This window comes from Cervus canadensis, chromosome 33 (assembly GCF_019320065.1).
Source record: "Cervus canadensis isolate Bull #8, Minnesota chromosome 33, ASM1932006v1, whole genome shotgun sequence".
Lineage (NCBI taxonomy): Eukaryota > Metazoa > Chordata > Mammalia > Artiodactyla > Cervidae > Cervus > Cervus canadensis.
Window position 1 is genome coordinate 14,832,965 of NC_057418.1, and position 144,179 is coordinate 14,977,143.

Consider the following 144,179-nt stretch of genomic DNA (forward strand, 5'->3'; position numbering starts at 1 on the left):
ACGGAATTTAGGAAAGAAAAGGAGTGACAAAGAAGGAAGTAAATGAATGGTATTCCCTCACTACTTTTCTGCCTTGATCCACTTTTCTCACTCCAAAGATAGAAACTCTTTCCTATAGTCAGTATATTGTTTTTTAACTGACATTTCATTGAAATAAAGCATGTATAAGGTACCCAATTCTTAAATGTACAGATCGGATATACACCATTCAGAACCTACAATCTAACTATTATCCCCCAATGTAACCACTGTTTGTTCTGCCTTTTATCATCTGAAACAAGTTTACCTACATTTGAGCATCATATAAGTGGAATTATATAGTGTCTAACCATGTGTTAAACACTTCTTTGGGCTTCCCTGGTAGCTCAGCTGGTAAAGAACATGCCTGCAATGCAGGAGATCCCAGTTTGATTCCTAGGTTGGGAAGATCCCCTGGAGAAGTGATAGGCTACCCCCTCCAGTCTTCTTGGGCTTCCCTAGTGGCTCAGATAGTAAAGAATCTGCTTGTAATGCTGGAGGCCTGGGTTCGATCCCTGGGGAGGGAAGATCCCCTAGAGGAGGGCATGGCAACCCACTCCAGTATTCTTGCCTGGAGAATTCCATGGACAGAGGACACTGGCAGCCTCCTCTGGGGTCACAGGAGTCCACGGGGTCCCAGGGTCAGACACAACTGAGTGACCTTCACTTACTTATTCTGGGCCAGCTTATTTTACTCAACATTATATCTGTGAGGTCCACCCATGCTTTTGTGTACTAATATTCTAGTATAAATATACCATTGTTTGGATATCCCTTCTAATGTTGTTTGACGTTTGGATTCTTTCTAGCTTTAGCTAACTTGAATAATGTTTCTGAAAATATTCTTGTGCCTGTTTTCTGGTGCACATTTGAGCTCCAGATGTGGACTTGCTAGGTCACAGTGATTAAGAATGTTCAACTTGAGCAGAAATTGAAAATTTTTCAAAGTGAATTCCAAGGTTTTCTTCTTTTGCATGTCTATGACTGAGCAATTTCACCCCTATGTATATACTCAATATATATCTGATACTGATACAGTGTTTTAAATAGGATGTCACTAAGAGCAAAATAACTTTCCAAATTCACACCATTTGAGTTTAATGTAAACCTCTCAGAAGTGGCACAGTTCTGAAGTTAACTAAATAACACTTTTCACATTAGGAAATAAACATTTGGCTAGTTCTTGATTAAAGGATAAAATTGTATGATAACAAGAAAATTGGTCAAGGACTGCCTATAATGATCTAATCATAAACTGATGAAATGTGCCAAGCCATTTGTAAAATTTAAGTAATTTTTTCAGATGTTACTGACCAAGAATAGCATTTTATTATCATAGTTCAATTAGACAAGGTAAACATTTGCATAATAATCAATTTTATGTTTTTATAACTCAGTTACAAGTCCTAATTATACTCTTCTTGGATTTCATTACTTAAAACAGTCTGTTATTGAAGTTAGCTAAATAGAATGTTTATATAATATATTTGAATATGTGTTAATGAACTTTATATATCATAGATAGCAAAGCAATTGATATTACATGTAAGTTGAAAATGTCTCTAGGAATTTTATCTTGTTATTTAAGTTGTTACTTAGCATCCAATCTCATTATGCAAAATAAGTTAACTAAAACCAGTTGTCTAAACTCTGAAATCTCTCAGCCTTTCAAATTGCAACTATCCATCTTAGCCTACTTTATATGAAAATATATTGTAGTTTAAATTGTTCTATGCATAGTTTTATTCTCTTCTGGTTGTATTTGGACAATATTAATGATTTAGATTAAAATGTCTAGTCTAAAACTGGATTAAAAAATTGCCAATTGCCTAGAATTGCAGAAATAAGGCATCTGAATTATTGATCTTTTCCATTCAAGTGAATCCTTATGCATTTACTCAAAGGCTTGGGTTGTGGAAGTAAAAAGCATAATAAATGTGTAAATAATGATGACCTTCCTGATATTTTATTAAAATATGTTACAAATTTATTACATTAGGTATGAATTATTTTAATACATCACCAGTTACATATAGGTGCATGAGTGTTGTCTCGTTTGTATAGAATCAATATCATTAGAGATAAATACTACTGAAAAGACAAACATTTTCATTGAAATCATTAGGTTCTTCAGCATCATATCTAATTTAATGTGTATAAATTTTGAATCTTAATTTTACATATGAAACAATCAAAATTCACACAGACAAAATAACTTGCTTAATTTCGTAAGTACACTAGTAAAACCATACTGAAGTTTTTTTCAAAACTATTTTGAAGTTTATTATATTTGACTTCAAAGTCTATTTTATTGCATTGTTCCCAGAGAATAAAATTGCCTGGAAAAATATGATTTCTATATAATTGAAGGGTGTATTTTTAATACTTACATTTTCAATGTTTGTAAAATGTATATATTATACATTTCATTGCCTTAAATTGAACAAATACTGTTCAGAACTATATATAAACATTCCTTGCTGTTTCAAACTCATGCAAATAAGTTGGAAATCACAACCAAAAATAAGGACAAAATCAGTCAACGGAACCTACGCCAGTGATGACACAGACAACATCATAAGTAGATAAGAATATTTAAAATGTTAGTGAAACCTTATTTTGTGAGTGTGAAGAGGAAGAAGCAAACATTAAAATGTAAGGAGAGACATGGAGAGTATAAAAATACATATATGGAATTTATGTAAAAGAAAAAGCAATATTTGTGATGGAAAGCTTTATAGGACTAACAGCAGATCAAATAATATAGTACAGAGAGGAAGAGACTGAAAATAATGAATATAGTATCAGAGCACTCTGGGAAAATTTCAGTGACCTAATATATCTGTAATTAGGTTATCGAAGGACAGGAAACAAAGGAAAAGGTTTCTAAATAGTTGAAGAAATAACAGCCCCAAATTTTTCAAATTTGGAGAAAGTAGATCCCAGGTAGAAGAAACGTGAAGAAAATTCTACCAAGATTGATGACTAGAAGTTTTCCCACTAAGGTCAGGAATAAGGAAAGGATGCCCTCCTTCATCACTTTTATTCAACATTGTCCTACAAGTTCTAGGACTGCAATAGAAAAAAAGACAAGAAAATGAAAGGCATGCTGATTAGGAAGGAAGAAATAAAACAGTCCATGTTGGAGATATCATGATTTTCTATGTAGAAAATCCAAAAATTCAACAACAAAAAACAGCTCCTGGAACTATTAATAATAAGCGATTTTACAGTAAGGTTGCAGAATACAAGGTTAATATATGTCAATTTATTTTTTTATATACCTGCAATAAACAAGTGAAATTTTAAATAAAAATTATAATTCCATTTACACTAGCACCCCCCAAAATAAAATACTTAGGTATAAATCTGACAAAATCTGTACCAGATCTAAGATTATTAAAGAAGATGAATCCATGAGGAATGCAAAAGGGCTCAATTATTGGAGACCACATCACCTGTAACCATGGTGGCCTATGGGAGACCCACAGGCACACACAAATAAAGTTATATTTGGGGGTAATCACTGCCACATGAGTTTGTCTTGTCTATATTTCTGTGTAAATGTGTTTCCTAATTTCACTCAGGCAGTTAGCATACAATGGATACAACATATATGGGAGATAAAACAAAACTGGACTACCCTGTCAAAGACACTATTACAGGAAATGAGACTAGGCATAGAGGAATCAGCACAGACAGAATTCACCTTTAATGCAGAAATGTTCAAAGAATAAAAGCTTCTTGCAAAAATATGCAGCCCCATGATACCTTATTTTAGGGAGAAGGCAAATGATAGCAAGCTTCTCAGGCTGATAAAGAAGCTTTAACTAAATCTCTTCCAAAGGGAAGAACTGTTAAGAAAATGTGAGTGAACAAAATAGTGGGAAGGAGCTTGTCCTCCAAATCAAACAGGGATTTTAGATGTATTGTTACAAATAGAAGCTGAAGTAGCCCGGGATAGGAGGACTATGTTTGGAATGACACCACAGGCATTCGCCCTGTGAAACCCCTGTAATTGGTGAAAATTATAAATAAACATAAATAATCACTTAATATCTCCAGAAATTTTTCAAGACACATATAGCAACTAAAGAAATATCATTCAACATTATCTACTAAATTTCAGTGAAAACATCCATACTCTGACATTTGAGACTCAATCCTCTTTTTCTACCCCCACACTAAGCTCAGAATGACATTGCTCCTCTCCTGGTGGGTGCAGCCTAGAACACAGGGCTCCCTCTCTCCCCAGAAGAGGAACAGATCATTAAGTGCCAAGAAGAACCATGGTAACATGACAATCACACAAAAAAAGACAACTCTTCAGAAACCAAATTTAAAGTCATAGACTATTATGATCTAACTGATAAAGAACTCAAGACAGCCACCATGAACAAACTCAATAAGCTACAAGAGAACTCAGACATTCAGTAAGCTCAGGAATAAAGTTAATGGACACAAGGAATATTTTATTTAAGAGATTAAAATTCTAAAAGCAAACCAAACAGAAATTCCAGAGTTGAAGAACTCAATAAATGAGATGAAACATTAGAATGCACTGGAAAGAGAGGCCATATGGTAGAGAATATTCGCGAGTTTGAAGAAAGAAATCTAGAGATGATACAAGTAGAAGAGATAGAATTAAGATGTTAAAAAAATGAAGAAAGTCTGTGACAACTATCTGACTTCATTATGAAGGGCAACGTTAAAATAATGGGTATCCTAGAAGGAGAAAAGAGACAGGAGAGAGCAGAGAGCTTGTGTAAAGAAATAAGAACAGAGACCTTCCTAAACCTGGGGAAGAAACTGGATGTACAAGTCCATGAAACTAAGAGACCATCTAATTGCCTAAAAGCAGAAAGGTCTTCAAGACACGTTATCTTAAAGCTCTCAAAAATTAATGACAAAGAAATAATTTTAAAAGCGGCCAGGGAAAAAAGAATGGTCATCTACTGAGGAAACTTCATTAGGCTATAAGCAGAATTTTTTCAGCAGAATCTCTACAAGTCAGGAGAGACTTTGGAATGATACACTCAAAGTATTGAAAGTATTGGAAGAGAAAAAAAAACAAACTCTCAGCCAAGAGTACACAGCAAAGTTATACTTCAGATATGAAGGAGAAATAAAGGTGTTCCTAGACGAACAAAAGCTGAGAGAGTTCATCAATGCTATTAATAGGCCTTGCTTACAGGAAACAATGAAGGAAGCTCTTCTATCTGAAATGGAAAGGGAAAAGTACCACAACTTTGAGTAAGATGAGAGAGACATACAGTAATACTCTATATCAGAGTAGGTTGTTTAAAGCTTAATTGTAGTACAAAGGTTAAAGGGAAAAAAAGCAGTAAAAGTAACTATAATTACTTCAGTTTGGTAACAAACTCACAACATAAAAAGGGATAATTTAAGACCATAAAAATGGGGAAGAGGAAAAAGATGGAACCCACATAGGAAGATGAAGATAAGGTACTATTGGCAGAAAAAGGACTATTTTATCTACAAGACACTTTACACAAAATTCATGGTAACCACAAAACACAAATCTAGAGCAGAGACACAAAACATAAAAACAGGAAACAGAAAACCACCAAATTAAAATGGCAGGCCAAAAAAGGAAGGAAAAAAAGACAAAAGAAATACATTACAATCATATGAAAAGATAAAATGGCAGTGCTAAACCAGATTTATCACCCTTATATAATGTTATAAACCAATGTTACCTCAATTTTTTTACAAGTTGTTCTTCGAAGAGATAAAACTGAAAAACCTTTAGTTAGATTGACCAAGAAAAAAGAGAAAAATTACCAAAGTCAGGTATGAAAAAGGGTCATCACTTTGGTACTTTGCAGAACACAATCAAGAATGGGAAAACTGGTCAACCACTTGTAAAAGAATGAAACTAGAACACTTTCTAACACCATACACAAAAATAAACTCAAAATGGATTAAAGATCTAAATGTAAGACCAGAAACTATAAAACTCCTAGAGGAGAACATAGGCAAAACACTCTCCGACATAAATCACAGCAAGATCCTCTATGACCCACCTCCCAGAATATTGGAAATAAAAGCAAAACTAAACAAATGGGACCTAATGAAACTTAAAAGCTTTTGCACTACAAAGGAAACTATAAGTAAGGTGAAAAGACAGCCCTCAGATTGGGAGAAATAATAGCAAATGAAGAAACAGACAAAGGATTAATCTCAAAAATATACAAGCAACTCCTGCAGCTCAATTCCAGAAAAATAAATGACCCAATCAAAAAATGGGCCAGAGAACTAAACAGACATTTCTCCAAAGAAGACATACAGATGGCTAACAAACACATGAAAAGGTGCTCAACATCACTCATTATTAGAGAAGTGCAAATCAAAACCACAATGAGGTACCATTACACACCAGTCAGGATGGCTGCTATCCAAAAGTCTACAAGCAATAAATGCTGGAGAGGGTGTGGAGAAAAGGGAACCCTCTTACACTGTTGGTGGGAATGCAAACTAGTACAGCCACTATGGAAAACAGTGTGGAGATTTCTTAAAAAACTGGAAATAGAACTGCCATATGACCCAGCAATCCCACTTCTGGGCATACACACTGAGGAAACCAGATCTGAAAGAGACACGTGCACCCCAATGTTCATCGCAGCACTGTTTATAATAGCCAGGACATGGAAGCAACCTAGATGCCCATCAGCAGATGAATGGATACGGAAGCTGTGGTACATATACACCATGGAATATTACTCAGCCGTTAAAAAGAATTCATTTGAACCAGTCCTAATGAGATGGATGAAACTGGAGCCCCTTATACAGAGTGAAGTAAGCCAGAAAGATAAAGAACATTACAGCATACTAACACATATATATGGAATTTAGAAAGATGGTAACGATAGCCCTATATGCAAAACAGAAAAAGAGACACAGAAGTACAGAACAGACTTTTGAACTCTGTGGGAGAAGGTGAGGGTGGGATATTTCAAAAGAACAGCATGTATACTATCTATGGTGAAACAGATCACCAGCCCAGGTGGGATGCATGAGACAAGTGCTCCGGCCTGGTGCACTGGGAAGACCCAGAGGGATGGGGTGGAGAGGGAGGTGGGAGCGGGGATCAGGATGGGGAATACGTGTAAATCCATGGCTGATTCATATCAATGTATGACAAAACCTACTGAAATGTTGTGAAGTGATTGGCCTCCAACTAATTAAAAAAAAAGAAAAGAAAGGTAAAAAAAATAAAAAAAAAAAAAGAAAGTGGTGAGATGATACACACAATGGAATTTACAAACCATATATTTAAAAAGAGACTTGTACCTTGAAAATATAAAGAGCCCTTATAACCCAATCATCAAAGGATAAATAGCTCAACTTAGAAATGCACAAAGGATCTGAAGAGACATTTCTCTAAAGAGGATATATAATTGACCGATCAGCACATGAAAGGATGCTCAACATCATTAATCATCAGTGAAATGCACATCAAAACCACGATGAAAAACTCCCTAGGATCACTATGATTAAAAAGTAAGACATCAGGAAGCCCTGGTGGTCCAAAGGCTAGGGCTCTGTGCTCCCACTGCTGAGGGTCCAGGTTCAACCACTGGTCCGGGGATTGATATCCCACAAGCTGAGTGGTGCAGCCAAGAATAAAGTAAAATTTAAAAACTAAAGACAAAATCAAGTGTTGACAGGGATGTGGAGAAATTCAAATCCTTAGAGAAATTAAAAATGGTGCATTCACTGTAGGAAACAGTCTGACTGTTTCTCAAAAGATTACACAAATTACCATATTACCCAGCAATTCTACTCCTAAGTATACATACACAAAAGAATTAAAAACACATACCTATTACACATACACAAATTAGGGGCTTCCTTGGTGGCTCAGATGGTAAAGAATCGGCCTGCAATGCAGGAGACCCAGGTTCAGTCCCTTGAATGGGAAGATCCCCTGGAGAAGGGAATGGCAACCCACTCCAGTATTCTTGTCTGGAGAATTCTATGGACAGAGGATCCTGGCAAGCTTAGTCCACGGGAATGTAAAGAGTTCGACACAACTGAGCAACTAACACACTATACATACACAAATTATCATAGCTTTATTCATAATAACCAAAATGTAGCAACAACTCAAATGTCTATCAAGCAATGAATAAATAAAATACGATCTATCCATAAAATAATATTCCTACATTGCGTTAAGGAATCAAGTACTGACATCTGCCACAAGGCCGATAAAGACTGAAAACACTATGCTAGGTAAAGAAGCTAATCATTAAAGACCAGATGATGTACGATTCCATTTATATAAAATGGAATGTATGAAATTTATATGGAATGTTCAGAAAGGGCAAATATAGAGGTGGAAAGTTGCCTAGGACTGGAGAGCTGGGGGGAAATGGGAATAGGAAAAATGCTAATGGGTATTGGTTTGTTTTATGTTTGTGTGCACGCAGTCATTCAGTTGTGTCCAACTCTGCGACCCCATAGACTTGAACCCTGAAATTACTGTGTATATTCTTCAATTTACATCAATATACACAAAAAAAGCTAGTGCCTGGGAAGAGGTTATTTCTGTTGGAAAGGAGAAATAAATACAACTGTTACAATTTCTGATTTGTTGATTAAAAGCAAAAAAAAAAAATAAGTCATTTTCTTAATGAGAAAAAGTTGGTTTGGTTGTAAAATAATGTGATTTCTATGAGTTTTCCAGTTAATAATGTTACTTGTAAAAAAAATTAACTAGACTGCCACTTAGTCAAAGTGGTCCATATAGTCAAAGCTATGGTTTTTCCGATAGTCACGTATGGATGTGAGAGTTGGACTACAAAGATAGCTGAGCCCCAAAGAATTGATGCTTTTGAACTGTGATGTTGGATAAGACTCTTGAGAGTCCCTTGGACTGCAAGATCAAACCAGTCAATCCTAAAGGAGATCAGTCCTGGGTGTTCATTGGAAGGACTGATGCTGAAGCTGAAACTCCAGTACTTTGGCCACCTCATGCGAAGAGTTGACTCATTGGAAAAGACCCTGATTCTGGGAAAGATTGAAGGCAGGAGGAGAAGGGGATGATAGAGGATGAGATGGTTGTATGGCATCACCAATTCGATGGACATGAGTTTGAGCAAGCTCTGGGAATTGGTGGACAGAGAAGCCTGGCATGCTACAGTCCATGGGTTCTCAAAGAGTCGGACATGACTGAGAGACTGAACTTAACTGAGACTGCCATTTAGGTAGCAGTGTCTTCACCTTACTCAGAAGAAACTTCAGTGAAATAGTTTTATCCACCTGTGGGTTTCAAATGGGATTCACAAAAATTTCATTTTATGCAAATTAGGGCATAGAGTTGGAATGAGATTGGATATGAAGGGAAAAAATGAAGACTGAAAAACTTGGGGTACCAGAAATGTCAAGAAACTTTAAATCTGTGTAGAAATATGACTTCAAAGAGTATGCATTAGTATGTTCTTAGTAAACTCTACTGAAAGATAAACCTCTTTGTCTCTTGGTGGGATATCTCTGAAATAATTTGCTCAGAAATCACCAAGGCACTACCTAACACACAAGGAATTTGTGCAAAATTATTATTTTGACAGAGCAAGTAAATATTTCAATTCCTGGTAATTAAATAGTATTTCTTATTCTACAAAGATCACTTAATTACTATGGTACATTAGGTTTTCATTCTAAATGTTTGGTAGAACCACAAAAGAAAACAAAATAATCCCAAATTAGAACGCTTGACCTGAATGTGAAACTGATGAATAATCTGCCAGATTTCTCTCAAAAGTAAGCAGGATTATAATTTCTTAGGAGTTAGTAGGTCCCAAGCATTTCACTTGAATTCATATTTTGTGCTTAAAGGAATAACCACAGTGTGATTTGATATTTTCCCCTCTTAATGGCATATAAATGGGAAGTAGTTTATAGAGGCAAACTACTTGGCTTAGTTTTCAGTAGAAGAAGGTGTTTTCTTTTTTTCAAATGTTATGAAGTAAACAAAAAAAAATATTCAAATTCAACATCAAGTAGGGGTTGAATAAATCTCTAAAATCATTTGATGTGGCATTAGCACTCCTCAAATAAGACTCAGGACTACTAGCATGTCTTTACCCACTAAACCTACAATATCCCTTGTGGCTCAGCTGGTAAAGAATCTGCCCGCAATGCGGGAGACCTGGGTTGGATCCCTGGGTTGGGAAGATCCCGTGAAGAAGGGAAAGGCTACCCACTCCAGTATTCTGTCCTTGAGAATTCCATGGACTGTATAGCCCATGGGGTCGCAAAGAGTTGGACATGACTTTTTGGATCTTTTTTTGAGCGACTTTTGGTTCTTCCCTGTAGCTCAGACGGTAAAGAATCTGCCTGCAATGCAGGAGACCTGGGTTCAATCCCTGGGTGGGGAAGATCCCCTGCAGGAGGGAACGGCAACCCACTCCAGTATTCTTGCCTGGAGAATCCCATGGACAGAGGACCCTGGCGGGCCACAGTCCATGGGATCGCAAAGAGTCGGACACGACTGAGCAACTAACACTACAGAAAAAAACACTATAACCTGCAATGTATCTTAACTGGCAATTCAGTCAGTTCAGTTCAGACCAGTCACTCAATTATGCCTGACTCTTTGCGACCCCATGGACTGCAGCACACCAGGCTTCCCTTTCCATCACCAACTCCTGAAGCTTGCTCAAACTCATGTCCATCCAGCTGGTGATGCCATCCAACCATCTCAAGTCATCCCCTTCTCCTACTGCCTCAGTCTTTCCCAGCATCAGGGTCTTTTCCAATGAGTCAGTTCTTCGCATCAGGTGGCCAGAGTATTGGAGTTTCAGCTTCAGCATCAGTCCTTCCAATGAATATTCAGGACTGATTTCCTTTAGGATGGACTGGTTCCAGTCGACAAGTCAATATTTTATGTCTCATTAGCGCCACCTACTGAGTTCCGGTCACATTTCAGAAATCTCTGTTAAAAGCAAATGTAAAGTAAACCAAACAAAAGGAGAACAATAGAAGAATCATATCTCCAGCATTTTCTTTTTATTAACGCTATTAGAATAGAGGTGAGGTAACCAGAGCAGTGGATGTCGACTTAAAAAAGAGTTAGCTTTAAATTTCATTTATATAACTGTGATACTTGATAAAGATATTTGACAAAAGCAAATATATGTAAGCCATGTCTGTCATTAGACTTATAATAAAAATTATATTTTAAAATGTATGTGAAAAATCCTCACAAACCACAAAAGAGTAAAAAAAAATTTTTTTTTAATTCTATACAATTTAACACATAATGGAATGCCATTTTCAGTTTAACTTTTTTCAAAAAATTTCAGAATGCCACAATTAAGCATATGATCTAAGCTAGTCTACTACTTTAAATTGATTAATCAAAGCATTTGGGAAAGCTGAAATATTTCATTTTACTGGAAAGATATTTCTATACTTGACATTTAAACCCCTTTCTTGGTATTTTCTCATTCCTAAAAATAAAGGGCATAAAGTTGTATTTTATTTTTCAGTTCTGAAAATGCATTGAATCATATACACTGAACATGGCATATAAAGACTCAACTGACAAAAATGAGGGGTAAAAACTTTAACTCTTTCACCACCTTCCTGTAAAAGCTTGTCTGAAGTAATAAAATAACAATAAATAATAAAATTAAAATTAAATAACTCCATAGATCTGATTAAGTACATTTATTACGCTTATTTTTTTCTACCATATACAGAATACAGGTACAACACCAGGATTGAGGAATCAAACAATGCTCCTATTACATGTTTTCCCATCCACAGTCACCAATCATATAATAAGCAGCCAACTAAATTTGGAAGCATCTAAATATCTGTAAACATTTCAATATTTGCCACTTTTTCCTGCACTTTCAGTTTTGTCTGAATGCTTCGTTTTCACATAAAGTCTTTGATGTTTTGAAAATATAAACATGGCCAAAATATTGAAGTCACTCATACTCTCCAAATGCAAACATATGAATGTTTAGCAGAAATCTTCCTTTGGACCAATTCCTTCCTACATTCACATTTTCCTGGCCGTAAATCTCTGGTGATGCCCCTGAGGTTTCTCAGCATGAAGAGCCCAATTATAAAATAGGAAAAGTTCCACTCAAAACCAAGGCATGCAGTTACAAAGTGCTCTGGAGGGGTTAAAAGAGTGATATGAATTCGGTCCACTGAATATAACCTGCAGCGATATTGCCAGAGAAGACAAGAATTTGAATGAGAGTAGGTTGGAAAAATAAATTACCTTGTCGCCTTGAAGGCCATCTTCTTGGGTCAAGGCTAAGGGTCTTTTCTTTGGTGTTATGTGGAGATATCATCTCCATCATTTTTTTTTCCCACACAACTAGTCTGTAGTCAGTAATCTGCTATTTTTTTTGCACAAATTGTCTTTCAGAGAAGGGTAAGTATTCTCATTCGTTGAATGGGAATGATTAATCATGCTAACAAATGTGTTTCTCAAAATCCATCATAACTTTAAATCAAGGTGAGGGTATTAATAAGACTTTGTATTTATTTTCTCTTTCTAGGTTTGTACATCAATGTGTGTCTAGCTAATGTCAACAGCAGAAGAAAATAACATCATGCTTCAAGAAATGCAGTCTTGTTAATATTTAGTTAAGAGGTACTGGCCTGATAGGGATCATCAGTAAACATTTCAGTCAAAAAAAAAATGCACTTGCATCTACAAATACCTTTAATTTCCATAGCAGAAACTTTAATTCAAGGCAAAAATAGACTAGTCCTGAGACTAAGGACAGTGGCATAAAATATAATTATCACAAAGGTCAATACTTACTGATTAGGGTTTCTATGCCAGATATCCAGCTAGACAATTTACAGTCATTATCTCATGTCATATTCTTACCAATGCTATGGACATATTATTATGCCTGTTTTACAAGGAAGAAAACTAAATCTAGAGCTGGAAACATATATATATATATCCCAGGTCATTCAGATAGACAGTGACAGAAAAGAGAAATGAAATCTAGCAATTCTCCATTCACTAGGAAAAATATGTCCTGGCAAGGAGCTACATAGGCTAGGATTAAGAAGCACTCTTTTCTAACTCACTTAGAATCAGAGTTGGCTCACCAGGCTGTGTGCCTGTGGGGCTGTCTACCCAAATTCTTCTTCCCATTCATACAAAGATGTCAAGTGATCTAGTTGACATCCTGTGTGTTGCCAAATGTTCTAAAAATTCAGGGAGAGAAGTCTGCTGTCAGCTCAGTTGACCAGAAATGGGATCATAACACATATATTTAAATTTAGCCAGAAGAAACTACAGAATTTGAACTAGGAATATGAAAAGGAGAAGGGCAAACTAAGACATTTTTGGAAAATGCAAAGGATCCAGGTGTAGAAAAAAAATAAGGCATGTGCGAGGTACAGGAGACAGTCAGAGTGACAGAAGCACAGATTTTTTTCAGAAAGATGGGAGATTAGACTGGAAAAAAAAACCGACTTGTGGAATTCTCAAAATGCTAAAATATGATGTGGGATCTGTGGTCATTAAGATCTGGGGAACAGTAGAGGATTTAGGAGACACACAGCAAAGACGTACAAGGGTGATTGCTCTAGCATAGGGTATGGAAGTATGGGGGTATGGAGCGGTGGCTGTGTGACGTTGGAGCAACTGTGAGGAGATACCCCACATCCGAAGGCAAAGAAGAAGCTCCAACAAGACAATAGGAAAGGAGAAATCACATTTAGAATCAAAACCCATAGCCACCAGAGATGCTCAGAGGGCTCAAACAAATCTTGTGTGCACCAGGACCCAGAGACCCCACAGAGACTGAGCCAGACCTGTGTTTGGGTGTCTCCTGAGGAGGTTTGGGTCGGCAGTGGACTGCTGTGAGGGCAGGGGCCCTGAGTGCACTAGGCCTGGGTATGACACAAGCCTTCTTGGAGGAGGTCGCCATTAACCCACTACAGAGCCGCCAGAGCTTACACAAGACTGGGGAAACAGACTCTGGGAGGGCACAAACAGAGCCGTGTGCAACCAGGACCCAGGAGAAAGGAGCAGGGACCCCACAAGAGCCTGACCCAGACTTGCCCGTGAGTGTCCAGGAGTCTCTGGCGGAGGTGTGAGTTCACGGTGGCCTGCTGCAGGGTTGGGGACACTGAGCGTAGCAGTGCGTGCATGGGGCCTTCTTAAGGAGGTCAACATTATCTTCATTACCTCCACCATAGTTTGGCTTTAGGTCAAATAACAGGGAGGGAACACAGCCCTGCCCTTCAACAGAAAATTGGATTAAAGATTTACTGAGCATGGCCCCACCCATCAGAACAAGACCCACTTTCCCCCTCAGTCAGTCTCTCCCAACAGGAAGCTTCCATAAGCCGCTTATCCTTCTCCATCAGATGGCAGACAGAATGAAAACCACAATCACAGAAAACTAACCAATCTGATCACATGGACCACAGTTTTGTCTAATTCAATGAAACTGTGAGCCATGCCATGTAGGGACACCCAAGAGAGACATGTCATGGTGAAGAGTTCTGACAAAATGTGGTCCACTGGAGAAGGGAATGGCAAACCTCTTCAGTATTCTTCCCTTGAGAACCTATGAACAGTATGAAAAGGCAAAAAGATAGGACACTGAAAGATGAACTCCCCAGGTCGGTAGGTGCCCAATATGCTACCAGAGATCAGTGGAAAACTAACTCCAGAAAAAATGAAGAGATATAGCCAAAGCAAAAACAACACCCAGTTGTGGATGTGACTGGTGATGGACATAAAGTCTGATGCTGTAGAGAGCAATATTGCATAGGAACCTGAATGGTCAAACAGGAGATAGCAAGAGTGAACAATGACATTTCAGGAATCAGCAAACTAAAATGGACTGGAATGGGTGAATTTAACTAAGATGATCATTATCTACTACTGTGGGCAGGAATCCCTTAGAAGAAATGGAGTAGCCATCATAATCAACAAAAGAGTCTGAAATGCAGTACTTGGATGCAATCTCAAAAATGACAGAATGATCTCTGTTCGTTACCAAGCCAAACCATTCAATATCACAGTAATCCAAGTCTATGCCCTGACCAATAATGCTGAAGAAACTGAAGTTGAATGGTTCCATGAAGGCCTACAAAACCTTCTAGAACTAACACCCAAAAAAGACTTTCTTTTCATTATAGGGGATAGGAATGCAAAAGTAGGAAGTCAAGAAATACCTGGAGTAACAGGCCAATTTGGCCTTGGAGTACAGAATGAAGCAGGGCAAAGGCTAACAGAGTTTTGCCAAGAGAATGCACTGGTCATAGCAAACACCCTCTTCCAACAACACAAGCAAAGACTCCACACAGGGATGTAAACAGATGGTCAACACCAAAATCAGATTGATTATATTCTTTGCAGCCAAAGATGGAGAGGCTCTATATAGTCAGCAAAAACAAGACCAGGAGCTGACTGTGGCTCAGATCATGAACTCCTTATTGCCAAATTCAGACTTAGATTGAAGAAAGTAGGGAAAACCACTAGATCATTCAGCTATGACCTAAATCAAACCCCTTATGACTATACAGTGGAAGTAATAAATAGATTCAAGGGACTAGATCTGATAGGCAGAGTGCCTGAAGAACTATGGATGGAGGTTCATGACATTCTATAGATGAAAGGTTGTTGCTGAATGATAAGACGCCGGGATTCTTGGCCTCCGGAGGAGATGAATTCAATCCGGGGACAGAGACGAGGCTGGATCGCTCAGAGCTTTTGTGTAATAAAGTTTTATTAATGTATAAAGGAGATAAAGAAAGCTTCTGACATAGGCGTCAGAAGGGGGCAAAAGAGTACCCCCCTCCTAATCTTTAGCTGTATGTTATATAGTCACTCACAGTCTGTTAATGAAAAGAAAGGAATGTCATAAAATTTAGAATGGAGCCAGATAATTCATCCCTGGCCATAAAACGATTGACTTGAATCTTGTAGAAGGGCAGAATACCAACAGTTTTGTTTACATAGATTAGGGGAACAATACCTGAGTAAGTAGGTTGGGCCATTTGGAACCAACTTGAAGATAGAGTCTGGGGTACATTAACATCGCTTAAGACAACATTTCCATAAGAAAAAGAAATGTATTGGTTAACTCAAGGTTTGAGAGTAGTTAGCTTCAGGTGAAACCAGGTGTCATGGCAACACAGTATTTTAAGAGAAACCCCCTTTTAAATTTGTATAAAGAAGAAAAATATATTGCTGGTTTGTTTCCTCCTGCCGCTTAAGAGAGATAAAAATGTCTGGCACTTGCAGCCTATTTCCTCCGTTTGGAGACCCCTGGCCTTCCTGCCTGTTACCCTCTCATAGGAGGCAGTGATCAAGATCATCCGCAAGAAAAAGAAAGGCAAAATGGTTGTGTGAGGAGCCCTTAGAAACAGCTATGAAATGAAGAGAAGCAAAACGCAAGGGAGAAAAGGAAATATATACCCATTTGAATGCAGAGTTCCAAAGAATAAGAAGAGGAGATAAGGAAGGCTTCCTCGGTGATCAATGCAAAGAAATAGAGGAAAACAATAGAATGGGAAAGACTAGCGATCTCTTCAAGGAAACTAGAGATATCAAGGGAACATTTCATGCAAAGATGGGCACAATAAAGGACAGAAATGGTATGGACCTAACAGAAGCAGAAGATATTAAGAAGAGGTGGCAAGAATACGCAGAAGAACTATATAAAAAAGATCTTCATGACCCAGATAACCACGATGTTATGACCACTCACCTAGAGCTAGACATCCTGGAATGTGAAGTCAAGTGGGCCTTGGGAAGCATCACTATGAACAAAACTAATAGAGGTGATGGAACTCCAGTTGAACTATTTCAAATCCTAAAAGATGATGCCTTGAAAGTGCTGAACTCAATATGCCAGCAAATTTGGAAAACTCAGCAGTGGCCACAGGACTGGAAAAGGTCAGTTTTCATTCCAATCCCAAAGAAAGGCAATCCCAAAGAATGCTCAAACTACCATACAATTGCACTCATCTCATACGCTAGCAAATTAATGCTCAAAGTTCTCCAAGCCAGGCTTCAACAGTATATGAACTGTGAACTTCCAGATGTTCAAGTTGGATTTAGAAAAGACAGGAGAATCAGAGAACAAGTTGCCAACATCTGTTGGATCATCGAAAAAGCAAGAGAGTTCCAGAAAAACATCTATTTCTGCTTTATTGACTACGCCAAAGCCTTGACAGTGTGGATCACAACAAACTGTGGAAAATTCTTCAAGAGACGGGAATACTGGACCGCCTGACCTGCCTCCTGAGAAATCTGCATGCAGGTCAGGAAGCAACAGTTAGAACTGGACATGGAACAACAGACTGGGTCCAAATTGGGAACAGAGTACCTTAAGGCTGTATATTGTCACCCTGCTTATTTAACTTATATGCATGAGAAACACTGGGCTGGAGGAAGCACAAGCTGGAATCAAGATTGCCAAGAGAAATATCAATAACCCCAGATATGCAGACGACACCACCCTTATAGCAGAAAGTGAAGAAGAACTAAAAAGCCTCTTGATGAAAGTGAAAGAGGAGAGTGAAAAAGTTGGCTTAAAGCTTAACATTCAGAAAACTAAGATCATGGCATCCGGTCCCATCACTTCATGGCAAATAGATGGGGAAACAGGGGAAACAGTGGCTGACTTTATTTTTCTGGGCTCCAAAAATCACTGCAGATGGTGATTGCAGTCATGAAATTAAAAGACGTTTACTCCTTGGAAGGAAAATTATGACTGATCTAGACAGCATATTAAAAAGCAGAGACATTACTTTGTCAACAAAGGTCCATCTAGTCAAGGCTATGGTTTTTCCAGTGGTCATGTATGGATGTGAGAGTTGGACTATAAAGAAAGCTGAGTGTGGAAGAATTGATGCTTTTGAACTGTGGTATTGGAGAGGACTCTTGAGAGTCCCTTGGACTGCAAGGAGATCCAACCAGTCCATCCTAAAGGAGATCAGCCCTGGGTGTTCATTGGAAGGACTGATGTTGAAGCTGAAACTCCAATACTTTGGCCATGTGATGGGAAGAGCTGACTTACTGGAAAACACCCTGATGCTGGGAAAGATTGAGGGCAGGAGGAGAAGGGGATGACAGAGGGTAAGATGGTTGGATGGCATCACCGACTCAAAGGACATGAGTTTGGGTGTACTCTGGGAGTTGGTGATGGACAGGGAGGCCTGGTGTGCTGCAGTTCATGGGGTCACAAAGCATTGGACACGACTGAGTGACTGAACTGAGACAGCATATTAAAAAGCAGAGATATTACTTTGCCAACAAAGGTCCATCTAGTCAAAGCTATGGTTTTTCCAGTAGTCACGTATGGATGTGAGAGTTGGACTATAATGAAAGCTGAGCGCCAAATATTGATGCTTTTGAACTGTGGTGTTGGAGAAGACTCTTGAGAGTCCCTTGGACTGCAAGGAGATCCAACCAGTCCATCCTAAAGGAAATCAGTCCTGAATATTCATTGGAAGGACTGATATTGAAGCTGAAACTCCAATCCTTTGGCCACCTGATGTGAAGAACTGACTCATATGAAAAGACCCTGATGCTGGGAAAGATTGAAGGCGGGAGGAGAAAGGGACGACAGAGAATAAGATGGCCTGATGGCATCACTGACTCAATGGACATGAGTTTGAGTAAACTCCAGGAGTTGGTGATGGACAGGGAGGCCTGGCATGGCGCAGTCGATGGGGTCACAAAGAGTCAGACATGACTGAGCGACTGAACTGAATATGGCAACAATAAGACAATTAAGAAACTATTAATATCAGAAATGATCTACAACAGAAGCAGAGAGGAGGGATAATCCATCACTAGAAATGGCAACACTGATCTTTCCTCACTATGAATGGTAGTTTTAAAAAGTTCCTAGATGTAATATTTGTCCATGTGGGCAAGTTAAAACACCAAGATCTTTTGGAACTGGACATAGGGATAAGGGTCAAGAAAGAGTGTACAATTATCAAGATCTCAAATAGTGATTTAATAGAAATACTAATTCAAAGAACTCCAACACCCACTGCTCTGAGTATTCTCTTTAACTAACAAAAACTTACACCAACCCAAACACATACTCCCACACCTACACGAAAACATATCTTCAGCCTATAATTACTACAGGAAGTTGTGCATAGAGTAGTTGGCTCAAAGGGAGTGTGTAGCATTATTAAAGTTCTGCTTGAACACAGATAAAGGTCTCCAAGGGGATTTATTTTTAGAACCTTTTATGAAGGACTTGTGCTCACACTGTACTTCCACTGTCTTGAAATCTGAGTAGCTTGCTCTTGTTTTGAGTTGTGACATACCCAGAATCGGGGGACAGTCTCTATATCATATCTGTGATATCACTTGGCTCCAATTGCTCCACCAACTCTGAGGTCTTGCTTTTTCACATATCTCCTTGCATCATTTGACAATAGACAAGCAATTTACAGCCAGGTAGTACTTAGGCATTCTTCTATTTTCTTATCCATCAAACATCTATTCATAACCGTTACATATTTTTAACAGATCTATTGACATAAAGTCATCTTTCAGATTATCATTATTGTAAATTTTATCCAGTTAGCCAAAGAACCCCACAATTATCTTTGTTATTAACATGATTGCTTCTAACAAATTCACTTCTGATATCATCATTAGAAACCTGCCGTCTCACTCAAAGTAAGTCCTATATACATTTTATAGATAAAAAGCATTATTAGCAACTTGGAGCACACAAACTCACCTTAAATTGTTTTATCTCAATAACATAAATGCTGGGACTGGTTTCCATTTGCTGCCATGTATAAGCATGCTTGTGATGATAAAGACAGTAAAGGTCACTACACATTCAAAAACCTTTCACTACATCTTGAAAAGTATGTATCCTGAACATACAAAGGTGGAAGAATCATTCCTTCTAAAACTATCTCTGTGATGGTTTTAGTTCATCTGACTCATAAAACTTGAGTAATTATAGTCAGTAGCACATTTATATAATCATCACATATGGTTTCATATTTTACCAGCTCCAGTACATTTGCATCCTGAAATATAAATTAACATTTTAAAGATAAATTAGCATATCCTAACACTTAATAAGTAGGAATTCATAGAAAAATGGACATTAAAATTTGCTTCTAAAGGGGAGCAAAATTGGGTTATATATCAGGTGTTCATAACAGGGAAAGGCATTAATCAGTTTCAAAAGCTAAATTTGTCTCAAGCTCATTATTATTCAAAGCAATGAATTTTCCCTGGTAACATGTCACAAAGGGAATAAAGAACGGAAGTTCTAATGATAGCCCAGCAATTTAGCACAGGGTTTTAATTTAGTAATCTGGAGTTTATGCACATAAGACTGATCACATGCATAAAAGTTTGATTCTACAAGCACTTCATAAATTAAAGGAAAGCCATGTATTTCAATAATACAAAATATGTTTCAATATATACTGGAATTAAGAAGCATTTGGAATATACTGCTTCACCAAATATAAAACAATTGCTAATTTTCTTCACACTAAAGCATGCAACTAAAGCATTTACAATTTCTCATTATGTCCAACATTGGAAAATTACAAAGAATTGATCACTTGTAGAACCTATATTGATGAACATTGGGGTGCAATAAGGATAAGCATTAACAAAAGAATATTAAGATTGGGCTCCTGAGTTTGACTTTGTAGCAAATGATTTCACAAAAATCATTGTCAGATGCTTGCATGCATGCTCAGTCACTTCAGTCATCTCCAACTCTTTGCTATAGTATGGATTGTAGCCCACCAGGCTCCTCTGTTCATGGGATTCTCCAGGCAAGAACACTGGAATGGGTTGCATGCCCTCCTCCAGGGGAATCTTCCCGACCCAGGGATCGAACTCGCCTCTGCCTTCGTCTCCGGCATTGCAGGTGGACTCTTTACCCACTGAGCCACCTGGGAAGCCTGCCAGATGCTTAATTCCCTGCAGATACTTGGTACTCAGTTGACTTCTTGATTTTAAATATAAAGTTAGAACCACTGTGCTACAAAGATTGCAAAATTGACATTATACTTATTCAAAGGTCATATGATCTTAACTCTTTGGAACATTGTCAACCAAGAAACAGTGTGAAGGGGTTTTATGCTCAGATAGAAATGGAGTAAAGAGGATTAGGTGTTCTTTTCTGCTTTCTGCCTGACAACAACTAGAATATTGGATCAAAAAGGTAGCCATCATGGTAAAACAGGAGACAGCCAGTGGAAATCAAGCAGCACCAGACTGCAGTCACAGAGAGAGAAGTGCACCACGGGAGACTTGATTGTTGGAACTCATTACCTGCAGGCAGTTTTCAGGCCACTGGTCAGGAAGTGAAAGCCCTAACAGAGCCTAGTGGCCTCAATGAATTGAGGAACCAGAGTCAGTGTTTGAGGAGGCAAAGATGACTAGAATCTGGAGGGCAGAGTACTATCAAGGCAGGAGCTAAATAGAGAGAACTTCAGAGATCTGCAGGGGCTCCCCTTAAGGCTTTGACCAAGTTGTTGTTCAGTCGCTCAGTCGTGTCTGACTTTTTGTGACCCCATGGACTGCAGCACACCAGGCTTCCCTGTCCTTTATCATCTCCTGGAGTTTGTGCAAACTCATGTCCATTGAGTCGATGATGCCATCCAACCATCTCATCCTCTGTCATCCCCTTCTCCTCCTGTCTTCAGTCTTCCCTGACAACAGGTTCTTTTCCAATGAGTTGGATCTTCCCATCAGGTGGCCAAAGTATCGGAGCTTCAGGTTTAGCATCTGCCCTTCCAATGAATATTCAGGGTTGATTTCATTTAGGATTAACTGGTTTGATGTCTTTGCTGTCCAAGGGACTCTCAAGAGTCTTCTCCAGCACCACAGTTTTAAGGCATCAATTCTTTGGCTCTCAGCCTCTTTTATTGTCCAGCTCTCACATCCATACATGACAACTGGAAAAACCATAGCTTTGACCATATAGACCTTTACCTGCTTATATATAAGAATAAACTTCCCATGGCCAGAGAAAAGAATCACACATTAAGACTTAAAGTACAAACCAGGCTGAAAATACCTGTGTCTCCATAGCCAGACCCAAATTAAACTTCCTGAGCAGGGTTGGCTCCACAAAGATTGGCAATATTTTTCTTAAAGGCCTGGATAGTAAATATTTTAGGCTTATGGACCATATAATGTTTGTTGCAAACATTCAGTTCTCACAAAACTAACCACAGACAATACATAAGTGAATGAGCATGACTATGCTGCAATAAAACCTTATTTCGCAAAAGGAGTGGCTGATCCATGGGCAATAAATAGTTCACTGACCACTGTCCTAGAGATAAAAAATATCGGAAATGAAAAATGCTCTGAACAGGCTTAACTTCAGATGAGATTCTGTACAAGATCAGTGTTAACATAGTGACTATTCATGATGAAACACAGTGAGAAGGCTTTATAGAGAGAATCGAGTTATGTTTGACAATATATCAAGCATAAAGCATAATAATGTCAAACATATCACACATAAATTAATATGTATTTTTTCTTAGTCCCAGAACAAGAGGTGAAGGAGAAGACAAAAATACTTGAAGAAATAATGGCTTAATTTTTTCCAAATGTGTTGAAAACAAATCCATAGACCCAAAGCATTCAACAAATTTCAAGCAAACGAGGAAACTGAGGTTTAGAATTGTTAGGTGAAACTCAGAGTTAACACAGAATGTTTAAACAACCAATAATGGAAGAAAAAGACAGGAACTCAGATCTTCTGGATTTATAGGCTGTGTTCTCCTACAGAGGTTGGTTATATGGATGCAGTAGCTGAAGAGGAAATAAGGGATATGTATTATATAACTAGGAACCATACAGTTTAGGAATATTTAAAATATAAACTTGTTGATAAACAAGGAGAGCATTACCTTCGATTTAACCATTAGGTCAAGCAATTACTGGCATCACACAAATTATTGACAGTAAATCTCAGAGCTAGTAAAATAACTCCAAGCACAGTTATAAAACTTAGAATAAAAAAAACCATACATAGAAATTATTTCCAAATCATAGAATTCACTCTTTTCATTTTGTCAAAATGGAAACACACCCCAGAAAGTTAAATAACTTGCCTAAAATCACACCACTGGTTATAGACCCTTTCTTTTAAGCTATCTCCAACATCATTCCAGAAAATATAAATTATTCATACAGAAAGACAAGCCCAATTTTGGCAGGTCAGAGATTTCAGTGAGCTGTGAATTGGTTAAGGATTGTGATTTATGAATTGAGGCATCTATCCCGATTGCCTTATCTCAGCTGTCCTTCTCTGACGCACACTGTTGCGAGCACCTAAATTGACCTCTATTTCATCCCATTCAACAGTCATTCCATAGCTTGTGTGGAGGAGGGTAAATTACTGTAACAGTTCAAAACTTATATAGAGATCATTTCTCTTTGTTTGCCAGATAGAAAATAAGCCAAGATAGATTGTGACTCTACTCTGAAGGATTTAACAACATAAGTCATGCCTCATTTTAAGCAAGTTCTCTGCAGTATGCAGTATACAGCTTCCTAGGTGGCGCTAGTGGTAAAGAATCCGCCTGCCAAAGCAGCTTAGATGTAAGAAACGTGGGTTCAGTCCCAGCGTCGGGAAGATCCCCTGGAGGAGGGCATGGCAATCCACTCCAGTACTTTTTCCAGGCGGGCTGCAGCACACAGGGCCGCACACAGTCGGACACGATGCACACCTGCTGCAGTATACATGTCTACATACATGTGTACAAATGTCCATATATACATACAACACAAGCACACACGCTCTTATGTAAGCCCCATGAAGGCACGGGTCACATCGTTCTCACACATTCCCAATACCTTACCTTACACAGCAGTTGATACTGTAGGTACTCAATATTTACTGAATGAATGGGGAAAAAAAAGGGTGAATAAGCACAAACACATAGGAAAGCATACCTCTAGAGCAATACATGTCATTTGATTTTTAAGCACTAATTTAGAGCAGATTATTAAATAATCATAATAAATAACATCTACGGATTAATTTCCATGTGTAAGTTACCATGAATAGTGCTTTTCAGCACTTTTATTTTAGCCAATCTTGTCTTGAGTTCTGCACAAAATTAGAGGTTTGTCTCCTTTCTGGGTTAGACCACAAAGGTCTTAAATGTTTTTAGCCTCAGAAATTTTTAGGACACTGAGGATATCTGTCAAAAGATTGTACCTGACTTCTAGGGCTTAGATTAGTACTGGAACATAGCAGTGATCAATTAATGCCAGCAATTTCTGTGTGTGTGTAATAGCAACAGTAGTCGCGGTAGCAGCAGTGCTAAATCTGGGCTTGCCTTCTGTCTGAAGTTGAAAACTTCAAGCAAGTTTGAGCAAGCAAGTTGATATGGTTGCCTCAAATTTTAGGCCATTTACTCAGGAAATCCATTGAGGTGTCCTAACCATTGTTAAAGTCTTTGAGGCTGGTGTTATGCCCGATGTCCGAATCCCCGAGCGGGAAGAGAGAAGGCTTCCAAGACAATGCAACTGGCAAAAAGGGGAAGTTTATTACTGACTCGAGCCAGGGCCCTCTGCCTCATCCAACGCAGTGGTGGAGGTCAGAGAGCCCCGAGCCCAAGCTGTTACACAAATTTATAGGGTGAGCACACGCCGTTGGTAGTTGGTTTAAGCGGATTGGTTACAAGCTTGCAAAGCAATTTCATTGGTCAAAACTTTCGTGCGGGAGGGACTTTCCTGGGGGTTTCCGCCCCGTTCCTAATTTCCTAATTGGCAAACAGCGGTCAGTATTAAGTGAAAGCTAATGGGTCCTAATTGGCAAACAGCGGTCAGTGTTAAGCGAAAGCTAATTGGTTGTATCCAGGTGGCCTGATAATCTTACCAAGTAGGAAGGCCTACTCCTAATCTAAGCTGCGTTACTTCTGCTCGCCTCACAGCTGGGAGAGCAGAGGGAGCTTTTAATGATTAAATTTACTCAAAGCCCACTGCGGTACAATCCCACTAGTCCTTGGTGAGTAAAAGTCCATGTCTCGGCATCTTAGTAGTAGACTCTGATGGAAAAGACATTCCTCCCATGTACAGTGAAAGTGAGAAATAGATTTAAGGGACTAGATCTGATAGAGTGACTGATGGACTATGACAGAGGTTCGTGACATTGTATAGGAGGCAAGAATCAAGACCATCCCCAAGAAAAAGGAATGCAAAAAGGCAAAATGGCTGCCTGAGGAGGCCTTACAAATAGCTGAGAAAAGAAGGGAAGTGAAAAGCAAAGGAGAAAAGGAAAGATATTCCCATTTGAAAGCAGAGTTCCAAAGAATAGCAAGGAGAGATAAGAAAGCCTTCCTCAGCGATCAATGCAAAGAAAATAGAGGAAAACAACAGAATGGGAAAGACTAGCGATCTCTTCAAGAAAATTAGAGATACCAAGGAAACATTTCATGCAAAGATGGGCTCAATAAACGACAGAGACGATATGGACCTAACAGAAGCAGAAGATATTAAGAGGTGGCAAGAATACACAGAAGAACTATACAAAAAAGATCATCATGACCCAGACAATCACACTGGTGTGATCAGTCACATTCACCTAGAGCCCGACAACCTGGAATGTGAAGTCAAGTGGGCCTTAGGAAATATCACTATGAACAAAGCTAATAGAGGTGATGGAATTCCAGTTGAGCTATTTCAAATCCTAAAAGATGATGCTTTCACAGAAAGTGCTGAACTCACTATGTCAACAAATTTGGAAAACTCAGGAGTGGCCACAGGACAAGAAAGGGTCAGTTTTCATTCCAATCCAAAAGAAAGGCAATGCAAAGAATGCTCAAACTATCGCACAATTGCACTCATCTCACATGATAGTAAAGTAATGCTCAAAATTCTCCAGGCCAGGCTTCAGCAATATGTGAACTGTGAATTTCCAGATGTTCAAGCTGGTTTTAGAAAAGGCAGAGATCAAATTGCCAACATCAAAAAAGCAAGAGAGTGTCAGAAAAACATCTATTTCTGCTTTATTGACTAGGCCAAAGCCTTTGTGTGGATCACAATAAACTGTGGAAAATTCTGAAAGACGTGGGAATACCAGACCACCTTACATGCCTCTTGAGAAACCTGTATGCAGGTCAGGAAGCAACAGTTAGAACTGGACATGGAACAACAGACTGGTTCCAAATAGGAAAAGGAGTACGTCAAGGCGGTATATTGTCACCTTGCTTATTTAATTTATATGCAGAGTACACCATGAGAAACGCTGAGCTGGAGGAAGCACAAGCTGGAATCAAGATTGCCAGGAGAAATATCAATAACCTCAGGTATGCGAATGACACCACCCTTATGGCAGAAAGTGAAGAAGAACTAAAGAGCCTCTTAATGAAAGTGAAAGAGGAGAGTGCAAAAGTTGGCTTAAAGCTCAACATTCAGAAAACTAAGATCATAGCATCCGGTCCCATCACTTCATGGGAAATAGATGGGGAGACAATGGAAACAGTGTCAGACTTTATTTTTGGGGGCTCCAAAATCACTGCAGATGGTGATTGCAGCCATGAAATTAAAAGACACTTTCTTCTTGGAAGGAAAGTTATGACCAACCTAGACAGCATATTAAAAAGCAGAGACATTACTTTGTCAACAAAGGTCCATCTAGTCAAGTCTATGGCTTTTCCAGTAGTCATGTATGGATGTGAGAGTTGGACTATAAAGAAAACTGAGAGCCGAAAAATTGATGCTTTTGAACTGTGGTGTTGGAGAAGACTCTTGAGAGTCCCTTGGACTGCAAGGAAATCCCACCAGTCCATCCTAAAGGAGATCAGTCCTGGGTGTTCATTGGAAGGACTGATTGCTGAAGCTGAAACTCCAATACTTTGGCCACCTGATGCAAAGAGCTGATTCATTTGAAAAGACCCTGATGCTGGGAAAGATTGAAGGCAGGAGGAGAAGGGGACGACAGAGAATGAGATGGTTGGATGGCATCACTGACTCAGTAGACATGAGTTTGGGTGGACTCCAGGAGTATGTGATGGACAGGGAGGCCTAGCCTGTTGCAGTTCACGGGGTCACAAAGAGTCAGACACAACTGAGCGACTGAACTGAACTGAACTGATAGCTGATTAACAATGTTGTGGCAGATTCAGGCTAACAGTGAAGGAACTCACTGTATATGTATATACATGTATCCATTCTCCCCCAAACCCCTCTTCCATCCAGGCTGCCACATAACATTGAACAGAGTCCCATGTACTATATAGTAGGTCCTTGTTGGTTAACCATTTTGAATACAGCAGTGTGTATATGACCTTCCCTAACTCCCTAACTATCCCTCCCAGAAATCAGTTTTATTCCGTAGAAGTAAACAGGAAAACACGGAACTAAACAAGAAAGGATGAGTATATGGGAGGTTTCCCATGTACTTATCTTTTCAGACTCACCTAACAGGAAGCCCCCTACCCCCCTTAAAGAAGATCACTCAATATTTCAGAGAAAGCTGTAGACTGGAATCCACCGCTTTACACACAGGCGATCCTTAGGTAACTGAGAGGCAGTGAGTGTCGGACCCCTTACCCGGCTGGCCCCTGCTTTGCTGGCACGCTGGGTGACTGGCTGGCTGTGCTGACACTGTAGGTCAGGGGATTACTAGGTTGACTACACGCCCCAGGCTCTTTGTTTTTGTTTTGTTTTGTTTGGGGAGGGAGAGAGGAAAGTTAACTGGGGCCCCAGAGATCTATGAAAAAAAAAAAAAGACAGAAAAGGAGGAGGGGAGAGAAATGTGCAGTGATAAGTGTTTTCTGTTGTAAAAGTCATGACCGAAAATAAGAGTTTGATTCTGGCAGAAGCAAACTGGCAATGTGGGTCAAGGATTAACCCTCAGAGATGCCAGGATAACATCTCCTGAGACATGTCTCTAAATTACATCAAAAACTTCTATGAAGGATGTGTGAGTATTATACAAACAGCGACGATTGTATGAGTCCTCTCTGTGTATTTTAACCTGATTCGCATAAGCGCTGATGAATAGGGTTCTCTACGTGCATGGAGAGTCATACCATTTACTGCAAACTATTCTGAATCTAAATAACTGTAACGAGAATAATTCAGGAAGTACTTCTAGCTGTTGGTGCTTTAAAGCAGCTTGCTCGCTCAATTTGATAGTTGAAGAAGTAGGAAAGAAGGTGTAATGACAACTAAATAAACACTATTTGGTTGTTAAGAAAGTGCATATACTAATGAGTCTAACGTTGGATTTGTTATCCAATTATTTTCATAGGTACTAGATATACTAAGATTACCTTGATTGTATTGCAAAAGGGATATTGATTGACTTCAAAGCTTTCTACAAATTTTCAAAATTATTTATTTCATTAGCAACAAGGTCCCATTTGACTGTTGCACTTCATATTTTCAGAGTGAAAAGCATTAAGAAATCTCATAACACATGATTTAAACTGGACTTGATGATCTCTAAGGTTCTTTCTTCAAAATTTCATAAATCTTAAAATTTTTTACAATGTGATGATGAAAACATCCTTTAAAATGTCCTCCTTTAATTTTTGTTTTCAAAAGATTTTTTTTTCCTCCTAAAACTGTAACAGATGAAGCCTCCTACCGTGATTGGCCAATTTCACACCCTTTTCTTTGGATCGGTTCGAATGTTCTTCCTCGGGGTCTTAGGCTTTGCAGTCTACGGGAATGAGGCTCTGCACTTCAGCTGTGATCCGGACAAGAGAGAAATAAACCTCTTCTGTTATAATCAGTTCAGACCAATCACTCCACAAGTAAGTTTTTCTGTGTGTACAAATATAAACCTTATTCTACACCAGATAAAATTGTTTTCTTTATAAATGTAAAATAATATACAGACTATGCTAATGAGTATTATTTCTAGAATAATAATTTTTAAAAATTAATCGTATATTTCAAGTAAATTAATTTAAGTAGATAAAGAGTTTCTTCCAAGTCCAGCATTCTATTATCTATTGATGTTAGAATTATACTCCAGTCTTGTAATTAGAAAATGCAGATAGGGTAGCTACTAAAATAAAGTATATCATCATTGTTAGTAATTGGCAGGTGATGACAGTAAAATGTGACTACTTTTTCACAATTATTAAGACATCTAAAGTTTTAAATTTTAAACATCTTGAAAATTAAATGAGATATATCCAGCATTGCTACCTTCATTATACTATTTCTTTCCTCATAAGACTTACAAAACTTAGAATTTTTAAGTTAGCCTCTACTGAGGGTCAGTACATTTTGTTAGTGTATATTTTCATGACATGCTGATGGATTTGACTAAGATATTTCTGACATACTTTAGGTGTTCTGGGCATTACAGCTAGTGATTGTCCTGGTTCCTGGAGCTATTTTCCATCTATATGCTGCATGTAAAAGCATCAATCAAGAATGCATTCTTCAAAAGCCCATCTACACTGTGATCTACATCCTCTCTGTTTTGTTAAGAATTAGCCTAGAAGTGGTAGCATTTTGGCTTCAGATTCACCTTTTTGGTTTCCAAGTAAAACCTCTCTACCTGTGTGATGCTGTGTCTCTTGGGAAAAAATTTACTATTATAAAATGCATGGTGCCAGAACACTTTGAGAAGACCATTTTTCTCATTGCAATGTATACATTTACTGTCATTACAATAGTATTATGTGTTGCTGAGATTTTTGAGATCATATTTAGAAGATTATGCTTTCTAATCAGTCAATGACCAAAAGGATGATTAACTACTGTCATGCCACAATTATTTATCAACCATTTTTATTTAGTTTTATCTTATTCAGTGAGTACCTCAACTTCAAACATAAATATCTGTTTTTTAAACTTACCTCACTGTGTCTGAAATTTATGTCTAGTATAAAATATAAGACTAAGTTCTAAGGCAGGGATTCTTGAACAAACCTTTAATTCCATTTTAATTTTTTTCACACATTAAGAAATATACATGGGACTAATGGTAACTCATTTTTTAAACAGTACTTTTACAGAGCTCTTTCATACACAACGTCTTAATCAATCACAGTATTTTATGGCCAGAGAAACTTTTGTCAGCTCTTTTACACAGGTGGAAAATTAGGCTCAAGGAAGTTAATGTATGCATCCAAAGTCACACAACCAGACCAGGATTCAGCTTTCTTAACTAGAAAGTCATTTCCCTATCCACTTAAGTAAGCAGCATAAATTTTGAGAATGTAATTATTGTTGCATTCATGTAAAATATAACTTACTGAAGTACAACAGTTGTCAGTTAATTATTAAAAGGGAGTCATTCTATAATTTGATCACTAACTTGAAGAAACGGAGCACTTACATTTTTAATATTATACCCAACATTTTCTTGAAATTTTTAATATTAAAGTATATGGTAATATGGCCACTAAATAAATAAAAATGCTATGGAAAATAATGTGCATGGTCTCTTTGCTTCTTGTTGGAGAAAAAAAAAGTCCCTCTGTGCTCATAGATATTCTATAACTGTAGTTTCTATATATAAGATTACTGAGATAGAAAATTATATTTATATTGTTAGACTTCCTAAATTGCTATGAAATGATTTCTAAGGTATTTTCATATTAATTCAGTGCATTCTTTTTAACTGCCTGTTTTACCAATAATCATGTCCATATAATATCATTTAAAAACTTTATGTATGACTGCATTTTACTAGCACTTTATTAGGGAAATAAGTATAGTTGGTAAAAGACTCAGATTTTCAATTTTTTTCTTAGGCACTATTCAACCCACGGTTAATATCATGAATTTCTACATTTAAGGAGCTTTAAATCATTGAGGCTTTCTCCACATGACAGCACAAGAGAAATTCAACGAATAGCTCCTTAGTATCTATTATTAAACATGTACCACATTAAAAGTTCAAATACAAAGATAAACAAGACTTAGCACCTTTATAAGACTAAGAACCCACCTGCTGATGCAGGAGACGGACGTTCAATCCCTGGGTCACGAAGATCCCCTGGAGAAGGAAATGACAGTCTACTCCAGTATTCTTGCCTAGAAAACCCCAAGGATGGAGGAGCCTGGTGGGCTACAGTCCGTGGGATCACAAAGAGTCGGACACAACTGAGTGACTAACACGCACACACACACACACACACACATAAATAATTGGTGTGTTCGTCGCTCAGTCGTGTCCCATTCTTTGAAACCCCACAGACTGTAGCCCAGCAGGCTCCTCTGTCTATGGGATTCTCCAGGCAAGAATATTGGAGTGGCTTGCCATTCCCTTCTCCAGAGGATCTTCCCGACCTAGGGATCGAACCCTGGTCTCTTGCATTACAGGCAGACTCTTTACCATTTGAGCTACAGGGAAGTCCTTACATAAATAATTCTTAAATTCTATTCTGGGGCACAGTGAAATGACTTGGAAACAGTTGATCCTTGGTGCTTCCTTTTAAGACCTGTGAGATGGGAGCAGGGTAACCCTCACTGAAGGCCCAATTTTAACCCATTACTAAGGCAAAACCTTTCTGAATACCCTAGGAGATACCCCTTTAATGCTTTGAAAATATTATTTTTCCACTGTTCTCAAATTCTTGAATTCCTTTCTCAGGCTGGTTGACTCACTGTCTTAGTCCAATTGGACTACTACTACAAAAATATCTCAGCTGGATAGTTTATAAACAAAAGAAATTTATTTCTCATCGTTCTGGAAGATGGAAGTCTCAGATCAGGGTGCGGGCATGCTCAGGTTCTGATGAGAGCCCTCCTCTGCATTATAGTCTTGTCATCATAGCCTCACATGGTGGAAAGGCCAGAGGGCTCCTTAGGGTTCCTTTTACAAGCACACTAATCCCATTCATGAGGGTTCCATTCCCAAGACCTACTTACTTGCCAAAGGTCCCACCTGCTAAAATCATCACACTGGAGGTTAGGATTTCCAAAATATGAATTTTGGGGGGAACACAAATATCTGGCCCATTGCACTCATGGTTGCCACAGTAATTACTGTAGCTACATGAAGCAGGTCTTTGCTGTGCCCAAGGAAAGAAGGGGGAAGGGGTAAAAAGACATTCTTCTTGATGGCCTGTTACAAATTTTCTAAGGAAAGATCATTAAAAAAAAAAACAAACCAGAATTCCCTTTAATATCATTGCCCATTCAAAGATGAACACTTTGATTTATTCTTATTCTGATTCATCCTAGGACATTTTCAAAGTAATGCCCCTTTTAAAGAGAATTTCTACCCTAGCTGTTGGGAAAAGTAACTATTCTCACTTCTATGTGACTCTTGGGTATTGTTCCTTTTAATCCTTTCAGGTAGTTCTTTTCCTGCAAAGATGTTACATTGATCAGGACTCAGTTAAAGGCCCTTTACAGATCTCTGGGCTCTCACGCTTTGCAGCTTCTCCCCCTGAGGCAGTCTGTCCTGTCAATCTGGCCTCCTCAGCCCGGGACAAGGAGGAAAGATAGCATTTCTAAGTCACTAGAGAAACTCTGGTCACCTCTGCTTTACTTAAGTACGTAGTGCATATGTGTAAAGATACAGATTCTGTGTGAGTTTGTTTGGACGGTCTTTTTAATTCCTTAATGATCTATAATATTCTATGATTTCATTTTGTTAGTAACTATATCAGGATTGTTAGCACACACCTGTATACTCCTGGATAATAAATGCTACAAAAAATATAGCTTTTGTAACATATAAATATCAGATATTTAATTATATAAAATGTAAAAACTGATTTTTCTAACTAAACTGCAAATGTAGGAAAAATGAATAAGAATGTCAAAGCTAAACAAATAACTATCTAACCACTTGAAAATACATTTAAAGTTATTGCATAAAAAGTTCTTGGGTCAAATAAGATAATTTAAATTGAAGTTTTTCAGTCTGATTATAAATGAAAAATGGTCAGGATACTACATATAAATTCTATAAGATGTTGCCAAAATTGTAGCGCATGGCAAATTGACAGCAGAAAATACATTTTTTATTTAAAAAAGAAACAATAAATGTAATTCAAGCAGCAAATATAAGAACTTCAAAATAAAACTAAGAAAAAAACAATTTAATATGGATAAAGACAGAAAGTAACAAATTATAAAATAAACAATATACAATAGAGAGATCCAAAATTCTTCTTGAAAATAACAATTAGAAAAATGTAGCATATCAAATCATGTGTGCAAGTATATCCTTGTAAGGTTTTATAATATATATGGAGTTATACATTGTCACTTGAAATACACTGTGATAATTTAAAGATGTATACTATAAAATACAGGACAGCTAGGAAAACAAAAACAACAAAATTTTGGCTACTCAGCCAAAAAAGGAAATCAAAACATTCAACGAATCCAAAAGATGGCCAAAAAGACAAAAAGGAACAAAAACAGAGGGGACAAATTGAAAACAAGAACAAGGTAGTAGAATTAGACCTAAAAATATCAAGTTACAATAAATATAAAAGTCTAAGCATTCCAAAGCAAAACAGGGATTGCTGACTACATTAAAAAAAAACCAGATCAAATTATTAACAATAAGCTCACTTTAAATATTTAAAGATTTAATATTTTAAAAATATTTTAACAAATATTAAATAGATAATAAAAAGTAGAAAAAGATATATCATGCAAACTGTAAGGATCAGAAAGGTGAATAAATACATTCTTAAGAGGTAACAAATATGTTGCTTAAATTGGGGAGAACACAGAACTCAGTTCTTTGAAAAACAGGCAGCCCCCTAAATAAGGTGATGTACTCTGCAAATAGGGGTGGAAAAAAGATAGATGTGCACTGGAGTTAATACAAGGACATTGAGCAGGTTCTGCAGAGGTTTGGGTGAGGGTAGGGTGGAGTGTTGATTAGAAAATAGTAGGCAGAGGGAAATTTCAGAGTTTGAGATCTTGTTTCTTCAAGTGACTGCTTTCAAAGAAAACCAGTTTTAAGATGAACTCTCAAAACTGGGAAGTGAGATAAAATGGAGATGAAGGTTACTGGAGGAAGTAAATAAAGTGTAATATCCTGATAGTATGCATGGAGAAACAAGAAAAAGGATTAATGCCAATGATGGTAGAAGGAAAAGTTGATGGCTACCTGAAATGGTATAAGTCGGCAGCATTGAGCAAGAACTATGAATGCCTTATTTGTGCATTAACAAGACAGTAACTATCAAAGAACTCTGCAAATTGTTCATTACTCTCCAGAAACAAGCTATCTACAAAGTATTAATTCACTAGTGTATACACCCAGCTTAGAACAAAAGTTCAATTATCTTTAAGTTTAATGGGTTAGTATTCATGTTGAAAAAGCATCTGGTTATTTTATCCAGTGTGTCCATATAGAAGTGTAATTTAAAATTTTAAACACGTTTCTCCTCTTATGAAAGAATTCAATTCAAAGTTTCTAAAGTAAGAGAGGATTCTATGGACGCTATTAATATAATGTGAGGAACTGGAAACGATAATTCCTGAAGAATGCCAAAGGCAATTCACCTCTTTACCTTTTCTCCCAATCAATAAACATCATTTCCTTCCTGTTTTTCCCTTTCTACCAGTCCTTCAGCCACAAAGTGGGGGTCGATGACCAAACAAAGAGAAGTAAAACAAAATCTCTCGTCTCTCCTGCCAGCAGCCAGCAGAGGGCACTGGTGCCAAAGGCAGCGGGATGGCCGAGGCGCTCAGCCTCCTTTGGGCTCTAGCCGCTACGTGCCAGGCGAACTGAGATTGTCCCTGCTGCCAACCCGTAGTTGCCTCGCTGTCGCTGAGCAACGAGGAAATGGGCGGGATTTGCCGTGCGCGTTCGTGCGGGCACCCTCCCAGGCGGAAGCGGAAGTGTCGGCGGCCGGCGAGTAGGAAGTGGTGGTTCCTGAAGAGGAGATGGCTTCTCTTGCTACACTCCCCCCGCTGCCCCCACAGTTTAAGAGCATACAGCATCATCTGAGGACGGCTCAGGAGCATGACAAGCGGGACCCTGTGGTGGCATATTACTGTGAGTCCTTCCGAGTCTCCGCGGCCCTCCTTGGCCTCCGGGCCCCCCCCTCCGCCCCCTGGTTGTTAAGGCCGGCCCCGCCTCTCTCGCTTTAGACCTGAGCTTTGACCTCTGACCTGTCTTGGGAGTCCCTTGGGGCCCCGCCCTCCTCAGGGATCCCCAAGTTCTTTGCCCCCTCCAGGCCTCAGAAAGGCAAAACTTCGAAAGTACTTTAGCGTCCACCAGCTATCCAGTCTTGTGCTTAAATGTTTTTAAACGGAATACATGGGCTCATGGACTCTGAAACACAGTGTTCCAAAGTTTTCTCCCTGTGTGTACTCAGAAGCTTTCTGTCTCCACCAGGAAATCCTGAAATTAACCTGGGTAGTTAAGTAACTGAGTTGGGGCTAAAAGGAAGGTAAGTGTTCCAAAGACAGTAGTGATGGGGGCAAAAGGAAGATTGACTAATTGAAAACATTGTAATGAGTGTGGATTAATTATGACAATTTGCAGGCCCATTCATAAATAGAGAGTGGCTGCTACAGAACAAACACTTGTATTTGCCCATTTCTCCTTTTGCATTTAAACTGCTGTCTCCTAAAAATGAGAACTTTTAGCCTTGATTTTGAGTAATAAATGAGGTTGAGACATTTGGTGACATACTGTCACTTTGGTAGACTGTGATACATCTAATCTACAGTTGATGAAAAACACAGATTAAACTTGTTCACACTTTTTCCTTTGTGCTAAAGAAAATAGTTCCAGTACAGGTTATTTTATATTCCACATTCTAACTTTGCTGCAAATAAAACAGGTGACCAAGCAACTATAGTTTGCTGAAAAGGATTTTTAACTTTGAGAAGCTCAGTATAATGTGTCCTCTATTATAGACAATACAAGGTTAGCTGAAATATGGTCCGCTGTCATCCTGGCCTTAAACCAGGTATACCCCATTTTCATTCCTCACATGTGCAAGGCCCTTTCAAACCTCCACATTCTTCCCTTTTTTGGAATATCTACCTTTTTTTCCACTTGGCCAACTCCTTAATTCAGATTCTAACTCAAATGTCACCTCTTCGGTGGGCAGTAAGAGGATTATTCTCAAGGCTTTACCTCCTCCATTTGTTCAGATCATAACAACATTTTTGCGTTGTACTTGTTTTTCAGGTTCCTCAAGCAGGAACCATTAATCATTCATTCAGCTTGTATTTATTGGGATTTTACCTGTATGAGTATTACCAGGCACTGTGGCTGCAGCATTCATGAAGCTTACATACTATGGGGTGGGGGGATTAAACAATAAAATAAGTAAATTATATAGAATATTAGAAGATTGTGAAGAAAATTAAAGCTGGGAAAGAACAGGGATTACCAGGAGTATGGTGGTAGGAAGTGAGGAAGGGATTTCATTTTCAGAGTGGTCAGGGAAAGCTTCACTGAGTTCACATCTGAACAAACTTAACAGGAGTGAAAAGCAAACTTTGCATCACCTGGGCAAGAGTGCTCTCCGTAGAGGGGATAACCAGTGCAAAAGTCCTGAGGTAGGGGCTTGCTTAAAGGAGGATCCAAGTGACTATTGTAACTAGAGTGAATAGAGCAAGCAGAAAAACAATGTAATTAAAGTCAGAGAGATTATTTCTTATAACAATGAAATAGGAACCCTTGATTCTGTCTAAAAGCAGTCCCTCTTTATGGGCTCTGGATTCTACACCTTTGTTACTATCCTGGGGGACCCTTTATTTCCTATGTCATTATCCTCCCTCTTTTGCTGTTTCTTTCTAAACTTTGCCCTGGTTTCCTTTATTTAAAAAATAAAGGAACCTCTCACTGTGATATTCCCCTAGAGTTGCAGTCCTGTCTGCCCAACCTCAAAGGTAAGCTTGAAATAGTTGTCTATAGTTGTCTTTAGATCCTTACCTCATAGATCTTTTTCAGCCCATTGCAGTCTGGTTTTCAATCCCATTATTTCACTGAAACTGTTCTCAGCAGGGTCAAGAACCATGATTTTTATTGCTAAAACCAGGTGTCACTTAAAAGATATTTTTGTTATGAAGCATGTTCATGTTAAAGAACATATATAATGTGTATATGCAGTTCAAGGAATAGTAAAATGAATGCTAATATACCTACCATGCTTGCTGTTATTAGACTTTCAAATTTTTGCTGATCTGGAGACTGTGAAATGATGTCTCATTGGAGTGAAATTTGCAATTCACTGAGCCTTAATAAGGTTGAGCATCTTTTCATATGTTAATTAACCATTTCTGATTTCCTATTGAAATACATACTTACTGCTTTTGACCATTTTCTACTTCATTGTTTTAATATAGCTACTGATCTTTTGGTATTGCAAATGTCTTCTCAAAGTTTGAGAAGTTTGATTTTTGATTTTTCATTCTATTTATGAAATCCTTTGATGTACAGAAGTTCTTAATTTTAAAATATGACCAATTGAGTAATCTCTTGCTTATGATTTATGTTCCAATTTTCTAGGTCTTGATTTCTTTTTGTGTACCTTATTTGAGATTTTGGCTTCCTGAGTTTGTAGATGGGTGTCTTTCATCAAATCTAGAAAATTCTCTACTTTCAATTATTGTTCAATTATTGTTTCTCTGCTGTCTCTGTTCTTTCCTTTTTAATTAGACATGTGTTGCATTTTCCTCCTTTGGCTTGTCTCTTAGTGCTTTGATAGTTCGTGTCCATTTTCTTTCTGTGCTGCATTCTGTGTAATTTCTCTAGGTCAGTGTTCACCTCCATATATTCTACTGTACAACCCATCTGTTGCGTTTCTATTAATATTTTCATTTTTTATTTCTAGATGTTCTCTTACTTTGTTTTTAAATCAGCCTCACCATTTCTGACAATCTTTTAACTGTTCTAAAAGCACACTTATTTCTTTAAGTGCTTTAAAGATATTTGCATTTATATTTGCTGTCTGATAATTACTGTATAGGTTATATTTTAGGTCTGATTCTGCTGTGTAACAAAAAATGGCTCATGACAGTTTTTTTCTTGTAACTTAGGCACTAGAACTACTAAACCAGTACTCTTCAAACTTCATTTCAGTTCAGTTCAGTCGCTCAGTCATGTCCGACTCTTTGTGACCCCATGAATCGCAGCACGCCAGGCCTCCCTGTCCATCACAAACTCCCGGAGTTTACTCAGATTCATGCCCATCAAGTCGGTGATGCCATCCAGCCATCTCATTTTCTGTCGTCCCCTTCTCCTCCTGCCCCCAATCCCTCCAAGCATCAGGGTCTTTTCCAATGAGTCAGCTCTTCGCATGAGGTGGCCAAAGTATTGGAGTTTCAGCTTCAGCATCAGTCCTTCCAATGAACACCCAGGACTGATCTCCTTCAGGATGGACTGGTTCAAACTTCAGTATGCAAATAATTCTACAGGAATCATTTTCCCATTTCGCAACTTCTGTGTTTCTTTTCTGACAAAGTTCCTTTGGTCAAGGTGGCAAAGTAGTATGCTTCCCTTTATTTATTTATTTATTTTTACTATATCTTGTTCTCAATTGCCCTTTTCCTACTTTAAAAAAATAAAGGCAGACTCTCCTACATCATTCGTATTTTTATGGTGTATTGTTCTGGAGGAGAAGGTGGAAAATCCTCCAGGGTGTCCAGAAAAAAAGGACAGTTTTAACAAATTACTGGTGTTAGTGAAACCTTCATTTATTAAGCCATTGGATAGAGCTTCCTGTCTTTATGCATCTTATTTGGAAGAAAATCAGTCAGAGCACAGAATAAGCCTTTATTTAAAAATGCTGGGCATGGGAAAGAAGGATGTCAGAGGAACATTCTGACATACAGCTTTTTATAAAGGGAGTCACCTGGAGTCATCTCCTTTCAGGAATAATTGGTCAAGAATGAATCTCAGAAGAAGGAGGAATTTTTCTTAGCTATTAGCAGCCATTGTTCAATCATTTTGGATTTTATCCAGAGGAGTGCAGAGGGGCAATTTGCAACCAAGGTCAAGTGCAAGATGGTATGGAGCGTGTTGTCCTTGTTCTTGGGAAACATGTTCAAAACTGGCCTGTGTTGACGTTTCAAAATGGTAAGAGTCATTATATGACTTTAGCATTTTGTTCTCGTTCCTTATTAAAGTGTCTTTCCTGAGGTGAGAGCACAAGGGGAGTGCTGAAGTGGGGGTGCCTTGCTTCATTCGGGTGACAAGCTCACGTCAAGGTCTGTAGGTTACCAAAATTTTAGTCTTAGAATGCAGAAATGAGAAAGAGTGTGTGGGAACATGTGTTAACATTTATTTGAATTAGAGAAGTCATATTTTTCTGAAAAAAGTAAGCCTCCAATGGCTGATTGGTTTGACTTTAACAGTTAGTTTTGCCAATTATGTAGAATGGTGGACATTCTCCTCAAATTAGGTAAATCTTCAGCTCTGAAGTGTCTTGCTTTTTTCAGAAATACATTTAAAACAAGTGATGATTCAAATATTATAACTTTTTTTTTTCCCTGCCAGAGGATGTTGAAACGAACACTATTTCAGTTTTCCCAATCCTGTCTCACTCTTACAATAAAAAGAAGCCTTTGATTGAAAGCAAATGATGAGTCTTTATAAGATCTTTTCTGTATACTTCAGAGGAATTGAGAAAATGAATACTCTGATAATGGGGTGACACATTCTTTTCTAGTCTTAAAACAAATTTTGAGGCAAACCTAATTAAAATGTCAGCTAAGAAAGATTATTAAAAATGTTATTTGATAATAAGTGATGATGTGGTTTTTAGCCTATAACCCAGAAGGAATTTAAAGAATTTGGTGGTTTTGCTGTGACAAAGCTTCCATTCTCATCTGCTGCTTTATGTTAATGAATTTTCTCCCTTGTTAAATTCATAAAAATGAAAGCAGTAATAGAACCAATACTCTGGTTCGTTATGAGGATAAATCATGTTAATTCATAGATAGACAGTTTAACTCATGCATTTCCAAGAAAATTTTATTTTGTATACTTAGTGATTATTAAGATAAATCAAATTCATACTGTTTTAAATGTTACATTGTTATATATAACAATTGCAAAAACTCAATTCCAGAAGAAACATTTTAACATATAGCACCTTCTCTCAGGAAATTTAATAAAAATTTAAATTTCAATTTTTATATACTTTTGTTGCAGAGCAGTGTGATAGGATAATCAAGTAACACCTTTGAGCATGCAAATACATTTTTTATAATAAAATCCTGTAAAATAAGTACATAGAAATATGGGTTAAAAGAAAATAAGTGTATTCTGACTCTTTAAAAAAATAATTTTTTTTATATGAAAAGATGGTAATAAGTACCAAATTGCTTTGGTGTTTACAGTTGAAAGAGTGATAAAATTTTTAGATGTCAATACTTGACATCTGTAATACAGATATTACATTTTTTACCTGTTTAAACTTCAGATAAAAAGTAGTAAATGTCAGCCTAAAAATGTGTGAAGGGATGCATTTCTGTAAACTTAGAGCAAACAAAAATTTTCTAAATTCCTAGAGCAAGGAAGAATTTTTTGTGAGAAGAAAAACTAAAGGTTATTTTGCTAAAGTGCTCACTGATTTATAAAAGTTCCATATTCTCTTATATTTCCTCTCTGTATGTTGCTCTCTGCCTGGAATCCCCTATGACTTCCTCTTAATCAAACTTAACTCTTATTGACTCAGTACTTTTTACTTTTTTTCCTTTTTAATTGTGTGTAGCTGGAATTAGCTGTGCATTGGAGGCATTATTCAGACACATTGATAGAAACCTAAATGAATAATCGGGGTTTTCCATCCTCTGGATCACTTTTCAGTGTACATTGTGTTTTGATTTTCAGATATTTGGTTGGTATTTTCGTTTCTAATATTTTGTTAATCTCTAAGTTTGTGGGGTGGTTTTTTTTTTATTTTTTGGCCATGCCTCAGGGCCTGTGGGATCTTAGTTCTCCAACCAGGAATTTAACCCAGGCCCTTGGCACTGAGAGCTTGGAGTCTTAACTACTGGACTACCACGGAATTCCCGACTCGGTATTGTTTTTACAGATTGGTTTTCCTGATCTGGCATGATGTCTAGAAAGGTATCACTTTACCTTTCAGTCTCCTGGATTCTCTTGGAAGGCAGGGACTGATACCTTGTTTTTTCTCACCACCTGACACATAATTGGCATTCATAAATATTTAATGAATGCCATTGTTCTAAGTGTTAACGAATATTCCAGGCTTACTAGAATATTCACTCTGTGAAAGCAAGAAATATGTCTTAAAGTGATGATCATTGAATCTCTTAACTCCTAATACAGTACCTAAGCCATGGTAGATAATTGGAAATTATGTAGTTTACATGTAATATGTGTTGATTGAATAAATATAGGGCAATTCATAGTTTTTTCACATGCTCTTACTGCAGTACGGAAACATAATGAAAAGAATCTCAAAGCACAGTATTTCATAGCTTGTGGCTATCAGATTGTCACAGGTATTTCATAGGTATGTGCCCTTTGTGGTTCCTCGTTTCCAGTATTTTGTGATTTCCAAAAATGATTTAGATCTGGCCTTAATGGGAATACTCTAGTGTTTTATCATTTTTTGTTACCTTAGTATTCCTATATTTCTAAGTTGTTTGATCTTTTATTTTCTTTTTAAGTCAGGAATAAGTGTTGAACTATCATATATCAAATTACTTTTTGACTAATATGCTTAGAGTTTACTTCTTTGACCTTTTTCATTAGTAATAACAAATTATTGAATTTACTCTTACTTGGAACATCTCACTCCTTTTTTTTTTTTTTTAAATCATTTTGAAATAATTATAGATCCACAAACAGTTACAAGAACTAATACAAAGAGATCCTGTGTGCCTTTCACTCGTTGTGCCCAGTGGTAATAGCTTGCAAAGTTACAGAACGGTATCACAGCCAGAGTATTGATCCTGACACAGTCCTCCCATCTCATTTAGACTTACCTAGTTTTCCATGAATTCATTTGTGTATATGTCTGTGTTTAGCTCTAAATAGTTCTCTCAAGTGGAGGTTCATGTATCCAACACCATAGTGAAGACAGAAGTTGCCTAAGAAGAATCCTTCATATTAATCCTATTAACAGCCAGAAGTTTATGCTTTGGGGACATTCTTTTATATACTTGTCAATTTCTCACATTTAAAAATTTTAACTTGAGCTAATGTTGATGCATTAAAGTTTTCTAGAATATCTTTCATATCTCTCAGATTTTCAGATTTATTAGTTAAGAAATTACAAACTTAATCTTCACTTCTTTTCTTCATACCTGTCACAGTCAGCCCAGTCATCAAATGTTTAAATTTTTACTTACCTTCTTAGTTTCTTTGACATCGTACCCTCACCTTACATCTAAGCTATTGAGATAGCTTCCTACCTTCTACTTCAAGCTAAGTGAAAGTTGCTCAGTCATGTTCAACTCTTTGTGATCCCACGGACTATAGCCTGCCAGATTCCTCTGTCCATGGGGATTCTCCAGGCGAGAATACTGGAATGGGTAGCTGTTCTCTTCTCGCCGGGATCTTCCCAACCTAGGGATCAAATCCAGGTCTCATGCATTGCAGGCAGATTCTTTATCGTCTAAGCCACCAGGGAAGCCCCTACTTCAAACAGATAGTACCTGTTGCTACTTGAAAGTTCTGCTTTAAATGCTTAGTGAAAAAACACAGAATAAAAGAAGGATAAAGTTAACTAAACATTTAGAAATCCTGTGCTACACAAGCAGTACAATTAATTTATAAAAGCTTTGCATTAGGAAAAAAATATTTCCGATAGATGAGAGACAGAGGGCCAGTGTCCTTGGTAGGGAAAACACTCATACAAATCCATTTTAAAAAATGAAAACTATGATCCCTATAAATGGACAGAAATGTGTTTGTACTACTAAAAGAGAGCATACTATCTTTTAACGTTCAGCTGAATTAGTAGCACATGTAAATTAAGATGGCATACCATTTTTTGACTAAAGTTATAACTCATACAAAATGAGTATGTGATGAAATTCTCCTTGACATGGCTGTATGATTTGGTTCCAAGTTTTAGAAAGCATTTTATCGAAGTATATAGAATTGTAAAAGTATCGGATGTGCAGTAATTCCAGTTTTGAAAAGCTTCTGGCTAGGAAATAATCACTAATATATGAAGAACTTTATGTAGGATTATCTGAACAATTATATACGTGTGTGGCAAGCTCAAAAACAGCCTAAACATATATCATGGTGGAAATGGTTAAGTTATGGTATATCCATTGCATAGAAAGTGATGTAATCATTTAGAAATTAGCACCTTTTGTAACATGGGGAAAGAATGATATAAAAATGCAGGATATAATATACTATGATTTGAACTTTTCACTGCAGATGATGACTGCAGCCATGATATTAAAAGATGCTTGCTCCTTGGAAGAAAAGCTATGAAAACCTAGACAGCATATTAAAAAGCAGAGACCTTACTTTGTAGACAAAGGTCCACCTAGTCAAAGCTATGGTTTTTTCAGTAGTCATGTATGGATGTGAGAGTTGGACCGTAAAGAAAGCTGAGTGCCAAAGAATTGATGCTTTTGAACTGTGGTGTTGGAGAAGACTATTGGGAGTCCCTTGGACAGCAAGGAGATCTAACCAGTTGATCCTAAAGGGAATTAGTCCTAAATATTCATTGGAAAGACTGATGCTGAAGCTGAAGCTCCAGTACTTTGGCTGCCTGATGCTAAGAACGAACTCATTGAAAAAGACTCTGATGGCTGGGAAAGATTGAAGGCAGGTGGAGAAAGGGACAACAGAGGATGAGGTGGTTGGATGGCATCACCAACTCAATGGACATGCGTTTGAGCAAGGGCCGGGAATTGGTGATGGGCAGGGAAGCCTGGTGTGCTGCAGTCCATAGGGTTGGAAAGAGTCGGACATGACTGAGCAACTGAAGTGAACTTTTTAAAATGCATACATACACACATAATAAACTTGGAGGAAAAAAATGCGGCTTTAGGTTTATGGATGGTTTTCTTTTGATTGTCTTTTTTAAATTTTTCCTATAAGTGGGCGTGTTTCATACCATCATTACCAAAAAACAAAAGCTTTACTAAAAGCAAAAAAAAATTTTTTAAACTCCAATAGTAGCTCCATCTGACTATCAGAAAAAACATAAGTGCCTTTAGTGATCACTCATGATTTGAACATGGCATCATCTTCTGTAATTTTAATCAAGCTGAATTTCACTCCATTTCTAGAACCTGACTGACTTTCTTTTGTCTCCAGACCTTCCAACATTGTTCTCTAACCCCTGACACCTCTTCCCCTCCTTACCAAACCCACTCCATTTTTATCAAGATTCTAGCTTTAATGTCACTTTCTCTGGGAGGCCTTGTTTTAAACTCCCTGGTTTTAAGATGCATCATCTCTCGGACCTCATTGTGCCTTGTATGGCTTTATCTTAAATTGCTTTTCATATGCCTATTGTCCCTTCTAGAGTGTAAACTTAAGAAGGCTGTACCCTGCTAGGGCCTCTTGATTCATTCACTGTACCAGATAGTGAGTGGTTGGCCACTAAAGATTCTTAAACAGTAAGGAATAGGTACTCCAAAAATGGTAAATTGTCCTGACTTTTGAGGCAGCCATGGTCCCTATAGTTGTCGTGGAATAAAGAGGCCAGATGACTAACATTCATGTAGCTTTTGGTATTCATAACAGTCCTTTTCTTCAGGGTATCTGATTTGAACCTTATAGTCATCCTGGTCCTTCTGTTAGTAAGTGATGGAACCGGGACCTGAATGACAGATGCTGGATGAGAAATGGGTATATGAAAAATTGTTGAAAGTGGTAATTAGAATAGCAGTTACAGAGTGAAGGTAAAGGAGCTTGTTAAATCCGTGGGAAAACAAAGGGAACTGGTGCAGCAGTAATCTGGAAGATTCCTGATAAGTGGAGAGTAAAAATGGAGGGCAGGCTCGATGTTACTGACATAACTTTCTGAGCTCTGTAGCTCTCTCTCTTTGTTCTTTTTTTTCTCCCCTTAGTGAAGCCAGAAAATATTTGAGTTCCTACTAAACATAGGCACCATATGATAAATACTGTGATTCTGTGACATTTGATGTTGTGGATAAAGTGAAAACTAGAAAGATTCCTTCCCTTTAAATTATGTGTTGATATTTAGTATTGATATCAAATATCAACACATAAAGTTGATATTAAATATCAACATATAAAGTTTCAGATTTGGTTTTTTAAAGTTTCCTCTAGGGGGTGGTATTGTACAATTAATAGACATTCAGTGAGCATGTATAAATGTTCTTTGAGAGTCATTTCTTTATATGACCATAGGAAAATTAGATGTAGTTGTTCAGGAAGTTGAAAATACATATGGTATTTTTCATATACAAGATGTCATAGGACACAAGTGTAAATATTTAAAGGCTAAATAATAATGGATTTTTATTGGTGGTGGTAAGCTACTTGGATATTAGGATTAATAATCAGTTGCCTGTTATTTGCTGTTAATAACACAGAAATTGATTTTAATGACTAATAAGTTTCACTAAGCCAATTAAAGATAAGCAGTTTTTTGTGCTGATTTCTATATCTGTAACAGTTAATTTGAGCTCATAGTCCTCTTGTCTAAGTATGTATCATTTCTTTATTGTAAGCTGACTCAGGATACTTTACTGTAGCAATGACAGGTTAATAATAAAAACCTTGGAAAGTTGTCCTGCTGACTTACCCATTAACATTCCATTTCTTTTTTTTATTTTGCAAACATATTAGCAGACATGAATTTTATATTGTAGAATAGTCATTTTAGTAATTACTCCTGTTTTGAGTAAATCGTTTTGGTGTCAGACTCTCTACGCTAACGCGCACACACTAGCATTACAGTAACTTGTCACAGGCTGTCTGTGTGTGTTAGTTGCTTCAGTCGTCCCCAACTCTTTGTGACCCATGGACTGTAGCTCGCCAGGCTCCTGTGTCCATGGGATTCTGTCAGCAAGATACTGGAGTGGGCTCCCATGCCCCCCTCCGGGGGATCTTCCTGACCCAGGGATCGAACGTGCCTCTCCTGCATTGGAGGCAAATTCTTTACCAACTGAGCCATCAGGGAACCCCTATCACAGTCAACTACTATATACAATAGCATTTCTTTTCCTTTCTCCTGTCCTGTGGCTGTAGTTGTCATATATTTCAGTTATAAACTTGTAAACCCTAGAATGTAGTTATTTTTTAATTGTCCTTCTTAAAAAGAAATTTATAAAATGAGGAAATAAAAATTTTAGTATATTCCCACATAATTACCATTTTCAGCATTCTTCTTTGCTTTTTCGTTGGTTTTAAATATGGTGTCATTTTCTTGCCTGTTGAAAAGTTTATCGTTTCCTTTAAAGGATTGTCACCAATTCTATAAGCTTCTATTGTGTGAAACAAGCGTTTATTTTCATCCTTCCTTTTGAAAGATATTTTTGCTGGGTGAAGAATTTATCAATCGTTTTTGCCACTCCTGCCCACCTTTAAGGGGGTGGACTCCAATCACATATACGTTAGAGCATTCAATGGTTCCCCACGCCTCACCGAAACTCTGGTTTTGTGCTTGTTTTCCTTTTCAGTCTTTTTTCTCCCTGCTTTATTTTAGGTAGTTCCTATTGCTGTGTTCTGAAGTTCATTAGTTTTTTCTTTTATGATATCTAAACTACTATTAATCCTGTCGAGTAAAACTTTTCATTTTAGATACTCTTATATTTCATCTCTGGATGGCCCTTTTGTGTTCCTATGTGTATGTTCTATCTCCTTATTTTATTCATGGTTTCCATAAAATACTTCAAAATGATTTCCCAGTATTTTAATGTCATCATCTGCTATTTCCATTATTTTGTCATTGTTTTATGTTCACATTCTTCTACTATTGCCATCATTAGTAATTTTTGATTGATTGCAGGACAGAGTGAATTTTAAGTTCTTGAATGTCTGTTCCTTGAAGGGATTAAATGCAGCCAGCAATTAATTGCTATTCAGTTTAATTCTTTGGTGCCTTGTTTTGTTTTTAGCTTTGGGGGGCAGTTCTAAAGTACTCTGCTTTACTACTTAATTGGGGGCTGTCAACTTAGTTGGGGGCTGTCTACAGAATATCCTGGGTAAACCTCTGGGGCTCTCTGCTCCTTTTGGTTGGAACTTGAATGCATCCCAGCCCTATGTGTGCATTGGGGATAATGCCGCTTATAGCTTCTGTTCATTCTTTGGCCTTGTAGAGTTTTCTCCTTCACATGCACATGGCAGTGTTCACCTGAGCCTCAAGATAAACTCCTATACAGATTGTTGGGTTTCTTTTCTGTGTAGCTCCATACTCTTCAGAACTCTGCCCCTCAATTTACAGCTGCCCCAGTCTCCCTGAACTCCAGTTCATTTTCTCAACTCATATAGAGGACTGTGTTCTGTTTAGGATTCCCTTCCTACTCCTTAGACTGGGCTGTACCTCCAGGCAGAATGCTAGGCTGATACTGGTGTCATCTCATATATTTCCTTTCTTCAGATGTCTTCATCTTACCATGTCTGTTTGCATTGTCTAAAAACCTCTTTTATATATTTTGTCTAGTTTTCTTTGATTCTTCACAGTAGGATGGCAAATATTACTCCTTGTGGCCGGAGTTAGAATCTGTTTTCTTATTTTAGTAATCAAATCATCACTAGTGTTTACTAAGTACCAGCACAGTCTTTTAGTAGAAATTCAGAAGGAGCTAACCTTTCTTAAAGCTATTATGACAGAAGCTCTAAAAATACTTGTTTAATGAAGGAATGAGTGAAGTATATACCCTTTATTAGGATATATTCATTCATACTTTGTTTTTATTTTATTTTTGTCCCTTCACAAAGACAATACTAACCATATAGCAGGTATTTATAATATACTTATGAGTAGAGTAATATATTTGGTTCTATTTACTGGAATAAAATTTGGCTTTATACATCAGTGTATGTCATAGTGATTCCTACTTGAGTGCTATATTTAACCCACTAGTACATCACTGTTAACAGTTGCTTTTATGTGCCTTTTGTGTCTTGATATCATGCATTTCATATTTTTAGCTTTCTCATATATAAATGAAGATGTGATAGAATGTTAATGTTTAGATTTAGTGAAACTTTGAGGATTAGTAAATATTTGTCTCCTAAATGCTTCACATTAAAGTTAGGTTGGAAAGTATTTAATCCTTTTGCAAATATGCCTCATTACTCATCTTTAAAAAATATTTATTCATAAAAATAAACACATTTCCTTGATGAAATAAATATATTTCACTATAGGTGATTCTAGCTACATATTTATTCTGTTTTACTAGGTAATTTTCCATGTTGGACATCAATTTTTCTTCATACTGCTGCTTCTACAATGAATTACTTGTCCTGAACAGAGTTTTATATGAAAGTAGTCCTTTTTCCCATCCGTATGACTAAAAGATCTTTTGGTGTATAAATTTTCATAAGTAAATTTAACATCCTTTCACTGTATTAATATTAGAAAATGTGTCTTGTTATACAACTTAAAAATTGTAAACCATGTAAGATATTCAGAAATACAGAAGCTAGGCAAATTTGTACTTAAATCTTTTCAATTTTGAGATGATTCTTTCTGGTCCTTCAATTAAAGATATTACTTTGTAACAGTGTCCTTGTAATTGTAAAGACTGAATATGCATGTAACCCAAGAAAAAAATTCATGTAAGTGAAACCATTAAACTATGTTGTCATTACACTGTATTTCAAGTATCAGCCACTTGTATTAAGGTTAGCTTTTAGAGGGTAAGAAGCTTATATTATATTTGTGTTGTGAGGGAAATTGACGATGATTGTGCTGGTAGTGAATTGGGAATAAATCTGATTCTCATTCAAAGGAGATACAGATAATCTCCATTTTTATTATGAGCAATGGTGGAAGTAGTTAAAAGTAACAAATCAGAAACAAAATTGTACTTTCTACATAGGAATAAATAACTTTCTCTTGATAACAAGAAAGTACTGATTAGTTTTCTGTGTGTTTGCTTAATGGACTTTTACCTTTGCTGATTGCCATTTATTCCCAAGGTTTTTCTATTAAGTAGCTCACTACGCTCCATAGATGGTAAGATTCATATGCTGTCCACTTGATAATAAAATAAGGAGAAAGACCTCCCAGGGAAATGAAGCTAACTCCTCTATTTCCTCACGTTGTGTTACTGGGTTGACTAATAGTATATATTGACAGTAAATAATTAACTAATATCTATTTAATTTTCTGTTTGTATGTTTGAGCGAGGTTTTGCTTGAAATATGCTTGAGATATGTTTGAAATATGCTTGAGTCATTTGAGAGATTGAGAAGATAAGGAAATCAATCTTTACACAATTAATATAAAATGTCTTCAGAGAATGCCAAAACAGAAAGAATATGGGAAACAAAACAGAGAGCTTTAAGATTAGTTTCAAACCAGATGTTTCACACAGGACATAAAATGTTGGCATGTCATAAAAATATGTGTGTTTAAAAAACTGTAGCTTGCTCAGTTTGTAGTGATGGAAAGTGTATTTTACTTGCTCAAATAAATAATATTCAGTATGAAAAAGTATTAAGCTCATTTGAGGTTGATAATTCTAATATTTATAGTGATGCTCATCTGTCTGTGGTCTGTGTTGCTGGTATATAGATGCAGGGAGAGAGGATTGTTGGACTTATATATGAGTGTATGTTTGCCAGAGGAATGTAATAAAAAGGGTTTAGAGATAGGGCAATAAAGTCCTAGAAAAATCTATCATAAAATCAAAGCTAGTTACAAAAGGAAGTTAAAGGAGAAAAGACTGATTGTAATGAAGTATTAGAGAGACACCAATGAACTGGAAGCCTGTTGTAACAAACAGAGTGCAAAGTTGGAAGAAAAGCAGTTTAGAGTGAGTACATGATATACTGATATTAGCAGTACAGCAGTTTGAAATGGTAATTTAGTTATGAGGTTACTGGCATATAAGGGAGAGTCCGTACAGTTATGGAGATCAGTGTTGATAAGAATTGAGAGCACAGCATTAGAAATAGATCTGCTTTCTTATTGCAGAAAATTCAGAATTACAATGCATAAGTAAAATAAGGATTTATTTCCTCATTTAAAAGAAAGTCTGATATCGGCAGTACCCACTACCAATTCCATGAAGTCAGGGAGCCAGGCTCTTTCTGATTGCAAATCTATAAACCAGCACATGATTACCAAAGTTGCCTTGTGGTCCAAGCTACCTACTAGAGTTTCAGTCGTCCCATTTCTGTTCTAGGCAGTAGAGAGGAGAGAGGGGAATGAGTCATTTCCTTTCCCCTGCCGTCATCTTCCTTTTACAGTCCTTCCAGAAGTCTCTCTCAACCATTTCTGGTTATGTGATATTTGTCTTAGGTAATAGCATGGCCATATTTTGCTTTGAGGAATACTGGAAAATGTACTGTTTTGGCTCGCTATATTACAACTCGCTAGTAATATAGGAATCTTGTTAGTAAAGAAGACAGGGAGAAGGGATGCAGGTAGGCTGCTAGCTGTCTCTGTCACAAGTGTTAATTATCCATGTGAACAGCGAAATTTTTAAGATGGTGGAAAGATAAGGAAAGACCCTGAGGTCCATGAGCAATTACAAGTGTAACAGTCCAGTGGAAGAGAATGGATGAGCACTAGACCAGTGTATTTAGAAAGCCTTGAGAGAATACTGTAACAGTGGGATGCAGAAAGAAAACCAGTCATACTTGCCAACTCTTAATTCTTTTAAATACTGGAAGGAATGTAAGAGAATTAAAACTCATTACTTGAGAGAACTGCAAAGAAAATTATTTCTTAAGTGGCATTCAGGTGGGAAGAAGGAATCTAAGGAGAGGTAAGACAGTTTGCTGATTCTTCAGAATTGTTTCAACTGTTGTTTCAACAATAGTTCCAGGGAGTATGGGTAGAAGGAGTGTGGCTGTGTGGAGAAACGTGGACGTGGTTGGGGCAAAAAGTACAGTTTACAGTTGAGAGGAGTAAGGATGCAGTGAGCAGTGATGCTTAACCTTTTGCTTATCTACCCTCAAGTTGAAAATAATGAAACATGAGTCTCCAATATTATGTAACTTTATAAATAATTTTTCTGTATTGATGTACTACATACAATATATTTAAATATATATATATATATATTATAAAAATACAACATGTGCCTGACTCTTTGCTGCCCCATGACTGCAGCCTGCTAGGCTCCTCTGTTGATGGGATTTTCCAAGCAAAGATACTGGAGTGGTTTGTCATTTCCTTCTCCAGGGGATCTTCCCAACCTGGGGATCAAACCCTGGACTCCTGCACTGCAGGCAGATTCTTTACCTACTGAGCTACCAGGGAAGCATATAAAGAAAAGTATAAAGGATGAAATAAACATATCAATAAAATGCTAATATTTTCTTCCCACACTCTAGCCATTCCCTGGACTCTTATAGGTCTCAAAGTCTGCAGCCTCAGTATAGCTTAGGGTGAGAACTGTTAGGGGAAATAGAAGCAATCTGGCACAGAATTGATCCCTACACTCAGCTAAAAGCCTTCCCTTTGAAAATAAGAGGAAGAACACTTAAAAGTCTTCAGAAAAATTTGGTAATACATTAAGACGTACTAAGATTAAATTTCAAGGAAGAAAAAACATATTATCAGTTATAGGTATTATCATGTGAGAAGACATTTGATCCGTAATCTCAGTAAAATCAAATAGCCAAGACATATAAAAAGTAAAAACATACTAAAGACGAACCACCAATCATTAAAGAAGGAAAGGATTTTTTTTACCACTTGCATTTGGGACAGATACCAGTAACTGAGGTAGATGCAAGTTACTAAAGAGTTAAATTTGAAAAACCAGAGGAAAAACTGGTAAAATCATGTAACTGAATATCCAGTTTCTTGGAGATAAAGAACTTTCCAAGCTTAGAATTGATAGAAAAATCACTTTGGGTACATAAATATTTTAAGTTTCTGTATTTTAAAACAACATTCAAAAATTGAAAGACGGCATAATACTTGCATCCAAAATGTTTATTTTCCAAAGAGCTCATGTGATGTACTTTTAATAAAAGAAATACAGCAAAAATGCTAGAAGAAAAGACCTGAACAACTCACTAAGAGGATGTGTTGGGGAGTTCTGTCACAGTTATAAAAAAAGACAAGCTGACTAAAATAGACATGAAGCTTGAACAACTCAAGAGATGACTGGTTTAAAAAGGGGAGGGTGATCAGCCATGCTTTTAAAAGGCATGGCATGGGGACAGGTAATTCAAACCTAGTTCTCAAACGACCCGGACATGTTTTGAAATATGACTGGTTAAAAGAAAGAGAAAAAGAAAATTTTGTCACATTGTGATCAAAGCAATGAATATAATAAGTGGATTTTTATTTTTGCTTCCAAATTAGATTTTTTTTGGTCAGATTAATATCCGGTGTTGGATATTGTACAGTAAAAATGAAAGTATCCTGCTTTTTGCATTGTGAGTCAGTGTAAATCAGTACAGGTCTTTAAGAAACTCCATTTTTGTTTCTCATTGATAACTGGATGAATCAAATCCCTAAATTTGATACAGAAATAAATACATTAATAAATGCAACTTCAAGCTCTGTGAGATAACCCTAAAAGCCTAAGCCTTTAAAAGTAGTTCCTTCAGACACAGCTATTGAACTTAAACACACGCAGAATACATGATTATATTATTTGTATATTAACACATCTTTAAAGAAGGTATGAATTGGAAATTGTAAGAGTAACTAACAGCTTGCCATGTTCTAAAGCTGTAGTAAATAAAGCTGTGATAGACAGTAGACTAACAAGTAACAAAGCAAGATAGACAATATACAGAGTTGGGGCCTTTTGTCCCATGAAAATTTAATATATGATAATGAATGACAAAAGTGGCATTTAAGGCCATCAGGCAGAATGAGCTGTTCTTTCATTCATGTATTTTATCTATTCAGAAAATGTTTATCGAAGGCCAAGCACTGTCGCAGATGCCAGGGATCCATCAGCAAACCAAGTAGACTACAATTGCCATTATCATGGAGTTTAAGTTGGAGTTGCAGAAGCTGAGAAGAAATAGGTTGAAGATGATTCCCTGCCGAGGAGAACAGGATAGAGCAGGAAAGGCGATAGTGTTCACAAGATTCCGCTTGAGGGTGTAGGGGGACGGGATAGCCCTCTTTCCTACTGTATAAAGAACTGCCACAAGGCAGTTTGTTAAAAAACAAGTGACCAAACAGAAAATTTGATGAATTTTTTGTTTTGATAGCTATTCTGCATTCATAAAAGAGGATATAGAGGTCTTCAGTACATCTCTCAGACCTTTTGAGTAGTGAAAATGCAAAATCAAAAGTGAGATAACACAGTCCTGAGATTGATAGGTTTAATACCAGTTTTTAATTTAATGTCAGTCTTCTGTGAGTTTGGGAAAATGGCTGCTTGCTTGTGTTGCAGGTGTAACTGCATAGTGGTGATTTGTTTTGAAGGACAGTGGAAGAGTAGCTCTTCAAATGAGAAAGGTGCACATCCTTCCAGCCAGCGGTTCTCCTTGGTGTCTCCCACGGGAACTCAGGAGTGTGCGCTCAAGGTCTGGTAGTGCAGCACGACTTGTGATCTGGAAAATCTGAGAACTCCCTAGTTGTGCTTTAGTTAAATATCGTGTCCATACTGTGGAGCCCTGTAGGGCTACGCAGATCTTCAGAGCATATTGTTGAAACTAAGAGGAAAATTACAAGCAGTATGTGTACGCACCGGTGGTAACAATTACCACCGAACTGCACAGCTCTCATCACTGAGAAAGCTGTTTAGGGTTGTGGTTTCAGAGAAGTTCTTAGCTTCAGCCTTATCTGTAACATTTTTATTATTTTTTTCAAGAGATGGTATTGTTGTAGCCACACTTTCAGGAAACAAACTCACTCAGAAGGACAATGCAGATAGTGGAGTGCAGTTTATTACACCGGCGGGCCCAAGGCAGAGTCTCCTCTTAGCCAAGGACCCCCGACCAGTTCTTGTGAAAACCTTATATACCCTAAATGTATGTGCTCAAACCCACCTCCCCAAATTCTCTGAAACAAGCCTAAACAAAGGAAAAGCAAGATACAATCAAAGTTAACCCATGATTCGTATGCCTTAAACCCATGATTCGTATGCCTTAAGCCTGGGTGGTTAACAGTGGACAATTACCAATACACCTGTGGTCATACGCCAATAAGCATGATAGAATTTATGATTTTATTTGGTTACACAGATAATTAGGGTATTCTTTTAGGAGACGGAGAGTCTAGGTATGAGCCCTGGGGCTCTTCCGGGGGCCTGGTTTTCCAGCTGGTATGTCTTTTGCATAGATACTGGGCATATAGCTCAAAGTCCACAGTCTGGCCCAAGATGGAGTCCTGCTTTCCAGATGGAGCCTGTTCTGTCTGTTTCCTCCTTCAGTATGTTTATTTTTATGTGTATACATAAAAATGACCAAAACAATTCTCCCCATTAACCTCAGCCCGAGTGGCATTTCCCCTCTCCCAATGCATATTGTGTATTTTATCAGTTATCACGTATCTAGCCCTTGGCAAGTGCTCCTATACACAAGATTGTTTTTCCTAATGCCCTCACTTACCTACTAAATTTAAATTGCAGGTCCTTTTGACAGCCTCAGACTGGTCCTTTTATTTTAAATATAATGTCAAAAGAGAAGGCCTTCCTTCATAGAAATTTATCATCATCATGAATCTTGTATTCTTTGGATAGTGTTTTTGTGTTTTTTATATTTGTGAATCAGATCCATAGTAAATCAAAGTTTTATTTCTAAATTCACTTAAATTTTAAATTATTTGTTAGAGACAAAATATATTTTAAACATTCAGTCCTGGGAATTATTCATATCATTGTATTTTTCTTTATAGGTCGATTGTATGCAATGCAAACTGGAATGAAGATTGACAGTAAAACTCCTGAATGTCGTAAATTTCTATCAAGGCTAATGGATCAGTTAGAAGCTGTAAGTTGAACACTGAACATTTTTCTGATTGATGTTTATAATACCATTTTATTTCATTTGTGTGTGTGTGTTATTGTAGCTCTTACTGTTGGTGTCCATCAGCAGTGTTACTATAGCTGAGGAAAAATTAGACAGTTTTTTTTTTTACATTTACATTATACTGCTTAGGGAGTTGTAAGTAAAAGTCGGTTTCAGTGTCTTTGTTTATACATTATTTCTTGTTTCAGGTTACTGTAGATGACCTTTGAATCATTCTTTCATAAGTAACGAATCATTTCTAACCTTCCTTCATGTACTCACATGGATGATTGATTTAGAAATTCTTAAATAGCTCTTATAATAATGAAATGGGGAACCTCCCTGGCAGTCAAGTGGTTAAGACTCTGCTCTTCTACTGCATGGCGGGTGGGTTTGATCCCTGGTGAGGGAACTGAGATCCCACATGCCACAAGGCACAGCAAAAAAAAAGAAAAGAAATGGGCTATTTATTTAGTGAAAAAGACAACGAGGGAAGTTTGCTATTGTCTCTTCCTCCCACTCTTAGTCCTATGACAGGATACTCTTATGGTCCAGGCATTCTCCTCTGCTGACAGAAATGTGGTAGGTGACTAATGAATCATCTTGAACTATGATGTAACATCACAGATTGTGTAGAAGCACCAATCTAGGGAAAACTGAATGGATTGATTGGGTATCAATATATCAGGAAGGCAATACTAAACTATAGTAACCTCACTTAGTAATAGGGGCTCCACCCTGTGCCTCCCAGTTTCTTTTTTAACAGTGTCAAGGTCTACTCATTACTTCATCTCCTCGCTGGGTTGGAGGAATAGCAACCCACTCCAGTATTCTTGCCTGGAGAATCCTTTGGACAGGGGAGCCTGGCGGGCCACAGTCCATGGGGTCACAAAGAGTCAGACATGACTGAGTGACTAACAAGAGAATTAGAAACCTAAATATTTATTTGACCAGTTACATTATTTTGTTTAGAGAAACAAAACTTAAAACTTACGTTAAAAATCAGAACACTTATACCAGTCAGTCCAGAGCCTTTTATAAATGTTGAAAGTTATTCATATCAAAGTCTTAGTTATATGAAGCAGCCATGGATAAGAGTGTTCTCTCACCTTGTATGGGTGTCTGACCTTCTGAGCCAGAACCCTGTCATCTTCTGCTGTTATCCACCCAAGGTAGGCCTGGTGGCACCACTGATGACCACTCAGTTGCCCTTGGAGCCTGTCTGGCCTTCTGCTTCTAACGCTGCTTCTGTGAATGCAGGAAAAGTTTGAGTACTCTTTTGGAGAGTGAGGTTAGGAGGTGGACGAATGTGTCTGACAGGTAGCAATACTTTGTAAAATACCATCTCTTACAGACATTAATATAGAATAAACCTCTATTAACTTTACAGGTTAACAATAATAGGTGAAATAACAATAGCTTATGGATAAGACAAAACTTAAATGGTTCTTTATAATACACAAAATGTAAAATCACATTTATAAAGGGACTTACCAGGAATTTTTTATTATCTGCATTAAATAACAAGGAAGTTTATTCCATAGTGAGAATGTATCTACTTACATATATAAATATAATGTTTATATTTATAGTTGGAAAACTTCAGGTATATTATGTTTTTGCTGCCAGATAGTTTATGTTGAGGATGAGATTAAATGGCATACTCCCACTAAATTTTTCCAGAAATAAATTGCCTCTCCAATTAAATTATTTCACAGTGTGGATACAGTAAACTAGTGTTACATGTGGGACTTTTTTTTTCTGTTTTTGTTCGGGGTAAGGATGCCCAGATGTCCTTAAATTCCAATACTCAGTCTCTTCTGGGCCTTAATTATGAGAATATTTACTTTGCCGATTTTATGAAAAATTCTGTGGCTTTTTCTAAATTTAATTCTTTACTTTATAATATTCTTTGAAAACAATTTGTAAACAATACTGTGATACTCAGATCTAATATTCTGGAAGGTCACTTTATTCCAATATGACAGTGTCAGTAAAATGTAGGAATTTAATTTGTTTTTAAAATACTTTTAAGTTTTTCTGTGTGTAGGGAAGGGATGTACTGACTGGAAATTTACATGGGTGTAAATTGTGTTGATTTGAGGTGTATATTTGGTTAAATTTAACAGTGTGCTCTGAGAGATACTTTTTAGGATATAATGATCCTTCTCATTGTATTTTTCTATATTTGATAGGAGATATTGAAATAGGAGTAAATTTAAAATTTAAATTATATGGTTAGGAAAGAATTTCTTAACTCCATCTTTCTTGGCACATTTGAAGTATTTGTCTGATGCTTTACATAGATAGTTGGGCATGTTCTCTTTTTTTGCTCTTTATTATTTTGATATTTGGGCTCCCCAGGTGGCTCAATGGTAAAGAACCCGCCTGCCAATGCAGGAGACACAGGAGATGGGGATTTGATCCCTCCGTCAGGAAGATCCCCTGGAGGAGGAAATAGCAACACACTCCAGTGTTCTTGCCTGGAGAATCCCACGGATAGAGGAGCCTGGTGGGCTGTATAGTCCATAGGATAGCAAAGAGGCGAACACAACCGAGCATGCTCGCAGATGTTTTGATATTTAGAACTAAATATACTTTCAGGTTATCATGAGTATCTTTCTTCAAATTTTTTTAAACGTTGGATTTGATTATTAGGACTTTTTGTTCTTGGTATAAGCTTCTGAGTCCAGAATCATAAGTTCTATATCTCATTTCATTTTAGCTTAAGAAACAGTTGGGTGATAATGAAGCTATTACTCAAGAAATAGTTGGTTCTGCACATTTGGAGAATTATGCTTTGAAAATGTTTTTGTATGCAGATAATGAAGATCGTGCTGGGAGATTTCACAAGTAAGTAAAGAAAGATCAAATTAAAATGACAAGTTTTATTACTGTATAACCAGAATTTATCCAGCTTTTTTCTTAATAAGTTTCAGGCTTCCTGATTAATGATTTAAGTGGGGTTTTTTTGTTTTTTTTTTAATCTTAGAATAAGTCTGGGTTACAAGAGTGATCCTGACTTTTTAGATAACATGGCTGAAAGACAAGTACCCAGAGCAGATTCATTTTCTCAGTAAATACACTCTAACTAGCCATTCTTTAGCAGTTAATAAAATCTAAGTTCAGTTCAGTTCAGTCGCTCAGTCATGTCTGACTCTTTGCGACCCCATGAATCGCAGCACACCAGGCCTCCCTGTCCATCACCAACTCCCAGAGTTTACCCAAACTCATGTCCGTCGAATCAGTGATGCCATCCAGCCATCTCATCCTCTGTCGTCCCCTTCTCCTCCTTCCCCCAATCCCTCCCAGCATCAGGGTCTTTTCCAGTGAGTCACCTCTTCGCATAAGGTGGCCAAAGTATTGGAGTTTCAGCTTCAGCATCAGTCCTTCCAATGAACACCCAGGACTGATCTCCTGTAGGATGCTCAGCTTTCTTCACATTCCAACTCTCACATCCATACGTGACCACTGGAAAAACCATAGCCTCTTTCTGTTAGCCAAAACATCCTGGTTCGGTGATACTGATTTTAAAAATTTCCAACTCCACCGACTCAGATGATTTGTCATTAAAGTAAAACTTAAATACAAAGAAATACACGTAGCATAATATCAATTCAGATAGTATTGCCACTACATCTTCTAAAATGAAGAGCGTATTGTGAAAACCTTGTTGTACCATATTCACCTGTAATACGTGTTGTCACTTCCTCCTAATGCAGAGTACAGAAGGAGCTCCATTGTGTTCCTAAAATCTGATTTTATTGAAAACATGAACTTCAGAGTGCTTTTTAAAACATTGGAAGTTTTCTTCTTGTAGCTACAAGACTAATTCTGCATCTTACATTTTTCATTTAAATTAAATGAACTCTCTTTTCTCTTCCAGAAACATGATCAAGTCCTTCTATACTGCAAGTCTTTTAATAGATGTCATAACAGTGTTTGGAGAACTCACTGATGAAGTGAGTGTATATTCTTTATTGCCTTATTAGCTAGAGATCAGTATTGTTGCTTTTTATTAGTTTTGTTATTGCATTGTTTATTTAGAGCACTTGTCCATCAGAAATGTAGTAAAAGCAAAACGTGTAATTTTAAATTGTCTACTAGCTACATTTTAAAAAGTTAAAAACAAAAGGTGAAATTATTTTTTAACAATAAATGTTCTTTTTTTGTAGTAGATTCTTTAAATCCAGAATGTGTTTAACACTTTAGTGAGTGCATAGCTACTATATTGGTCTCTGAACCCCAGGTTCATAGTTTCATTTTATTGAGTTTTTAAATGTTACTGATCCTTGGTGCTGTTAAATTTATTTATTGTTATTTGGTAAGCATTACTGGAGGCAGAAACTTTTTAGGACTGTTTTTTTTTTCTTTTTTTTTTCCTATTTTGTGTCTTGCCAAAAATACTATTGTTAGAGATTTGTTTCTATTGTAAAATGCATATACAACTTGATATTTTTACGGGGTAGTTCCTATCCATTTTATCAGTTTCTTTCTCAGAACCACTCTGAAATAAGTTGAGCACATATTCGTTTTATGTGTGAGCAAATTGAGGCTAAGTGATGAGCTTATTGCCATCAGTTCAGTGCTGTTTTCACTGTAGTGGGCTTTACCATTCATATGGAAAAATTGTTTTCTGAGAGGAGAGAGATTGCTTTAGAAAGAGAAAGAAGAAAAGGGAGTTACAAGTGAGACTGATAGAGGAATGTCTTATTAGTGATTTGAAATCTCTGGAGAGATTGCTTTTTATGAAAAATGATTTTTTTCAAAATGGTTAGCTGTTCAGAGTAAAGTTCCAAACAAAACAATCTATGAGATAGCTTACGTTTTCATAAAACAATATATCAAAACTGCACAAAATATTCTTTGTTTATATGTAAAATGAAGTGAAGCTCTAGGGTTGATGATCATAAGCTAAGTTTTTGAGTTGGCAGAAATGGGCAGTACAGTTCAAAACTGCTAAATGAAGGACACCTTTACTGAGTGTGACTGTCCCTTTTATTTCAAAACATCAAGTGTCCCTGGCCCTTGCCCACAGAGCATTCTTCCATCAGTCAGATGACTGGAAACCACCAGCAGATATTTCCAAACGCCCTCTAGGATATGGGGCAATGCCCATCAAAGGCCACTTCTCTCAGATTTTCTTGAAATAGGGAAGTACTGAATATAAGAGAAAACTGAGACTTGGAGTGTGAAAATCAGAGACGCTTCTCACTTATATTTAAGGTTCTGTAAATCCACTGTTTGGCTCCATTTCTGCTCCCATCTCCTGTCACTATTTATCTAGATTTTTTTTCCTGTTTTACTAGTATAAGTTGTTGTTTAGTTGCTCAGTCATGTCCAACTCTTTTGTGACCCCATGGACTGTAGACCAGCAGGCTTCTCTGTCCATGGGATTTTTTTTAGAGAGTACTAGGTGGGTGAAGGGGAAAAAGAGACCGAAAAGTAAGTCATAAGCCAGACTAGACAGATGATAAAAAGACTGGGACTTTTTTTAATAAAGAGCTATACTTGGAGCAAAAGAACTAGTTAATTATTACTGTGGAACTTCCTACAAAGTGGGTTGTCTTTGACCTGAGGAATAATAATATGTTTAAACTTAGATTTAAAATTTGAAGTGCAGGTATGCCAATCAAAAATAAATTGTCACAAGACTCTTGGAAGTCAAAAGACAAGAAATATGCAAAATAGAGGTGAAAGTTCGAGTTAAGAGAGTAGACAAACTCTCAGGTTAAGAAGATAGTTTTGAAAGAGAATATGGTTAGATAAACATCCTGATAAACACCTGCATGTAAAAGGCTAGAGTAAGAAGTGAATAAAGAAACAGAATTAGAGAAGATGATGGAAATGTCAGATGTCAGAAGAGAATGTCATAATGAGGCAAAGGAGCAGATCGGTTTGCCATATCCTTCTGAGTGTCTCTTCCTTCTGAGAAGCACCTCCTACTTCTTACTTGGAGGAGCTGCTTTTGCCCACATATCTCAGAAGCACGCACACAGTTCCATGAAGTTATAACTGTCAAAAGTGGGGTACCCAGACAATAGATAAAGTAACAGATACAGGAAAAAGAACAAAATGTTCATAAATCTTAAGTGCGTAATGGGTATTTTGTTTTGTTTTTGTTTTACTTAAGGGACATATAAATATCTCTATTTAGCATGTAATACATCTGTATTTCAGAAGAAAAAAGAATGTAAGTTTACATTTAGGTACTAGAGCCAGACATCCTAGAATGCAAGGTCAAGTGAGCCTTAGGAAGCATCACTACGATCAAAGCTATGAAGGTGATGGAATTCCAGTTGAGCTCTTTCAAATCCTAAAAGATGATGCTGTGAAAGTGCTGCACTCAATATGCCAGCAAATTTGGAAAATTCAGCAGTGGCCACAGGACTGGAAAAGGTCAGTTTTCATTCCAGTCCCAAAGAAAGGCAATGCCAAAGAATGCTCAGACTCCTGCACAATTGCACTCATCTCACACTCTAGCAAGGTAGTGCTCAAAATTCTCCATGCCAGGCTTCAATAGTATATGAACCGTGAACTTCCAGATGTTTAAGATGGATTTAGAAAAGGCAGAGGAACCAGAGGTCAAATTGCCAACATCCATTGGATCATCAAAAAATCAAGGGAGTTCCAGAAAAACATCTACTTCTGCCTTATTGACTATGCCAAAGCCTTTGACTGTGTGGATCACAGTAAACTGTGGAAGATTCTGAAGGAGATGGGAATACCACACCACCTGACCTGCCTCCTGAGAAATCTGTATGCAGGTCAAGAAGCAACAGTTAGAACCAGACATGAAACAACAGAGTGGTTCCAAATCAGAAAAAGAGTATGTCAAGACTGTATATTGTCAACCTGCTTATTTAACTTATATGCAGAGTACATCATGAGAAATACCCGGCTGGATGAAGCATAAGCTGGCATCAAGATTGCCGGGAGAAATATCAATAACCTCAGATATGCAGATGACACAACCCTAATGGCAGAAAATGAGGAACTAAAGAGCCTCTTGATGAAAGTGAAAGAGGAGGTGAAAAAGTTGGCTTAAAACTCAATATTCAGTAAACTAGATCATGGCATCTGGTCCCATCACATCATGGCAAATAGATGGGGAAACAATGGAAAGAGTGACAGACTTTTTTTGGGGGGGGTGGGGGGCCTCCAAAATCACTGCAGATGGTGACTGTAGCCATGAAATTAAAAGATACTTACTCCTTGGAAGAAAAGTTATGACCAACCTAGACAGCATATTAGAAAGCAGAGACATTGCTTTGCCAACAAAGGTCCATCTAGTCAAAGCTATGGTTTTTCTAGTAGTCATGTATGGATGTGAGAGTTGGACTCTAAAGAAAGCTGAGCACTGAAAAACTGATGCTTTTGAACTGTGGTATTGGAGAAGACTCTTGAGAGTCCCTTGGACAGCAAGGAGATCCACGCCGTCCATCCTAAAGGAAATCACTCCTGAATATTTGTTGGAAGGACTGATATTAAAGCTGAAACTCCAGTCCTTTGGCCACCTGATGTGAAGAACTGACTCACCGGAAAAGACCCTGATGCTGGGAAAGATTGAAGGCAGGAAGAGAAGGGGATAACAGAGGATAAGGTGGTTGGATGACATCACTGACTCAATGGACATGAATTTGAACAAGCTCCAGGAGTTGGTGATGGACAGGGAAGCCTGGTGTACTACAGTCCATGGGGTCTGCAAAGAATCTGACAAGACTGAGCATCTGAACTGAACTGAAGAACCCTGAATAGGGAACAGCTTCCTTAGTTACTTGAACATAGTAGCTAAAGCCAAGACTACCTAATAGGACAAATGATAGGACTTCAAGAGGAGTTGGGGGAGATTTGTTTAGATACTGAGGATACTGAAGAATATATGTAGTATAAGCATGAAATACATAATTTTTTTGCCTTGCATATGCACTGAAGTAGGAAATCAACATCTGTTTTGGTGGTTAAAGGATCAAGAAATCAGGAGGATCAGAAATCAGGTCTGGAATAGTATGGAGAAAATTAGGCATTGTAGGGACGGCATGGAAAGTAAGTCCCTGAAGCTACTTTATCGGGCTGAGATTTATTCTTTGGGTCTTCATGTAAAAAAATCCTGCATTTTAAATTAGAAAAGGAATGTACACACAATTAATGTGTAGTATAAGTAGGTAGTTTTCACTGCCAGACATATGTTTGTTACAGCATGCAAAATTTGTGCATCCAGTGAAAGTTGTGTATATGAAAAATTATAATTTGTTTGGCATACAGTACTGACATTTCTCATATCCTATTATTACACAGCGATCTTATCCTTACATGACTAGTAAATGGGTTTTTGGCCATGATTGAAGGTTGACTAAATAAAGGCAACCGACAAGGAAACTAAAATACTGGCAAGATTGTCCATGCGTCAATAACATATCCCCCAGCCAACCAGTTTGATCAGCCTGGTTTCAAATTCTGTTTTCTCTTACTTTTAATGTTGTTTTGTTCCATCATTTTTCATTTCTAGAAATGGCATCTTTATCATTATCACTGAGGAAATAGCTTTTTCAAAATCATGATTTAAAGTGTTATAGCTTTAAACAGTGCTCCACTTTAGCAGCTGCTACAAAAACAGATAAATAAGGTAGTCAACGGCGTTTACTCTCTGTTGTCGGTTCTCACTGTTGTCTGAGGAAATCTGAGGCTTGTATTTACTAACTTATGATTTAAGCACTCGCTGCCTAAATCAAGATGCAAATTATTAGAACATTTCTTATTTCAGAATAATGAGATGTTTTAAAAAATAGATATAACTGGTTACTCATAACTGTTGTAACTCATTCCCTTCTTTCAACTTCCACTTCAGTTCATTCTGTACTTTAAAAATACTAGCAGAGACAAAGATAGGAAACAGAAAGGTGAGAAAAGAGTGAGTTTAAGGATTTCAGGTAGGCAGTTTTTTTTTTTTAATATATACTCCTGTAGGTAGATTTCAGGACTTGCTGTATCTTACTTGTTCATTTATAAAGGAAATGTAGTGGTTATTAGCTGTATAGTATCCGATAGTTTTTTGATAAAACTGAAACTCTTCAAAAAGATTTGTTTCTGTTGCTTCTCAAATAATGCTGTTTGAGAAACATTACCTTATAATTTTTATTTGTATATTTTAAAATAATCTTTTAATTTTGTCATCTTTATAATCAATGATTTAATTATCATTAAGTTTTTATTTTTTTTATTTATTTATTTTTTTAATTATCTTTTTTAAGTGTAAAAAATAGTATTTTCTTTTTCTTATCAGCTCTGAAAATTTTTAAAAGAACAGAAAGGTAGTTGTCAGAGCCCTTCTGTTGCAGACTGATTGTTTTGTAAAATACAAGTAATGATTATCTAGAAAAATAAGACTTGAAGAAGACATATAAAATACAAGCCAGATTTGTTTTGTCTGCTAAATGCTCTCAATTTCTGTACTATCTTGTCACAAAACTGGTAAACAGTTTGCGAGCCAACCCTGGTTCTCGGACCATGTTTTGATTGGCGCTAATCTAACATTCCTCTATTGGAGCTCCCAGAGAATCCTGTTTATATCTCAATCTGGAACTCTCCCTACTTAAAAAACAGAGCTGCAACATAACTGGAACGATCATGTACATGAATAGCTGGCTTCAGAGGAGATGGTCTGTTTAAGGTATTCATTTGCACTGGAAAGTTTGGAATTAAGCAACATCTTATTGCTAGCCTGGAAAACCATGGTGATCAGGAGAAATGCATCTCCTTACAAAATGATGTCTTTTTCTTTTTTTGTTTCTGTTGGCTGTGTTGGGTCTTCATTGCTTCATTCAGGCTTTCTGTGCTTCGGGGTGAGGTAGGGTTACTCTTCTTTGCCATGCTGGGCTTCTCACGGCAGAGCCTTCTTGTCTTGCTACATAGCATGAGCTCTAGGCACTTGGGCTCAGAAGTTGTGGTACATGGGCTTAGTTGACCTGTGGCCTATAGATCTTCATATGACAGACTTTATTTTGGGGGGCTCCAAAATCACTGCAGATAGTGATTGAAACCATGAAATTAAAAGAGGCTTACTCCTTGGAAGAAAAGTTATGACCAACCTAGACAGCATATTAAAAAGCAGAGACGTTCCTTTGCCAACAAAGGTCCATCTAGTCAAAGCTATGGTTCTTCAATAGTCATGTATGGATGTGAGAGTTGGACTCTAAAGAAAGCTGAGCGCCGAAGAACTGATGTTTTTGAACTGTGGTGTTGGAGAAGACTCTTGAGAGTCCCTTGGACTGCAAGGAGATCCAACCAGTCCATCCTAAAGGAGATCAGTCCTGAATCTTCTTTGGAAGGACTGATTCTGAAGCTGAAACTCCAATACTTTGGCTACCTGATGTGAAGAACTGACTCATTTGGAAAGACCCTGATGCTGGGAAAGATTGAAGGCAGGAAGAGAAGGGGACGACAGAGGATGAGATGGTTGGATGGCATCACCGACTCAGTGGACATGAGTTTGAGTAAACTCCAGGAATTATTGATGGACAGGGAGGCCTGGTATGCTGCAGTCCATGGGGTCGCAAAGAGTTGGACATGACTGAGCCACTGAACTGATACTGAACTGATATGGATCTTTCCAGGCCAAGGATCAAACCTGTGTCCCCTGCATTGGCAGGCAGATTCTTAATCACTGGACCACCAGTTAGTTAGTTAGTTAGTTCATTCGCTCAGTCGTGTCCGACTCTGCGACCCCATGAATCGCAGCACGCCAGGCCTCCCTGTCCATCACAAACTCCCGGAGTTCACACATTATACTAACACTGCATGCAAAACTCCTCCATTCACTTACAGTTAATTGAAGAGCAGATACAAGCCACTGTTCTTGGCAGTTATTATGCAGAGGTGAATAAAAGAGAAATTTCTACTCTAGCAAGAGAGACAATACTAACCCTCATATATCTATTTATTATTATAATTACTAAGAATGAGACTTTCAGTGTACAGTGAGAGCATGAAAACCTAAGGTATGGTATATGTACAAAACACATGATTTGGGGACTTCTCTGCCGGGAGAAATATTAATAACCTAAGATATGCAGATGACAACACCCTTATGGCAGAAAGTGAAGAAGAACTAAAGAGCCTCTTGATGAAAGTGAAAGAGGAGAGTGAAAAAGTTGGCTTAAAGCTTAACATTCAGAAAACTAAGATCATGGCATCTGGTCCCATCACCTCATGGGAAATAGATGGGGAGACAGTGGAAATAGTGTCAGACTTTATTTTTTGGGCTCCAAAATCACTGCAGATGGTGACTGCAGCCATGAAATTAAAAGATGCCTTTTTCATCTTTAATTTGCAGCCATGAAATTAAAAGATTAAAAGAGTACTACAGGCATTGACCTCAAAATTCCATATGCCACTTTGTAACTGTGTGACTTTGAGTAATTTTTTGAGTTATGTAAACCGGTTCCCACATCTGTAAGATAAAAAGTATAGTGCCTGCTTCATGAAGGTGTCTGGATTTTAAATGAGAAAATTCATGTAAAGCCTTTAACAAAGTACCTAGCATATAGAAAATGCTCAACAAACATTAGTTTTTTCATTTCTTGGTTGGTGGATAATGCTAATGTCCTCTGTTTAGAAAGAATATCCTTATCTACTCAATCTTATATATTAAGGTATATTTATTCAGAAATAAGCATTATGTATTACTACTTTATATTTGGAGGTCCAACGTGTACAGTTGGAGTTCCAAAACAGACTAGAAAGAAAGTGTTGAAGAAATAATGGCCATAGACTTTCTAAACTGGGTGAAAAAATAGTTACGGATCCAAGAAGCTCAGTGAATCTCTACCAAAATAAATACAAAGAAACCTTACCTGAGAGCATCATGGTCCAACCAGTAGAGATCAGTGATGGAAGAAAGATATCTATCTTTCTTGAGAAAGAGGAGCAGTCTTGGGAAACAACACATTACATGCAAGGTAACAGTGCTTTGAAAGATGGTTGATTTCTCATTTTTTTAAACATTCTGGCAAGAAGATAATGAAATTGGCATATTTAAAGTACTAAATATACTTTGGCCACCTGATGCAAAGGACTAACTCATTGGAAAAGATCCTGATGCTGGGAAATATTGAAGGCGGGAGGAGAAGGGGATGACAGAGGGTGAGATGGTTGGATGACATCATTGACTCGTTGGTCATGAGTTTGAGTAAGCTCCGGGAGTTGGTGATGGACAGGGAAGCCTGGCATGCTGCACTCCACAGGGTCGCAAAGAGTCGAACATGACTGAGTGACTGAACTGAACTGAAAATGCTGAAAGAAAAAACAAATGAGCAAAACACCCTGACAACTCAGAATTCTATGTAGAGCAAAGCAAATAATGAAGGTATTACCTTCAAATAATGAAGGTAATAACTTCAAATAATGAAGGTAAAAGGCATTTTTAAATCAATTAATTCATGACTAGAAGTTCTGCAATAAAGAACTAAAGAACAGCAGAAAGGAAGCTTTTCAGGATGAAAGAAAATGATTCTAGATGACAACTTGAATTTATAGGAAGGAATAAAGTATAATGATATGGTGTATAATATTGATATACTTAAAACTATATATTTTTGCTTCATTTCTTTAAATATATGCCTGTTTAAGTATAAATTATTGTAACTATGTGTGTGTGTGTGTGTGTGTGTGTGTATATTTGGTAAACCCAAAAGAGAGCAGAGAAAGGGAATAGAAACCAATAGATAGGACTAATATAAAACAAATGGCAAATTTTAAGCCTACATACAGCTATATGAGTACATACTATAAATATAAGTGGAATAACACTCCAAATTAAAAGTAGAGATTTATAAAAGAGCAAGCCTTAACTGTATACTATTTATAACAGACATCCTTATTTTGAAAATGAAACGATGAAAAAATAATCAGTGTAAATATAGTAAGTTAGAAAGATTGGAAGTGGTCATATAGATGAGATAAATTTTAAGGTGTTTCACCAGAGGTAAAATGGGACATTTTGTTCATCAGTAGTTACAGTTCATTAAGAAGATGCCAGTTATAAAGGTCTATGTATCTAGTAAGACTTTATGGAAAAAAAGTTATAGAAATACAGAAAATATATGAAAAATCATAATTATAGTTGGAGATTTTAACATGCTCCTCTCAGTCATTGGTGGGTAAATAGTTTAAAAACAGTAAGATTAACTAAAATGAATAAAGACTGGCCACATCTCAAATATTGGCTAGAATGTGCAAACAAGAGCTTTCATACATTGCTTGGTGAAAATGTTAGATGTAATAACCACTTTGGGAAAAGATTTGGCTGATTTTTATAAAGTTAAACATCCACCTACCTTTTATCCAGCCATTCCTTGGTGTTTATCCAAGAGAAATGAAAACATGTCCAGAAAAGACTTGTTTAAGAGTGCGCATAGGAACTTTATTCATAATAGCCCAAAGCTGGAAACAGTCCACGTGTCCACCAGCAGAGGAACTGATAAATAAATTGTGCTGTCATTAAGGTTTAAAAAGGTGCTCCTGATACATCCTAAAACATGCTTCAATTTTGTAGACGTTATACTGAGCAAAAAAAAAACAGAATACAAACTATATGATTCCCTTTATATAAAGTATTACAATAGGTAATTTTATTCTAGTGAAGAAAATTAGTATTTTGGTGTGTGGCAAGGGGAAGTTGATCTGGAAAGGGATATAAAAGAACTTTCTAGAAAAGTAGAAATGTTGTGTTTTGATAAGAATACGTTTTACACTTTGAATCTTTTTGTCAAAACTCATCAGACTATACACTTAAGATTTGTATGTAGCAAGGTATATCAGTTTTACCACACCAAAAAAGTGCTGAATTTTGAACTATTATTAGTAGGTTTGGTTTTTCTTGATGGTATTTGGTTGGCAATTCTAAAACTGCTTACTCTGTATTCAGGAATTGTGCAATTGAGTAAATATATTGAGGGAGCCAGGTTTCTTCTGGGAAAGGAAGGTACATTAGGGGATAGGAGAAGACTAGATTGTGTTATAGTGTTGGATTCGAATTGGCGATGTCCATATTAACTCACGCTTTTAAATATATTATACAAATAAGGCAAAGTAGATATATGTATATAAATAGTTATATATGTAAGTAATGTGTATAGACAATAAATGCATGTATTTATGTGCATGCATTGTATACACATAGATTTGTGTACACATGCACATAAAACATAATACCCATATCTCTATTGAAAGAACCTAAAAGCAACGATGCGTCAATAACAGGGAGCACCTGTAGTGCCTGAGTTTGGATTCTAAAGAGCCTTCAGGTCTCACAGGGCTGAAGCTTGGGCTGGGTCAGGGAAAAGCCAACATGAAGTCGGGCCTTCTTATTGTGCCAGAAAATAAAGAAGTGGTTCCCATAGTCACAAGCACATGTCAGAAAGATGTAGAAGCCAGCTTGAAAGTGTTCCTACTGCCTGTATCAGGGACAATTTGACTATCAAAATATGGTATTAATAGGTAACCTATTGAAAAGTAAGAATTCATGGCTCCCTACTGAAGCATACAATGAAATAAACAATGGAAGGATAGAGAAAGCTTCTTACAGTAGAGTTCTGACTAATAAGTAGAGAAGTGGAGAAATAACAGTAAAGTTAGAAATCATTCATGGGGTTTAAAACTGGTGGGTAAAAAATTTGGTGAAGAGCGGGATGTTTGCATCAGTATCTAAGTATCTCCCCTCAAATTATTGATTAAGTTTAAAAGGAAAAATAGTAAGCTAGTAATGGAGAAACCTGTCTGATACCACCTTAACCAAGTCGTCAAACCTAATAATACAACCAGTAATGGGACCAGCTAATAATATGCCTCCTAATGAGTTGAAGTAAGAAAGACAAGCATCTCACAAGCTGAACCTAATCATAAGGAAGCATCAGACAAATACAACCTGAAATGTCAGTGTCCAGAAACACTAATCCAGACAAAGGCTGTCTGGATTAAAGGCTGAAAAGACCTGACAACTAAATAATGTTTGCTTTTTAAGTTATTATAAGTAGACCCAAAGGAGGAACTACCAAGGACATCATTGGGCCATTTATAGAATTTATTGGAACTGTGGATCAAATAGTACTCTTTTGTAAGTGTTAAATTTCCTGATTTTAATAACCATTGTCCATGAGATTGTCCTTCATCTTGGAAAATGCTTAATGAAAGGATAAGAGGGCAGAGTGACTTAAATTAGTACTGACAAAAATGCAGTTAACATTTTGCATACTAAGAAGTCAGGCATATGTAAGTAGATTGATAAAATGTAAACAATTGGGTGATCTGAGTGAAAGATATTCTGTACTAGTCTTAAAAACTTTTCTCCCAGCTTAATGAAATTATATAAAATAAATTACTTCCCAAAACATATATATCTGTGTATATATAGAGAGAGAGATTTTTTTTTTCCTAAAAAAAGATAATATTAGCTTCTTTTCTTGCCATGATGGACTAGGTTTTATATGGTTAATGCTCATACTTTCTTTGGATGAAAGTGAAAAGTGAAAGTCGTGTCAGATTATTTGCGACCCCATGGACTATACAGTCCTTGGAAGTCTCCAGGGCAGAAAGAATACTGGTGTGGGTAGCCTTTCCCTCCCCCAGGGGATCTTCCCAACCCAGGGATTGAACCCAGGTCTCCCTCATTGCAGGCAGATTCTTTACCAGCTGAGCCACCAAGGAAGCCCAAGAATACTGGAGTGCGTAGCAGATCCCTTCTCCAGGGGATATTCTTGACCCAGGAATCAAACCAGGATCTCCTGTATTGCAGGCAGATTCTTTACAAGCAGAGCTACCAGGAGAGCCACCTTTGGATATCTTTTGGCTAATTGGAGTATATATTTCAAATATCATAAAAACAGAGTAAATTTAAATGTGTATTTTAGTTAAGCTTTTTTGCTACAGTTTTAGTCTCATTTGTTTTTTATTTCATTTTTGTAAAATTCTAGTTGCTTTGAAAAATATAAAGGCATAAAATTTTTGAATAAATCTACATGAAATACGTGTAATTTGTGATTATAAGCTTCAATATTTGAATCATTTTGATAGTAAATTTGTTGAATATGTACTTTTAAAGTGATTCTCATTGTGCTATGTCCAATGTTAATGGGAATTATATATAGCCCTTATTTTTTGTGTATAATATACTTGGGAGATCATGTCATCCGGTCCCATCACTTCATGGCAAATAGATGGGGAAACAGTGGCTGACTATTTTGGGGGGCTCCAAAATCACTGCAGATGATGACTGCAGCCATGAAATTAAAAGACTCTTACCCCTTGGAAGGAAAGTTATGGCCGATCTAGACAGCATATTAAAAAGCAGAGACATTACTTTGCCAACAAAGTTCTGTCTGGTCAAGGCTATGGTTTTTCCAGTGGTCATGTATGCATGTGAGAGTTGGACTATAAAGAAAGCTAAACGCCAAAGAATTGATGCTTTCGAACGGTGGTGTTGGAGAAGACTCGTGAGAGTCCCTTGGACAGCAAGGAGATCCAACCAGTCCATCCTAAAGGAGATCAGTCCTGGGTGTTCATTGGAAGGGCTGATGTTGAAGCTGAAACTCCAATACCTTGGCTATCTGATGTGAAGAGCTGACTCATTGGAAAAAACCCTGATGCTGGGAAAGATTGAAGGCAGGAGGAGAAGGGGATGACAGAGGATGAGATGGTTAGATGGCATCACCGACTTGATGGACATCAGTTTGGGTAAATTCTGGGACAATTTGGTTAGGGATAGGGAGGCCTGGCATGCTGCAGTCCATGGGGTCGCAAAGAGTTGGACATGACTGAGCGACTGAACTGACTGATACTTGGGAGAATTGTGGGCCTAAGGGTACAAATATATTATCTGTGATGTTATCACCAAGTTAGAGATTTTTACTTTCTTTCGTGTCGCTAACTACTTTGAAATGTTATGAAAACTGTGACTTATCTTCCATTCATACGTGTATTGCTTTTTTTGCATATAACTTAGGGAGTTTCAAGGATACCCTTCACCCTATCCCCTGACTTTTCCTTGGAAGCCCAAGTCAAACTGTGCACTCAAGTTTAATGTTCACATGTATTCATTAGCAAAATGCCATTCTAGGACAACCAGCTTCAGAATCATTTGCGGTACTTGATTTTAAAAAAACATGGATTCCAGAATCTGCTCTCCATTCATTCATTCAACAAATATTTGTTAATCTCTACTATATTCCAGACACCATTCTAGAGGCTAATAATACAGCAGTGGATTAAATCCCTGACATCATAGGAATCACATTCCTCTGGTAAGGATAGACAGTAAGCAAATAAATAAAATGTATAGTGTGTCAGATGATAAACATCATGGGTTGTCTCCCATGGTGGGGATAGGAAGTTCAATTTAAATAAGGTATTTGGGAAAGGTCTCACTAAGAAGACAATATGAAAAAGAAGCCCTGAAGAAGATAGTGAAGTGAATCATACAGATGTTCAAGGAAGAGACAAGAAAAAATGCCAAGATTTGTGAACAGCAGAGTTACCCGTTAAAGTTCAAGACATAACAAGAAAGGCAGTGTAGCTGAATCGAGACTGAAAGGAATGGAGGGAGGTGGGGGGGAGGGGTGGAGTTCAGACATAATTGATTGAATTTGACTGCCGTGTTTAAAGTATTATTACATTATAATGGACAAGGGTGGAAATAGGGAGACCTATCAGTATATTATTAATAAAGTGAGGGCAGTGGTGGCTCAGACCAGAATTTGCAGTAGAAAACGTTATGAGTAGTGGTTAGACTCGAGATGTATTTTGAATGTAGAGCTGACAGAATTTAAAAGATTAATTGGTAGAATATGAGAAAGGGGGCTTAAAAATAACTTCAAAGTTTTGGGCCTGAACAACAACAAGGCATTTATTGACTTGTGGAGGAACAGATTTGGTAGAGGAAGATCTAAAATCAGTTTTGAACTTTGGGTGTTTTGAGCTATCAGATATACAAGTGAAGTGCTGAACTGAATTATACATCCTGATGTTCAGAAGAGAGGTCTGAGCAGAGGATGTGAATTTGAGAGTTGTCGCATGGTATTTAAAGCCGTTAAACAGAAAGAGATAGTCAAGATCAAAGTTTTGAAAATTTGTCCAAGAACTGAATGCTGTGGCACTCCCCACCTGGAGATGAGAAAGAATCAAATCCATATGTAGGACCTAACAAGGCAAAGAAAACCAAAAGACTTTGATAACCAGGAAACCAAGTGTAGAGGAATTGTAAAGAGGTCGAAGTACTCAACTCTCCATGCTGGTGGGAACAAGTAAGATGACATTGAAGCTTTGAATTTAGCAAGAGAGGAGTAATCCTCAGCCTTGACGAAAGCATTTCCAGTGCATACTGGAGATAAAACTTGCATAGGATGGGTTCAAGAGGAACAATTGTAGACAGATAACATAAAGCATTCTCTTTCAAAGTGGCTTTTTGGTTTCCTATCGGAAAATGATTTATATCATATTTTCTATAGTTTAGACCAGGAGTTTATTTTTTATTGTACCCTAATATGATTTTTATATGTACCAGATTTGAGAACCCCTCTTGTAACACATGATTGGTGTTTGCTAGCCAGTCATTCTTCAGTATAGCAAGTGCAAGTGATTTAAAAATAAGTGAAAATTCTTATTTAACCACTGCTGACTTCAGTGGCCAAAATTTGCAGACGTCAGTGACTCATCAACCTAGTCACAAAACAGGAACTTAAAGGCCAGGGACAAAAGATTAAAAAAAAAAAGGGAAAAAAAAAATTTTTTTTTTTAATTTCTATTTCCCAGAAAGGATGTCTGTAATCAGCCAAAAGGAGTTAAAAGATTTCAAAAATATTGACATCTTGAAATTCTCCTCTTCAAATATTGTTTTATATTTAGCATCCTTTATTTTAAAACAATTGAAAAGTGAATTAGCTTTGCATTACAACTGCCAAAATCTGCTCAAACTGTAAGCACCAGTTTCTAGAGGCATCTTGGAAATAGTGGGGATTATAAATTAAACTATTGTATTTATCTGCTTTGGAGGAACTTTTTTACTCTATTTATTAAAATGAACCCGTTTCAGGTTAATATTTTTTAAATGTCACATACTAATGAAGGAACCCAAGATGGTTTAAATATCTCTATACTGTTCATACTGTGAAATTAGGAATGAAGGAACCTTCTAAAATCATTACAATATGACTTCCTTAACTGAGTCTTTACAAAATTTTAAATTATTTTAAACCAAAGAAAATATGTCTCATTTTAAAAAGATTCCAAAAGAAAGTTAACTTTCCTAAGCAATTATTCATTTACTTTCAAAATGATTCTCTATATTTACCAAAATATATCCCATATAAATACACATTAAGTATCTGACCTTTGACTATTTAAAAGCCAATTTTCCTGTATTTTATATATTCCTATCTAAATTGCAAATTGCATTTTGCTAAGTGTAGCTAACCAGAGCACCTTGAAATGAGGTAGCTGAGTTGACTGCTAATGTGGCCTTGGGTAAATCATTTTACTTTTGTAATGCCACTTCCTCATTTCTCTGATGATGGAATTATAGATTCCTAAGAGAAAAACATGAAGAAAGTATTATGGACTTTAGATAATTCAGGCATCACATTTAATGATGGGAGTTACTGCCTGATTTTCACATTGGACTCCCAAGCACATGGCTAACGTGTCCATCTCATTACCTCTAGCACTTAGCATGGGAAGTGACTTGAGTAAATGCTAGATACCTGTGGACTTCCTGGGAATCAGGGTGTCTTATATGGGAACATGAACCTAAAAGAAGAGGAGACTTTTGACACAAGAGGAAATCATATGAAAGAGGAAGAATAGCATGAAAAAAGACTGAAAATGGGACAGAATCCCAATTGGAGTGAGGGTAAGGGTAGGAAATGAGACTGAAGCCATGTCTATAAAGGGAAAGGCCTTGAAGGCTGGGTTGAAGTGAAGTTGCTCAGTTGTGTACGACTCTTCACGACCCCATGGACTGTAGCCTACCAGGCTCCTCCATTCATGGGATTTTCCAGGCAAGGGTACTGGAGTGGGTTGCCATTTCCTTCTCCAGGGGATCTTCCCGACCCAGGAATCAAACCCAGGTCTCCCACATTGCAGGCAGGTGCTTTACCCTCTAGGCACCAGGGAAGTCAGTAAATGCTGGGTTAATCTATATTTTACATTGGGTCAGGCTTTAATGTCTCAGAGCCTTAGTGTGAGTAAAATGTTACCTGCTTGATTTCATGGTTTATGGGAAGGACCAATTAAAGGGACAACATGTGAAGGTGCTTTATAACCTATAGGTTAGTTAGTTCAGTTGCTCAGTCGTGTCAGACTCTTTGTGACCCCATGGACTGCAGCACGCCAGGCTCCCCTGTCCATCGCCAACTCCCGGAGCTTTTTCAAACTCAGGTGCAAGGAGTCGGTGATGCCATCCAACCACCTTATACTCTGTCATCCCCTTCTCCTCCTGCCTTCAATCTTTCCCAGCATCAGGGTCTTTTCAAATGAGTCAGCTCTTCACATCAGGTGGCCAAAGTATTGGAGTTTCAGCTTCAACATCAGTCCTTCCAATGAATAATTAGGACTGATTTCCTTGAGGACTGACTGGTTGGATCTTCTTGCAGTCCAAGGGACTTTTAAAGAGTTTTCTCCAACACCACAGTTCAAAACCATCAGTTTTTCAGTGCTCAGCTTTCTTTAGAGTCCAACTCTCACATGCATACATGACTACTGGAAAAACCATAGCCTTGACTAGATGGGCCTTTGTTGATAAAGTAATGTCTCTGCTTTTTAATATGCTGTCTAGGTTGATCATAGCTTTTCTTCCAAGGAGTAAGCGTCTTTTAATTTCATGGGTGCAGTCACCATCTGCAGTGATTTTGGAGCACAAAAAAATAAAGTCAGCCACTGTTTGCTTTGTTTCCCCATCTAATTGCCATGAAGTGATGGGACCAGATGCCATGATCTTAGTTTTCTGAATGTTGAGTTTTAAGCAGCTTTTTCACTCTCCTCTTTCACTTTCATCAAGAGGCTCTTTAGTTCTTCTTTGCTTTCTGCCATAAAGGTGGTAGTGTCTGAATATCTGAAGTTATTGGTACTTCTCCCTGCAATCTTGATTCCAGCTTGTGCTTCATCCAGTGGAGCATTTTGCATGATGTACTCTGCGTATAAGTTAAATAATCGCGGTGACAGTATACAGCCTTGACGTACTCCTTTCCCAATTTGGAACCAGTCTGTTGTTCCATGTCCGGTTCTAACTGTTGCTTCCTGACCTGCATACAGATTTCTCAGGAGGCAGGTCAGGTGGTCTGGTATTCCCTTCTCTTAAAGAATATTCCACAGTTTGTTGTGATCCACACAGTCAGAGGCTTTGGCATAGTCAATAAAGCAGAAGTAGATGTTTTTCTGGTATTCTCTTGCTTTTTCTATTATCCAACAGATGTTAGCAGTTTGATCTCTGGTTCCTCTGCCTTTTCTAAATCCAGCTTGAACATCTGGAAGTTCATGGTTCACGTACCATGGAAGCCTGACTTGGAGAATTTTGAGCATTACTTTGCTAGTGTGTGAAATGAGTGCAATTGTGTGGTAGTTTGAACATTCTTTGGCGTTGCCTTTCTTTGGGATTGGAATGACAGCTGACCTTTTCCAGTCCCATGGCCACTGCTGAGTTTTCCAAATTTGCTGGCATATTAAGTTCAGCACTTTCACAGCATCATCTTTTAGGATTTGAAATAGCTCCACTGGAATTCCATCACCTCCACTAGCTTTGTTTGTAGTGATGCTTCCTCAGGCGAAGTTCACTTCTCATTCCTGGATGTCTGGCTCTAGGTGAGTGATCACACCATCGTGATTATCTGGGTTGTGAAGATCTTTTTTGTACAGTTCTTCTGTGTATTCTTGCCAGCTCTTCCTAATATCTTCTGCCTCTGTTAGGTCCATACCATTTCTGTCCTTTGTTGTGCCCGTCTTTGCCTGAAATGTTCCCTTGCTATCTCTAAAGAGATCTCTAGTCTTTCCCATTCTGTTGTTTTCCTCTGTTTCTTTGCATTGATCACTGAGGAAGCCTTTCTTATCTCTCCTTGCTATTCTTTGGAACTCTGCATTCAAATGGGCGTATCTTTTCTTTTCTCCTTTTCCTTTTCCTTCTCTTCTTTCCTCAGCTATTTATAAGACCTCCTCAGACAACCATTTTGCCTTTTTGCATTTCTTTTTCTTGGGCATGGTCTTGATCACTCCCTCCTGTACAGTGTCATGAACCTCCATCTATAGTTCTTCAGACACTCTGTCTATCAGATCTAATTGCTTGAATCTATTTGACACTTCCACTGTACAATTGTAAGGGATTTGATTTAGGTCATACCTGAATGATCTAGTGGATTTCCCTACTTATAACCTATAGACTACTTTAAACATTTTTGTCCAAGATTTCAATCTTATCTTGAATTTGGCTTACTTACTCCAGTAGTTTCTAATATATATCTTATACCCGTGGCAAAATTTACTTCTTCTCCCTCATTGCCTGTCCACCTTGTATGTTTCTGCCTTTCTGACCTTGCTGATACTTCTCCATAGAATAGTCTTATTATTGCTTTCCACCATTTTTTTTACATCATATCCATCCTGCAGGACCAAACTGAAGTACTATTTGCTTTACCAGTTATCCTTTATTCCATTTTTTTTCCTTCATTTGGGGAACTCTTTGCTTTACTTACTCCAAGAAGATCTGTAGTACTTCCTTGCTAATCTATTTTATAGTAATTCTCATTTATATTTTAATTCTGTATCCATAACAAGATGATTAGTTCCCTAAAAACAGAAATAATATATTGACTTATTTGCTGGAGTATAGGTTAATAGTAATAGTTTTTAAATAATGTTATTTTACAGATACTCAATTTAAGTAAACATGCAAACCTAGAGACTCTTAAGTGTGGGAAGAATTCACTCTTTGCAGAGCTTCAGTCCCTATTGTTCAGGATTTTGAAACAGTGAAACTAGTGAGGAAACCCAGTGTTTTATTTAGCACACATTGCTTATTCTGAAAGAATGGGAGTGGAGGGGAAAAAAAGTTGAACCAGATGATAGTGCTGTTTCTATATGTCAAAAATAGTCAAACACTGAATATTTCAAATCATTCTACCTAAGTATATAATAAATTTAACTGAACATCTTAAACCTAGGAGTCACTATGCCACCACAAATAATAAATCTGTATATTAAACAGAATAACTGCCATTCTAATCATTTAAGCTATCATATATCTGAGATGTATATATTTGTTGGGCAGCTACTGTATGCTAGTCACCAAACTAAGTGCTTAATTTGTTATTAACAACAGACAGACATAGACCCTACCTTTGAAGAGCTTATATTTTAGAGTATGCTTGTTGTGGTGTGGGGGCCTTCATAAACATACATGTAAAATGTAATTAAATTGTGGTAAGTAATATTTTCTAAAATATGAGAAAATTTTTGGGAAATCAGGAGAACATTTCAGAGGAAATGATGTTCAGCCTGATCTATAAAGAATGAGCTTAAGAGTTAGCTAGGTGAGAAAAGGGGAAAAGGCAGAGGGAACACAGTGAGTGGGACCCATGTGTTTAGGAACAGGAAAGCTGTCAGGGTAGCTTGTTGGTGACAAGGAACAGATAAGAACATTAGAGGAAATTGAACAGTCAAGAACCAAGTAGAGTAGGATCTGTAGCTAGAGTTACAGTTTGTTCTGTATTTTAAGTACACTGGAAGCCATTAAAAAGACTGACATGAGTCGATTTATATCTTGAAAGATCATTCTCCTCTGAAGACTGAATGATAGAGGTGTAGTGGGGATAAGACAAGAATACAAGAAAGGAGACAGATTAAGGGGTTGTTATAGAAGAAACACAAGCTGGAATTAAGATTGCCGGGAGAAATATCAATAACCTCAGATATGCAGATGATACCACCCTTATGGCAGAAAGTGAAGAGGAACTAAAGAGCCTCTTGATAAAAGTCAGAGGAGAGTGAAAGTTGGCTTAAAGCTCAACATTCAGAAAACTAAGGTCATGGCATCTGGTCCCATCACTTCATGGGAAGTAGATGGGGAAATAGTGGAAACAGTGTCAGACTTTATTTTTTGGGCTCCAAGCTCACCGCAGATGGTGATTGCAGACGTGAAATTAAAAGACGCTTACCCCTTGGAAGGAAAGTTATGACCAACTTAGGCAGCATATTGAAAAGCAGAGACAAAAAAAAAAAGCAGAGACATTACTTTGCCAATGAAGGTCCGTCTAGTCAAGGCTGTGGTTTTTCCAGTGGTCATGTGTGGATATGAGAGTTGGACTGTGAAGAAAGCTGAGTGCCGAAGAATTGATGCTTTTGAACTGTGGTGTTGGCGAAGACTCTTGAGAGTCCCTTGGACTGCAAGGAGATCCAACCAGTCCAACCTAAAGGAGATCAGTCCTGGGTGTTCATTGGAAGGACTGATGTTGAAGCTAAAACTCCAATACTTTGGCCACCTCATGTGAAGAGTTGACTCATTGGAAAAGACCCTGATGCTGGGAGGGATTGGGGGCAGGAGGAGAAGGGGACGACAGAGGATGAGATGGCTGGATGGCATCACTGACTTGATAGACATGAGTTTGAGTAAGCTCCGGGAGTTGGTGATGGACAGGGAGGCCTGGTGTGCTGTGATTCATGGGGTCGCAAGAGTCGGACACGACTGAGCGACTGAACTGAGCTGAACAGAAGTTCTAGAAAGTTATCAGAAACATAATCAAGTGGGGTCCTGATAAATTATGTGAGGGAGTCAGTAGAGAGACACAGGGTGAGAGAAAGGTACAAAACTTGATTCCCAAAGACTTCTGACTTGGGAGAATGAAATTCTGTGGAGGAAGGAGTGAGGCGGGGGCAGCGGGGAGGAGGGCGTCAAGAGAACAGTTGGGGACAAATTAATTTGAGTTGTACATGAGACATCCAGGTGTAGTCACTGGATATTTATCAGAAGCAAATTCTAGCTAGATACATAAATTTAGGAATAAAGATAAAGGTAGTATTTAAAACCATGAGAATGAGTATGGAGAGGTAAGAAAATAAGCTGTAAGACAGGAGTCCTGAGGCTTGCAGGAATCGCAGGAAATACAATGGATGAAGACTGCCCACTGTGAGATAATAAATGACAACTGATAAGGGTATGTGAACTAGAGAGGAAGGTGGGGGAGGGGAGTGGTGTTATAGCGAGAATAGATAAATCTGAATTTATGTGCATCATCTGAAAGGGGCTGCCTCTACTAAGATAATTAGTACGAAATAAATATGGCCCTGATGTTATTAGACCTTCCATTTTTTAAACAAGAAGTTAAGAATTTGGAGTTTCTGTGCCTTTTCTAGTATTGAATTATGTGGAAAATATAATTCATACTTAAAATTGTATGAGTCAGCATTGATTTAGCCCACCAAATTACAGCCTCTGCTTGGACAGGGTATTTAGGATTATTTGGAGATCTGATAAAGGATTAGCAGCCAGAAGAGATGTTTGGGAAACCAGAATATAGTGTCATAAAAACTAGAAACAGAATATTTCACAAAGCTTGGATGGTCTCATGTTTAATATGCTGCTGACAAGTTTGGTAAGATGATGCCTGAAAGTGTTGGTTGGGTTTACTAGCATGTGAAATAGGCTGTTGGTGACATTAGCAAGAGCAATTCCTCAGTCGAACTGACTACTTAAAATTAAGTAAGGTAGAGACTGCCACGTGTGGGCTCCCTGCCATTAAAAGACTTGGGCACATTCAAGTTCTCGGACATTGCGAGTGACAAGAATGAGAACAGAACAGGAAAGATCCACATGGAGTGAACTGAATGATAAAGAACTGAAGACTTTAAATATGGATGCTGCTGAAAAGCTTCTTTGTGAAGTAGAGCAAAATATAATTGTACCTGGAAGAAAACGAGAATCAAAGTATGGAACTTTTTAAAGAATTGAATATATGAGAGAATTTTTAAGAGAAGAAAAATTAAATATGCAAATTGAGTCATTTGGAGGGTTACTTTTTTTTAGCTTTTTATATACTACTAACTTAGAGCTTCCCAAGTGGCACAGTAGTAAAGAATTCACCTGCCAATGCAGGAGACGCCAGACAGGTTTGATCCCTGGCCAGGAAGATCCCCTGTAGTAGGAAATAGCAACCCACTCCAGTATTCCTGCTGGGAAATCCCACGGGCAGAGGGGCCTGGCCGACTGCAGGCCACGGGGTCACAAAGAGTGTTCTGACTGAGCGACCGAGCGCACAGACAAATACCACTAGTCTGTAGGGCAGAGCAGTGTCACTCAGTCTTGTTTGACTCCTTCTGACCCCACAGACTGTCGATGGAAGTCTCCAGGCAAGGATACTAGAGTGGGTTGCCATTCCCTTCTACAGGGGATCTTTCCAACCCAGGGATCGAACCTGGGTCTCCTGCATCACAGGCAGATTCTTTACCATTTTAGCTACAGAGAAGCACTTATCCATAGCAGTATGTAGAGAATCTCACATTACAGAATACTCAACTGAGTATCTGAACTGTATGCAGTACTTGCAGTTACTGATGACTTAATGGATCTTTACAACAGACTAATTACATCTGTTTTTCAACATGACAAAGTCATGTGTCCTCGCCAGCTTTCCTGTACATACAGATCACCTGGGGGAGGGAGGAATGTCTTGATAAAGTACAGATTTTGGTTCAGTGGGTCTCAGTTGGACTTGAAGAGTGCATTTCTAACAGGCTCCCAGGTGATAGCAATACCACTGATCAGTGAATATAGAAAAAGTCTTAAGAAAGAAGAGGTAACTAGCAGGTTTTTCACTGATTTTCCAGTTCTCTTTCCAGCGACCCTATGATGTATTATTTCCCCCTTTTTAGAACTGAGGTAAATGATATTTAGAGCTGTTAAATAACACAAGTTAAAATGTAAAGTTTGCCTAGCTGTCAGTCAGTTGTTCATGTGTTTGCTTTGGCCACTATAGCATCTTAGTTTTTGTTTTTGTAGATTTGTACAGATCAATTTTTCCCTCTTTAGTGAAAATTGTTGTTTTCCTTTATATTTAATTTTAAATTACATTTGACCTATCTCCTATGCATTAAGAGTTGCAAGTTTCACTGGAGGGACACTCCCATAGTTCCATTGTAGTCCTTTTCTGAAACATGAAACCTTAAGAGAGAACTAGTTATGTGTCTTGAGGAAGATGGCTTTTCACGAAGTTTGTCATGCCCTAGGCAGTTGGTAGAATCCAGTGATGAGGTGGGGAGATTGCCAGAATATTCCAGAGCTGTACCATGCAAAACTAGGTTTTATTTAGAAGTATGATATAGGTCATCATAATGTATAGTTTTATTTGACTTCTTTACTGCAGTCTAACATTGACATAAAAATATTTCCTTTAGAATGTGAAACACAGAAAGTATGCAAGGTGGAAGGCAACGTATATTCATAATTGTTTAAAGAATGGAGAGACTCCTCAAGCAGGGCCTGTTGGGATTGAAGAAGATAATGGTATGTATTTATGTAAGTAAAATGATTTAGTGGAATCATAATTGTTCAATATATTATTATTCAGAATTTTTGGAAGCCATTTTATTTCCTTCATCAGGTCCAAAATCAGTTGTAAAATTATAACCTTAGAGACAAGTGAAAAATTAAGGCAAAACTGCTCTAATATCTGTTTGTGTCAACAACAGAATGGCTTGGTTTTCTCCTGCATCTGATCAGATTTCATTGCTACATGGGACAGGCAGTCCTTTTGTAGTCTATAAAATGTTTCCAAACCATAGAGAAAACTGAAAACTTATTTTTTAATAAGGTGAGTTTTGGAGGGGAAAGGGGGGTAGGTAATACTTTCACAAAATTTGTAATAGAGTATGTAAAAAATATTAAGTGAATTTCTCATTTCCACCATACTCTTTATCATCCCAGATTCTACTGAAACCAAAAGAAGTAAGTATTTTTTTAGTATTTTGTATATCTTTATAGAAATTATTTTTATAAATTACTAGTAAATAGGAATATATATCCTCACTTTCTTAACACAGTTGGTAATATACACACTGTTCTATTGATGCATCTGGGTGGTTGGCTTATTTATGCATTCACTTAAGAGGTCTGTTTAGAATTTTATAATACCATTCAGTTTAAAAAAGCAGCACTGTGGTTGTACATGCAGCTACTACATGTAAACTCTCACAGCTGTTCTAGAGATGCAAGCTTTCCTGCAGCATTTCAAGTGAATTTTTTGCTATTTCTGAAAAACACTTGTTTAATCTTTAGATAGTCTTTTATATATAGCACACCCTCAGAAATCTTTGACACTTGATGTTATTCTTGTTTGCAGAAGAGGAAACTGAGGTTTCGGGTTTAGCTGTCCTAATTTCATAGACCCGCAGAGAAGGGAACCAGAACTGGAGTTCTTACCTAAGTCCTGGGCTCTTTTTACTAACACTGCAGCATGAACACTGTAATACTAAGTTGTTAGTAAATGTTTAAAGTTGACTGTTCTAAAGCGTGATTAAGTTTTGGGCTTATTTACATCACAACAGTGAAACTGGATTTTTTAAAGTTTATTGCCACAACTTTATTTCTCACTTTTTCATTTAATATTTTTGAGTGTTTTGCATACTTTTCTCCCTGCTTTAATGCTGTCCATAGTCAGAATGTTTTATGTCAGTACTGCTGTGTACAGAACGACTAGTCATTTACAGTTGTCCAAAAGAAAAGATCTGAGATCCTTAGCCTAATAAGCAAGACTCACCGTGATATGGCACCGACCTACTTTACTGGCTTCATTTCCTCCTCCTGTCTCCTGTTGGCTTAATCTGCTAGGGCTGCCGCAGCAACGTACCATAGACTGGACGGCTGAAACAAAAGGTGTTCATTTTCTCACAGTTATGGAGGTTGGAAGATCCAAGATCAAGGTCCAGCAGTTTGGTTTCTGGTGAAATGTCAATGTGATTACTCCTTGAAGAAGTTCAAGGACAATTAGGTATTCTACCCAAGATTTCAGAAGAAAGGTCTAGGCTAAAAGTGGTATTTTGGAGTTGTTAGTTTAAAAGGAAGAAGTGAAGCTAAAGTAAAATATTGGATAACCCAAGGAAAATGGATTGCTTAAGAATTAAAAGCAAAGATGGAACCAGCCTTTCTTCACTTTTACTAATCGCATTAGGTTAGAAACTGAAGCAGAGGCACTTCTGTTATTTTAAGTAAAGTACATAAACATACATGTAGTAAATGTAAAAATACATGTAATATTCATAATTTCAGACATTTGATTTATGCCTCAATTCTTAAATATACATTGAAAATGAAAATATTTTTGTTGTTTTAAACATATCATTATACTTTTCAGTAGTATTTCAGAGGTATCATTCTAGACACATTGAAATACCTAATGATCAATTTTGTTTTTCAGGTACTCTGAGTATCAATGACTTCTCTCATCCTAAAAATTTTAACGTTTTCTCTTAAAAGTAGGAAGTGTTACATTTTGATCATTATCATAGTCTCTTTTGTTCTGAAATGGTTATTTTAGGTCCTCTATAATATTAAATTATAGATTATTAGATTATTAAATATATACTATATAATTTTTGTTTTAATTTCCCAAAATTAGCTTAAATTGAGCCTGTAGTTTTTATTTATTCATTATTTTCATTCCATTTTATAGAGCTTCTGGATAGTAGAAAATTGCTAGCTATAGAATACTAATAATCCTTTAAAATATAAAAGAGAATATTTTCACTATATACTTTTCAACCTATTAAATAATTTAAAATGTAGCCTGGTGTCATAATTAGGTGTTAATGTCATAACATCTAACAGTGTCTGCTTAGAAATGGCTTATGGGTCTAAAAGAGGATGTCATGAAATCTGAATATGTATTCAAAAACTTTTCTTTAAAACTGACTTTTCTTTTTTTCAATGTAGCATTGTATTCCTTTTATTACTAAATTTTACAAGATATGCTAGGTATAAAAGATACTATGTTTAATAAAAGTCTAATTTTCTGTTGTTCTGTAAGTCTAGTAAAGCTAGTAAAAAATAATAGGTACTGGGAACTTCCCTGGTGGTCCAGTAGAAGCTTCCACTGAGCTTCCAGTGCAGGGGACATGTGTTCAATCCCTGGTTGGGGAATTAAGATTGTACATGCTGTGCAATGCAGCCAAAAAATAAATACTATACCTTTGTTAGTTTAGAGGAAGAGGGGAAAAAAAATATTCTTATTTTTGAAAGCAGTACTATATTACCATATTGTCTAAAAGTACAGAAGGAGTCATACAATTGATACAAAAAAGCATTCTAGAAAAAATTTAGGCTTAGCTGAAGGGGACTCTGTTAACATTCAAACTCTTGAGTTTCCACATCCACTTGGTTTCAGTATCTGCAAAATGGTATTCTTTTTAAATGGTCAACATTAACCTATACTTCAGCAATAAAAACTAATGAAGGTAATTTTGAGTTTTTCTTCTTTTATTCCTTATGACTACATTTTTCTCCATGGCCTTGAACTTACTTATAGTATTTGCTTTAAAGTTATTTTCCACTAATTTCAATAGCTGGGTCACATCAGGGTCTTTTCCTATGTCTCTTTTTCACCTGCCTCTGGTCACATTTTCTTCCTCTCTCCTCCCCCCATATCTCTAATTTTTGTATTGATAACCTTTGTAGCTCCTCTGCATTCAATTATCTTCCTTTGCAAAGTCTTGATTCTTGTTCTAGCAGACAGTTAACTTGCCTAAACTGCCCCTCTTTTCTTCCAGCTTTAAGGCTGTTGCTTTCTTCAGGGCTCCTTAGACCCTTCCCTGAGTCTGCCTGCGTAATTCAAGGGCCATATAGGTATTTAGTTCAGGTTCATACAAACATTTCAAGGCTCACTTCTCTGCAACTCCTTTTTCTGCATAGACTTTTGGGTGCCCTCAGGTGAAAAGCGACATGAAAGCAAACCTTCCCTGGTGAGATTTCTTCTGTCAAGGCTCATCTTCATTCTAATTTCTACCAACTTTTTTTTTTTTTGGTAACATTTTATTTTGTATTGAGGTGGGGCTGATTAACAGTGTTGTGACAGTTTCATGTGAACAAGGAAGAGATTCAGCCATACATATATATGTATCCCTTCTCCCCCATGCTCCCCTCCCATCTGGGCTGCCACATAACATTGAGCAGAGTTCCCTGTGCTATCCAGTAGGTCCTTGTTAGTTATCCATTTCAAATATAGCAGAGTGTGCATGTCCATCCTAAACTCTCTAACTGTCCTTTGTTTACTCTCCAGTGTCTTTAAAAAGTTGTTTGTTTTTTTTCCTTCCCAGGATGTTTGTGTTAGAGTTCTCTAATGTGGGAAAAAATTATTTTAGTATATATAACATCTACAAGTTCACTTAGTAAAATTCCCAAAAGTGGCTAGCTCATATTACTCCTTTCTACATAGACAGCTCAATGTGAAACTTCATTCCTTTGTTTTTGTTGATTAATTTGTTGAATGACACACACAGGTAATCATTTAATAGCTAGTAAATAATAAATGTTGAGTAAAAGGCAGCTGTCAGAAAAAAATAGAGCTCTTAGGGAAAGCATAAATGTGGTAGTTTTGCTGAAAAGTCCTCCTTTTTTTTTTTTTTTTCATAAATTTTAAGACTGAGTTTAAAGAATTTACTTTTAAGAAAAATATATGCATAGATTTTACAGAGTTGGAAAGTATTACTTTAAAGAAATGTTATTCATATTGCCAGAGACAACTAAATATTGTAAGAAAAGGAAAAAACTAGAACAATTATTTTAAGAGAAGCTGCTTATCAACTGCATTAAATAAAATTGCACTTGAAGGTCTGTCATGTTTGTATATCAAAAGAATATTTGGCATTTTTCTTTCAAAATACAGATTTCCTCGAATTACAGTGGGGTTATATCTTGATAAATCCATCATAAACTGGAAATAACTATGATTTGAAAATGCATTCTATAACCTACCTTACTGAACATCATAGCTTAGACCAGCCCAGGTTAACCTACAGCTGGGCATAATCATCTAGCACAAAGTCTCTTGTAATACAGTGTTGAGTGTCTCATGTAATTTATTGACTATATACTGAAAGTGAAAAAGAGAATGGTTGTGAGTGTATCAGTTGTTTACCTTTGTGATCTCGTGGCTGACTGGGAGCTGCTTCAAAGAGAATACTATACCGCTTATTGCTGCCTGGGAAAAGATCAAAATTCAAAGTATAGTTTCTACCAAAACCATATCACTTTTACAGTACCGTTTTAAAAAAAAAAAAGACAAAATCATAAATCAAGAACTGTCTGGACCTTGTTTAACATTTCATGTACATCATGCAGTAGATGTTGAGGAAAATGAAGATGCTGGAGCCACCTCTCTGCCCACTCAGCCACTTCAGCCGTCGTCTTCAACGTATGACCCAAGCACCATGCCATCGAGCGGCTATACTGGAATCCAGATTCCCCCCGGTGCCCACGCTCCAGCTAATACCCCAGCAGAAGTGCCTCACAGCACAGGTAGGAAGTTGAAGCTTAACAGGTTTGAACTCTTCCTTTCATAAATAACAACTGCTCCTCTTATCTTATTTTTGCCTCATAATGATGGCCCTAAAGCATGAAGTAGTCTTTAAATTCCACTCGAACCCACAAAAAAAATTAAATCCTTTTCACTGAAGTTTTTTTAATTTATATATTTTTTAAATTGAAAGATATTTGCTTTACAAAATTGTGTTCATTGAAATTTTAATACTAGCTGTATTTTAATTTTTTAAGAAAATGACAATATTTATGTGTGATTGATTACTATTTACTTTATATTATTAATAAGTATAGAGTCTATGGGCTTCCCCCGTGGCTCAGTGGTAAAGAATCTGCCCGCCTTGCTGGAGACCCAGGTTCCATTCCTGGGTTGGGAATATCCCGTGGAGAAGGAAATGGCAACCCACTCCAGTGTAGGAAATCCTGTGGACAGAGGAGCCTGGTGAGCTAAGTCCACGGGGTTGCAAGAGTCAGATGCAACTTGTACCACCACCACCAAACCCCCGCATAGTGTCTGTACTTTCATGTGTGTTTCCCTTTTCTTTTTCTTCCCTTCCCTTTCTTTCCTTTTCACTGCTATTGAAGAGTAGCACTGAAGTGAGTGGGTCTTATTTATAGGAGTATCAGTCAGACTCCTACTGTGATCACAAGATCCATTTTTCTCTTGACTCATTACCCTCAGTATGGGTATTATTGATGAAGGAGCCGGCTTTGAGGCACAGAATCTCAGTAGCAGTGGATTTACAGACAAGTGAAAGGAGGGGTTTCAGGTTTTGGTTTTTTTTAATATTACAAACATGTCTAAAAATAAACCACAGAAGCGATATCTACTGTCTTTGAATAAATTAGTACTATATACCTTGTTTTCATGGAAAAAAAGATCTGACAAAACTGCTGCTGCTGCTGCTGAGTCGCTTCAGTCGTGTCCGACTCTGTGTGACCCCTCGGACAGCAGCCCACCAGGCTACTCTGTCCACGGGATTCTCCAGGCAAGAACACTGGAGTGGGTTGCCACTGACAAAACTAGTCTCCAAGAATAAGTCAGTGTCAGTAGATAAATTGTTTAAAGTTGCAGACAGCTACTCTGTTTTCTTGTATTGTTGACAGAGAATCACCTTTACTTCCAAACAGAAGGGCACTTAAAACCGTAATTTAAATAAAGCTTAACTTTAATAAAATTTTTTTCCAAAAATTGTTTTTAAACTTACTTTTATCTCAGCCTATGAGTAATCTATGGTAGTAAACTATATATTTCAAAATGTTTAATAGAAGTTGGTTTTGAGCCTTGATTTCTACTATTTCTGTTATTCACCATTACTTCATTGACTTCCAGATTTTCAGCTTCTGTTTACCCAAACCATTTAGATTATTTTGCATGAATTGAACATTTAAGTTGTTTTCTGTTTTGATATTTTTGTCAAATAGAAACTATGAAGTTTTCTATTTTGACCACTGTAGGTGTGTGACTAGTCTTTTCCCTCCTATTTTTCTCTTCCCTTCTGTTTTAAAACTTTCAACTTCATATCATCTATAAATACCACAAACATTTTTGTCTTTAAGCATATTGATGAGCATGGTTGTTTTAATGCTGATCTCTTTTGTATCATCATTCTCTAAATTTTACCCTGCCTGACTTTTCATTGCCTCATAGTCTATGTGATGGTATTAATAGACCAATTTGCATTAGTTTTGTAAGTAAAATTTCATGGAACATTGTTTTAAATATTTTATTACCTTTGGGGAATGTTCAGTATTTCCATTGTAGAACAAAATAAGCAAAACCAGCTACATACTTAGATGTATTTGCCTTTGATAAATACTGCTCGAATATACTAGTAAGTTTAAACACTGACCTAGAGCCTCCAACACAGTCATCCTTACAGAAGGACAAAGTGAAAATAAAGTGCCCTTGGGAATCACGTAGTATTAGTTACTACTTTCTACTCCTTGTTAAACCACAAACTCTACTGTTACTCACCTTTTCTCTCTCTAGGTTTTTCCTCTTTCAAAATGAAATTAATCATACTTTTCATAGTTGTTTCAATTATTAAAGAGGAAAAAGTATGAAGATTGATTACTGTGCCTAACACAAAATCTGTGTTCAGCAAATTAGCTTCCTTTTTTTTAACCTTCCTTCCTATTTGTGTGCCAAAGAAAGGATATTTAATAGCAAGTTAATGAACACTTAAAATTATTTTGTGAATCAGGAAGAGTATCACAGTTGTGGATAAGGCATTGACCTTACGAAAAGGTTGACTAAAGGGTTTTATTGCTCAGTGTATCTTAGGGCAGAGTTATGGTATAGGCACATATGCATATATTTACAGTGTATGCTCAGTTGCTAAGTCCTGTCCGACTCTTTGCAACCCCATGGACTATCACCCACCAGGCTCAGACTTTGTCCATGGGATTTCCTAGGCAAGAATACTGGAGTAGATTGCCATTTTTACATATTTACAGTATGTCTGTATATCAAACATATGAGATGGAAAGTATACTTCTGGTAGGAGGGTTGTAACAGGTTGAACCATATGACAGTGGTTCATAGGACAAAATAGACACAAACCATGTGTCTGTTTTTGTACAATGAAGGTGATAGAACATTAATTTCATACATTCAAACTAACAGACTCCTGCTTAGAATATCCAGACATAAAGATGATATCAAGAAGTAGTCTTCTATTTATTTTAGGAAGTTTTCTGCCATAAATAGTTCATTCCAATCCATTTAAATGTGGCATTAACCTTATTTTTTTTTTTCCCCACTTACGTTCTTTAGCATGAGGCATAAAATTGAAAATCTTAGAATTGCTTTAAGGCATTAGGTATATGTTCTACAGACTTAGCATTTAAATACTTATCATGGCTATTTCACAAATTTATGCTAACAGAATTATATTAGATATTGCTATCCCTAATTTTCAAACTAAAGAAAAGCCGTTATCCTGAAGAAGTATACATACTAGCATAGCTAATAAGTGACAGTCCTAGAATTTGAACCCAAGTCTTTCGGATTTCATGTTTTTGGCACCTCCCTTCTATTTCCCTTCCTCTGAAAAGCTATAAGTTCTAGCAGATTAAAACAAACATGTCTCATAATATTTTTCTCCTTAAGATTGGCTTAGATATGGAAATCACTGTTTGCTGGCAAATTTTTCTATTACATTTAAAACAGTTTTAAAAAATTAGTTCATAGTAGCCCAATAGAAAATGAAATAACATTTTCAGTTTATAAATATAGCAGATGTTTCCCCTCTTACTCACTTCAAGAATGATTTACTTTCTCTCATATAAAGGTCCAGGATGTAGTTTTATCAAAGGGAAATCCTTAAGATAACTGAAAAGAATAGTATGTACTAATATACAGTGTTTAGTTCTTCCACAGAAAAGCAGAGAGGGTGCAAGGAGGGCGGGTTTAGTGATTAAACAGCCAAGTGTTGGCTCTTTGTGCCTTTACCACTGTGTACCATCAGATAGAGGTCATACAGCCTACCATTTTTTCCTTCTCTTAAAACATGCTTTCTACAGTCTGTAAATATTGAGGAAGAACATCTCAGTAGTAAATCTAAATGGATGAAAAATTAGTTTAGAATTAATGCAAACCTTTTAATTATAAAGGCAGCTCACCATATCTAGATCAAAAACTTTGCTCTTTTATTATTGTTAAGTGACAGAAGGACTGCATTTGAGCTCTGCTATCCAGCCTTCAAAGTGTTTTGTATTCTGGCCTGTTTCTGTCAGCACTGTTTTCCGTGGTTATTCTGAAATTTACTCAACCCAGTGTTCCTACGTTTGCTTACAGTGTTCCTCGTAGTTATCATGTCTTTCTCTTTCACTGCCTCTTCAAATGTTACTGCCATTCAGGGTTCTGTTTAATTATACTTCTTGCATCATCTTCTCGAGTTTTCTTACCAACACTCATTTCTCCTTTTCTAGAATTCCCACACCATACAGTCAGGAGAACAATTTAGTACTTAATTAGAAGTCATAAAGTATTAAATTTTTGAGTGTATATAATCTCATCAGATAGGCTATATAAAAACCATCTGCTAAAAAAAATTAGCCAGAAGTTACTTGTTAACATTTCTTTTTTGTTAAGTGATAGAAATTTCCAACACACTTCTGCCTTCCCCAGGATTGTTTTATGGTGACATCATTCCAGCATATTGTAGTATAACGGGCTACAACCCGTTTGCAAAATAACAAATGAAACCTTTACAAATTGAGGTAAGAAGGAAAAATAAGTAGCTTAGGGCATTTTAAAAAGATAAATTAATGTAAACTAAAAACCATTCTTACTGACTTAACTGGTATTTATACACTTAGTTGAGCCTCTGTGCTAGGCCCCCACGGGAATATGTCATGGTAGCTGCCAAGAACTTAGGCCTTGGTCCCTGTACATGGAGACAGATGAGAAGCCGTGTCTTCTCACTGCTGCATGAGACTTGCTGAGTAGCCTATATTGTCAATTCAAGCCTTGGTTGAATGACTCTGATCAGAGTTCTTAATAAATGCAGACTATTTGTGGGTTTTTCTTTTTTCAGTATCACTCAAATAAAATTTTATTATAATACATAATGGTCTTCCCAGGTGACGCTAGTGGTATAAAACCCACCTGCCAATGCAGGAGACATAAGAGACGCAGTTTCGATCCCAGTGTCGGGAAGATCGCCTGGAGGAGGAAATGGCAACCCACTCCGGTATTCTTACCTGGAGAATCCCATGGGCAGACAAGCCTGGCAGTCTACAGTCCATGGAATCACAGAATCAGATATGACTGAAGCGACTGACACACACACACATAATACATAATAGATTATCTCTGTAAATTCTCTTTTGTTCTTGTTAAGTAATATTGCCTACTTAATCATCTGGAGATGTGCAAGGAAGCATTTAAAAATTAGTGCAGGATGCTGACCAAGGAAACCTTGCCTTCTCCATAGAGAAAGGGGTTTGTTAGGAGGATTTTAATGTACTCAGAAACACAAATTACTTAGTAAGAAATGACATTGATATCCAGATTATCTGTGAAGAGTTTTCAACTTACCCTTTTTTTCCTAAAGATCTGTGTGAAAAATATTTGTAGTCACCAACCTGTGTTTTTATGCTCAGCTGCCTCAACTACCTGGACTTCACTAGGTAATTTGTAAAGAGCCCTGTCAAATCTTGCATTCTAAGTTTTTAAAAAAAAAAAAATTATATTGTGTAATTATTTGCCTTTGAAAGTTCAAGTTTTATGGGAGAATTATGTCATATGTTTATAACTTAATACATTTTGTTAGGGCCTTCCCAGGTGGCACAGTGGTAAAGAATCACCCTGCCACTGCAGGAGACCCAGGAGACGTGGGTTTGATCCCTGGGTCAGAAAGATCCCATGGAGGAGGAAATGGCAACCCACTCCAGTATTCTTGCCTGGAAAATTCCATGGACAGAGGAACCTGGTGGGCTATAGTCCCTGGGGCTGAAAAGAGTTGGACAGGACCAAGCTACTAACCACACACACACATGCATATTTCGTTAGCATTTTTTAAAATTGAGCAAAACATAGTCATTGAATTGGTCAATTTAAATTTGTATGTCTCTTGACTTTGCAGTTATATAATTTTTCGTATAAATTAATTCACACATATATATCTATACACTGTATAAGATTGTTTGCTAGTATTACCTATAGCAGAAGATTGGAAACAAATTAAATGTCCTCAGTGATGGATAGCATTATAAAATTTGTGTTCACGTATGTAATGGAACACTACTATATATACCCATTAGAACAAGGCAGATTTATATATTTTAATCTGGAATTATTGCTAAGGCATATTAAGTGAAAAATGCACAGAATAGTGCAGTATGCAGTCATAGTACCATTAGCAAAATATTAATTTATTAATAACACATATGCTGAAGTATGCCTTCCCCACAGAGTGAGGAGTTTGACCAGAAGATTTTGATTTAGGCAAGAACACAGATTTCTTAGCAAAGTACCTTTCTTTATTAGACATGCATACACTGGTCTGAAAACGCACACATTTTTATGTGAATAGAAGGGTGCCCTAGAAACTAGTGATAGTCCTCAAGTGGAATAGAATGAGAGGTAAGCTTTTCACTTTTTTCCACCCTTTTTGGGGTTGTTGTTTTTTGGGGGTTCTTTTTTTTGGCTATTTAAAATTTGTACTTGACTTTTCATCCATACCCCTTCGGACTTTGGAAATTTTTGTTCCATTTTTAGTTAAAAAGGAAGATTTATATGACTTAATAAAAATAGCACCAAGGCTGTGAAAGTGAAACTAGTTTGCCAAAACAAAATTGAATGATATAAAATAGTATATATTTAGACTGTTTTTCCTTTGGGTGGGAAATAATAAGGTCCTTCAAAGTCAAGAAGTCCTTCAAGTAAAATTCGTACCTGCAGGATATATTTGAGAACTTAAGTCAAGCCATAGCTCTAGTACTCTCATTGCCCCTATAACCTTCCCAATTTGTTTTCTCTCTCTCTTCTGTTACTTTCTTCTTGTCCTAGTGTCTTTCCTACTTTGCTCTACTGCTGTTTAGTCACTAAGTTATAGTCTGACTGTTTGCAACCCCATGGACTGTAGCAAGCCAGGCTCCTCTGTCCATGGACTTTTCCAGGCAAGAATATTGGAATGGGTTGTCATTTCCTTCTCCAGGGGATCTTCCCAACCCAGAGATCAAACTCTCATCTGCTGCTTGGCAGTCAGATTCCTTACTACTGAGCCACCTGGGAGGCCCCCTACTACACATTGCCTGTTCAGATTGAACCTCAGCTTGGGGCAGAACAATCCTGTTTTCCATTTGAGTCTGTTGATTGAGAGTAATCAGCTTTTCTTCTTCATTTGCTTTCTTGTTGATTGAAACATCTTGTTAATTGAATAATTTTTGTTAATTGAAACTCTTTGGAAGTTTCAACAGTTTATGTTAATTTTTTAGATGATTAATAGTCTTTAGTATATTACTTAGCATTAATCAAGAATGCTAGTTATCCACTGAATATGATCTTCATGACATGTTCTAATAGGAAGTCATAACTAATTGCTTCTTGGGTGTGTAAAATATTATCTTAAAAACATATAAACTGGAAAATTAGAATATATAATTTGTAAATTTCATTGACAGAGATGAAATAGGACTCATTCCATAAGTTAAACTAAATCATAATTATATCCTATCTTGTCCTCAAAATTACTTAATTATATTAAAAGCTAGGAAGGGAATCTTTTACTTCTACAGAGATATGGTAAGCTTTATTGAGAAGCACCTTGAAGTAGTAGATGTGATCGAAAATGCAAAATATATTATAAGAATATATATTGCCTAATAACACATCTGTGTAAATGCTCAAAATATATTTTTCTGCATATTTCCTATACTAGCCTCCAGCATCAAGTAAGATGTATTTCAAATTACAGTTCATTGAGATTTCAGGAAAGTAATTAAGTGAAGTAATGAGATTCTTCCATGATCCTCTTGAGTGCTTTCCTAGTATATAATTAAGAGGATTGAGAGTGTAACACTTCTGTACTCCTTGGTGGTTTTCTGACTTGCAGGTGTAACAAGTAACACTATCCAGCCTACTCCACAGACTATTCCGGCCATTGATCCTGCACTCTTCAGTACAGTTTCCCAGGGTAAGTCAGCTGTTTTATGAAGTATAGTGTATCTCCTATTTGGGGGCATTGTTCTGTGCTTTTATCTTGGATGCCTGTATTTGAATGTCTAGGTAATTTGAAACACACTTCTTTAAATGCCTTTATTCACCAAATTCTCCAATAATCCAAGATTATTTCTTAGATCAAAAATATTTAAATCCAAAGACATTCCCCCCTTTTTTTTTTAAACAATTCCTTTTTTTATGTACTGCTGGATATAGTGGTACAGACATGTAACCAAAGCTATCATGGAAGCCTCTGTTAGTTTAGTTCAAGATTACCTCGTGATTTGATTACAATCTTCTTGCATTGTCAGGCAGATTCTTTACCAATGAGCCACCAGAGAAGCCCCATGATTACAATCTTCTTTACCTGCACTGAGTTAGTAGATTATCTAAGAAGAGAGAAACTAACCATAGTTGAAGATAGAAGTCTCTGAGAATTATTTTGATTGATTGGTTCATAGGCTAAGTGATTAATTTATTAATTCCAGTCTTTTTAGCTTTTCTGGAAAGAAACAGAACAACTTGGTTGTTCTGTTTGTTTAATTTAGTCTTTTTCAGAATTTTCTTCATATGTCTGATGAGATTAGTCCTTTTATATGTAAGGTGAAGACCTTGATTGGTTACTTTCAGTAGCTGTTATTGAATTTCCCCTGATGTTATGTCTGCAGGTCTGTTTTCCCACTGATTTTTCTGTTCTCCCTTGTGAAAACAGGCTATTCAGCTTCCTCCTGCATCTCAGCCATGGATGAGGAGATTTTTTTCTTGGAGGGTAATGGCAAGGGGTGTACCACACATACCTTGTCAGTCTGCAGGAGGTTAATTCCATGATTTTGGAGAGACATTCTCTGTCTTTTTAACCTGGGGTGTGCCGTGAGAGATGGGACTGCAGTAAGGCTGAGGATGTGCATATGTGCAGAGGGTGATCGAGTGGGGCTGTTAGACGGATGGAGTACAGACCCCTAACCCCACTCCTTGTACAGCTAGGCCATCTCTGAAGTTTCTCTAGGTGAGCTCCACATAAAGGCCTCCTATAAACATGCTTTGAGCTGGAATGTTTTTCCACTCTTATCTAACAGCATGTGTGTTAGCCTCTCAGTCGTGTATGACTCTTTGCAACTCCATGGGCTGTAGCCCACCATGGAATTCTCTAGGCGAGGATACTGAAATGGGTTGTCATTCCCTTCTCCAGGAGATCTTCCTGACATAAGGATCAAACCCAAGTCTTCTGCATTGCAGGCAGAATTTTCTTTACTGTCTGAACCATCAGGGAAGCCCATCTAATGGCATACCTCCACTTAATTTCTAGTTTTCTAGAAATTTCTTTAAATCTCTTGTCAGTTACCTGTTCCAGTTTTTACACTGTTTGACTTCTCTGCTTTTCCTTCAATTTTAGGATTTATCTCCTTTTGTTTTTTACCTTATCATTTTAATATGGTTTCAGAAGAAAAAATTACATATGCTAAGTCTGCCATCTTACCCAACCAAACTGTCAGGTATGAATGCAGAATAAATATTGTTAAATATGTAAGGGTTCTGAAGTTTCACCTACCACATACAATTTCTAAAGAAGTTACCAGAGGATATACTCCATCAAGAGAAGAAATATGAGATGTAAGAAATGGTGGAATTAATCTTATGTCACCTAACAGGAAAAATTCCATTGACAACTTTCCCATAGGCTTGAAAAACAGTTGCTCTAAAATTAGAACAGAAAACCAAAGCACCCCTCCTTTAAGAAAACTGAAGTGGATTCCATGCAATATATACAATAAAAAGCTGTAGAATGTGAAAGAAATGGATAAGAAGCCATAGATTTTGTCTGCCAAGAAGAATGAAAATATCCAACAAAACATTTTAAATTGTACAAGAAATTTCAAGTAAGAAGCAAACTGAAATATGCCATGATTTTGAACAATAATAGAATTATGAAATATAAGAAAAGGGATTTTGTTTGACTTGGACACAAAGAACATTCTCCTTGAAATGGCATAGGCTTATCACAAACAGTATTTTATTCAGGACAGAATATAAGTCAACACTGACAAGTTGAAAGTAGAGAGGTATTTCAAGAGGTTGAAAGGTGGAATAAAAGAAAGTTCTATTTAGGGGGAGTGTCCAAAAGTGAAATGTTGAAAATTTTTTTCTAGAGTTGATAGAATGAGAAGACAGAAGTAGGCAACTAAGCAATTTGAAAAAAAAATAATAAATTTAGGAGGAGACAGGGTAAGAAAGAAGGAAAGAGTGTAAGGTGTAAGTGGCTAAATACTTTACCTTTTATAGCAGAGAGGAGGCCTTACAAATAGCTGAGAAAAGAAAAGAAGTGAAAGGCAAAGGAGAAAAGGAATATACGCATCTGAATGCAGAGTTCCAAAGAATGGCAAGGAGAGATAAGAAAACCTTCCTAAGGGATCAATAAAAAGAAAACAATAGAATGGGAAAGACTAGAGATCTCTTCAAGAAAAGTAAAGATACCAAGGGAACATTTCATGCAAAGATGGGCACAATGAAGGACAGCAACGGTGTGGCCCTAACAGAAGCAGAAGATATTAAGAAGAGGTGACAAGAATACATGAAAGAACTATGCAAAAAAAAGATCTTCATGGCCCAGATAACCACAATGGTGTGATCACTCACCAGGAGCTAGATCCTGGAATGTGAAGTCAAGTGGGCCTTAGGAAGCATCACTACAAACAAAGCTTGTGTAAGTGACGGAATTCCAGCCGAGCTATTTCAAATCCTAAAGGATTATGCCATAAAAGTGCTGCACTCAGTATGCCAGCAAATTTGGAAAACTCAGCACTGGCCTCAGGAGTGGAAAAAGTCAGTTTTCATTCTAATCCCAGAGAAAGGCAATACCAAAGAATGCTCAAACTACCGCACAATTGCACTCATCTCACACGCTAGCAAGGTAATGCTCTAAATTCTCCAAGCTAGGTTTCAACAGTTTATGAACCAAGAACTTCCAGATGTTCAAGCTGGATTTAGAAAAGGCAGAGGAACCAGAAATCAAATTGCCAACGTCCCCTGGATCATAGAAAAAGCAAGAGAATTCCAGAAAAAATCTACTGCTTCATTGACTACCAACGCCTTTGACTGTGTGAATCACAACAAACTGTGGAAAATTCTTCAAGAGATGGGAATAGCAGACCACCTTACCTGCCTCCTGAGAAATCTGTACAAAGATCAAGAAGCAATAGGAAGAACTGGACGTGGAACAACAGACTGGTTCCAAATTGGGAAAGGAATACATCAAGGCTGTATGTTGTCACTCTGTTTATATAACTTATATGCAGAGTACATCATGGGATATGCCAGGATGGATGAAGCTCAGGCTGGAATCAAGATTGCCTACAGAAATATCAATAACTTCGGATATGCAGATAACACCAACCTTATGACAAAATGCAAAGAGGAACTAAAGAGCCTCTTGATGAAAGTGAAAGAGGAGAGTGAAAAAGCTGACTTAATACTCAACATTCAAAAAACTAAGATCATGGCATCTGGTCCCATCACTTCATGGCAAATAGATGGGGAAACAATGGAAACAGTGAGAGACTTTATTTTCTTAGGCTCCAAAAAATCACTGCAGATGGTGACTGTAGCCATGAAATTAAAAGACGCTTTCCCCTTGGAAGAAAAGCTGTGACCAACCTAGACAGCTTATTAAAAAGCAGAGACATTACTTTGCCAACAAAGGTCCGTCTAGTCAAAGCTATGGTTTTTCCAGTAGTCATGTATGGATGTGAGAGTTGGACTGTAAAGAAAGCTGAGCGTCGAAGAATTGGTGCTTTTGAATTGTGGTTTTGGAGAAGACTCTTGAGAGTCCCTTGGATTACAAGGAGATCAAACCAGTCCATCCTAAAGGGAATCAGTCCTGTATATTCATTGGAAGGACTGATGCTGAAGTTCCAGTACTTTGGCCCCCTGATGCGAAGAACTGCATCAGGAAAAGACCCTGATGTTGGAAAAGATAGAAGTCTGGAGGAGAAAGGGAGGACAGAGGATGAGATGGTTGGATGGCATCACTGACTCAGTGGACATGAGTTTGACCAAGCTCCAGGAGTTGGTGATGGACAGGGAAGCCTGGTGTGCTGCAGTCCATGGGGTTTCAAAGAGTCAGACACAACTGAGTGACTGAACTGATCTGAAAAACTTATAAATCAAGAAACAGTGGTATAAGATTATTATCTTTTGGAGTTAGAGAAATAACCTAGAGAAAACAAAATCATTATTTGGTTTAAAGAGAAATCCCTGTATACCTAATTGATAAAACTGTGCCTTTCCAAGGTTGATTTATCTGATCTTGACAGAGGACTATTGTTCAGTCGTTAAGTCATGTTGGACTCTTTGCAACCCCATGGACTGCAGCACACCAGGTTTCCCTGTCCTTCACTGTCTCCCAGAGTTTGCTCAAAAGCATGTCGATTCGTCGGTGATGATATCTAACCATCTCTTCCTCTGCCAACCCCTTCTCCTTTGCCTTCAATCTTTCCCAGCATCAAGGTCCTTTCCAGTGAGTCAGCTCTTCTCATCGGGTGGCCAAAGGATTGGAGCATCACCTATAGTGTCAGTCCTTCCAGTGAATATTCAGAGTTGATTTCCTTTAGAATTGACTGGTTTGATTTCCTTGCAGTCCAAGGGATGCTCAAGAGTCTTCTCTAGCACCACAGTTTGAAAGCATCAGTTCTTCAGCACTCAGCCTTTATGGACCATACATGACTAATGGAAAAACCATAGTTTTGTCTATATGGACCTTTGTTCACAAAATGATGGCTCTCCTTTTTTTTTTTTTTTTTTTTTGTCTCTGCTTTTTTAATACACTGTCTAGGTTGGTCATAGCTTTCCTTCCAAGGAGCGAGCATTCTGCATTTTTTAGTTTTATGGCTGCAGTCCCTATCCACAGTGATTTTGAGGTACAGATGTGAGAGTTGGATGATAGAAGAGGCTGATCTCCAAAGAATTAGTGCTTTCCAATTGTTGTGCTGGGGAAGACTCTTGAGAGTCCATTGGACTTCAAGGAGATCAAACCAGTCAGTCCTAAAGGAAATCAATCCTGATTATTCATTGGAAGGACTGAAGTTGAAGCGCCAATATTTTGGCCACGTGATGTGAAGAGCTGACTGATTGAAAAAGACCCTAATGCTGGGAAAGATTGAGGGCAGGAAGAGAAGCCGGGGACAGAGGATGAGATGGATGGCATCATTGACTCAATGGACATGAGTTTGAGCAAACTCCTGAAGGTATTGAAGGACAGGAAGCCTGGCATGTTGCAGTTCATGGAGCTGCAAAGAGTCAGACATGACTTAGCGACTGAACAACAACAATCTGTGATTCACAAACAGTGAGGACCAACTATGATTGTAATCTTGAATACTCAACAAGTATTTGGAGGCATTGTATAAGTACATTATTTTAAATTTTAAATTTAAATGTTTTAAATTTACATTATTTTAAATCTTAAATTTAATGTTTGATTCTGTGTGAACTTAATATTTTTTTTTTGGGGGGGATTTTACATTTTTTTCTTTTTTTTTTAATTTTTTATTAGTTGGAGGCTAATTACTTCACAACATTTCAGTGGGTTTTGCCATACATTGATATGAATCAGCCATAGATTTACACGTATTCCCCATCCCGATTCCCCCTCCCACCTCCCTCTCCACCCGATTCCTCTGTGTCTTCCCAGTACACCAGGCCCGAGCACTTGTCTCATGCATCCCACCTGGGCTGGGGATCTGTTTCACCATAGATAGTATACATGCTGTTCTTTTGAAATATCCCACCCTCACATTCTCCCACAGAGTTCAATAGTCTGTTCTGTATTTCTGTGTTATTTAAATTATTTCCTAATAATTTAAAGTAAATATGGCTTTTTTATAGCCATTCATTGAAGTTATTCAGCACTTACGAGTGCCTGACAACTGGGTTAGAAACTTTAGGATACATTACTTCAGCATTCTATTTTGAAAATTTTAGAAAATATTAGTTTGGATAAGAATTTAGTATCAGAGTACCTGGAATTGCTACATCCTTTGAAGTAGGACTTCAAAGTTTTCATTTTATGCTTTATTTTCTGGCAAAGTTAAAGGCAACTAAGAGAAAAGCAATTATATTTATGTATGTTCATTTAGAAAGGGAATCAAAATATATTATCTTTTCATTGTATTGTGTACCCCCAGCCTTCTGATCAGTTCTTAGGGTCCTCATTAACATTTCTATAAAGAAAATGATACTTATTTCCAAAGACACAAAGTCAGTTTTTAATTTCACTTTTAGAACTATATATTCAAATCTAAATCTTAGATTAAATATTTTCAGTATTTTTTTTTTTTTTTACCCAAATTATTTGGCTGGGTCTATCCTTGTTAAACATATGTGTATCTAGATAGAAAGCTTGATGAGAATCAATTTTGAACAAAGAACTAATAAGGATTGTTTAGGTTTGATTGTGTAGTTTAATGATATGTTTCAGTTAATCCTTAACCCTTCACATGCTTAAAAAAATTTAGATAATATATGTAATATTTGCATAAAGTTTGTTACGTAATGTTTTATTTATATGTATATTCTAGTTCAAATGAGGTTTGAATGTCTTAGACTGTGTGTGTTGTTCCATAAAAAGAGAGTCTCAGCAATTCTGACATAAATACCAAAGCTACTTTCCTTATTTTATACAGAATATGAATATAATTTTTTGCAGTTAATTTGCCAATATAGAAAGACTTCCAGTTGATGACTTCTGGAAAGAAAATCTCATAGAAGTCATTATGCACTGACATATGTATAGTTTATATTAATAATTAAATTTAAAAGCATAAAGGAAAATGTATTCAGATACAACTAGGGGTTGGGGAAAGACCTTCATATTTTTATATAAACTTAAACATTTTCCGTAATCTTGAGTATAAGCATTTACCTAACCTAAATAACACTTTTTATATTCTTTATATATGTTTTCATTACTCTGTTTTTCTCTTAGGAGATATCCGACTAACCCCAGAGGACTTTGCTAGGGCTCAGAAATACTGCAAGTATGCTGGGAGCGCTCTGCAGTATGAAGATGTCGGCACTGCAGTGCAGAATCTGCAGAAGGCCCTCAAGCTACTGACGACAGGCAGAGAGTGAAGCCTTTGTACAACATCCGTGCATTTTTGGCTTAAAGAACTAACAGTCCACTACTCTATCTTCAGCCTATCAGGAGCACAGTTTTAAGGAAGATTTCAGTTCCATTGACTGTAACAATGAAATCTGTGTCTGTGTATCAGATTCCTATTGAAGTATTCATCAGCAGCCTCGTCCAGTTTTCATTGTCCATTTAGTGGACCCAGTAGTCTCTGAGTATATAGCTCCCTAATGTGAGCAAGGTCCTAAAATGCCCACTGAACCCTGCTTGTTCAAGAAGTGAAAACACTTCTATAAAACGTGTTGGGAATTAGCTTTGTATCTTAATCTAAATAAATGAAGGAATCTTATAATCTATAATTTGAACAAACAGACCATAATCACTTTGCTGTAAAATTCTGAACTTACGTTTAATAAAGACTGCCAGAATATTCTAGATTAGAGATCATATTTCTGTTTTCTCAGGATTAATTAAACAGATATGAATGTTCTAAACTCTTAGATGAATCTGAACGAGATTATATTCAAATTTCAGTTTATACTCAAATGTAGCTACACTAAAAAGTAAAATGTTCATGAAAGGAAAAAATAATGAAGTAAAGAGGTAGCATCAGTTCTAGACGTAAGAATAATGTTGGTTGCTCAACTGTTTTCCCTTACCTGCTGACACTTAAGGTGAATTGGTATTTGCTTCCTAGGCAGTTTGACTGCATGTATTAGAGAATGAAAACAAGATATTTGTAGTAATGCCTGGAAACTTGGTGCTTTTGAGTTAAGGTTCTCCTCTGCTGCTATGGAATGGATTCCATAGAGTGTATAGCTATGAATGATGCAGATGATAAGAACATGATTCTCAGTTGTTAAGTTTATAAGTTTTTTGTGGGGAATTATGAACTTACTGTGTCACCTGCATTTGTGCTGTGTAAAAAATAAATACAAGGTTTCTTTTAACTAGTTTGACTTATTGCAGAACCAGATACCATTTTTGCATGCTGAAATTGTCACTTTTTTAACGTCACAGTTTATAAAATGAGAGAAATGTGGCAGATGGACCTGAAATTTATCTGGTGTATTTCATTCATTACACTAATATTTGGAATCTTTTAACATAGGGGTCAGCAAACTGTGGTCTATGGGCTGGCCACTTGTAAATAAAGTTTTATTGAAACTGAATTATATCTATTTATGTTTTGTGCTTGGTTGCTTTCCATAACTACAGAATTATACAGCCTGCCAGTCTAAAATAGGTACTACTTGCTCCTTTATGGAAAAGTTTGCTGACCCCTGTTCTAACAGTCTGTTTGAAAGAAAATGAATCGTTAACTCATAATGTTTTTCTCTTTTTCTTTGCATAAGTTTAGTGCTATTGTGTACAGTTTGATAGAATGAATATGCAGAATAAATGGTTCTAAATTATTATTAAAAACAAGCCCCCCAAAAACAAGCTTCCTGAAAAATATTTTCATATCTTTCACAGCTAAATTCTTACAACATTTGTAGAGTTCAACATTTGCATCTGCAATTCCAGGGTTCTGATATAGCTCTGTGGAACTTTATTGAAATAGAAAAATGACTTGGATGATCTTTCATGTTATAAAAGGTAAATGTAAACTATAGCTCAGCAAATTTTAGTTCAGGTCTTAACATGTCTGCCACTGGGAAGAAAGCTGTCACCTCCCATTTCACACCCAACCTATTGCTCCCAGTTGGGAGAGCACATGGAGAGGAGAAGATGCTATGAAAACCAGAGAGAAGAGGCCTTTGTCATAGCAACTCCTGTCTGTAAAATGGAGGTGACACCACTAGCCACCTTAGAGTTCAATATGAAAAGTGAAATACTGCACATGAAATACTCAGCAAATAGTAGCATTCCATAAATGTTTATTGTTACTAACATTAATGTTGCAATGATAATGTAAATTGATAATTAATTTCCTGAATATCAGGAAGTCCCAGTTGTCTCTGCAGCCCGTTACTTTAAAATGCTTTCTTGCAGGAAGAGATTGAACTATAAAGGTTTTTTAACTTTGTGATTCTGCATATAAAATCTGACAGAAGAAAGAAATTTTCTGACATATCACTAGGGTTAAGTAATTTTCATTTGGTCAGTCAGCATGTCTTTGTTGAGCAGTGACTATGTGCCTGGTATTGTTCTTTGCATGAGGAAACAGCAGAAAACAAGGGGAAAAAAAATCGCTGCCTCAGAGTTGTATTCTAATAGGGAGGGAATAGATACACTTAATAAAAAAAGAATATCATATATTCTATTCAACTAGTCGCATTTGAAAGAAACCCTTTAGGTAATCTGGTGGCCCCTCAAGTTTGAGTAATTTACCCCTACTCCCATCAGAAAGATTGAGCCTAGGAGGAAGATTCCCCTAAAGTGTGGTCACTGGACCCCATCAGCATAACAACAGGAATATGAAAGTTCTGGAATCACATTTTAGGAACTTCCATATTAGATAGTGATAAATCCTCTAGAGAACACCAGAGTATGGAATGGGAAATGCTTGGGTGTGTGTGGGGGCCTGTGCACAATTAAATAGGATAAGCCTCACTGAGGTGACCGTTGAGTGAAAAAGGAAAGGAAGAGCATTCGTGGCACAGGGAGGTCACAAGAGAAGAGAAGAAAAGTGAGGAAGGCTGGTGAAGGAGTGAGAAGCACAGGATTTTTATGAAAGACTTGGCTTTTCCTCTGAGCAAGACACGGAACCAAAGGATTTGGACAGAAGAGTAGCCTGGTAAGACTTTTTAAAAGGATCATATTGTCAACTGTGTTGAGACAAAGACCATAATGTGGACAAGGGTGGAAGCTGCAGGATGAGTTAAAAGTATTGTGGGACTTCCTGGAGGTCCAGTAGTTAAGACTGTGCCTACTAGTGCAGGAGACACGGGTTCAATCCCTGGTCTGGGAAGAGTCCACATGCCACGGGCAGCTAAGGCGGTACACCAACTACTGAGCCCTGCTCTAGACCCTGTGCCCCACAACACAAAAGCCACCATGGTGAGAGCCCATGCAGGACGACCAAAAGTAGCCCCGACTCACCACAGCTAACCCAGCACAGCCGTAGATAAATGAGTATTGTGATAATTAAGGTGATGTTGCAACGGCTTAGGTCAAGGAGAGAAGTGGAGCTTATAGGATGTAATAGGTTTCTGGCTATTTTTTTTAAAGGAGAGCCACAGTATTTCTGGTAAAGCGGATCTGACACACAGGCATAGAAGGAGTGAAGGTTGATCGCAAGATTTTAACTTAAGTGCTTGGAGGAAGGGAGTCGTCTGTTAATAGCAGTGGGGAAAGTGGCCGAATTCTGCTGACATTTAAGGCTGAAGTGCAGTGTTCCCAAGTTCTTGTGACCATCCCAAGTAAAACTATTTGATAACATTGTTTTGTCGATACAGACAGAGGAGGAAGGAAAAACAAGATAAGTTCTGTCTACATTGATTGTCACAGACATCTCACCAAATCACTGCTGAGCTGGAGCTAGAAGCCAAGAATGGTTCCCAAGCCTATGGTCAAGGAAATTTGCAGGCTTCAAGATTACACCAAGCCAAAGGCCCTGGTTGCAGGTCTAGTGTTGATATAATTTATTTATATATGACTTCTAGAAATCTGATGTTGCTGTGTGTTGGTTCAGGAAAGGTTATATACTATCCTTTCTAAAGAAATTTAAATCCTCATAGCAGTGTTAACATCTGCAACTCTGAAAGAACAATAACTGAGTATTGAACAGTGACTCGGGGTTAAACAGTTATCTGCAGAGCTTTCTCTCTACCCCATTCCTATTTTTTTTTTTAATTTGACTCATTTTATGTTCCTAAGCAATTGGATCAGATACCTAGTTTGGATCGTACGTAAACCTTCAGCAATAGAGAAGTTTTTTCTTAGATCACAAAATTTTAAGGCATCCTTCATAAGGAGGGTAAGCATACCTAGTTGGTTGTAATCTTTGATGTCTGTGGGGGATTCTGAGACCTAACAGCTCATTTAATAGAGTATTCTTATGGAGGACTAATTTCAACCAAGTGACACTTTAATAATAGTGAATATAATAACTAACATTTGAGTATTTAATAAATGCTAGGCACTGATTTGAGTATTTTACATGTATTCATTTAATCTTGCCAGTGATCCTGAGAGGTGAGTCCCTGTTTTACAAATAAGAAAACAACCACAGGATAATAAATTTGTCTCCCAGGTGGCACTAGTGGTAAAGAACCCACCTGCCAATGCAGGAGACATAGGAGTCGCAGGTTCAGTCCCTGAGTCGGGAAGATACCCTGGAGTAGGAAATAGCAACCCACTCCAATATTCTCGCCTGGAAAATTCCATAGACAGGGGAGCCTGGCAGTCTACAGTCTATGGGGCTGCAAAGAGTGTGTGACTATGCTCACACACACACACACACACACACACACATAGCTAGTATTGAAATTTTCTAAGCTCAGACTTTGTGCTTGCTTTGGCAGCACATATACTAAAATTGAAATTTTCTAAGCTCCGACTGCCTATTTCAGACAATGATATTATCACCCATATAGGTACAGGATCAGATAAATTATTATGAGAAAAGTGAGATGTTCTCAAGTTCACTGGACAATTCCTTTTATTAGTGGGAAGCCTAGCAACTAGACTTTTCTATTATCTGGACAATATGTTCCAATTATTAGTAACTGTGGGTGAGCCCATGGCCTGAAAACAAACAGACTTTGAGTCCAGGGAGAAAACAGATTTGATGACTGGTGTGATGAATTTATATGTGATCCTGGAGAGAGTCTCACATCACTTAGGGAGTCCTGGGTTTTCCAGACTTACCAGTTTTTCTTAAATTTTAAACAAAATATTTTTCCTAATTATGGAGCTATCACTTATACAGATTTCAAATATATGGACTTCAAAATAATATTTATTATCAGTTGTTTCTTCAAATTAAATTTCTGCCTGAAAGTCTGAGACAGGAACACCTATCCCTTACTTTAGGTAATCCCTTAAAGTTGGGAGGAAAGACTCAATTGCATAACAATAATCCATGAATACAACTTTCTAGAGAACTATCTTCATACTGATGCTGAAAGCTCAGCCTCTCTGCACTGGAGCTAAACTGAATCTCAGAGACAGAACTTTGGGTGAAGTAGAAAAGGATAGCTTTATTGCTTTATTGCCAGGTGAAGGGGGAAAGCAGGTTCTTGCCTTGATAATTTAATGTGTCTCAATCAGGGAGGATTTGATGAGGAATTTTATAACAATGGTTCAAAGATGGGGTTGCTGACAAGAGTAGGTTGTGCAGGGCTGGGATGATCGGTCTCCTAATCTTGATGTACCATCTTGCCTCAGATGATTTCTTGTGTACTCCTTATTTTATTAACAACTGTTCAAATCCACCCTTTGGAACTCACAGAAGGTCATGGAGGCTGGAGTCTTGCCTACTAGAGTAGTAACTATAGAATAAAGAAATCCATCCCAGACCTCCCCCTGCCCCATCCAGGTTTCAATAGCTCAGCAATATTGAGAGATCTTGTAAAAATGTTAGTATCATTCATTGTTCAAAAATATTAATATGTATTGAGCATCTCCCATCAATTAAAGTTTAATGTTATAATGCTATATTGGAGGTTATGTATGAGACTATACTCATTCTTCCTGAAGAAAGAAAAGTCCTCAGAAAAGAGATTGACCTGCAGGTTTGCCAGATAGAGAAGCAAGAAGAACTTAGCAAAACTAAAATATGAGCAACAGCATGGAGGAAAAAATGTTAGAAATTCAGGGAATTTGAGTAATTTAGTGTTGCCATGGCAGATGGCCTATCAACACCAAAAATAACAAATGTGAAATTGCACATGTGGGAAGATGTTCAGTTCAGTCGCTCAGTCGTGTCCAACTCTTTGCCCCATGTACTGCAGCACACCAGGCTTCCCTGTCCATCACCAACTCCCAGAGCTTACTCAAACTCACGTCCATCAAGTCAGTGATGCCATCCAACCATCTTATCCTCTGTCATCCCCTTCTCCTCTTGCCTTCAATCTTTCCCAGCAGCAGGATCTTTTCTAGTGAGTCAGTTCTTCGGATCAGGTGGCCAAAGTATTGGAGTTTCAGCTTCAACATCAGTCCTTCCAATGAATATTCAGGACTGATTTCCTTTAGGATAGATGGGTTGGATCTCCTTGCAGTTCAAGGGGCTCTCAAGAGTCTTCTCCAACACCACAGTTCAAAGGCATCAATTCTTCGGTGCTCAGATGTCTTTATAGTCCAACTTTCACATCTATTCATGACTACTGGAAAAACCATAGCTTTGACTAGACGGACCTTTGTTGGCAAAGGACTGAACAGTTCCCCACCCGGACTAAAACTTCACAGGATGAAGCCCTGCCTCCTAATGTGACTATATTTGAAGATATGACCTTTGGGGAGGTAATTAAAGTTAAATGAAGCCCTAAGGGTGGGGTCCTAGGTCCACAGGATTGGTGTTCTTAGAGAAAAGAGACACCAGAATTCTCTCTATGCAGCCCCTGTGGCTCAGCTGATAAAGAATCTGCCTGCAATGCGGGAGACCTGGGTTTGAACCCTGGGTTGGGAAGATCCCCTGGAGAAGGGAAAGGCTACCCACTTCAGTATTATGGCCTGGAGAATTCCTTGGACTATATAGTCCATGGAGTTACAAAGAATCGGACATGACTGAGCAACTTTCACTTTCACACACAGAGAAGAAGCTATGTGAGGGCACAGTGAAAAGGCAGCTATCTACAAGCCAGGGGGAAGGGGGGGTCGGGGAATTTACTGGAATATTGCTGTTCCTCTGGGCAGGGAATTTTCTGCTGCCATTGCAAAGATTGCCAGTGAGCAAAAATCTGATGAAGAATATTAACAGGGACGATGAAGAAGTGGTCAACCAAGAGGACATAATAGATCTTCAAAATAATGAAGCAAAAACTAATAATTTCAAGGAGAAATAAACATTCAAAATTACAATTGGAGATTTTAATTCCCATCTTGTTAATTGATGGAATAATAAGAAAATATGACCCTTAAAATTGGTCTATGACCCTGAATAAAATCAATGTATCTTTTTTCTTTCTGCAGTGGGTTCTGTTTGCTTTTCTTCTTTTGGAGTGACTCTTACATAGGATGATATGGGAATGAATTTCTGACTCTTTTTCTCATAATTGGAGATTTTGTTTCTACAAGTGTCAAGATTGCAAGCAATGTGTCTGCCTTCTTTGATGCTGAATTTAAAGGGAAATATATGGTGTGTTATGTTATTTACAAATGGGTATACATACATACATATATATATATATATATATATAATTTTTTTAATATTTTCTTGAGACACTGAAGGCTGGCTTCCCTGGTTGCTTAGTGGTAAAGAATCCACCTGCCAATGCTAGAGACTCAGGTTTGATCCCTGGGTCGAAAAGATCCTCTGGAGAAGGAAATGGCAACCCACTCCAGTATTCTCTTCTGGGAAATTCCATGGAGAAAGGAGCCGGGGAGGCCACAGTCCATAGGGTCACAAAGAGTCAGATGCGACTTAGTGATGAAACAACAACAATTTATGTAATATGTAGTTATATTTATATAAATTACATATATAATTACATATATTACATATGTATACATAATTAATCTGAGAGTTTATACTATAGTGATTCAGAATACATTTTTTCCAAATTATTTGGTTGACAGACTTGAAAATAGAAAGTCAAGGGATCTTTATAAACAGTGTTTCAAGACAATGTTAGAAAACAAGTGAGATTGTTTATTGAATGACAGTAATCCTTTTGAAAATTAGTTTTGGAATTATGTGGATCTAGAAAGCAAAGAAAGTCATTATAATTTTTCTATTAAAATTATCCTCATCTGCTAAGACTGGAGATGAGTTTTTGTTCCTACCCTAGAGGGTAGTTATTTCACCTCAAAATGGACTGAAAAAGACACTCCAAACATTTCTGATGAATTATGTTTGAGCTGATGAACAGATATTGCAGGTTTCCAGTCTCCCTCAGTTCAACAAGCTCTTTTTCAGATCAGTTCAGTCACTCAGTCATGTCCGACTCTTTGCAACCCCATGGACCACAGCACACCAGGCTTCCCTGTCTATCGGCAACTCCCGGAGCCTGCTCAAACTCAGGTCCATCGAGTCGGTGATGGCATCCAACTGTCTCATCCTCTGTCATCCACTTCTCCTCCTGTCTTCAATCTTTCCCATCATCAGGGCCTTTTCCAATGAATCAGTTCTTAGCATCAGGTGGCCAAAGTATTGGAGCTTCTTCAGCTTTGCTTAAGAAGTTGCAAGGTGCTAAGTTGTGTAATCAGAAGGCACAAAGTTTCTTTAGAAGTCTCAGAATCCCAGAACCCTAGAAGCTCAAAATCTACTCAGTGATGCAGATGTGCCCAAGTAAAGATAATTAGAAGCATAATTTAAAGTGCCAGAAAGAAAACATTCATGAATTGCTATTGAACTTAATTTTTTTTCTCCAGACTGAGGGAGCTGGAGCTGACATTTCATTGGGTGGTGACCTTATTCCAATAGAGAAAATAAAGTGAGTAATTAAGATAAAACGGAAGCATCCAAGTGGGGTAATATTATAGGAAAGCACATGATAACTTTTTTCAATTATAGCAAAATATTAATAGCCACGTGTAAGTCCTACGGAGAAACTGCCTAACAGGGTAAGTGTAGTCACTTGATCCCTGTGAGATAGATAACAATGTCTTAAAGATGGAAAAGTAATTTCAAGTAGAAATCTTTGTATTTGTATTCTTTCTGAAGCTGGATATGTACCTACTTGTAAATCCTAGCATTGTAAGCTCTAGCTCTGTTTATGATCCTCACACACCCTGCCCTAATCCAGACACTGTCTGTCTCTCAGACACTTAGAGATCAAAGTGAGAGAAGGGTTTGCCAAGCAGAACAGAAAGGGCCAGACAGGGCTAGAAGAAGAATAAAGTGGAGGAGAGAAATGGGAAACAGCTTAAGGAGTGGACTATTCTACCCAAAACTTTAAAAGGCAAAAGTAAGGGTGTAGCTCTTGTAAGTCCCAACAATTGACACGAAATGTTGCTGAAGTCCTGCTCAGAGGATCACGGGCCATTATGTTGCCGTGGCCGTCTGTTTGACAAATGCTTAAGTCATTAGGATGCTACTGTTGTCTTAAGAAAATTGTTGAAAAGTTCACAAAAATGCTTTCATAAAAAAGTTTCCAAGGACCTCACCAACGAGTCCCGCTTTCATCTACATGTGAAAGAATTTGACTAGATTGGGAAATAGTGTGTCAATCCAAATGAGTCTTTTGACAAGAAGAAATGAATCTTATTAGGCATGTGTTTGATACTGTTCAGTTTCTTTTTAAAAAATATTTATTTTGGGCTGCTCTGAGTGTCTGTTGCTGCATGCGGGCTTTCTCTAATTGCAGGGATTGGGGTCTACCCTCTAGTTGCGGTGGGTGGGCTGCTGGCTTCTGTTGCAGAGTACAGATTGTAGGTACACAGGCTTCAATAATTGCTGCTGGCTCCAGAGCACAGGCTCAGTAGCTATGGGTTCAGGTTTAGTTGCCTCACAGCATGTGGGATCTTCCCAAGCAGAGATCCAACTGGTGTCCCCTGCATTGGCAGGCAAATTCTTTAATTGCTGGAACACCATGAAGCCCATCTTTTTCAGCCCAACATCCCAATATTAAGCATTTCAATTCTAACACTACTTCAGGAAGCTTAATAATCTTAGGAACCTGAATTCAGTCCTAATGTAGTGTATAAAACTTTAGTAATGCTGATAAAAGTGATGTAAACTTTTGATTTACAAATGAACTGAAAGATGGTAGGCCCCCTAGAGGTGATCTAATCCAATCTTCCCATTTTACTAAGGATGGAATTGAGACCCCAGGAGAGATATGTTTACTTGCTCAGGATCACAAACCTGGTTAAAGAGGAAGAAAGAAGAAACTCTAGCTCACAGACCATGAATATTTTCATATAATATATCAAGTTCTGAGGACTAGTTAAAAAAAAAAACTCAACTTACCAAGCACATTCTTTGTCATTTTCACCAAAATATATATGTAAATTCAGTGTGAATTATTAATTGATTAGTCAATCACTGTTTGACAAATGCTTGTCATTAGGACGCTGCATTTTCTTGAGAAAATTGTTGAAAAGTTCACAAAAATGCTTTCATAAAAAAGTTTCAAAAGACCTCACCAAAAAGTCCCTCTTTCATCTACATGTGAAATAATTTGACTAGGTTTAGAAATAGTGTGTCAATCCAAACGAGTCTTTCGACAAGAAGGAAAAAATCTTATTAGGCATGTGTTTGATACGATTCACTTTCTTTTTAAAATAAATTTATTTTTGGCTGCTCTGAGTGTTTGTTGCTGCATGTGGGACTACTTTTAAAGTTCTCAAAATTCCTCTGAGGGGAAAAAAAAGTGTATTACTTCTATTTCCAGAGATCCAAGGCTTCCCAGGTGGCTCAGATGGTGAAGAATCTGCCTGCAATGCAGGAGACCCTGGGTCAGGAAGATCCCCTGGAGAAGGGAATGGTTTCCACTCCAGTATTCTTGCCTGGAGAATTCCTTGGACAGAGGGTAGATCAAACCAGTCAATCCTAAAGGAAATCAACCCTGAATATTCATTGGAAGGACTAATGCTGAAGCTCCATACTTTGACCACCTGATGCAAAGAGCTGACTCATTGGAAAAGACATGATGCTGCAAAAGATTGGGGTCAGCAGGAGAAGGGAGCAACAGAGGATGAGATGGTTGGATGGCATCACTGACTCAATGGACATGAGTTTGAGCCAATTCCAGTTCAGTTCAGTTCAGTCGCTCAGTCGTGTCCAACTCTTTGCGACCCCATGAATCGCAGAACACCAGGCCTCCCTGTCCATCACAAACTCCCAGACTTTACTCAAACCCATGTCCATCGAGTCAGTGATGCCATCCAACCATCTGTATGGAAACAGATGTTTCCTATTTGGAAACAGTCTGCTGTTCCATGTCCAGTTCTAACTGTTGCTTCCTGACCTGCATATAGGTTTCTCAAGAGGCAGGTCAGGTGGTCTGGTATGCCCATCTCTTTCAGAATTTCCCACAGTTTATTGTGATCCACACAGTCAAAGGCTTTGGCATAGTCAAGAAAGCAGAAATAAATGTTTTTCTGGAACTCTGTTGCTTTTTCGATGATCCACCGGATGTTGGCAATTTGATCTCTGGATCCTCTGCCTTTTCTAAAACCAACTTGAACATCTGGAAGTTCATGGTTCACATATGCTGAAGCCTGGATTGGAGAATTTTGTGCATTACTTTACTAGCGTGTGAGATGAGTTCAATTGTGTGGTAGTTTGAGCATTCTTTGGGATTGCTTTTCTTAGGGATTGGAATGAAAACTGACCTTTTCCAGTCCTGTGGCCACTGCTGAGTTTTCCAAATTTGCTGGCATATTGAGTGCAGCACTTTCACGGCATCATCTTTCAGGATTTGAAATAGCTCCACTGGAATTCCATCACCTCCACTAGCTTTGTTCTTAGGGATGCTTTCCAAGGCCCACTTGACTTCACATTCCAGGATGTCTGGCTCTAGGTGAGTGATCGCACCATCATGGTTATCTGGGTCATGAAGGATCTTTTTTGTACAGTTCTTCTGTGTATTCTTGGCACCTCTTCTTAATATCTTCTGCTTCTGTTAGGTTCATACTGTTTCTGTCCTATATCGAACCCATCTTTGCGTGAAATGTTCCCTTGGTATCTCTAATTTTCTTGGAGAGATCTCTAGTCTTTCCCATTCTGTTGTTTTCCTCTATTTCTTTGCATTGATTGCTGAGGAAGGCTTTCTTATCTCTCTTGGCTATTCTTTGGAACTCTGCATTCAAATGGGAATATCTTTCCTTTTCTCCTTTGCTTTTAGCTTCTCTTCTTTTCACAGCTATTTGTAAGGCCTCCTCAGATAACCGTTTTGCCTTTTTACATTTCTTTTCCATGGGGATGGTCTTGATCCGTGTCTCCTGTACAATGTCACTAACCTCTGTCCATAATTCATCAGGCTCTCTGTCTATCAGATCTAGTCCCTTAAATCTATTTCTCATTTCCACTGTATAGTCATAAGGGATTTGATTTAGGTCATACCTGAATGGTCTAGTGGTTATCGCTACTTTCTTCAGTTTAAGCCTGAATTTGGAGCCAACTCCAGGAGATAGTAAAAGTCAGGGAAGCCTGGCGTGCTGCAGTCCATGGGTGAGTCAGACATGACTTAGTGACTGAACAGTTACAGCAGACATCCAAGCTCATCAGGGTGGTCAGAAACATAAACAAGAAAGACATCTAGATCTCAAAGAATGTATGATAAAATGTCAGATTAATAAGAGAGGAAAGGGTCTCTTGGATGAGGAAAAAAAACCTTATTTACTGTCTAACCTCTAGGTGAAATTTGCCATTCCCTATAATTATAAATATTAACAACAAAAAACAGTAGTATGAGCATTTTCAGTGACTCTGTTACCAACAAAAATTAGATATATTCATATCTAATCACAGTCATTGCAGTTGTTATTGGTATACTGAAAAATCATTTATGCTCACCAGTATTTTAAATTTATGGACTTTATTAGACCTGCTCTAAATATCATTATTAAGTATACATTATTATAGCACAAGTTTGGCTTTTTAATATATTTAATATATTTTTATTACTGATTTCCACACAATTATCTTATCCATAATCTTAATTAGATAGAATAATGGTTTCCAAAGATACCCAAGCCCTAATCCCCAGAACCGGTGAACATGTTACCTTACAGGGCAAAAGTGACTTTGCAGATGTGATTAAGTTTAAGGGCCTTGAGGTAGGGGGAGGGTCCTGGGTTTTCTTCCTGGGCTCAGTTTACTCACATGCATTCTTTAAAAGCAGAGAACCATGTATACTATCTATGGTGAAACAGGTCACCAGCCCAGGTGGGATGCATGAGACAAGTGCTCGGGCCTGGTACACTGGGAAGACCCAGAGGAATCGGGTGGAGAGGGAGGTGGGAGGGGGGATCGGGATGGGGAATACGTGTAAATCTATTGCTGATTCATGTCAATGTATGACAAAACCCACTGAAAAAATAAATTAATTAATTAATTTAAAAAAAAAGCAGAGAACCTTTCCCAGTTGTGATGAGAAAGGGCGGTGTGAAAGAACTTGATTTGCCTTGCAGACTTTGAAGATGAGAAAAGGGAGCCATGAGCCAAGGAATGTGGGTGGCCCCTAGAAACTGGAAAAGACGAGGGAAGCAGATTCTCCCCTAGATCCTCCACAAAGGGAACTCAGTCCTGTCAACAACTTAATTTTAGCCCAGCGACACTTCTATCAGACTGTGATCTTCAGACATTTTGGATAATAAACGTGTGCTTTTGTGTGGTGTGAGACACTGAGTTTGTGGTAAGTTGCTATGGCAACAGTAGAAAACTAGTGTATTGTTTATATTATTCATTTAAAATATTATTCTGAGAACTTCACCAAAGATGGGCTTACGCAAACATAGGTTAAAAATCTTGCCGAGTAGTAGTGTCTGTTGCTATAGTTAAAAGGAAAATCTTAGATAGTTAATGCTGACACCAGTCAATGTCTACAGAACCCCAAAGGTGAATCTGTATTATATGTGTTTTTTGATAGTTGTTCAAATTTTCCAATAAAAATTTTTGTAGCAAAATCACAAGTCCAGTTGTTCAAAGTTGGCTTTTTTCTTCACAGTTTTCTTTCTCAGCAACTCTCATTTTTCCTGGATTCCACCATTTCCGTATCTGGATTCCATTCATATACCAAACTCATCCCTGAGAGCCAGGGGAAGAGTGATCTTAATCCATTTAATCGACATTGTTGCTTTACGAGCTTCCAAATGAACCCAGCAGCTACTAAAATATCATGTTAGGGAAATGTTGTAAAAAAAATACAAACCCAATAAAGAGGATATATATACCAGAATGTGATATATGAGATGTGTTTTCCGTTCCCAGAGGTGATCGGGTCTCTGGTAATTCCTTTGTTGGAATTCTTGGGGTCAGTTTCTAACCTTGGCATAAAGGGTTGATGCGAGAATGACTAAAAATTTTCCATTTTTCCTACTGGTTAAGTGTAAATACCTTTTGAGATATCTTGTTAATTAAACTGATAATGATATTTCTTCTAGGGAAATGCCTGACACAATTTTACAGCTGCATTCTTATTTGTTGTTTTGGAATTAAAAAAAAAAAAGAGCAATCCTTCTTTATAATTTCAAAAGAGATGCTTCCATTACAGAAAACCACACCTTGAAAAAACCACCAAGCAGACTTTGTCCACAGCAGTCTGGTTTGTCTGCTGTTGGCTAAGATTTACAAGGGAGGGAGGGGCACTGCAGGTTTGATACCTCTTCAGAAGCTAAAGTGCCACAAGCTGCAAGGCCACATAAATAAATATAAAGAACAAAGAACAAAAAAATCTTAAGAAAAATTTTAAGAAAAATCTTAAAAAATTAAAACTGCCGATGCAAATATTATAAACTTATCAATCATCAATCAATTTACTTTTGAAAATATATATAAAATAATCTAATCATTATTTCCCAGGACTCCCTTCTAGGGGTAATGAAGGACAGACATGCTCGTATTGCTGAGATCAAGAAAATACAGTGTATAGTAAAGCATGATATCTGTACCTTGAACAAAATGGAATGCCAAAATTATCATGCTTCCAGCTTTCCACTGTGCAAGGTCTAAGTTCAGTGATGCATCTGCTTTCCATATTTTATGAACCCCAATACATTTTCAGGAATTCAAAACTAATATTTCTCGTTATTAGAGACGCACAGTCACTCTGCCTCAGGTGCAGAAAGTTGTATTGCTGCTGCTGCTAAGTTGCTCAGTCGTGTCCGACTCTCTGCAACCCCATGGACAGCAGCCCACCAGGCTCCTCTGGGATTCTCTAGGCAAGAATACTGGAGTGGGTTGACATGTCCTTCTCCACAGAAAGTTGTATTAAATGACATCTATTATCACATAAGAGATTTTCAGAATGCCTTGCAGGGATTGTTCTAAAATGTAGAAAAAGGAGAGTGATGATAAAATGCAGCTGAAAAATCAATAAACTTTTAAGTGGTGCTTCCTAGAGTTTTTACTTACTTTTCCACTGAAACAATTGTATACTCTCACACCTGAAAAATATCTTGCATCTTTAAAAGCAACCATCAACTGAGACTAGCATTTTATTGCTATTTTCATAAAACTAAAAAATTTCTAAAGGCTGTGCAATGTCTGGTTTGTTCAGTCACTAAATCATGTCTGACTCTTTATGACCCCATGGACTGCAGCACGCCAAACTCCTCTGTCTGGCACCATCTCCAGGAGTTTGCTCAAATTCATATCCATTGAGTCAGTGATGCTATCTTACCACTCATTCTCTGCTGCCCTCTTCTCCTTTTGCTTTCGATCTTTCCCAGCATCAGGGTTTTTTTTTAATGAGTTGGCCCTTTGCATCAGGTGGCCAAAGTATTAAAGCTTCAGCTTCAGGATCAGTCCTTCCAATGAACATTCAGGGCTGATTTCTTTTAGAATTGATGGGTTTGATCTCCTTGCAGTCCAAGGGACCCTCAAGAGTCTTCTTCAGCCCACTATTTAAAAGCATCAATTCTTTGGTGCTCTGCCTTCTTTATGGTCCAATTCTCACATCCATATATGACTGCTGGAAAAACCCTAGTTTTGATTAGATGGACCTTTGTTGGAAAAGTAACGTCTCTGCTTTTTAACATGCTGTCTAGGTTGTTCATAGCTTTTCTTCCAAGGAGTAAGTGTCTTTAATTTCATGGCGGCAGTCACCATCTGCAGTGATTTTGGAGACCAAGAAAATAAAATGTGTCACTGCTTCCACTTTTTCTCCTTCTGTATGCCATGAAGTGATGGGATCAGATGCCATGATCTTAGTTTTTTGATTGTTGAATTTTAAGCCAGCTTCTTCACTCTTTTCTTTCACCTTCATCAAGAGGCTCTTCAGTTCCTCTTCACTTTCTGCCATTAGAGTGGTATCTGCATATCTGAGGTTGCTGTTATTTCTCCTGGCAGTCTTGATTCCAGCTTGTAATTCATCCAGTCTGACATTTCACATGATGTATTCTAAACATTTAAGTTAAATAAACAGGGTAACAATATACAGCCTTATTATACTCCTTTCCTAATTTTGAATCAATCAGTTGTTCTATGTAAGGTTCTAACTTACAGGTTTGAACCGGTCCATTATTCCATGTCTGGTTCTAACTGTTGCTTCTTGACCTGCATACAGGTATCTCAAGAGGCACATAAGGTGATCTGGTATTCCCATCTCTTTAAGAATGTTCTACAGTTTGTTGTGATCCACACAGTCACAAGCTTTCGAGCAGCCAGCAGAGCAGAAGTAGATGTTTTTTAGAATTCCCTTGCTTTCTCTATGATCCAGGCATACCATTGTATGGTAAATCATGACAAAAGAGAGAAATACCTGTTGGTGGTGCAAATGGTTTGCACTTGACAGTTCTGATTTTTAAATTAATTTTAATATAATAGAAAATAGCGTATGACCAAAACCAGAAAGGAAGCCATAAGAAAAAAAAACTATAGGCAGAATCACTGATGAATATAGATGCAAAACTTCTCAATGAAATGTTAATGAGCTGAATTCAATTTAAAAAGTCATACACCTTGATCAAGTGGGGTTTATTCCAGGGATACATTTTGTTGTTTAAAGGCTATGATAAGCCCCTGGGTGAATTTTTTAAATGTTTCATTTCTTAATTTAAATATATTTTTATTTTGAAAAAATTGAAAAATGCAGAAGAATATATAAATAATAAAGATCATCAGTCATCCCATCACGCTGAGAAATTCCCGGGTAGCATCAGCATCCACCTTTCTTGGACCCAGAGGAGGAAGAAGGGTTTGATGTGTTCAGCTCTCAGGCTTCTCACGGCAGGCCAGACTGCAGTCCTCAAAGAGGCAGGAGGAGCACCCTGGGACATCAATCCCAGCTTCAGTGGGGACTGTATGTTTGAAGAAGAAAAGCCCTATCACCAGGGAATTCTGAGAGTTCCCCTCCCATGCCACCCATGGACCCTTTCTAGGGTCTTTGTATATGGAGAGATGTTAATTCCTGTTGAGTTTGAAGATACATCTGAATAAAAACAAAGTGTCAAAATCTTCTAAATCTGCTTTTCAATGAGCAGAAAAACACAGCAATGATCAATAGTGGAAGAGATACACCTAGAATCCTCCTCCTCCCTGTTTAATGTATTGCATTGACATCTAGAACTGTAGCATTATAAGAAAAAGATGTTAAAATAGGAAGGAATATTTAAAGCAGAAGTTGTAATTAGTAAAAGACAGACAATTATGTGTTTGAAAATAAAGTATTGATGCATGGATTCTTCTCAAATGTTCTCCTCCAGAAGTCAAAGGAAAATGAATGGATACCTGCTAAGTATTCTGGAGTAGACCAGAAACACAGGACAAGCCTCTGAAATCATGAGGTGTAATTTATGATTCAATGAAATGTTACAATCTATGTCTTGTAGGCAGATTCTTTGCCATCTGAGCCACCAGGGAAGCCTGAGAATACTGAAGTGGGTAGCCCATCCCTTCTCCAGGGGGTCTTCCCAACCCAGGAATTGAACTGGGGTCTTCTGCATTGCAGATGGATTCTTTACCAGCTGAGTTACCAGGGAAGCCCAAATCTCAAGAAGAAGCACAGGAAAAAAAAAAAAGAAGAAGCACAGGTTAACAGAAGTTGATTTGTGACCTTGTAGAGCTGTTTAGGGAATTATCTCTAAGGAATAAATTAATTTAGAAGGAAAAGAACCTGTCATTTTGAACAGCATTCAGTTAATTAAAATGATATTTTCACCCTTCAAGCCTTATGAAGTTAAAGTGATATTGGAGAATTCCTATTTAAATATGTTTTGAGTGGTAGGTGTTTTGTAATATACGTATATCATGTCAATTCTTTGTAGACCTTAAACTTACACAATGTCACATGTCAACTATTTCTCACTGTATCTGGGGAACAATCATGAACACAAGTCTGAAGGCAGGAAAGCATAAAGCAGCAAGTAAGCAGTAGATGGGAGCAGGGAGACACATGCTGGGTACATGAGTTGTCAAAATCTTAGCGATGACCTTAATTTTTAAGACTGAAAATTTGTATTTTATTTCATAAAGATTGGATATGTTTTTACTCTATGTATGTGCTCAGTTGCTCAGTCATGTCCAACTTTTTGTGGTCCTTGAACTGTAATTCTCCAAGCTCCTCTGTCCTTGGGATTCTCCAGGCAAGAATTCTGGAATGGCTTGCCATTTCCTACTCCAGGGGATCTTCCCAACCCAGGGATTGAACCCTCATCTCTTACATCTCCGGCATTGTCAGGAAGAGGTAAATGTGCAAAATCTAAAAGTCAACAAATAAAAATAAATGTTCAAAAGATAGCATAAACTGATGGATCTGCCTTTTGAAAAAACATGCTTTACATTTTTTAAAATATCTGCTTTAGATTTTTTAAGAGATATTTTTTAAGATACAAATTCCTATAGATGAAGTTTAAGTATTGTAACCTTACCCATTCTTTTTCTTTTTTTTGAAATAGAGTTGATTCATGATATTACATTAGTTTCAGGTGATACAACATAATGATTCAATGTCTTTATAGAGTATACTCTATTTAAAGTTATTATAAAATAATGGCTACATTTCCTTGTATTGTATAAATATATCCTTATTGCTTAGCTATTTTACATATAGTAGTTTGTTTATCTTAATCCTATACCCCTATATTGCTGCCCCCCCCCAAATCCCAAATATACACACACTGGTAACCACTAGTTCGTTCTCTATATTTGTGAGTCTGTTTCCCTACCAATTCTATTAGCCAAATATATTACTGGGTTTGTATATAGTATCTGTTAAATGTTTTAAACATTTTAAACCTAGTTTTAGCTTTGAAGTAAGGTCCTTCTACTTATGTTTATTTATTAATAAATAAATCTTATTTATGCTCAGCAAAAAGAAAGGGGAAGACAAGTGTGTCAGAACCAGAGAAAAAGAGAGAAGGAAATACATAAATGACTTGAAAAATCACAGGGATAAAATCTTAATGATGAGGCACTGAGGCTCAGGGGAAACAAAATTGCTTAAGCTAAATGGCAATACATGAATTCATAAACATCCACCCCTTGAAAATTAACCCAAATACCGGAATGTTGTTCAGTTGTTTCTGACTATTTGCAACTCCATGGACTGCAGCACACCAGGTTTCCCTGTCTTTCACCGTCTCCTGGAACTTGCTCAGACTCATGTCCATTGAGTCAGTGATGCCATCCAATCATCTCATCCTCTGTCATCCCCTTCTCCTCCTGCCTTCAATCTTTTCTAGCATCAGGGTGTTTTCCAATGAGTCAGCTCTTCACATCAGGTAGCTGAAGTATTGGAGTTTCAGCTTCAGCATCATTCCCTCCAGTGAATAGTCAGGGTTGATTTCCTTTAGGATTGAAAGGTTTGATCTCCTTACAATCCAAGAAACTCTCAAGAGTCTTCTCCAATACCACAGTTCAAAAGCATCAATTCTTCAGTGCTCAGCTTTCGTTAGAGTCCAACTCTCACATCCATACATGACTACTGGAAAAACCATAGCTTTGACTACACAAACCTTTGTCAGCAAAGTAATGTCTCTGATTTTTAATGTGCTGTTTAGGTTGGTCATAGATTTTCTTCCAAGGAGTAAGTGTCTTTAATTTCATGGCTGTAGTCACCATCTGCAGTGATTTTGGAGCCCAAGAAAATAAAGTCTGTCACTGTTTCCATTGTTTCCCCTTCTATATGCCATGGAGTGATGGGACCAGATGCCATGATCTTCATTTTTTGAATGTTGAGTTTTAAGCCAGCATTTTCACTCTTTTCTTTCACCTTCATCAAGAGGCTCTTTAGTTCCTCTTCACCTCTGCCATAATGGTGTTGTCATCTGCATATCTGAGGTTACTGATATTTCTCCCAGCAATCTTGATTCCAGCTTGTGCTTCATCCAGTCTGGCATTTCGAATGATATACTCTACATAGAAGTTAAATAAGCAGGGTAACAATATGCAGCCTTGATGGACTCCTTTCCCAGTTTTGAACCAGTCCGTTATTCCACGTCTGGTTCTAACTGTTGCTTCTTGACCTGCATACAGGTTTCTCAGGAGGCACATAAGGTGGTCTGGTATTCCCATCTCTTTAGGAATTTTCCCCAGTTTGTTGTGATCCACACAGTCAAAGGCTTTTGAGTAGTCAATGAAGCGAAGTAGATGTTTTTCTGGAATTCTCTTGCTTTTTCTGTGATCCAATGGATGTTGGATCATAAAAATTCAGTTTCTTATCTACCTAATTATAAGACCTACAATTAAGCAAATAAGAAACTGAATCTGCTTTATCTTCAGAAGAAAAGACTCCAAATGAACCCCACTGCATTGACAGTCATATTGGTAAGATTTCGTGATTCAGTTCCTCAGGTAACCAATTGCCAAGCTCTTAGCAGGAAGAAACTGTCTTGTTAATTGTATTAGCTCCCATCACTAACATGTCAGTGGCCTTTGGTAAATTTATTAAACTGAAGTGAATACCCAAAGAGTTGGAAAATACAAACTCTGGCTTTGGAGTTTGGTTGACCATCCCCCTCCTTCACAAGGAGTATTGTATTATCCTCTCTTGGGTGATACCTGGCTTGTAGAACGGGTTGAGTCAAGTCTTGCTTAATTTTACATTCTAACTGAGGATTATTTTTTCTCTTATTGGCCTTACAGTTTAAAGAGAATTTCTTTATTGTGACTATAATTAAACTCAAGGAACCAGGGGACTTCCCTGGTGGTTCAGTGGTTAAGAATCCACCTTCTAAGGCAGGAGAGGCAGGTTCTATCTCTGGTCAGGGAGCTAAAATCCCAGATGCCATGGGCAGGACCAAAAAAACAATCAAGGATCCAATTGTTTCCTTGTATGCAGATTCCCAGGAACTGCACAGAATGACCCAGTACTTGAACTACCCTTTGTCCCAGAGGATGATGTTCAAAGTATGATCCTTATTAACTCTATTCTCCTTCCATTAGATCCTTCCTGAAAGACCACGGGATGTTCTGCCAGCACTTCCGAATTGCTAATGATAACTGAGGGAGAGGAGAAAGGTTAAGAATGCTAGGATCAGGGGATTAACAAAAAATAGAAACTTGAAATAATGTTCTATATCCGTTACCCCATATCCTTCTGGCTCTGACGTACTCTTCGGTGTACAGGATCTTAACTCTTGGTGGATAAGAATTCTTTGAACCTTTATGGTGCCATTGAACTACAACCATCAATAGTGAGATCATGGAAAAATGAGTAAGACATTCTTGCGCATTAGAGGTCTCCCAAATGATACATTCAACATTTTAAGTCCCTAAGTGACTGTAACTTTCCATTAATAATGAAGAAAGTTTCCTTGTTTTAAAATTTCTAGGAAATGCGACCTTGAAATACATCCACCTTTAAAAGATCCATTCATTTTTTTATGAACTATCTATTTTTTCTTTCCTTTTCTTCTCTCTTTCTTGTTATTGAGGTACAAAGAGTGGGAACAGAATCCTGTTCTTTATTTTGAGGCTGCTCCAGGAGGTTATATGTGGTTTGGTGAAGACTATGATAAAGATTCAATAAGTCTGAAGATGTGAAATATATGAATATTATTATTATTGACATTTTTCTTATTACTTACTACTCTGCTAACTTCCATTTCATCTTTAACTTTCCAATCCAGTCAGTGCTTTTATCCTACTGAAAAAAAAGCCTTAGTCTTTATCAATGTTTTCTTTTAAAATTTCAGATAAACAACAAAGTTGTCCCTTAATTTTAGAAATAAAATAGTAAAATAAAAGTGGAGGGGGGTTGCTCCTTGAAGAGTTCTCTAACACATATTTGGGACATCTGTGTTGCAAGACAAGTTGATTACCTAAATCTTTCAAAATTACAAAATTTTCTTTCTTTCTCTGTCTTGTGATGAGAACTTTTAATATCTACTCTTAGCAGCTTTCAAATATACAGTACAGTCACCATGATGTACATTGCATCCCCATGGCTTATTTATTTTGTAACTGAAGTTTGTACTTTTTGACCACCTTCACTCATTCCCCCAATCCTCCACAACCTACCTGTAGCCATAGTCTGTTCTTTGTACAGTCATCCCTCTGCATCTGTGGGAAATTGAGTCTAGGATTCCCCCAACAAATAGCAAACTGTGAATGCCCTAGTTCCTCATATAAAATGGTATAGTATTCACAGCTAACCTTATGCATATGTGTGCATGCGTGCTAAGTCTCTTTTATTGTGTCTGACTCTGCGACGCTATGGACTGTAGCCTGCCAAGCTCCTCTGTCCATCCTCCTATATATTTAAATCATTTCTATCTCACTTATAATACCTAATGCAATGTAAATGCCATGCACATATTTGTAAATACAATGTAAATGCTCTGTAAGTAGTTGACAACACAGCAAATTTAAGTTTTGCTTTTTGGAGCACTCTGGATATTTTTTCTGAATATTTTCAAGCTGTAGTTAGTTGAATCCAAAGGTGGGGAACCCAAATATATAGAGGGCAGATGGCGTCTATGAGTTTGGGGTTTTTGTTTGGTTTTGGGGTTTTTGTTTGTTTTTTTCACCTATATACAGGTTCCATATATAATTGAGATACATAATTGTCTTTCTTAGTCTGACTCATTTTACTTAGCATAATGCCCTCAAGGTCTATCCATGTTGTCACAAATTTTCTTAGTTTGAAAAGCAGTTACAAATTTCTATTATTATGGTAAAAAATTATTAAATAGAAACCTCAATTAAATAGAGTTGGGAGACCAGAAGGGCAAACTCTCACGCCCTGAGAATTAAGCAGAGCCCAACAGGAAGAGGAAGGACTCCTTTTCTTTCCTGGCAATGATTCAGCCAATGAAAAGCCATGAAATCTTTATTTACTCTAGTCCTTCCAACTTCCTTTTCCTCTCTATAAAAGAGTTCTCCTTCCCTTGTCCAGTGGGACTTGCACGTGGCTTGCCAGGGTTGCATATCCTGAATTGCAAAACACTGCACACCCAGAATAAACTCCCCCCACCTTTTTTTTTTTTTTGGCTGGAGAAATAACTGGTAGTCCATTTGTTTCATGTCAACATTATTCAGTCTGAAAATTTGCAAGAATTTTCTCAAAAAGGTTAAAGTGTGTGTGTGTGTGTGTGTGTGTGTGTGTGTGTGTGTGTGTGTGTGTTTTAAAGCCAATGAAAATCCATACCTTAAAAAGTTCTCATCTGCTCAGGTCTTAAAAGAGTCCCAATTCAATTGCCTTTTTCCCAAGCAGTTGAGGTGCTTCAGAGTCGCAATGGGAATAAGATTGAAATGAACTGAGAATGTTGATGGTAAAGGAGAACTTTCCAGTTTTACTTTTTTTCAAATTCCCGATGGATGAGGCTGCAGCACAGATGTCTGAGAGACGAAGAGGGTGAGGTTGGCCACTGTGTAGACTGGAAGACTTCTGCAGGGGAACAGAGGGAAAAATCAGAAACCCAGCCAAATCTATGTTTTCTGTACACTATTCCCCAGAAGGCTTACAAATATAAAACATGTGAAGAAAGTAATTAAGTAGCTATAAATTCCATCATAAAATTTTCCCAGTGGGACTAGGCAATAAGCCCATTAAAAATAAACCACAACAGGCATTCTCAATGATGGAAAACTTTACAAATAACTCACAGGCTGGCAAGAAATTACAGCCAATAAGTGTGTTCTAAGAATAGAATTCTGGAGAAGGGAAACTACCTACAGTAAATGATTTCCAAAGGAAATTCCAATTATTAGAAAAAGGTCAACAAAAGAGGCAAAGATAGCCTGAGTTCTAGCATGCAGACCTCTGCCTCTCTCCATTGGCTTTAGTTAAAAGGAAGATTTAGAGAATTTTTTTTCATTATATGTAGTGTCTGTGCTTTAATATAGTCAGAAGATTTATGTGTTTTCCCCACAGTGTAAATGGATACCTCACTCTTTAAAGAAATAATGAGAATTGCAAGCAATTCTCACTATGATTCTGTCTAGGGAGATTTGTATTTCTATGTCTTGAAGAACCATCTACAGAGTTCACAAATGAAGCTAGATGGTGGCCATAAATTCTACTACTTTAAGAGTCAGACATGTTGATTTGGAGTCAAACAAGACCTTGGCCTTCCCATCAATGATTATCCTTGACACAGAGCACACATTAGCAAAGATAACATAAACTCCTAATCTAATATTCAGTTCATCCTGTTAGTTGCTCAGTCATCTCTGAGTCTGCAACACTATGGACTGTAGCCTGCCAGGCTCCTCTATCCATGGGTTTCTCCAGACAAGAATTCTGGATTGGGTAGCCATTCCCTTCTCAAGGAAATCTTCCCAATCCAGAGATCAAACCCAAGTCTCTGGCAATGGAGGCAGATTCTTTGCCATCTGAACCATAGGGAAGCCCCTATATAATAATTAAGTGACATCAATAACAAACTGGTTAATGATGTTGGCAATTTAATAAGCATTTAAAATAAGTCACTAGATAGTTTAGTCAGTTCAGTTCAGTCATATCCCACTGTTTGCAACCCCATGGACTGCAGCACACTGGGCTTCCCTGTCCATCACCAACTCCCGGAGTTTGCTCAAACTCAATCCATCAAGTCAGCAATACCATCCAACCATCTCATCCTCTGTTGAACACTTTAAAGGTCAGAAATCCCACAGCTTGTATATAAAAAAAGAAACTTGATAAAGTTTCCCCAGATTTGATAAGAACTCTAGAAACATACATGATATTATCATTTCAGTTTTGAAGCTGAAAGTTTTCTAAAATATCAACAACTATAATTATTGTCAATTTTAGTCTCTCATAATCATGGAAGCTATGAATTTCTTATCATTCTCACTAAAAGAATAATATTATAACAATTGTTATAAATACCAAAAAAAGTAAAAAAGTATTGGAGTCAAGCAGGACCTTGGCCTTTCCATCAATGATTACACTGACATTAGCCTGACATTAGCAAAGATAGCATAAACTCCTAATAAAACTTTCAGTCCATTTACTTAGCGTAATGCCCTCAAAATCTTTCCACGTTTTCAGGAGTTAATTAACTGTGTGTCAGCAGTTAATTAATAAAATATCTTTCTGTATTTTCTGGTTTGTGGTGCCAGGTTTTAGAAACTGTAGTTATTATTTTTAAATAATAATAATTTAAAAGCTAATATATACTAATAAATATTTGTTTTAACATCTAATACATTCTTCTCATTAAAGAGCATTCCATGAATTGTATAAGATTAGGGACCCACGAAACTTGGATTTGTTCCCATTTCCAGCCCATGGTTTTCAAAACCATTCACCTTTGGATGAAAGCATTGCCTTTGTTATATGGATTTCAAGTTGTTTGATGTTGCTTTTTATGAATGTTTATTTGAAGAAACAGCAGCGTATACTGGACGGAGCTCTAACCGGGAGATAGCAGAGCTGTGTGCCCACCTGGTCCTGCCTCTAGACAGGTGTGTCCAAACTCTCCTCCTCTCAATGCCCCCTTTTTTTTTTTAAGTTTTCTTTTTTAGCTGAGTTGGGTCTTTGATGCCGCACGCAGGCTTTCTCTGGTTGTGACGAGTGGGGGCTCTTCTCTTGTTGCTCTGCATGGGCGTCTCACTGCGGTGGCTTCTCTTCTTGAGGAGCACAGGCTCATGAACTTCAGTTGCTGCAGATCCCCCTCTCTAGAGCACAGGCTCAGTAGTTGTGGGTGCTCAGGCGTTGTTGGTCCGTTACATGTGGGATCTTCCTGGACCAGAAATCGAACCCGTGTCGCCTGCATTACAAGTCGGAGTATTAACTACAGGACCGCCAGGGAAGCCCTCAAGTACTTCTTTATGCTAGTGACGGTGGCTTAGTCACCGTGGTGGTGTAGTTGCTAAGTCGTGTCTGACGCTTGCGACCCCGTGAGCTGTAGCCAGCCAGGATCTTCTATCCATGGGATTCTTCTGGCAAGAATACTGCAGCGGGTTGCCATGCCCTCCTGCAGGGGATCTTCCCAACCCAGGGACTGAACCCACATCTCTTGCATTGGCAGGCAGGTTCTTTACCACCTGAGAAGCCCTGATGCTGGTGGTACCTTCCACTAAGTGTCCCCAGTGATCTTTCTGTGGTTCTGGGATTCTCTGACAAGTGAATGCAAAATATTCTCTCTCTCCACTTTATTTATTTTTTTCTTCCTTATTTGGCCATGCCAGATGGCTTGTGGGATTTTAGTTCCCTGACTAGGTATTGAATCTGAAACCTTGGCGTTGAAAGCAGAGTTCTAACCACTGGAGGACCACAGATTTCTCTCCACTTTATTCTTAACTTTAGTTTAACTAGTAGAAAAGGAATGGTTTGTAAACAGTGGAAACCAAATACTATAATCAATGACTCCCTGTCTTACTGCTTAGGTAGATAAATAGATACATATATACATAGATACATTCTTGTTGTTTATTTTACTGCATCCTGATCTTTGCTTTGGCCTCAGCAATCTGCTTTTTTTTTCTTTATCTCATATAACTAATTGCCTAATTGATATACATTGATACAGATATGTATATAAAGCATTCATATAAAGCTAAAATCAGATGGAAAATCTAGAAAAGTCAAGTACCACACTGGTAGAGAATCCACCTGACAATGCAGGAGATGTGGGTTCGATCCCTGGGTCAGGAAGACCATCTGGAGTAGGAAATGGCAACCCACTCCCATATGCTTGCCTGGAAAATTCCATGAACAGAGGAACCTGGGGTGCTACAGTTCATGGGGTCGCAAAGAGTTGAACACGGCTGAGTGACTGACAGTCTGATGCACAATTTTAAATCCTAAGGCCAGAAGGTTAAATCCTCGAGACCTGAGGCTGGAGGCCTGGCAGGTGGCCACAGCAATGAGAGACAGTGAAGGGGGCAGCTGCAAGAGCAGCAAGATCACACACCAGGCGATGTCAAACAACCACCTAGGTCCGTGGTTCTCAACACCAGCTGATATGAGAATCACACGGAAAGCTTGAAAACTGATAGAGTCCCCGCCCCTCCCCATATTATCATTTAAGTTTACCAGGTGAGAACCCCTGGCCCATATTATGCTTTCTGGGGCAGCCCGGAAGTTGGATGCTTATAAGCCCCCTTTTAAACAAAGACTAGCTTCAGAACTGGATTCATTCAGTAAAAGAATCCAGTTAAATATAGATCTCCCCGGAGGAAAACTATTTTAAGCTGTCATTAGTCACCTACACGTTAGTACAATCCTGTCCAATAAATGGAACTTTCTGTGAGGACAGAAATGTTCTATATATAATGTGCTGTTCTGCTCTGGACTAGTAGCTACATGTGGCTGTTGAGCCCTTGAAATGGGGCTAGAAAAGCTGAGCAACTGAATTTTTAATGTTATTTTAACTAATTTAAATAGCAACGTGTGATCAATGGCTCCTCTATTAACAGGTCAGTACAGTAGTAATATGAATGACTGATGAATGAAAGGTTAGATGATAAAAGTAAGGAGGGGGAGAGAGGAGAGACAGCCCTGAAGATGTAAGTTCAGCTCAGTTCAGCCACTTAGTAGTGTCCGACTCTTAGCAACCCCATGAACCGCAGCACGCCAGGCCTCCCTGTCCATCACCAACTCCCGGAGTTTACTCAAACTTATGCCCATTGAGTTGGTGATGCCATCCAGCCATCTCATCCTCTGTTGTCCTCTTCTCTTCCTGCCCTCAATCTTTCCCAGCATCAGGGTCTTTTCAAATGAGTCAACTCCGTATCAGGTGGCCAAAGTATTGGAGTTTCAGCTTCAGCATCAGTCCTTCCAATGAACACCCAGGACTGATTTCCTTTAGGATGGACTCGTTGGATCTCCTTGAAGTCCAAGGGACTCTCAAGAGTCTTCTCCAACACCACAGTTCAAAAGCATCTATTCTTTGGCGCTCGGCTTTCTTTATAGTCCAACTCTCACATCCATACATGACTACTGGAAAAACCATAGCCTTGACTAGACGGACATTTGTTGACAAAGTAATGTCTCTGCTTTTTAATATGCTGTCTAGGTTGGTCATAACTTTCCTTCCAAGGAGTAAGCATCTTTTAATTTCACGGCTGCAATCACCGTCTGCAGTGATTTTGGAGCCCAGAAAAATAAAGTCAGCCACTGTTTCCATTGTTTCCCCATCTATCTGCTATGAAGTGATGGGACTGGATGCCATGATCTTAGTTTTCTGAATGTTGAGTATTAAGCCAAGTTTTTCACTCTCCTCTTTCACTTTCATCAAGAGGCTCTTTAGTTCTTATTCACTTTCTGCCATAAGGGTGGTGTCATCTGCATATCTGAGTTATTGATATTTCTCCTGGCATTCTTGATTCCAGCTTGTGTTCCTCCAGCCCAGCGTTTCTCATGATGTACTCTGCATATAGGTTAAATAAGCAGAGTGACAACATATAACCTTGACATACTCCTTTTCATATTTGGAACCAGTTCGTTGTTCCATGTCCATTTCTAACTGTTGCTTCCTGACCTGCATACAGGTTTCTCAAGAGGCAGGTCAGGTGGTCTGGTAAAGACAGGACAAAATGCGGTTAAGAATTACCGTGAAAGCTCATTCCCCCCGAAGAGTAGGAGTGAAAGTATTAGCTGCTTAGTTGCGTCCAGCTCTTTGAGACCCCGTGGACCGTAGCATGCGCTGCTCCGCTGTAGAAGCAGAGGTCATGCCAAAATGCAACTTTGGAATGCCTGTCGTTCTTTGTGTCACTGTCAGATAACGTTGAAGAGCAATTTCCCGGGAGGTGACTCTGGATATCATCTGTCCTGCTTCTCATCTACAGCCTGGTGTCTGTAGAATTAGATAAAGCTCAGAGAAGTTCTTGTATCTCTTATTACTTACTAAAGAGCAGTGGAAAGAGTCCAACAGCTGGAGTCAGGAGACCTGGCTTTGCATCTTGGCCCTGTATCTAAAGCTAAAAAAATGTCATCTCTGAGTCACTGGTTTCCATTTGTGTGTATGTGTGCTTGTTTTTTGTTCATTCATAAAGCGCAAGTGGTAATTTACAAGGAAATACAATCTACTTGGCATCATTTGATATATCTGATAGAGTAAGATCAAGTAAACCACAATAAATACAAGCCCCCTGGGCCCTAAAACGGCCATTAAAATATAGATTATTCCTGTGGATATGCAGGGAATTGTGGAGGACATGAGGAACCCCACACCACCCTCCAAGCTGCGCAGAGAACTACAAGAAGGCCATCTCTCCCCATGGGTAACCCTGTGGGGTTGGTGGAGGACTGCCTTGGAGGAATGTTGAAGGGAGGCACCTTCCTTTCTATTAACCTTGAGAACTGTTCTTTGCCCCCAGTTGTTAACTTATTCCAGAATGAGAGTGGCAGGGGTGATGACCACATCAGTCTCTGAACAGTAATATTTTTTTAAATTAACATGCATTGAAAATGAGTTCATCTAGTTAAATATTCCTTAAATAACTAGTTAGCCACATTTAGGTCTTACATCAATCCTCAAATCAGTCTTATATTTTTAATGATACATACTATGGGTCAACTGTTTGAAAAACCGACAAATAAGTATCTTTCTATTTTGTTCTGATAATGGTCCCAGAGAGTCTTGGCATACATTTTGACAGGAGAGTGAAAGAGTTTAAGGAAAAACAAAAGGATAGAAAACAGAGGGAGAGGTGAAAGCAACAACAAGATGAATAAAGTGACAATGTGACCATTTGTAACAGCAAAGAATGTAGGCTACCCTTCACAAGACACAATAGAGCTGGTAAGAAAACTTCTTGCACTGTGGCTTCACCTCTGGGTGTTGCTCTTTTAGTGGATAAGCCCTGTCCAACTCTTCTGCGACCCCATGGACTATAGCCCATAAGTGACCTCTGGTAGTATACTTCACATATTGATGAGTAAATTTAATATAACTAAAAGCAAAATTTTTAGGATCAAGAAGACCAAAAATTCTCTACTAAAAATTAATGAACCTCTGATAACAGTGATCAATGTGAAAGACTGGAAGACGAAATGTAATAGAGACTTTTTAAATAGTTTTTTTTAATTAAAGAAAATTACATGAATAACTTGATGTTTGGTAAATTTGAACATAGATGAAATGAACAATTTCTTGGAAAAATGCAACATTAGTATTGAGAAGTTCAAATTTAAAGGTAAAAAAAGAGTTCCTAAAAAACACCAGGCCACAGTGTTTTTTACTTGGCAAATTATGTGTAATCTTCTAGTAAAGTCCTATATCTATCTGAAAAATATTGTTTCAGAGGATAAAAGTACGGCAAAATTCCCCAAGGAATTAAGGGTGGAATGGGAAATGGGTGGGAGAAGTGAAACATTCCAGAGTTCTCAGGGGGGTAGGATGTAGAGTGAAAGGAAAAGGATAATGAAAGTTTTCTAATACTCTTCTGATTATTTTTCTGATATTAAGATGGCAGAGAAGCAGGGGGAAAACCAAGCATTGTGAAGGGTATACTGAAATTCACTGGGCACATGTTTGTGTTGTTCGTGACATCACATGGACAGACAAAGGAAAGCTGACCATTGATAAAATGTAAAAACAGAAGAAATTCCACAACAAGATAGTGAACAATGGAATGAATAAAAATTTGATCAAACTGTAAAAATAACAAGCAAGAATGAGATTAAGACTCTAAAGTAGGTAATACATTTAGAGTATGATGGAAGAAATAAATAGAAGTAAATGGATTTGGAATGTCAGGTTATATTCTACAAGGTTTCCAAAAAGCTGGGAAACATAGGATAAACTTCTTGTTAAGCAGTATATTGATTCTAATTTAAAAATTATCTTCAATATTCTTTAAAACAAAAATGCTTCAGACATGTTTTCAAGTGAGGTACTTCTAGATTTTGAGCATTAAGTTCAATACTGAATACTTCATAGACTGTCCAAAAAGTGTGGAAACACAAGAAAGACTGTGTGCTTATTTTACTTTTTCCAGATTAACTGTTGAGATGCAGACTTCCCTGATAGTCCAGTGGCTAAGACTCCACACTCGCAATTCAGGGGTCCTGAGTTTGCTCTCTGGTCAGGAAACTAGATCCCACATTCCTCTACTAAGAGTTTGCATGCTGCAACTGAAGATTCCACCTGCTGCAACCTGGTGCAGCTAAATAAATAAATATTTTTAAAAATTGAGATGTAGAAGTGAAGTATAAACTGAGAATAGATTTGTAGAAAGATCCAGAAAAGCCCATATAAAACATAAAGGTAGAGAAAATCTTTATCAATATTGAAAATTCCAAATTGTGTAACAATTTCAAAACCAAAAGTTTTTGGATGGCAAAAATGTTACAAATCAAATCAGGAGGTAACAACAATAATGTGAAAATGTTTGTAATGTAGATGTCATCTACCTCGATGTCTACTAACCCAGTGAAATATAAGTACAAACATGTAAGGACATATATATGAAACAGGCAAAATGTTAACACCCACTAGTAGGGGAGTAGATGAAGAAATTATAGAACTCTTTTTCAGTGTATGAACACTTGCTCTTATTCATGAATCCTTGCTCATAAAATATTATTCAATCATTAAAAATTATTGCAGTGTTAGTTTAGAGATACACCCATAATTAATGTGAAATAAAAAAAATAAGATACATAAATATATTTAATGTGATATCATTTTTGTGAAATAATGATTTTTTAAAATCCTTCTACCTGTGTATTTATATTATGTACATAAATGAAAGAAAGTTCAGTTTCTCAGCTCCTCCTTCTAGTCCTATATTCCAGTATAAATGGGAACTTGATGAATTATAGATCAGAAGGCCATTGCAGTAGGCATTACAGATAAGTACGGAAACAAGGGACATTTAATAAATGATTCTGGGACAATTCATTATGGAAGAAAAAGATATAATTAGATCTGTAATGCACATTAATCATTAATAGAAATTCTGGAAAATTTCGAGAAAAAAATTTTTGAATGAACATGGGAAAATTGTTATGATATTGGGGAAAAGATTTCTTTAAAGAAAACAACCAAAAAGCACAATCCATAAAGGAAACATATTAATAAAAATGGCTCTTCTTAATCTGACACTTCTATACATCAAGAGATAATTAAGAGTGGAGGAAAGCAGGCCTCCACATTGGAGAGGAGATACTTGAAATTTTATATATCTATCAAATATAAGAAAGCAATTAAATATTAATACAAAAAGACAACCCAAAAAACATGTAAAAGATTTTTATTACTAAAGGCAATGCTGCTTTTCTGGTGTCTCTAAAAATAAACCTCCAAATTTCACTGGATTAACACAAAAGTTCATTTTCCATTCATGTAATTGTCCAAAGGAAGTATCCCTGGTTAACGGCCAGCTTTCTTCCACGTGGTCCTCAGGGACTCAGACTCCTTCCATCCTGAGTGCTCTCCATGTCCTAGGGCTTCCTAGGTCCCCGCAAACAGAAGGGGAAAAGGAGTAGAAAAGTCGCACTCGCTTCTTTTTATTTATTTGTGGCTGTGCGGGACCTTCCTTCCTCGCAGTGTATGGGCTTCTCACTGCGGTGGCGCCTCTCATTGCCGAGCACAGGCTCTGGTTGTACAAGCTTCAGTAGCTGCAGCTCGTGGGCACAGTAGTTGTGGCCCCTGGGCTTAGCTGCTCTGAGGCACCTGGGATCTTCCTGGACCAGGGATCAAATCCACGTCCCCTGCATTGGCAGGTGGATTCATGTCCACCATACCACCAGAGAATCCCAGCACACTCACTTCTTATCCACTTTGATCTGGGTATAACACATCACTTCTGCTCCTATTCCACTGGTAAAGGCAAGTCATCTGGTCTAATCGAGATGCCAGGGGTACTGGGAAATATCATTTCTGGTTGATAACATCTATGGGCAACATGTCCATAGAGGAGCATGAATCTTTGGCAGTGCTTTTGGCCACAAGTTATGAACTGGCTAGTGAAAGAAGAAAATGGAAAGGACTAGAAGCAGAAGAAAGAAGCTTATTAACCTTAGCATTCATTAAGAAATTATCAAATAAACAGCAATGAGATACACTGACTTTTACGCTAAATATGTTTTTAAAAAAAAAAATAAAAAGATCTGAGAATATGAAGTTAGCAAGGTTGTGGAGAACCATTTTTAAACCTGTGGTTGACAGCTTAAATTGATAGAACCACTTTGGAAAGTAATTTAACTATGAGGCAAAAATGAAGATTGCATTTCCTAGGGCACGGTAATTCATCTAAATGACTCCCACATTTGCAAAAGAGGAAGTTAAAGGATATTTATTTGAAGCACAGTTTATAATGTCTAAAATGTGGGAAAACTTGGTAGGAAAATGACTATATAGGAATTGTGTTTTCTTCATTCAATAGACTTTTTTGCCGCATTAAATTAAATAAATGTCTATGCAGGTCGACATGGACAAACAAATATAAAGTTGAGAAACAGATCAAGTTGCAAAACAGTATGTTTGGCATGTCAACATTTAGCCAGCATTTTTAAATATAAATAACAATAGTACATACTGCTTGTGGAGACATACAAATGCACGACACATATAAAAACATGACTAGACATAAAACTCCCAAATTTAAGATTGTGGTTACTTCAGGCAAGTAGGAAAAAGAATGGGGGAAATTTTTAGTTTACAGATCTGAAACAAGTATGGCAAAATATTAATGTTTACTACCAGTGTTGGGTACATGTATATTATATTATTTTCTGTGCTTTTCTCTATGTTTCAAACTGAAATTTAAAAATTTTCTAAATTGGAAATGTACTTTTTGTTAATGAAATAAAAGTTTTGTTATCAGTCTTGGGGGCAGAATTTTGGAAAGAGCTGGTAGGCAAAATTCTTGCTGTCCAAAATTAGATTACAAAAGATGAGACATCTTTAGACACTTCTACAGGTAACTGAAGAAAACATTATTTTCTAATGGAAAGTATTCCTTATTCATTATTTTTAAATATAATACTCTGCTACCATACATGTGTGTGTGTGTGTCCAACCCTTTGTGGTCCTTCTGTCCATGGAGTTTCCCAGGCAAGAATACTGGAGTGGGTTGCCATTTCTTACTTCAGGGGATCTTCCTGACCCAGGGGATCTTCCTGACCCAGGGATTGGACCTGAGTTTCTCGTGTCTCTTGCATTGGCAGGTGAATTCTCATACTTAAAGGTTTATGTTCAGTAATCTCTGATTATTGCCACAGAAAATATTGAGAACAAAAATTTGTTCATTAAAGTATATAATTGAAAAAAAAAAGTATATGAGTAAAAATAATTGAAATAACTATTCCCATGTATAGCAAAATATCTATACTTACATTTTAATCTCTAAATATGTTTGACAAAATCTCTATAGTTTTGGCAAAAATATGAGATAACAGTTTTTATTCTTACAACTAAATATTCACAAAGCTAACTGGAAGATTCAGGCAACAATTAAGAGATGGTGAAACTTTCCTTGGAATTCAGGTTTATCTTGTTTGTATTCTTACTAATAAACACTAAGCTGAATACTCTTACTTTCCTTATTCCTAATGTAGAAGAGGATTAAATGAGAAAATCATTGAAAGGGCGCATGACAGAAATTTTAAACTTAGAAAAACAATTTGATCAATAAAATATGAACGAGCAGTCAGAAAATTGTCTTGAAAAAGTTGAAAATATCAGTATAAGTGTGACATCATGCCAGAAATTGTCATACTCAAAGAAAGACCACCTTCAGGAATTCCCTGGTGGTCCAGTGGTTAGGACTTGGCACAAGTCCCACAGTACAGTTAAAAATTTTAAAACAAAACAAAAAATAACCTTCTTCAGAGTCTGGCTAAATAGTAATGTGGTAGACTTTGCAAAATTGCAAATTTAAATATTTCTTTATTACAAGACTTCTTGGAGACTTTGTTTACCTGTTTAATTATTTTTCAAGAGAGGAATTTGTGTGATCCTCCATTTTATTCAGTCTCCATTTTACTCTAACTCAATAAATGTTCCCAGTAACACACACTGAGGGCTGCAGTCCCTGAAACCTATGTCTTTCAATGTCCTGTCTTATCTTTCATTCAGGACACATTTGTTTATTGGATTCCTGCTCTGGACCTTGTACTATGTTGGAGGCGAGGAACCTCATGAAGTTCAAAGGCTAGTTGGAAAAGTTCATACACAACAAATGGTTATAAATAGACTCAATTTGAGGTTTACTCTGGGTTAGAAAGATACTGTAAGATAGGGAAGAGCAAGCTTTTGCATTAGTAGTGCAGTGGAGAATAAAAATTCCTGCTACTCAGAAAAGTAAAATTTAGGACTCTCCCACATCACAGTGAGAAGTAGCCAGTTCATCTTTAGTATCCACAAGGACACAGAAACCCCAGGGGGAAGGAACATTGATTTCTTTCATTTTCAGCAATATATTGAAAAGATCTAGTATATGAAAGAAAAAATGAAAGTGTTAGCCCCTCAGTCATGTCCAAGTCTTTGTGACTCCATGGACTGTAGCCCGCCAGGCTCCTCTGTCCATGGGATTCTCCAGGCAAGAATCCTGGAGTGGGTAGCCATTCCCTTCTCTAGGAGATCTTCCTGACCCAAGCAAACAGAGGGTGAAGGAAGCAGGACTGGGGAGGCACAGTTCTGAGATTTCAGCCAAGCCAATGGAGAGTCCTTGAGACAAAGTTATTCATTCCAGGAGACTAAGTTCAAGTAGGAATGGCTGGCTTTCCTACCAGTGTTGTGTTCGGCCATTGGCCGGGAGGAGGAACAGTGGCCTTAAGAGAAACAGCAGATGTATACAGTAGGAGATTAGCAGTTGCAGCTGTCTCTGCAAAGCATCTAATTGGTGTTTTGTGTTTTTTTTAATTTATTTTTAATTGGAGAATAATTGCTTTACAGTGTTGTGTTGATTTCTGCCATACATCAACACAAATCAGCCATAGATATACTCAGAGTGGCGTGTTTGTATCGTGACTACCATAGGGAAGGAATTTGGAAGTGCCCCTTTAGTATTTCTCTTCCTGCCCTGGTAACAGTTGGGCATTTTCTAGTGCTCTCTGAGAACAAGGCTCTGTTCTTAGTCCCTATTGTGCTTCCCAGGCTTCTTCTTATCTGGGCACACACAGACGATGCTAATGTATTGACAACACATTGTAGTAACTAGAGGTCCAGGGGCTCCAGCCATACAGAGGGTGGATGGAATCAGTATCTTAAACTTTCTTTTTTTTTTTTTTTCATTTATTTTTATTAGTTGGAGGCTAATTACTTTACAATATTGTAGTGGTTTTTGTCATACATTGACATGAATCAGCCATGGATTTTCTTAAACTTTCTTAACCCATTTGAAGCATGGTGTAGGGAAGTTGTGATCTAATCCACTGCTAATTAATTAACTTTTAGCTGCTCTGGGTCTTTGTTGCTGCACATAGGCTTTCTCTAGTTGCGGCAAGCAAGGGTTGAACTTATTGCAGTGGCTTCTCTTGTTGGGAAGCACCAGTTCTAGGTGTGGGGATGCAGTAGTTGTAGCACACAGGCTTAGTTGCCCTGTGGCATGTGGGATCTTCCCTGCCCAGGAATCACACCCATGTCCCCTGCATTGGCCGGCAGATTCTCAACAACTGGACTGCCAAGGATGTCCCCTATTATGTTAGAGATGGAGGGTTGCTGCATGGTGATTCTCAGTCCTGCCTGTACGTCTACAAAGTATAACTCCCCTTACCTCTCATGTGGTTGCACAGTGACCTAAATTCTATAGGAAAATCAGGACACATGTTTTATTCTTTTCCTTTATTCACCTGTTCTCAAAATGTTCCATAGTATCCTCAACCTTTTCTTCTTCAACCAGGCCACCAAAACACAAAAGCTCTCAGCTATATGTGATGATCCAATATGTGTCAAACATCTCTAAATAATGTTTTCTAAAAAAGACACACCTCCCTCCTAAATGCCAAGGCACAGGAATAACTCAATCCTTAATCAGGAAAGTGTGTTGGGTGACATTTTTAACCAGCCACATTGTTGTTTTCTAAGTATTTTTGGTAAGCCTGAGTGAATGTGTATGCAATTTCACTCAATTAAGAGATTTTTCATTTATAAATTGCAAAGTTCAAGCCCCAAAGATGCCTTTCTTGGGTGGGAACTGGGAGCCAGACATCCAGGGCCTCCATGTGATATACAGAGATTTGCGGAAGCGAGAAGATGACCACCAGATGTGAAGAGAATCAGCCCAATGTAGGCGGAAACTAGACCACAGGTCTGCCTGCAGTTCTTGCTCTGAGAAGCCAGAGATTTTGAATCTCCTTTAAAAAGTTTCTGAGTGCCTTATGTTGACTTTAACAGGCATATCCTTCCTCAGCTCTTTCGTTGGCAGGATGAAACCCATAATGCACACACTGGATAGATCTTTTATTGGCTGCCCTTGTGTTCCTAGCAGGTTCCTAGGGGCCATGAGAAAATGAGAAGAGGAAGGCATGGATCATGCCTTAGGGTTTTACAATGCATTTGAGTAGAACCAAATGACTCTTCTTTATGGTCAGGCTTGCGAGATTCCTTGTTCAAGAACAAAGAACTGATAGTGCTTAATATGTAAAGCCCAATATATGTAGACCCTTGAATGAAATGTGGCCGAGTCAGCAGGAGGAGGATATTTGAATATAAATTTGAGACATCTGGACTTTTTTGGTCTCAGGTAGTCTTTAACTTTCTATGTCATCTAAGCCAATCACTGTCTTTATTCTGGCCTTTGATTTTTTTGCTAGTAAATCCTGAATTAGATACTCCTTAAGTCTCTCAGTAGTATGTTTCTAAAATACTCAGTGGAAGTTATATAATCTAAGGCAACAAAATTATATGCAGGAACTTCTGTTTACTGTGTCCCCTGGTACGAAAGACTGAGAGAAAACAAGTCATTGACCCTGCAGGCAAGGGCCACTTCCCACTGGGAGAACCACCAAGTTCTGTTGTGCATCCAACATAGAGCTATTTCTATACAATAAAGTGAACTACAAGCTCTAGCAAAGATCCGAGAAAGGTAAGATAGGAGTATCCCGATATATTCATTGATTTTAAATATTTTACTTTCTAAGACATCGAAAAAAGTTCAAAAGATCTCTCACACAAGATTGATAAATGTTCCATATTATCACATAGTTTCCCATTCTTCTTAGAATTTGCCATGCTAGACAGGTAGATTTTATGATTCTTACTTATTTCTGCAGCAGTAGTTTCTTAATGGTAGTACCTCTACCTATAAATATACATGTCTTTTCCCTTTATTCACGTTGATCCCATTCCCACCTTCCTGCAAGGCCAAACTCGTCTTTTTTCTCTGTGATGCTTTCCCCAATCCCTGCATCATTTTGCATCTGCATCACTCATTTTGTTAGCTACTCATCCTTTTTGTTGTTGTTGTTTAGTCACTAAGTCATGTCCAACCCTTTGTGACCCTATGGACTGTAGCCCGCCAGGTTCCTCTTTCCATGGGATTTATTTCCCAGGCAAGAATACTGGAGTGGGTTTTCATTCCCTTCTCCAGGGGATTTTCCATACCCAGGGATCAAACCCACATCTGTATTGGCAGGCAGATTCTTTACCACTGAACCACCCAGGTAGCCCATTCATCCTTTACTTTGTAATATTATTGCAACTATTGCATTGGGAGTCAGGGGCTTGTTTTAACAATAAGATGGTAAAATTTAACCAAGATTAGGGAATGCCTATTATGCACAAGACACAGGGCTAAAGACTTCAGACTGAAGGGTAGAGTAAGAGCTCCAAACTTCAAGGAATGTACAGTGGAACTGGATCAGCAGAGTATAAAGAAGACTTTGGGAACAAATTAGCACTTGATGTTACCTTTCCTCATCCAGAATTAATGAGGGAAGCTGGACTGGACTACAGGAAGGGCTTTTAGGTCAGAAGGGTAATCAAAGAAAAAAGCACAGATGTAAATCATATCTTTCACTTCTTTTCAACTTTCCACTGAATGCAATAAAAGTGCTAAATACATTCATGGGAATTCAAGCACGAAGAATTGAATTTCACAGAAAGAAAGAAGGAAGTGGGGAAAGAACTCTATTTGAGGAATCAGACCTCAATATTGTTTCAGGCTTTCTTTCTTTCTTTTTTTTTTTTAAAGCAAATCAAGCTGGAATATGTACCCAACTATTTGAGCTCAGAATGTTCTTGGAACAGAGCTTGCAGTGGTCAAGGAGTTGGTCCTTTACCTGTCATTTATGTCCTCAGAAAACTACGGAGCTTTCTGAGCTTCATGAGCTTCTTGTATAACTTCCCAATACATCTCTGATGAGAGGCTATATTTTCAGTATATGTCTTCATTTCATTTAGTTAAGAGCTTAAAAGGTTGAGGAAGTCAGAGATCTGACCCTTTAACTCAGCAGTGAACACAAGATAACCAATCACAGCAAAACAAAAATGTTAATGGGGGTCATGGGTTTCATGTCTTTGTATCCAGGTAATACTATACTTAGATGATGATCTATACCAAGATTGCCTTTCTCCTTTTTAAAAGCATTACATTACTCTACTTTCATTAATTCATTCATTTCACTGATTTACAAATTTCGCTCAATGACATTTTATGCTTTCCTCTGTGCTAAACCACTAAAACCTCTGTTCCAAGGTGACATTAAATTAACTTTAAGCTCACTGTTCAATGGGGTCCTTACGAGTTTTTAACTTTTTTAAACGTGCACATAGTTTTTTTCCACAAGCAGCTTTTCGGTTTGCTCTGGTTTCCATTGTGACCACCTCACTGTACTGACCACCCACCAGTTCCTTGTTTTTCATGCATAACAAAATTTAAAACCAAGTTTTAGCCATCATTTGTAGTAGAAACTCCTACCACAAGCAAGGGAAATTAGGCACTCTATTGATGTGTTAATTGACCATTAAGCATAAGCAGTTAAATGCCTGCAGAGAAACAAGTGATGAAACAAAGTTCAGATGGCCAAAGAATAAAGTTTCTTGTAAACAAAATTAAACAAAACTCTAAGATACCCAGGAGAAACCATATTTAGGGAAGTTTCAGAGGGCGTATTTTTATTAGCCTCAAGTATACAGAGAGTATGCACATTTCTAGTGGAATTCTGGGCACTTATCACAATATTCCCCTTATTCAACCAGTGGGATGTTTTAAAAAGGAATTTAATAATGACTTGGAACTGAACAACTGCTTCCTAGAAGCCAATTTAATATTCAGGTCTCTCAACAGTTCAGATATCAAGTATCCATGATTTGCATTTCTACACACCTGAAAGGTACATAAAGGATATATTTTCTTTGACCAAATGTTTTCTCCAGGTAAAATCCAAGGAATGCCCTTTCTGGTCTTTTTTTTTTTTCCCACATCTTTTTATCAATTTGGGGGTTCTTGGTTGTTGTTGCTGTTCAGTCGCTAAGTCATGTCCAATTCTTTGCGAACCCATGAACTGCAGCATGCCAGGCTTCCCTGTCCTTCACGATCTCCTGGAGTTTGCTCAGATTCGTGTCCATTGAGTCAGTGATGCTATCTAACCATCTCGTCCTCTGCCATCCCCTTCTCCTTTTGCCTTCAGTCTTTCCCACCATCTGTTTTTGGCATGTTGTACAATAATAAGGGGCTGCAGACTTCCCTGGTGGTCTAGTGGTTAAGAATCCTCCTGCCAATGCAGGGGACACTGGTTCAAACCCTGGTCAGGGAAGATCTCACATACCTCCACCTGTGTGCCACTACTACTGAAGACCCCAGCCCACAAGCCTCAGAGCCTGTGCTTGCAACTAGAGAAACCCCCTTGCACTGAAGGGGGTTTGCAATGAAGCAATGAAGACCCAGTGCAGCCGAAAATAAATAAATCAATACAATAATAATGAAAGACTAAACTTTTAAATAATAACACTAATAAAGTGCTGCTTTCCTTTGAAGATGTCCCCCAAAAGTCACATGCCAGTTGCCACTCTGATATCCCACTGATTCTCGGGATAGGAATGTAGCCGCAGATCACAGGCCACTTCAAATCGATAGACAGAGCTGATTTCCTGGCTGCTGGAAAAGGTCTTCTGAAAGTTACCTTTGCTAATATTGGAAATTCCCTAAATTCTACCATTTGATGTTTACTAATTTCATTGCCTACATGCTAAACTACTTCTTGCCCAGAACAAAGGTATCTGCAAGGCTCCTAGTTCTGACACTTATTCAAACCTGGGAGGGCTGAACAGAACAGAAAGACCAAAGGGAGTTTGACCCTTTGGGGCTGGGGTGATGCTATAAAAGAAAGAAGAGACAGACAGGGGAGCTTTGTGGGGAGATTAGGCATGATGATTCACATTTTTAAGTGCCAATTTACTGTCACTTCTTCCCTGAAGTCCTTCCCATGTATGTGATCAGAAGCGGGATGACACAACTCTCCTGTCAAATCTAGGAGGACCCAGCGCCAATATCATAACCCCACATACTCCCTTGCACTGAGGCAGTTTTTGCAAATGTTTGTTCTCCTGTTTCACGTATAGATATATTTTATGAATTTCTCTGATCCTCTTTTATTTTTCCTTTATTCATAGCAGATTTGTCTAAACCTGAAGCAAGTCATTTGATACAGTATTTAATTCTTCAATGAGGACATGAGGCAGGGAAACAAAGATTTGCTTCTTTTTTTTTAAGACTCTCTTCTTTTATGAGAGCAAGTGATGCTCCCCTGAAGTGTGACCTCAGAGCACTCTGCGGACACATGGAGGTTGCCTTGGGTATAAGAAAAGCATGCTCTAGACCAGAACACAAATACTCCGTGTAAGCAAATACTCTGTGAGATTAAA

General features: G+C 37.6%; 2 protein-coding genes across 5 annotated transcripts; both read left to right on the top strand.

Moving 5' to 3' along the window:
• The first annotated feature begins 27,920 nt into the window (after window positions 1–27,920).
• On the top strand, window positions 27,921–29,868 carry GJE1 (gap junction protein epsilon 1). Its single transcript, XM_043456982.1, has 3 exons — window positions 27,921–27,959; window positions 28,615–28,797; window positions 29,343–29,868. Exons 1-3 carry the CDS (start codon window positions 27,921–27,923, stop codon window positions 29,736–29,738), a joined length of 618 nt encoding a protein of 205 aa, XP_043312917.1. The 3' UTR covers window positions 29,739–29,868.
• A 4,941-nt stretch (window positions 29,869–34,809) lies between these two features.
• On the top strand, window positions 34,810–103,489 carry VTA1 (vesicle trafficking 1). Of its 4 annotated transcripts, XM_043457078.1 has the most exons (9): window positions 34,842–34,979; window positions 38,817–39,020; window positions 54,856–54,950; window positions 57,694–57,821; window positions 58,855–58,930; window positions 82,389–82,509; window positions 87,325–87,501; window positions 95,088–95,168; window positions 102,174–103,489. In XM_043457078.1, the coding sequence occupies exons 2-9, from the start codon at window positions 38,954–38,956 to the stop codon at window positions 102,317–102,319; spliced, it is 891 nt and encodes a 296-aa protein (XP_043313013.1). In that variant the 5' UTR covers window positions 34,842–34,979; window positions 38,817–38,953; the 3' UTR covers window positions 102,320–103,489. The 4 variants fall into 4 exon arrangements, with proteins under 4 accessions (XP_043313009.1, XP_043313012.1, XP_043313010.1 ...); XM_043457074.1 differs by lacking the exon at window positions 38,817–39,020 and having other exon boundaries at window positions 34,810–34,979; XM_043457077.1 differs by lacking the exon at window positions 38,817–39,020 and having other exon boundaries at window positions 34,810–34,979; window positions 82,389–82,497; window positions 87,328–87,501.
• Window positions 103,490–144,179: the final 40,690 nt, after the last annotated feature.

What these genes read in the sequence shown, in the direction of transcription:
- VTA1 (XM_043457074.1), top strand. Translation starts at nt 34,868, where the DNA reads ATGGCTTCTCTTGCTACACTCCCCCCGCTGCCCCCACAGTTTAAGAGC. An exon ending in CCCTGTGGTGGCATATTACT is followed by an intron (nt 34,980 to 54,855) that starts GTGAGTCCTTCC and finishes TTTTCTTTATAG; the next exon opens with GTCGATTGTATGCAATGCAA. An exon ending in CGTGCTGGGAGATTTCACAA is followed by an intron (nt 57,822 to 58,854) that starts GTAAGTAAAGAA and finishes TTTCTCTTCCAG; the next exon opens with AAACATGATCAAGTCCTTCT.
- GJE1 (XM_043456982.1), top strand. Translation starts at nt 27,921, where the DNA reads ATGTCTCTAAATTACATCAAAAACTTCTATGAAGGATGT. An exon ending in AAAACTTCTATGAAGGATGT is followed by an intron (nt 27,960 to 28,614) that starts GTGAGTATTATA and finishes AAACTGTAACAG; the next exon opens with ATGAAGCCTCCTACCGTGAT. An exon ending in TCAGACCAATCACTCCACAA is followed by an intron (nt 28,798 to 29,342) that starts GTAAGTTTTTCT and finishes GACATACTTTAG; the next exon opens with GTGTTCTGGGCATTACAGCT.